Here is a 144,179-nt window from a genome sequence, read left to right as displayed (position 1 = left end):
AAGCTTATATTAAACAGGACCATTGGTCCATATTGTTATGTACTGAAGTTCTCACCCCGAGCCAGCAGGGGGGTACTGTAGATAGTTTTCACTCAGGTCCACATATGCAAATAAGGGATTGAAAATGACGTTCAGTGATTGGGTAGTTGCAGAAAGTGTTACAGTTGCGTTGTAGTGGAGCTCTATATAAGCAGGTTTGCTGAACCTTTCAGTTCAGTTCTGTTCTGGCCTGTGAATAAACAAGAGCTGTTTGAAGAATCACTATGTCGTCTGATATGTTCACCCACAACTTAACACATATAACTCTGGATTGTCTACACCAACAATGCTGGGTGTTCTCCAGCCTGAGGGCCACATTCCCTTCTGGGAAGCCTGCCAAGGGCCATGTGCCAGTGGTGGGCAGACCCTCCAAGTGCCCCTATTTTCCAGGGACATCCCTGATTTAGAGAAGCCGTCCCGGTTTCTGATTTGATCCCAGAATGTCCTGCTTTTCCTTTAAGATTTCCCTATTTTAATTGAATAAATGTTGGAGGGTATGGAGTTATCCAACCCCTGAGCTGTCTGAAGGGCATCTTGTATAAGGAAGGTTTTTTAAATGTTTAATGTTTAATTATGTTTTTATATATGTTGGAAGCTGCTCAGAGTGGCTGGGGCACCCCAGAAAGATGTGTGGGGCATAAATAGTAAAATTATCGTTATGGAATGGGACGTCCCTATTTTCATCGGAGAAATGTTGGAGGGTATGCCTCTTTAAATACCTGCTCTTCTTTCTCTTTTATATTACAGTCTGTAACCTGAAGCGTATATAACCTGAGGTACCACTGTATTGGCTCAAGCCAGATCCTTAAAACAGGTTGGGAGTCGTGCCACACCCTCCAACATTTCTCTGATGAAAATAGAGATGTCCTAAATAATAATAATAACAATAATAATATCCCACCCATCTGACTGGGTTGCCCCAGCCACTCTGGGTGGCTTCTAACATATATAAAGACATAATAAAACATTAAACATTACAAAACTTCCCTATACAGTGGTACCTTGGTTCTCGAACTTAATCTGTTCTTTGACTCCCGAAACCATTTGAAAACCAAGGCACGGCTTCTGATTGGCTGCAGGAGCTTCCTGCACTCAAGCGGAAGCTATGTTGGACGTTCGGCTTCCAAAAAACATTCGCAAACCAGGTTTGCAGCGTTTGGGAGCCGGTTTGTTCGGCAACTAAGCCATTCTGGAACCAAGATTTGAGTGTACAGGGCTTCCTTCAGATGTCTTCTAAAGGCTGTATAGTTATGTATCTCCTTGGCTTGGAGGTCACATAACTCCGACAATTCTCCAATGGAAATAGGGACGTCTTAAGGAAAAGCGGGACATTCCCAGATCAAATCAGAAACCAGGACAGCTTTTGTAAATCCGGGACTGTCCCCGGAAAATAGGAACGTTTAGAGGGTTTGAAGTGCAGAGAAAGAAGAATGCTGCTGCAACATGGCCCAGGTGAAACAATTGTATGAATAAAATTTAAGCCCCACAGAGTTTAAAGGAATCTGTTTCCAAATGCCTGAAGTTGTAGCTGAACACTCATCAGGGAAAACCTTTAATTAATGCACCCAGACTCTGTTTCGGAACCCTTTGCTTCATGCCACAGCCTAGTCCTGTTCACATTTCTCTGCACCATCACTCAAGCTAACTTGAGCCACAATATATAATGCATGGAAGTTTGCCAACTCAGCTATCATTAAAGCTCAGGGTTCTGGCGAGAACATAAACTCCTCAGGCTTCACTCTTGTGGTTTACTGTGATGTCACTAGAAGCCACTCAAGGTATTTATTTAAGGGGAATATATTCTCGGGAACCCCAGACGACAAAGCCATAAATCCATCAGTGGGGTGGTATCCTAACAAATGAGATGAAAATTGGTCCTTGATGTCGTCACACTCCTGAAATACATTTGATGGTCCTAGGCAACAGTTTTCATCGTGTATAATGCCTTCTGTTTTTTGTTTCTTGAAAAACAAGATGCACTTATTCAGCTCGTTCTACATTGTCCTGGGTTCCTCTTCTGAAAGTTCAGTTTTTAATCAGGATAAGCAGAGATGAAAGTTTTGGGTGTTTTTTTAAATATATAGAATTTATTAGAGTGGTTTTTTTAAAAAATGTATTAAGCAATACAATACAAACTCTTTTATAGAAAGATAATAAAAGGCGATATGTCAAAAGAAAAGAAATATATAGAAAAAGAAAATATAAAATGCAATATTCACAATCCTCATAAAACACAGTTATATATCTATGTATAGCTCTCTATATTTTATCTTCATCTTCTTGGGATAAACAGAGAAGGAAGTTTTGGAAGGAAGTTTTATGGCTCCATTTTGCCCCTCTTGAAGAAACAACAGAACGGAGCAGATTCAGCTATCCAGTGTGAGAAGGAGGCTGAGTATGAAGAGCCGGCCCTGTCATTAGGCAGAGTGAGGTGGTCCATCTGAGCATGTGGGAAGAGGCTGGCATGGAAGGCCGGCTGTATCTATTGATTCCTTTACAAAGAGAGAGAGAGGGAGATGCCTGCTCTACAGTGTGCTATGTGGAATTCTTTTATCACTGAACGGAAGCTGACTTTGGAAGAGAAGCCATTCTCCACCCCATTACCCTGAGGCATACACCCTCCATTCATGAAAATCAAGGACACTCCCAGGGCTAGTTCCAGAGGGTGGTAAACTTGGGGGCATTTGTCAGGGCCCCAACACCATCGAAAGCCCTGCTGCTCTGAAACCGCCAGCAACTTTGAACCAAGTCTCTGGAAAGGCCAGATGCAGTCTAAGAGAATTTTCAGTTTGCATTGCATACCCTCCAATGTTTCTCTGATGAAAATAGGGACATCCTACTCTGTACTCATCACCATCATTTATAATTTATACCCCACCCACCTGACTGGGTTGCCCCAGCCACTCTGGGCGGGCTTCCAACATAGATAAAAACATCATAAAACATTAAATATTTTTTAAAAAGACCTTCCGTATACAGGGCTGCCTTCAGATGTCTTCTAAAGGTTGTATAATTCGTTATCTCCATTTCTCCCATGAAAATAGGGACTGTCCTCAGGGAAAGCGGGACATTCCAGGATCAAATCAGAAACTGGGATGGCTTCTGTAAATCTGGGACTGTCCCTGGAAAAAAGAGACACTTGGAGGGTCTGGCGTCGCCCAACACTTCTAGGTTTTTTGTGGGGATGGGACTCCACTGAATTTGTTGTACTTCAGTTCCCACTGAATTCTGGAGCTGGCATGGACATTCCGGGAGGGTCATCAATATGAATCGAGAGCTCAGTCAGTCAACCTTCAGTCTCTTTGCTTATTCACCCTGCCACCGCCACCCCCAAAAAGAGACTTCATTGCCACAGACGGTTTGCTGATCCTCTCTGCACTTCTGGATAGATAGATAGATAGATAGATAGATAGAGATAGATAGATAGATAGATAGATAGATAGATAGATAGATAGACAGACAGACAGACAGACAGACAGACTGGCGGGGCGGGGGGGGCTGAGGCTGGTGGAATGACTGGTAGCTTGCTCACAATGAGTCAGAATGATAAAACACTTTGGGAGGAGATAAGCAACGGTGGTTATAATGCCATCCTCTCCATCCATCTTTAAATAACCCAAACCAGTTTGGGAGGATTAAAAAAAACCACAACCACAGCAGCATTGAGGTTAGAGGCAAATTCCTCAAAGGCGATGGCTCCGCAGAAGAGAGAAGAGACAGATTGTCTCGCGAGAGATATGGTCACAGCCTGGACCTTTGAACCTGCCCCCCCCCCTTTGTGCAGAACTTTGATCAGTGATTGAAAGTGGGTCTCCTTGTTTTGGTCCTCTGGATCAATTTATTAAAGCTACAGGCGAAACAGAGGGGCAGGGACTGCGCTGACGGTTCTGGTCTCCAGGCAGCCTGAAGGAAAGCATGGAAACCAACACATTTGATGCAGATGGACTCTGTTTGCGTAGACCAGGAGTCAGCAAACTTTTCAGCAGGGGGCTGGTCCACTGTCCCTCAGACCTTGTGGGGGGGCCGAACTATATTTTTTTGGGGGGGGGGGGTAATGAACGAATTCCTATGCCCCACAAATAACCCAGAGATGCATTTCAAATAACACATTCTACTCATGTAAAAACACGCTGATTCCCAGACCATCTGCGGGCCAGATTTAGAAGGCGATTGGGCCGGATCTGGCCCCTGGGCCTTAGTTTGCCTACCCATGGTGTAGATGTTCCCAGTTTGTGCTGCTGGAACAGATGCTGCCAATCGTCACAGCCCTTCACCTGAGATTTCTCCTGCTCAAGCTTCCTGTTTAAAAGCTACTGTCAGTCACTGTGTGGGGAAGCCTGAGGCCTGAGAGCCGAATGTGGCCTTCTGTCCCCCTCCATCTGACCCTTAGGACTTTCCCCAGGCAACACTCCCTTTCTGCCACACCCCCTCGCTCAACCTCCCCTGTGTGTTTTTGCCCAGCTGAAACATGACTTTGTTTTTTTTAAAAATAATATTTATTAAAGTTTCTAACAAAAACATATAAACACAAACAACAATAAAAACATACACAAACAAAAAGCAAAAAACAAGTATAATTTCAAACCTTATTTTCTTAAACCTAATTTCCCCGACCTCCTCATACCTCCCCCTTCTGTATTCTAATTTCATTATCTAATCAGCAAATCCATTCCCTTGTTTCCCATAGTTTTTGATAATTCTGTTCTTTTTCCTTAATCAACACCCCTGAAAACCACATAGTTTTTAAACCCATGTCATTCTAGCCTTCATTAATTTTATAGTGTTTATTAAGATAGTCTTTAAATTTCTTCCAATCTTCTTCCACTGTCTCTTTCTCCTGGTCTCGGATTCTGCCAGTCATCTCTGCCAGTCCCATGTAGTCTGTCATCTTCATCTGCCATTCTTCCAGAGTGGGTAGATCTGGTGTCTTCCAATACTTTGCAATAAGTATCCTTGCTGCTGTTGTGGCATACATAAAAAAAGTTCTGTCCTTCTTTAACACCACATGGCTAACCATACCCAGGAGAAAGGCCTCTGGTTTCTTCAAGAAGGTATATTTAAATGAAACATGACTTTGAATTCTGATCATAGCTATGGATAAACCATATGTTTAATACTCCCCCCCCCCGAACAAATCCTGGGAATTGTAGTGCACTAAGGGTGCTGGGAATTGTCATTCTGTGGGGGGAGGTAAACTACAGTTCCCAGGAGTCTTTTAAAGGAGATGTGTGCTTTAAATGTACAGTGTGTATGCAGCCAACAACGGAATGGCAGAGAATGCGAGAGCATATCCAGAAACAAAGGTTAAACACATTTACATGTGTTGAGTTAGCAGTTCTAACAAGTACAGTGGTTCCTCGGGTTACATACGCTTCAGGTTACATACGCTTCAGGTTACAGACTCTGCTAACCCAGAAATAGTGCTTCAGGTTAAGAACTTTGCTTCAGGATCAGAAATCGTGCTCCAGCAGCGCAGCAGCAGCAGGAGGCCCCATTAGCTAAAGTGGTGCTTCAGGTTAAGAACAGTTTCAGGTTAAGAACGGACCTCCGGAATGAATTAAGTACTTAACCTGAGGTACCACTGTAGATCTGTGAGCAGTTGGGTGCAATAAACCAGTTTTGCAATCATGGCAAGACTTTAGGTCAGAGGTCAAGGGCCCCAGGAAGAAGCAGGAAGCAATAACACCTAAAGGCTAACTAACCACAATGGGAAGTAAGTAACATAATTCAGTTTCCCTCTAAACAGCCCCACAGTGAGACCATAAAGGTCACATACACGTCATACATTGAATGTACATGGCTTCTGTCAGGACGCAGGTGGCGCTGTGGTCTAAACCACTGAGCCTCTTGGGCTTGCCGATTGGAAGGCTGGCAGTGTGAGTCCCCGAGACGGGGTGAGCTCCCATTGCTCTGTCCCAGCCAGTGGCGTAGCGTAGGTTGTCAGCACCCGGGGCGAGGCAAGTAATTTGCGCCCCCTAACCCGTGGATTTGCGCCCCCTAGCCCTACCCGTAACCCTAACCCCCAGATGCTACGCCCGGTGCGGCCGGCCCCCCTGCACCCCCCACGCTACGCCACTGGTCCCAGCTCCTGCCAACCTAGCAGTTCGAAAGCAAGCCAGTGCAAGTAGATAAATAGGTATCGCTGCGGTGGGAAGGTAAACGGCGTTTGCGTGCGCTGCTCTGGTTCGCCAGAAGCGGCTTAGTCATGCTGGCCACATGACCCAGAAAAACTGTCTGCGGACAAACGCCATCTCCATTGGCCTGAAAGTGAGATGAGCGCTGCAACCCCATAATCACCTTTGACTGGACTTAACCGTCCAGGGGTCCTTCACCTGTACGTTTTTTACATGGCTTCCACCATAAAATCCTGGGAACAGTTATTTTGTTGAGGGTGCTGGGAATTGTAGCTCTGTGTGGGGTCAACTATAGTTCCCAAGATTCTTTGTGAAAAGCCAGGACTGTTGGGAAAGGGTTGTAGCTTGGCGGTAGAGTATCTGCTTTGCAGGCACAAGGTCCCAGGTTCAGTCCCCAGCATTTCCAGGTAAGGTGGAGAGCGACCCTTCTCTGAAACCCCAGAGAGTTGCTGCCAGTCAGTGTAGACAATGCTGAGCTAGATGGACCGATGGTCTTACATGGTAGACGGTCCCTCCCTATGTTCAAGTGGTATAAAATATGCTTTAAAGCGGAACCCACGGCACCAACCATTTTTTATGACCTTCTCAGTTTTCCAACCTGAGTCTCTAGAAAGAGCTTTATCTGATATCTTGGAGAGCTGCTGCCAGTCAGTGTTGACAATACTAGATGGGCCAATGATAAGACAGTTTCCTATGTCTTACAAGGAGGGCCATAGCTCAGTGATAGAGCCTCTGCTTTGTATGCAGAAGGTCCCAGGGTCAATTCCCAACATCTCTAGGTAGGATATTTTTCGCATGAAATCCTGCTGCTGCCTGTCTGCATTGACAATATTGAGCTAGATGAGCAAATGGTCTGACTCATTATAAGGCAGGTCCAGGTCCCTCTGTTCCTTTACATTAAGTGAAGAGCCATAGCTCAGAAACAGAGCAAGTGCTTTGCATGCAGAAAGCTCGACGTTCAATCCCTGACTTGTCCTGGTAAATTAGGAACGTCCCCTGCCTGAAACCCAAGCGAGCTGCTGCCTGTCTGTGTAGACAATACTGGGCTGGATGGACCAGTGGTCTGACTTTGTGTAAGGTAGCTTCCTGGGTCCGTTTAGGGGACCTTCTGCTGAGTCTGGGACATCAACCCCAAAGTTCTGCCCCAACAGCACCACGCTCAGTGGCATAACGGGGCGGGGCGGGGGGTGTCACAGGGGCACAAAAATTCAACACCTGGTGCTTCCTCAATATAACTACGCATTGGTGGGCTCCGTTGAAAACTGGCTTCTCTGTGCGAACCAGGAAGTGACCTCTTCTCAGACAACAGAACAACTCTGCTTTTCTTGTCTCTGTGGCTACAATCTCCTGGTTGATGCAGACGCCTTTAGGAAGTTGAATGTGCATGCTTCCCTCCTTCTGCACAGCCCCAAGCACTGGCAACCCATGGTACGCCACTGCCACTGCCGCTGCCTGAGTGTGCTCTACAGTCCACGAGCCTGGCACCTGCAGATGAGACTCTTAGCAGGAGGGTGGGTGCGATTAGGAAGACTGCAACAAAATGTTGAAGCGTGGAGTGCTTTGATCCAGGATACTCCAAAGCAGATGCTCTAACCACTGAGCCACAGTCCTTCTCAAGCCTGTCTTGCTGCGATGGCAAAAACTCTTTATTACAGGCAAGAGTCCTACTGGCTTTTTTGTGCGTGTGCCATACTCCTCTGGAGTAAATGTGTTTTTGGAGAGCAGCTGTTGACAGAAGCGGCCCTGCGGGTTAACGGTGAAGCATGTGTACCTCTGCTCTTGCTGAGCTCAGAGGAGGGAGAGAGAGTTTAGCATGAGCCTTGGAGGCCGCTCTGTGTGGAGATGTTAATAATCATTCACAGTTGCTCAGGCCTCCCTTGCAAAAGGGGAATAAAAAGCTCTGATTAATCGAGAATTTCAAGAGAAGCCCCTCCGCCCGCCCCCCTCCCAATGCCATCCTTCAAGCTCTTTAGATGTTTCTCTCTCCCCCCCCCTCTCTTTTTCTCTCCCTCCACTGACTTCCTTTCAAGGAATTCTGAACACATGAATGGAGAGAGAAACAGAATGAATGGGACACTTCAAAGAAAATGAAAACCATTACGAGGAAATCTGTTTATAGAGGGAATGAATGATTATGAGGGAAGATGCCGGCGGAGAGGGAGGGAGCCAATGGTTCACTTGCTGCACAGTTACTTAGCCTTGTGGTTCTCATCAATTGCTTTAGTGAAGTCTCTCCCCCCCCCCAATCCCACACCGCCCCCAAAAATCCTTTGTACATGCTGCATGTAGCCCCTTATCCATTTAGATGGCATCTAATCAGAGCCCTTTTCCAGCCCAAGCTGTATAATGGAGCCAGGAGTGACTGTAACTACCTTAAATATATGTTGGTGTCTGTGGTTTTCTAAATTATGGGGAGAAATGTGGGGGGGGGGGTTTAAAACTAAATTATCCAGCAAATTGTGCATTTGTCTGGCCTCATTTTCTCTCCCCCCCCCCCCGGCATTCCCAATACTTGTTGTCATTTTGCAATGGCAGCATCCTAAGCAGCAGGGAGCCTGGGAAATGCAATTTCCCCAAGGCACCCAAGGCACTGGGGAGAGGGGAAGTTACATTTCCCAGGGATACCAGTGTGCTATCATTTCAACAGGCACCAGGAAGGGAGGGATGCAGAGGAGGCCTTCCTGCCAAGCAAGGTAGGTGGGAACAGTGGCGTAGCGTGGGGGGTGCAGGAGGGCCAGCCGCACCGGGCGCAACATCTGGGGGGGGGCACGCTCGCCACCTCCGGAGTCACCAAAGAGCCTCGGGCGCAGGCTGTAGCAGAGCCCCATGTCTCGCGGAACCGACGAGCTGTGCGCGCATCCGGGCTGAAGGCGTCCAGCAGGCAGTGGCTCTCAGCGCTCGCCGCGGTCCCCGCGCGTCAGGGCCTCGGAGGGCGCGCCAGGCAGCCCCTCCTCACAGCCCTGCCGCTGCTGCTGCAGCGGCTGGGCCATGTTGCATTTTCCTCGCCTCTCTGCCCTCCTCCTCCTCCGGGCAAGCGGCGTCGTTTGGGCGGCAGCGCCAGTGGCAACTTGCCTCAGATCACCTGACATGGACCCGCCGCCGCCGCCGCCGTGGCTACCTTACCGTAAATACCCCAGCCCTGGCAGCAGCAAGAAGAAGCTGGCAGCGGCGGCAGGTCAGGGGTTAGGGGCGCAAATTACTTGCCTTGCCCCAGGTGCTGACAATCCACGCTACGCCGCTGGGTGGGAAGGTGGTGACAGAGATAGCTACAGGGGCAGGCTTTGGAGGGAGGCATTTGTACCTAATCACATTCTTGATTATGCCCTCAGGAATGTGATGTGGTCTAAACTGGGCTCAGAATGTTGGGCATTCAACGGTCGATAGGAATCTAACATATGAGCACAAGTAAAATTTTGGATCCAGACCATTAAGACATCTTAATAGGGTGCAGGTTGTACTAATGAAATGAGATGCTGCAGTCCTTGTGGTTGACGGCGACTCTAGGCATTGTCTCTCTGCAATCTATCTGTGCTGAGTTATTTTTCAAGGAGGAATGTGGTTCAGTTCAGTGGAAGCTAGTTCATTTGGGCAAACAGGGTGCTGTCTCACTAAAAGGTCCTCATCCAGCCCTCACCTGCCTTCCTTCTTACTTCCAACCAGTCCACTACAGTGGACACTCGGGTTGCGAACATGATCCGTGCAAGATGCACATTCACAACCCGCAGCGTTCGCAACCCGCAGCGGCACGTGGGTTGCGATTTGGTGCTTCTGCACATGCGTGACCACTGAAACACGGAAGTAACCAGGTTTCGGCGGGTCCATAACCCCAAAAAATGCCACCTGAAGCGCCTGTACTTGTCAGCTTAGGACAGGGGTCAGCAAACATTTTCAGCAGGGAGCCGGTTCACTGTCCCTCAGACCTTGTGGGGGTCCGGAGTATATTTTCTTTTGGGGGGGGATGAACAAATTCCTATGCCCCACAAATAATCCAGAGATGCATTTTAAATAAAAGGACACATTCTACTCATGTAATAACACGCTGATTCCCGGACCGTCCATGGGCCGGATTTAGCAGGCGACTGGGCTGAATCCGGCCCCCGAGCCTTAGTTTGCCTACCCATGGCTTAGGACAAAGATAGAACTTGTTGGCTCTGCCTGTCGTCAGCTCTGCTGCCACCTACTGTTGGCCTCCCTGCCTTTCACCCCACCAATGTGAGAGGAATGAAACATGGTGTAGACTTTTTCCACCTGCCTTGCCCTACTCTCTGGACCTAAGAGCCTTTCCCAGATCATGGCTTTAAGAACAGCAGAAGTCACTAGGATGACAGATGAGGAGTTCCAGAACCTGGAAGTTTGCTACTGCGGCTATATCTTTGCTCTCATTTGTGCCAGTAGAGAGTAGCTTGTATATCACCTGCCAAACGAAAGCACAAGGAACATGAGGAAGATGCCCCATGCCTTGGGCTCACCTAGCTCAGCATTGTCTACACTGACTGGCAGCAGCTCTCTGGGGTTTCCAATAGGGAATCTCACCCCGCCCTGGAGATGCTGGGGACTGAAGCTGGGACCTTCTCAGTACTGGATTTACGTACAAGCTAAACAAGCTATAGGGAAGCGGGTGGTGCTGTGGGTTAAACCACAGAGCCTAGGACTTTCCGATCGGAAGGTTGGCAGTTCGAATCCCCATGATGGGGTGAGCTCCCGTTGCTCGGTCCCTGCTCCTGCCAACCTAGCAGTTCAAAAGCCCATCAAAGTGCAAGTAAATAAATAGGTACCGCTCCGGCGGGAAGGTAAATGGCATTTCTGGTTCGCCAGAAGCGGCTTAGTCATGCTGGCCACATGACCCGGAAGCTGTACGCCGGCTCCCTCGGCCAGTAAAGCGAGATGAGCGCTGCAACCCCAGAGTCGGTCACAACTGGACCTAATGGTCAGGGGTCCCTTTACCTTTACCTTTTAAACAAGCTATATAGGACCCCACTCTCTTGGGGGCCCCCAAAAAAATTAAAGGAAAAGCACTGGGTGTACATTTCCAAAGTATAAGATAAAAAACAAATAAAATAAAACCTACATACAGCAACAGTGTTTTGTGTTTTGTAGGCACTGGCGGAGGAAGAGGCATGTGGGGGGAGTGCACCGCCCCCGGCAGCGCAATCCTGGTGGGGTGCTATTGTGGCTGCCCCCCTCCCCGCCCACACTGGGCGCCACGCCCCTACGGGCAGCACACCACACCCCCAGGACACACATCACGCCCCTGGGACATGCGCCAGCCCCGCCACGCCTGCTCTCCACACCCACCCCCCCCGGTGCCAGAGCATGAAGCTTTGCCACTGTGTGTAGGCTCCTATGATGTAAGTAATGGGCCCCGTCTGCTAGCCTGCTCCCTAAAATATCACTGGTTTGCTCATTTCTAGATATAGGGTGCCTACATACTGCATGTGCAAATGGCTTTAGATACCTATTAGGTCCATAAATGACCATATAGCATATATTCATCACAAAAAAACAGTGACAATTTGTTGCTGACAAAGGACAGCTGGACATATAAAGGGCCCCATTACCTTCAGCAGCTTAGGGCCTCATGAAACCTAAATCCAGCCCTGGACCTTCTGCATGCTGAGCACATGCTCTGCCACTCAGCTGTGACACCTCCACACTTGGGAGTGCTAAGCTAGAACCTTCTGCATTCAAGGTACGTGTTCCACCCATCGTGCTACAAAGATTTTCCTTCTAAGAAAAAATTGAGAAGGGGGGAAATCCTTTCCTTGGGCAGGCAGTATCCCTGCTCAACTGGCAGCGGGGAGCGAGAGAATGAGGAGAGGCCTCCAAGTGCAAGAGGGGGCTCAGGGGTCTGTTGGGAGAGAGAGAGCGACAGCTAAATGGGGAAGGGAGAACTAACCCCTTGGAACAAACAAAAAATGTGTTTTGCATTCTCCTGGCACAGCCTCTGCCTCCCTTTGCAGGTAATAAAGGGGCCAGGTTAAAAAAAAAATTAAAGGAACACATCTTCTTTATATATGTTTATTAGACATGTGGAAAAGGAAAACATGTGGAGTGCAGATAACATTGCTCCCCCTAAATCTGCCCTCCTGCCGTCTCCTCTTCATTTCAGCCATCGATTAAGAAGGAAGGAGAAGGGTGAAAGGGGGAGCTTGTTATTGTGTCTGGAAATGAATGGATTTTCTGGCGAAAATCTGGAAGGGGAGGATCCTAACTTTGGGGAGAAATGCTGGGTGCCTTTCCAAGCCCCACCCTTTGGCTTCTCTGCATGCTTACTCATCAGTAAGCCTCATTGAGTTTGTTTATATATTTCTTTAAATTTATATATTACAATTAAATTAAATTGTATTTTAATCAACTTGTTTTTATTATTGGTTGTTAGCCGCCCTGAGCCCGGTCTTGGCTGGGTAGGGCAAGGTATAAATAAAAATTTATTATTATTATTATTATTATTATTATTATTATTATTATTATTATTTATATAATTTGATACACTTTGATAAAAAAGAGAATAAAGTAATTAAACAGAAGGTAAAAACATTTAAGAACAACTATTTAAAACACTGAACAATAATTAAAATAAACAACAGATTAAAACACAGGTCAGTGTTTTACAAGTATAGATAGGCTTGCCTAAACAAAAATGTTTCCAGCAGACATTGCAAAGAGTATAGAATCACAGAATTGTAGAGTTATAACAGACCCAAACGGTAATCTAGTCCAGCCTCCCTGCAATGCAGGAATCACAGGTAATACAGTACAGTGAAGGTGCCTGGTGTCAATAGGCAGGGAGTTCCAAAGTTTCTTCCAAGTAAGTATAGTTAGAATTGTGTCTACTCAAAACTAAAATCTGTTGAATTTGGTTAGTTTTACTCCCAGATAAATATGTGTAAAGGACAGCAGCCTTCTTATAGGGTTGCGTTAGTTCTGCAGCCATATGAACTTAACTGGGGATAAATGAAGAAGAGAAGATAGAAATGCAGTAGAGATAAATGTAAAAATATTAAGTTAAGTGTGGGTCCTATTCCTACATACCTGGGAGTCAGTCCCACTGAACTCAGGGGTTTCTTACTTCTGAATAGATGTGTACAGCTGGTGTACATGGTTCTTCTCCTCCCCATTTCATCTTCACAACAACCCTGTGAGGTAGGTTAGGCTGAGAGACAGGGACCAGCCCTAGGTCACCCCAGCACTTCATGGCTGAGTGAGGATTTGAATCATGGTCTCCCAGGTCCTAGTCCACCACATACAGCTGTTGTTTGCCAAACTGAAGCTACATAAATCACAATTTCCTTTTTATCAGTTAAAAGCCTGGCCAGTTCATGTTCCTTTAACTGCAGCTTTGTGTACAGAAATCAGCATCTAGGCCTTTCCGATACAGGGATAAAACAATATCGTTGGCCAATGGCAGTGGACAACATGGCTCTTGAAGGAAGAGGAGCAAGAGTCAATTAAAAAGTTGGCAACCCTGCTCTCCTCATTCCATTCCTGCCCAGTGTCTAGCAGGCCAGCCCACAAAATCCTTTCAGTGGCTCTGCCCCCAAAGCGTTATGCTTTTTGCTGGAGAATGAAATGTAAGCAAAGCCCTGACCTGATTAAAGAGATCTTAGCTGATCCGTCATATGAGTTTTAGCTCAATGCGGTACAATCCTAGGAATTTTTTTTTTACTCAGAAGTAAGTCCTGCTAAGTGGGACTTCCTCCTTAGTAAATGTATGTCAAGATTGCATCTTTGTTCAATTAACTACTCAATCAAATCTGAACAAATTTGGGTGCTTGACTTGTGAAGAAATGTGTGCTTTTGAAGGAGGGAATTTTTGAAGATTCTCAGGCAAACTGGATAGAGAGGACCACATTTTAAATGTAAGAGACATTTAAAGTCCTGGGAAGCACATACTTGGTTTATGAAGAAAAGAACAAAATTGCAAAGCAGATAATTTAATTCTATGCATATATTTTTCTTTAAGGACATCTCTGCTGCCCCAATTTGATACACACACAGTCTATGGTGCTTACAGTTTCCATGAATATTCAATCTGCTTTTTCATGAATCAAGACATTTTAACCATTTCCCATGCTAATGTTTACTCAACAGTAAGGCCCACTGTGTTCTATAGGACTTACTCCCAGGTAAGAACGTACAGGATTGCAACCTCAGCCTAAATGACTGAGCAGCAAACTTACCAGGGACTATATTCCCATGGATCTCAGTGAGTGGAGCTTACTTCCATGCAGACATGCATAAGATTGCAGTTAATATTGCAGTCCTAAATTCTGGACTGTGCCCTTGAGTGTGTTGACTTATCACACCACACAGGTGTGGATTTTGACAGCTGAAACAGGTTAAGAAGGAGATTCTGCTTTTGAACTTAAGACTTTAGGGGAAGAGGGTTCAGATGCAATTTTAAAATTTCAGAACCTAAAAGAAACAAACAAAAATAAAGTTATTGCTTGTTCATCCATGGATCGAAGTGCATTTGGTCAAGAAGTAATCATTAGTTGCAGGTAGACTATCTGAATTTTCCATCAAATGGGCATCAGGATTGTTTCCTCGGAAAAGGTATAATTTATTTCCTAATAATTGTCTAGTGCAGATCAAATCCAGAAGGTGTGTACTCAAATACAGTTTCTCTTACTTCCCACCAGAGGACTGATTCACTAGACTCATTCTGGATGAAAGGCACCACAATGAGTGTTCTGTTTTCGAACTTTTCTCATAAGGAAGGTGTCTCAGACTACAAATAGAACCATTCTGACTTGGGAATTGTTGCTGTTGGTTTTTTCGAATGCATATTTTTAGATCTTGTGATTTATGTGGAAATTGTTCGATTTGGTTGTGCATTTTTGATGTTTTATTTATTGCTTATGACTACTTTTGTTATGTTGCAGTTATTTATTTATTTTGATGTTGTAAGCTGCCTTGTGCATGGTTTGAGCTGTGGAAGCGCAGCATACAAACAAAATTATGTATTATGTAGAGATGTACAATTTTGATCCTGAAGCTCACCTATAGTCCTTGAGGTGGTTACAGTGCTGGATTTACGTATAAGCTAAACAAGCTAAAGCTTAAGGTCCCACTCTGTTGGGGGCCCCCAAAAAAATTAAAGGAAAAAAACCTGGATGTACATTTCCATAATATAAGATAAAAAAACAAATAAAATAAAACCTACATGCAGCAACAGTGTTTTGTGTTGTGTAGGCACCTATGATAATGGGCCCCACCTGCTAGGCTGCTCCCTAAAATACCACTGGTTTGTTCATTTCTATATATAGGGTGCCTACATTCTGCATGGACCGGTTGCATGGCAACATGTGCAAATGGCTTTAGATACCTATTAGGTCCATAAATTACCATATAGCATATATTCAACAACAAAAAACAGCGACAATGTGTTGTTGACAAAGGACAGCTGGACATATAAAGGGTCCCATTACCTTCAGTAGCTTAGGGCCTTATCAAACCTAAATCCAGCCCTGGATGGTTAGGACAAAAATAAATACCAATTAAAAGTTCTATTCTAAGCCCTAGAAGAAGGACCTTTTCCTGCTTGAGAGGGTTGACCACCTTGCTCAGTGACCCCTAGTCCCCTATGGCAATCCTAGGCAGGAAACCCCATGGAACTCATTGCCACTTGATTGGGGAAGCGCCATAGCTCAGAGGTTAGAGCATCTGCTTCAAATGCTTCTGGTGGAACCTGAAATGGGAGGCTGTGTGTCTTTTTGGGGGAGGACGGGGGAGAAGCAGAGGCTGAACATTAGCAGATGGAAATGGGAAGGTTTGTAAGGAAAGTGGAATCATGCACTCCAGTCAAAACTCTGAGGTAGTTTGGGATTTTGCAGGCCCTGAGCAGAATTAATGATGTCTGGAAGGTTTGTTTTTTAAAAAAGAAACGAAAAAATTAAGGAACGGCCAATGACCAGTGTTTTATAAGAGTCATTATTTTCCAGCAAGTTCCGATTAACTCCGGCATAGCTGGAAGTCAATTTTTTTAGCAAAACAGAAATAAAAATGTGTCTGGACATCGTAGACATATGAAATATTTGTAGGGCCGGATTTTATGGTTTCCATTCCTATACTTAAATATATTTAAATATATTCACTATTTAAATATTGGCTATGGCCGCGGGAACACCATATTTGGGAGGCCAAGCTCACCCAGGACTTTGAAATACTTCCTAAGAGCAAGGGGGTTGCCTCCAGGTTTTTTGTCCCCTACTATCCAAATGGTTCATTGTCTCTGCCTCCTGTTTTATGAATTAACCCCTTTCCCACCGAAATCCCACCCCTTCCTCTGAAGAAGAAATAAAAGAGTTAAAATATTAGGAAGCAGTTGGACGGAATCTTGACTTCTTAAGAGTAGCTACTCCACAGCAACACCCAACCATTGGAACTCCCTGCCACTTGATATCAGGCAAGTGGTCGTCCTCTTTTTGAAGCCTTCAAAAAAATCTCTGTTTAGGCAAACCTACCCAGATATGTGTTTTAATTTGGTTTTTAGCTTATGGCTGATTTTAATTACTTTTTGAATGTTTTAAACAGCTGTTTTTAACTGACATAAGCAGCATGCAATAGTACCCATCTCCATTTAGCCTGAGGACAGCAACAACCCTCTGAGGTAGGTAAGGCTGAGAGACGATGACTGTCTCAAAGCCACCTTTGAGAGTTCTCCAGGTGAGTGGGGATTTAAACCTTGATCTCTCCCATCCAGTTTGGGGAGCCACGAAGGCTTGTTTCATAAAGAGATTCCTTTGGGAGGACTAGAAATTGCAGGCTGCTTATTAAACAGGAGGAAATTTTAGTCCGTCTTGAGATGTGGCGATGACCATTAGTTAAAGGTAAAGGGACCCCTGACCATTAGGTCCAGTCGTGGCTGACTCTAGGGTTGCGGTGCTCATCTCGCTTTATTGGCCGAGGGAGCCAGCGTACAGCTTCCGGGTCATGTGGCCAGCATGACTCAGCTGCTTCTGGCGAACCAGAGCAGTGCACAGAAACGCCGTTTACCTTCCCACCAGAGCGGTACCTATTTATCTACTTGCACTTTGACATGCTTTCAAACTGCTAGGTTGGCAGGAGCAGGGACTGAGCAACAGGAGCTAACCCCGCCTTGGGGATTCGAACCACCGACCTTCTGATCGGCAAGTCCTAGGCTCTGTGGTCTAACCCACAGCGCCACCCGCATCCCGACCATTAGTTTAAAAAGCAGAGGCTGTGTTAATGAAGACTAGATGTGCTGATTTAGTTAGCTGGAACCTCAATGTACAATAATCGGGAGTATTAATGTGTTTGCATTGGAAGGTCCCAGGTCCCAGGTCCTATCTCCAGGTTACAGATGGAAGAGATTCCTTGCCCAAACCCCTGAAGAGCTACTGCCTGTCAGTGTAGACACCACTGAGCTAGATGGTTTAACTTAATGCTGTGACTTGTTATAGGCTAGTTACCCATGTTCCCATTTTACAGAGAGGGAGAGGTGCCTACAATTCCTGATCTATAGGGGCTGTCCATTTTTAGTACCTGACTAAGCCAAAGTCACTCTGTGCATGCTCAGAGTTGCCTGTCTTCACTGTGATTTTGTGGGACGCAGCAGGACCTAGCCTTGAAGCTGGCAACGGGTTCCAGGACTTTGGCTGGGAAGGGGCCCATAGCTCAGGGGCAGAGCACCTGCTTTGCAGGCAGAATGTCCCAGGTTCGATCCCCAATGGCATCTCCAGGTAAGGTGGGGAGAAATCTCCTGGAGAGCTGCTGCCAGTCAGTGCTGACAACACTGAGCTAGATGGACCAAAGGTCTGAATCAGTAGAAAGCAGCTGTCGGATTCAGTTTGGCTGTAAAAAGAATTGTGTTTAAGAACAACAGAAGAGCCTGCAGGATCAGGCCAACAGACCATCTAGTCAAGCACCTGGTTCTCACCATGACCAGCCAGATCCCTGGGAGAAACCAGCAAGCAGGACATAAGCACAAGGGCAGCTCTCCCCTCCTGCGGTTATTTCAGCAACTGGTATTCAGAAGCATCCATGCCTCCACAGTTGGAGGCAGAAAACAGTCATTGTGATAGCCTTCTCCTCCGTGAATTTGCCTGGTCCTCTTTTAAAGCCATCCAAATCTGTGGACATTACTGTCTCCTGCGGAAACCAGTTCCATAGTTTAACTGCACTCTGCAGAAGTACTTTATTTGGTGCTGTGGGTTAAACCACAGAGCCTAGGATTTGCTGATCAGAAGGTTGGCGGTTCGAATCCCTGCGACGGGGTGAGCTCCTGATGATCGGTCCCTGCTCCTGCCAACCTAGCAGTTCGAAAGCACCTCAAAGTGCAAGTAGATAAATAGGTACCGCTCTGGCGGGAAGGTAAACGGCATTTCTGTGCGCTGCTCTGGTTCGCTAGAAGCGGCTTAGTCATGCTGGCCACAAGACCCGGAAGCTGTACGCCAGCTCCCTCTGCCAATAAAGCGAGATGAGCGTCACAACCCCAGAGTCGGTCACGACTGGACCTAATGATCAGGGGTCCCTTTACCTTTAATGTATAGTGAAGTCTTTAGTGCTTGATGTTGTCTTCATAGCTGTCAACATTTCCCTTTTCTTCTGAGGAATCCTATTCAGAATAAGGGGATTTCCCTTAAAAAAAGGGAAACGTTGACAGCTATGGTTGTCTTGGTTTTTTTTTGTTGGGAGCCGCCCAGAGTGGCTGAGGCAACCCAGTCAGATGGGAAGCATATAAATTTATTATTAATATTATTATTGTTGTTGTTGATGATGATGATAACCTTTAATCTGTCAAGATTCAACTTGGCTCTAAAAATAGTCACCTTTAGCAAGGTTTTAAACAAACCAAACAAACCCTTATCCTCATAAAGGGTATTTGGTGGTGCTAAGAGCTGCAGATCTTCCGGTTAGTCTTAGCTGTTCAGGCTTGCATTTTTCCTCTCGGTTGCAAGAGGGCCTCATCCAGCTGATCTTCCGCCAGGGCTGCGGACCTAGATAAGGCCAGGCAGGGGGACCAGCCGCGCGCCCTTGAAAATAGGCCGCGAGTCAGTGTCAAGTGGCTGTTTCCTCCCGGGTCGGGTGTTTTTTCGCGGCCTGCGTTCGTCACTTTCGGAAGAAAGGCCATTGAGAGTGAGTGAGCTTGGTGGTGGCGGCGGCGGGGGTGTTGTTTAAATGTAAATTGAAGCCCCTTTTAAGGATCGCATTCCTGTTTGGCAAAAAAAATTTTTTAAAAAAATTGCCCGGTTCCAAAATTTATGGGGATTTTAACGCGGGGAAAATGCAAGCTATTTTAAAAACAAGGACAATTTAGATATTACGGGTATTGCGCTTGACAGTTTCAGCTCCCTTAAACATAGTTGCTCATCCACCTGGGTGCTTAGCAGTCCTAGGACGGTTTGGCGTCGATCTAAGTAAGGTTTACTTCTAAATAAATGGATTAAAGGTTGCAGCTGCAGATGCAGAGGAAATATAGCTTTGTGCTCAGCCAATAAAAGAAGGCATTTCTGTTGTTTTCCATAGGACTCTCCCTTCACCTCGATCAGAGGCCAAAATGGCCTTTAATTTAGCAAAATATACCATTTAGCAAAAAGTAAAGTGTCATCTTCTGGATTGTGGGGGCCGTGTTTTAAATTTACCTCTTTGCAACAATAAGGGAGTAAATTGGGCTAGATCGGGCGCAGCAAACAATCTCAGCGAAATCGGTTCTCATTTTGACGTCCAAAGAAACGCGTTTCAGGCCGTCGAGGACTTGGAAAGCGGTCCTAAGTCACTAGGGTGATTTTTGAAACCGATTTCAAGAAGTGGTTTTGCCATGCCATCACCAGTAATGTGCGCGCGCGCATTTCGCGCCCCCGCGCACGCCACAGCCGCGTTTACCCAAATACCTGAGTCAACACTGAAGTCAACGAGACTAAACACCCCCTTTTTTTTTTTTAACACGCTTAGGGAGAAGTGTTTATTTTAGCGGAGGCCGCTTCCAAGGAAATGCGCGCGGGTCTCGGGGCCTTTGGCTAGAATCCAAAGCCCATTCACTCCCTTGACTCTATGAAACTCGAGGGGACGGCTCCAGGGTGCCGGTTTCTGTCCCGCTTCGGTTTATAGATCCAAACGCACCTGGCTGCGGTCGCGGAGTCTTTTATTTGGTCGGTAAAGGTAAAATAAAGTTTGCTAGGGCAAAGAGAGCGGGGCAGACAGGGAGCGCTTCTTTCTGTTCGTTGAGTGGTGCGTGCCTGCAATGTTATAATATTGTATGTTATAGAAATATTGTGCGTGTGATACATATGCGTAATAATAGGTGTATAATAATATGCACATAATAATGTGGGTAATGTTAAACGTATATGTAATATATGTGCGTTATATCTATAATACATATGTGTAATATAGATATGCATGTATTTACATACATGTGTGCGATATAGATGTAATATGCCTGTGGCATATATGTGCATAATAATATGTGTGCAATATTATATGTATTATATATAGATTGTGTGTGTAATATATACTTGTGTGAAATATTCTTTGTAGGTATGTATAAAACTTATGTGTAATACTGACGTATATATGTCTCTATACATAATATGTGTTTGTAATATACATATGTGTGTGCGTTCTGTATATGTGTGTGTAAGTATGTATACTTATGTATGCGTACATATATAAGCATTTATTCTTGTCTGTCTGTTACAAGCTGGCATCTCGCCCTTCCAAATCCAGCCACAGACGTCGGGATTTTATATAAACTTTAAAGCGAAAAAAGATTTCTCGTCGCACTCCCAACCGCTGTCATGCCGGTTTTCGGCTAATCTTATTTCCCATATTGTCAAAAAAGCTAATATTATGGATGGGGCGGGGGGAGAAAGTGCCTGGCACTTTGATTTTCTTCTTAACAAACGGAATTCTCCTTCTTCCTGGGCGCTTTCGTACCGCACAGGTCCTTTTCTCTCCCCTCTACGTGGGAAAATAAAGCAGACCCACCCCACACCCCCTCCAAGCTCTCCCGGGCGCGGGGGAAGACTTGTGGGACGATCCGGAGCACGTTTGCTTAGACGTAAATCCCTCTGGGCTTGATGGGCTGACATCCGAGAAGACGGACCCTTTTTAACAGCTCTGTCTTGGGACGTGTCTCTCATTAGTCATTTTTTGCTTCCGAGGAAATGGACACAATATGGTTGCACCCTCTTCTAGAAGCTCACTCGTGGTTGGATCGGGCCCATTCCTTCTTCCTAGTAAATGGGCCTAGGATGACACTCTCTGAAAAGGCTGCAAACTATCCCTTAAAGCGAACCAGGTCGACTCAGAAGCATGTCTTATCTGAATTCAGTGGGGTTTACTCTAAATACGGTTAGAAGCACAACTACAATACAATACAATACAATACAATACAATACAATACAATACAATACAATACAATACAATACAATACAATACAATACAATACAATAGTGACAGCCTCAGGTAGATGCTCGATGCCTTGGGGACTTTTTAGCAGACGTGCATAAAACGGGACTGTAAGTCTCCCTTTAGAACTGATGGGATTTTAACACTGCTACACCCCATTCCCTCCGTGCACGCTTACCCGGGAGTCAACCCAGGGAAATTAAGCGGGTTTTGTCTAACTTAAGTTGGGATCGTTGTTGTCAGTGTTTATTTTAAAAGAGCTGGAAATTGCTTAATCATAAAACTCTTTAAGCGGTGTGCCTAACAACAGCAACAATTCTTAGATTATTTTACGCGGCTTAGCGAGTTCTACAATTAGGCTGTTCTTTATTATTATTTTTAGAAATGTTTATAAACGGCCCAATCGTAGAACTTTCTAAGCAGCGTGTGTAATAGAATAATCAATTGCAATTAATATTATTATTTAGAGATGTTTATAAACCGCCTAATCGTAGAACTCTCAAAGTAGGGTACCTAACAGAATAATCTATTATTATTATTATTATTATTATTATTATTATTATTATTATTATTATTATTTAGAGATGTTTATAAACCGCCTAATCGTAGAACTCTCAAAGTAGGGTACCTAACAGAATAATCTATTATTATTATTATTATTATTATTATTATTATTATTATTATTATTATTATTATTATTTAGAGATGTTTATAAACAGCCTAATCGCTCTCTAAGCACTGTTCGTAATAAAATATATTATTAGTATTAGTATTCCCAAAGGAATAGTGGGAATAAATCGACGCTGTGACGCCCCACGCATGAGGTTTACCTAAAAAAAACCCAACCACCATTCCTTTCTGGCTGTACAAATTATCTGGGCTGAGAACAGTTACGTTCCGACATAATTTCAGAACTCCATAAAATGTAACCCAGCCGTCTACTCGGAGTTTGCCAAAGCTGAAGAGGGGCTCTCCTCCAGCCAAGAGAGGGGAACGCAGAACCTCAGCATCGCAGGGGAACGGGGACGACTCTTGTAGTTTGTTGGTGGGAGGGGAATTATTAAAAAAGAGGCTTTGGTTTTATGGCAGCCGAACAGTAACAAAATATAGAGTGAGGGTTGACAAGGAGCCAGCACCGAGAAACAACACTTGTGTCTCTGGATCGTTTCCAGTGGAGCAAACGCTACAGGGAGGGTTGTCTCTCCCCCCCCCCGCCCCATCCCCGAAAGGGCTTCAAATTATTAGGAGAATTATGGTGTTCATATTGCAAAGTTGTTCCATAAACACGTGGCTCATAAGACGGTCCAGCGCGCTTCACTGGGGAAAGCCATTAGCTCAGGGGCAACGCATCTGCTTCGCGCGCAGAAAGCCCCAAGATCGGGCCCCGACATCCCCTGTTTGAAGAGCTGCTGCCAGAGTGGCCGTAGGATTGAGCTTGATCAGGATTAGCCACTTTGAGGCTCTCCATCATCACCCCCAGCCAGCCATGGCATTGGCTCCTATAGTCAGGAGCGTGGGGCTGTGGCTGGCTGTGGAGCTGATGGAACGATCGACATAGAGAAGAGACTTCACATAGGGAAAGCACCTCATTGGCTGCCCGGGAGCTGGGTGGACCAATGGCCTTCTGCCTTTGCAGAAAGCCACTTCCTGCGTCTCTGTAAAGGCAGCTGGTTCGTGGTCACATACAGAGTGCTGTTTGCTAGGTAGTTAGTCCAACGCCAGGAAAATGGTATAGAACTTCTGAAGATTAGGGTTGTGTTTAGCCATCGTGGCTAAAATAATGCAATAAACCTTTTCATCTCAACCAGATTCCCTTTTCTAGATTCAGGTAGGTAGCTGTGTTGTTCTGACGCAGTCAAAATAATAATAATTGTCTAGTAGCACCTTATAGACCAACTAAGTTTGTTCTGGTAGAAGCTTTCCTGTGCATGCACACTTCTTCAGATACACTGATTCCCTTCAGATTCCCTTTTAACGCTCTACATGGGGCTACCTTTGGAGGGGACTCTGAAACTACAACTAATCCAGGGTGCGGCAACTAGACTGGTGACTGGGAGTGGCCGCTGGGACCATATAACACCGGTCCTAAAGGATCTACACTGGCTCCCAGTACGTTTCCGAGCACAATTCGAAGTGTTGGTGCTGACCTTTAAAGCCCTAAATGGCCTCGGCCCAGTATACCTGAAGGAGCGTCTCCACCCCCATTGTTCAGCCTGGACACTGAGGTCCTGTCCTGAGGGCCTTCTGGTGGTTTCCTCACTGCTAGTAGTAAGGTTACAGGGAACCAGGCAAAGGGCCTTTTCGGTAGTGGCGCCTGCCCTGTGGAACGCCCTCCCAGCAGATGTCAAGGCAATAAACAACTATTTTACTTTTAAAAGACAACTGAAGGCAGCCCTGTTTAGGGAAGGTTTTAATGACTGATGCTGTATTGTTTTTTATATTCGGTTGGAAGCCGCCCAGAGTGGCTGGGGAAACCCAGCCAGATGGGTGGGGTATAAATAATAAAGTATTATTATTATGCGCATTGGAAGGTTGGAGGGGACGGGTGAAAGGGGTGAGACACTTGTTTCAAAGGGAGCAGACAAGAGATTGGACCTGGTGGCAACTACACTCCCTGGCATGTGGTTGGTTTTTCAGGACTTTATCCTGCAAATGACCTACCTGTATGGATATTCCCCTCGGGATTAATGACTAGCCAGGTGGTGCAGTTCAGCGACTTTAGACTCTGGATAAGAACCAAAGAAGAGTTCTGTTGAATCAAGTAAAATGAATGCAATACCATTTACATCTGAGTAGGTCCATTCCATTCCATGGGTCTACTCTCTGTATAACTTCATTTCATTTCACTTTTAATTTGTATCCTGCCTTTCTATATTACTCTGCAGTAACAAAATATACAACAGAGAACGCACACCTTGTGATAATCTGATCCAATACAAAAAGTCATAATAAAATATAACTTTAAAATGGAATGACTTCTAAATAAAGTAATATTCAATAATAGATTAGAATATAATAGTGCACAGTAAAATTAACTCTCAAAACACCAGCGTATAACAATTAAACAGAAATTCACTTTAAAATTACAATAAATAATTACTAAACTATGATCAATAAAAATAACTGTAAGTCGCTATGCATAAGATACCACAATACAAAACCACGTAGAAGGATAAAACTGAGAAACAAGGACACACAATTTATAAACCTCAAAAACACACACACAAAAACATTAATTGGCTACAAGTCACCTTTGATACAACGTTATAGACTAGGGATAGTCTTCCTGTCGCTGTTGTTGGACTGTAACTCCCATCATATCTGCCCATTTTCCATGGAGGCTGTGGTTGATGAGAGTCAGAGTCCAACAATATTTGCAGGGGTTCGGCTTGGGAAAGGTCTCCTAGATCTATTATTCATTCATTTCATTTTAATATGTAACATCAAAACACAGTAAGAATCCCATAAAACATTAAGCAGAACATTAAAACAGGAATGCTGAAATTTTGCCTGTGGGCTGTTAAAACGCTTTGTGGAAAGACAGAATGACCCATGCTCACACGCTAAACTGCAGCTTGTTGAAGCAATGCTTTGGAAAAAAGACATTGTGGCCCATGTCCGCACCCTAAACTGTGGTCAGTCTTAACTTCAGCTTATTGAAACAATGCTTTGGGTGGCTCAAGTGCAAACCTGAACTGTAGTTAACCTACACTGTTTCTTGAAGCAAGGCAACTTCACAATTTGTGGTTTGTAAGCAGGTAGAAACTTCCTGTGCCCCTTTCTGGTAAGGGAGTATTAAAGCCAATGCATGTAATGCAGAGCTCTGCCACAGGCACAATTTTCTCTCTCCTGGCAGACTGCAGAGTCTTTGTATAGAGCTCATGATGGCCATATGGAGCCCATGTCGCCCATCCGCAAAGGTCTGCCTGCCTCGGGCTCTGAGAGTCTGCCAAGGTCATTAAAATGTTCCCCAGCCCCCTAAGGGCGGACCTGTGCCTATCCACCAGCCTGCCTGCCTTTTATCTAGCCCATATACCAGGCTGTTTATACATTGCAGACTTCCTCCTTGCCTGTGCTCGAGCTGGGAAGGATGAAGGTCTGTTTCCACCCATGTCCTTACCAATGACCCTTTCCTAAATCAGAGGTATAAAGCCAGGATAAAAAAAGGGGGGGATATTGTGGCCTGTGGGGCTCTTAGATTTAGAGAAAAGGTAAGCAAGAGGTGACATGATAGATGTTTTTTAAAATAACGCATGGCTCGCAGAAAGCAGATAGGGAGAGCTTTTTCTCCCTCACCTTGCTAGAACTTGGGGGCATCCATTGAAGCTGAATGTTGGAAGATTTCAGGACAGATAAAAGAAAGGACCCATTCATGCAGTGCATAGTTAAATTATGGAGCTTGCTCCTGCAGGAGGCAGTGATCCATCAACTTGGGTAGCTTTAAAAGAGGATTGGACAAGTTCATGGAGAGGAGAAGGCCACCAATGGCTAGTAGCCAGGATGCCCATGCTCTGCCTCCATAGTTAGAGGCAGCATCACTTCTGAATAACAGTTGCTGGAAACCTCAGAGGAGGGGAGAGGGCTCTTGTGGGGGGGGGGAGTCAAGTACAACATTACTAGAGTGAACATGTTTACACATGGGGAGGAATGTTTGTCCAGCCAGCAGGTAAACTTTCTGTTTCCTTCTGGGCAGGGACAGACTTCCTCTGCATGTGACTAGAGGTGGGCGTGGCCTCACCTGTGCAGGTAAAGACAAAAGCACAGGGCAGGGCAGCCATCTCTCTCTCTGTGACTACATGCATCAAAGAAGCAACATCTGCTTAGCCAAAGATGCTCTCTTGGCTTCCAGCCAAGGGAGGACAAAGGGACTGTCTAATTATGAGATAGTTTCCAGGTGTATGTTACATTTCTAATCTAAGTCTGCCTTCTGGGATCCGATTGTGAACAGAATGTGAGTAAACTCTTTTTATACTTTTATAGAAGACTGTGTCGTGTCTTATCTTTTATGAGGGAATAAGGGGAAAATACCAGAACAGTTATTATAGAGGCTTTAGCGAGCCTGAGCAAACGCATCCGCTTTGAGCTTAAAAGGGGGAATGTTACTTTGCTAAATTGTGAACTTGTTTACACAAGTTGGAAAGGCTTTAAACAAACAATATATCCTCTCCTGCATCCCTGAACATTCACACAGTGTGCAAGTCCTGCTTGCAGGTTTCCCACAAGCATCTTGTTGGTCACTGTGGGAACAGGATGCTGGACTAGGTGGGCTATTAACCTGATCCAGCAGCAAGTTCTTATTCTTATGTTCTTGAATATATCTTTTAGGGGCTGTTCTGCCATCTCTAACTCAAACCTAGAATAGGCTATCTCTGGTAGAAAAAATGTATGGTGATTGGCTATCGCTGAGAACATAATTCAGGCATCCCCAACCTGCGGCCCTCCAGATGTTTTGGCCTACAACTCCCATGATCCTTAGCTAACAGGACCAGTGGTCAGGGATGATGGGAATTGTAGTCCAAAACATCTGGAGGGCTGAAGGTTGGGGATGCCTGACATAATTCATAACTTAAAAGTGATAAAGGAACAGAAAAAACTGGATATAGTTGATGGAATGTGGTTCCAAGAATTGAAACAAAATAAAAAATAAAAAAATTCCTTCCAGTAGCACCTTAAAGACCAACTAAGTTAGTTCTAGGTATGAGCTTTCGTGTGCATGCACACTTCTTCAGATACACTGAAACAGAAGTCACCAGACCCTTCTATATAGTGAGAAGGTGGGGAGGGGTATTACTCAGAAGGGTGGTGGGAATGGGTGATTGGCAGATAGCTGTGATGAGCTGTTTCAGTGTATCTGAAGAAGTGTGCATGCACACGAAAGCTCATACCTAGAACTAACTTAGTTGGTCTTTAAGGTGCTACTGGAAGGAATTTTTTTATTTTTTATTTTGTTTTGACTATGGCAGACCAACACGGCTACCTATCTGTAACCAAGAATTGAAACTAGTCTTAAAAATACATTCTCCAGAGCAGCTTTGCAGATATGGCTATCCTGAACAGCATGGCTCGAACTATATCCTTTTCACTGGGAATGAGTGTTCGTGATGGATAGAACAACCTTTTTGTTGTTGTTTGATGCTAGACATCAGGATAATTTGTGTGGGCTATTACACACTATGTTGACTTAGAATGGGATACCTCTTAGGGGTGGGCAGAAATGATCTTAACGTTGCACATTTTTGTAATTTTGTATTAAAAGAAACAATCATAGCTATTAATAAAGATACCACCCCAAACATTCCTTTAATTGGGTTGTGGGCTTTGGGGGTGGGGGAGAGGGAGGAAGGATCTCATTGATGGATGCAGTGTTGCCGTTTATCTCTCGGCGCTGTGCATACCAACAATTATTCAACCGTTCGCTCTAGTAAGTAGTTAGGAAGATGTTAAGAAGAGATAACCCTGAGCAACCCGTCTCCTTTTATTCTAATCCGATTTACTGAAATCAGGGGCGCTTTGACAGAGACCCAACTAGACATATCCATGAGCATCTGTGTACCAAACGTTTGGACTGCTGGTTTTTTTTTAGGGTCGCCTAGGTCAGGTAAGTTCAAAGCATCACCTAACTTTCATCCAACTTCTGTCCGGCTCCACCATGCAATGAGACTTTCAAAACACCCTGATTCGAGGAAGATTGCCCCCCCCCCAAGCAGCTAATAATTATTTCGTGATAATACTCCCTTTCTAGGTACATGCTGCTCTTTCCGCTCCTATGATGTAAAAGAAACCCTCTGTTGTGATTAAACTCGATTTTGGGAGGTGGGCTCTCATTTGCTGATATACCTTGTGGTTCAGCAATTTCAGACAGCAGCTTTTCTTTGAAGTGTTTTTGTTGGCAATATTGCTGCTTTGAGGCCAGCTGCAGGGGTTCCTGGGAGACTGAAATGCTCTCTGAGCACACTATTTTTTAAAAAATATATCAAATTAGTACACATTTATTCCCTCCTATAAGGAGACTTTACTTTTTCTTTTGCTGACAATAGCAGATCATTGTGTGTCATGCATTTCTTTATTTAAAACAGAGTTAGAGAACCTGGTTTGTTTGTTTGTTTGTTTGCTTGCTTGCTTGCTTGTCAAATTTATATTCCACCTTCTTTCAAAGGAGCTCAAGAAGGCAGTAACATACAGTGGTGCCTCGGGTTAAGTACTTAATTCGTTCTGGAGGTCCGTACTTAACCTGAAACTGTTCTTAACCTGAAGCACCACTTTAGCTAATGGGGCCTCCTGCTGCTGCCAGGCCGCTGGAGCATGATTTCTGTTCTCATCCTGAAGTAAAGTTCTTAACCTGAACCACTATTTCTGGATTAGCGGAGTCTGTAACCTGAAGCGTATGTAACCTGAAGTGTATGTAACCCGAGGTACCACTGTAGTGTGGTGGGAGCAGAGAGGCAGTGGCTCTGGGCACAACACCTGAGAGGGACACAACCAGGTGCCCCCATAGCATGCTCCCTCAAAGTGGCTGAGCTCCTATCACTTTCTAGAGCTGCAGGGAGGCAAGCTGTGCCTGGCCCAGGCCTTCAGGGCTGGGACGGCGTCTTCTTCTCCATGTGGCCAGTGAAAGGACACTCATGTCCCTGGGCTGGACAATGAAGCTGGGCTGGCTCACCCTTCCCTCCGTGTGGGCTCTGAGTCCTTCCCCCCACCTCCACTCCAGCCATCTAGTCTACCAGCGGGACATAACACTTGCTCTGCCCCAGGCACCGGCAACCCATGCTATGCCACTGCAAGGAGGCATACATGGTTCTCCTGGGCTCCTCATTTAATCCCCACAACAAACCTGCAAGGCAGGTTAGGCTGACGGACAGTGACTGGCCTGTTCACTCAGTGAGTTTCATTCATGGCTGAGTGGGGGTTTGAACCCTGGTCTCCCAGATCCTGGTATGACACACCACACTACTTTCTAGTCGACCTGCTGAAGAGCATCCTGTTAGTTGGCTATCCCCCACCCCCAGATAAAGTGTAGTTTTCATTCATTAGAAATATAGATATCTATTTTTGCAGATGCAAATTTATGCACAGTTACTAGGAAGTAATTCCCACAGTGTTCAATAAGACTCGCTCCCAAGAAAGTGTGTTTGGGACTGCAGACTGACACAGCACAATCTATACATGTGCATTCAGAAGTGAGTTCAACGGACTTTACTCTTAGATAAGAGGATAAATGGCCTTAATCAGTTAAGTCCCATAAGAAACATGCAGTGGTTAGACCGCTTTCTAAGAGAGACTACTACCATCATGTTAAGCTAACTGCTGAAAGAATTGCACTGGCTGCCAATTAGCTGCTAGGCCAAGTTCAAGGTGTTGGCACTAGTGTATAAAACCTTCTACAGCTCAGGACCAGGATAAGTTATCATTGTATTCTGCTGGAGAGGGCCTTGCACAGGTACAGTACTGTGCTGGTCCAAGGTTGTGGAGTGTTCAAATACCCATTTCTATTTCTGCAGCAAGGTCCCTGTCTCCCCCTAGTAGCCATCGACAGCCCTCACCTCCATGAATATGTCTAATTCTCTTTTATTGCCGTCCATGTTGCTGTGGGATGTAATCCACTGGGAGCAGTAAAGTACAACATTCCTTGTTTTCCTAGAATGGACATGCAAGGGGATGTTTGGTCCAGCCAGTCGAAACTTCCTGTTTCCTCCTGGGCTGGAACATCCTTACCTGTCCAGGTAACAAGGACAAGGCATGCTGCCACACTCTCTCTTTTCCATCTTCCTTTTGCCATGTGAACTGCTATAACTGCCAGTCTGGAGTCACTGAGATTAACTCCCCATATGGGGTAGATCCACATGTACATATTTGTAACTAAGTCAGCCTTCAGGGATCACACTGTGCTCTGCCTGATTACTTACTCTTTTATTTACTTATGAATAAGACTGTAGTGTCTTTTTTCTTTTAGGAGGGATTCAAGGGGTCTTACCAGGAAAATATTAGAACACATTTCGATCAGGACAAGCTGAATTGAATTGCGTATAGTCAGAGGCTTACACAAGCCTGCGACCAGCTATCTGCTGTGCATGTAAAAGGGGAATGCAAACACTGCTAAGATAAGAAACTTGCTAACGCAAGTTAGGAAGGATATTAATAAACAATATATCCTCTCCTGCCTCCCTGAACATTCACATAGTTGGTGGCCATCACCATCTTCTGTGGGAGTGAGTTCTAGTGTTCAATGATGCACCCATGAAAAAGTGCTTGATTTGATCTGTCCTAAATCTTCCAACGATGCGGGTGGCGCTGTGGGTTAAACCACAGAGACTAGGGCTTGCTGATCAGAAGGTCGGTGGTTCAAATCCCAATAATGGGGTGAGCTCCCGTTGCTTGGTCCCTGCTCCTGCCAACCTAGCAGTTCAAAAGCACGTCAAAGTAAATGTGCGTTTCCGTGCGCTGCTCTGGTTCGCCAGAAGCGGCTTAGTCATGCTGGCCACATGACCCGGAAGCTGTACGCCGGCTCCCTTGGCCAATAAAGCGAGATGAGCGCCGCAACCCCAGAGTCAGTCATGACTGGACCTGATGGTCAGCGGTCCCTTTACCTTTACCTAAATCTTCCAACATTCAGCTTCATTGGATGTCCATGAGTTCTAGAATTAAGAGGGAGGAAGGAAAAAGCTTTCTCTTTCCATTTTCTCTGTGTTGTGCATCATTTGATAAACTTCTATCACATCACCTCTTAGTTCCATTTTTGTCTGTGGGATGCAATCCATTGGAGCAGTCAAAATACAACATTTCTTGTTTGCCTAGAGTGGACACAGACAGAGGGATGATGATCCAGCCAGTTGCACTTCCTGTTATACCTGGGCTGGAGCATCCTCCCCCTGCGTGTGACCAGGTAGGTGGGCGTGACCCTTGCAGACCCCACAAAAGGTCCAGTCATGCAGCCACCTTCCTCCCTTGATGCTTCCTCTATATTGATGCCTTTTCGTCTCTTGGACTGCACTGCTGGTTCTCTGCCAGCAGCACATGGGCCCATCCTTACAAGGATGTAAGCAACACTGTATTTGTAACTACAAGCTAAAGCCTGCCTTCAGGGATCCAACTGTGAACTGAATGTGAGTAAACTTCTTGTTACTTTTAAAAGAAGCTTCTTGTGTCTTTATTCTTTTTAGGAGGGATAAAAGGGGTCTTACCAGGAACAAAATCCAATCTGAGCAAAGCCAGATTGGATTGCTTAAGTATAGAGATTCAAACGAATCTACCAACTAGCTTCCCACTATATATTGGACGAATGAACCCTGCTGTATGACTCACTGGCGTGAATTGGGAAAGATAATATTTAATCAATATATCCTCTCCCAGTATCTACAACATTCCCACATTGTCAAAACTAAAAAGTCCCCAATGCTGCAACTTTTGCTGATTGGTTCCCCACAATGACAGATATCGTGTCCTTGTAGGACTCTGTCCACCAGGTCTATAAAGAGAAACATGGAAGAGTGTGGGTGAAAATCCTTCATCCTTGTCCACTTGCGACAGCTAATCTAGGCTCACCAGCAGCAGCTCCTGGCAAGGGACAGACACACCATTTTTTATGAAAAGGACATCTGTGTGGATGAAATGGGCTTTCAGTAGCTTTGCTGAGATGTGCCTGGCATTCAGCACGTCAACAGATCTCTCTATGTGTTGACCTTGTGGAGCAGCTCGTGGCTTTGCCTTCACAACCAAAGCTGTCTCCCTTGACAGTGGGTGTCTTACCTGCCTCAGGCCTCAATTTGAGCTGACATGGTCTGGTGTGTGGACAGGACCAATCTGAGTGAGAACGTGCTGGCAAAACCCAAAGTCAAAAATTATCTGATCTAGAGAGACAACCCCTACTTTGAAATGTGCATTTTTCTATCAGGAATTTACCCCTGATGACAGGCACAACTTTTTACAGGTCTGTGACTGTGTCATAAATGACTGATGGACTGACTGATTGATTGATTGATTGATTGATTGAAGCCATAACTATTTTGCTATCAATTCCAGGAAGAAAGGGCTCTTCTAGGTGACATGTTTATTGTGCATGCATCCTGTCTTGCTTCCACAAAGTTTGTGCAGAGGTTAGACTATGTCTGATCTTTATTGTGCTTTCTGATTTGCTTGTGGGGAGATTATACAGAAATGAGTGTTCATCCTGAAACCATCACAATTTGCTTCCAGGGTGTTTATATGCTTTTGGATCATTTGTTCCTCCCCAACTTTTTGCTGCATCACTTTCCTAACAGCATAAAGTCTGTGTCTTTTTTTTAAGTGGGCTTGTTGCACTAAGACAACCGGCCACTTTTTAATAGTGAATTGTGCTAGCCTAAATTTATGGTATATGCTTGACCCTCCTCCATCAAAATAAAGATAAAGATAAAGGGACCCCTGACCATTAGGTCCAGTCGTGACCGACTCTGGGGTTGCGCGCTCATCTCGCTCTATAGGCCGAGGGAGCCAGCGTACAGCCTCCGGGTCATGTGGCCAGCATGACTAAGCTGCTTCTGGCGAACCACAGCAGCGCACGGAAACGCCGTTTACCTTCCCGCCGGAGCTGTACCTATTTATCTACTTCCAGTTTGCCATGCTTTCGAACTGCTAGGCTGGCAGGAGCAGGGACCAAGCAACGGGAGCTCATCCCGTCACTGGGATTCGAACCACTGACCTTCTGATTGGCAAGTCAGGGGCCTTTTATATGTCCAACTGTCCTTAGTCAACAACAAATTGTCACTGTTTTTGTGTTGAATATATGCTATATGGTAATTTATGGACCTAATAAGTAACTAAAACCATTTGCACATAACAAAATATGTATTCTATCAAAGTAACTGTTGAACTCAAATACAATTAAGAAGAAGTATATTAACAGTGAAATCATTATTAAGCTCTAACTTGAAATGATTTTTTTATTCATAACAAACTTAATAATGCAAACACAGGTTTTATTTTATTTGTTTTTTTTATCTTATATTTTGGAAATGTACATCCAGGGGGTTTTTCCCTTTAATTTTTTTGGGGGCCCCCGAGAGAGTGAGGCCCTAAGCTGTACTTTGTTTAGCTTATACCTAAATCCGGCACTGCTCAGTTCTACCTGACAGCACCACTACCCACAAGCATGTTGTGTCTATTTACACAGGCAATTGTTTTGCTGTTAGTAGCTCAATTGTATTCTTCACCAACTGTTTGTTTCTAATGATATTATCAATATCAAACTATTATTAATTGTTAGTGATAGTACCAAAGTAGTGGTAACAGTACTGTTAGTAGTAGTAATAATGCTGTTATTATTATTATTATTAGTAGTAGTAGTAGTAGTAGTAGTAATAGTAATAGCAATAGGAATAGCAATAGTGCTGTTATTAGCAGCAGCAACTGTACAATAGTTATTACTATTGCTGGTTGTGTCCATCTTCTCTAGATTATGGTTTCCCATTTTATTTTTCATCAAATGCAACTCTGTGAAACAAAATGCACTGAGAAGCAGAGAAGTTTCTCGAGAAAGAGAAAATGGAAAATATTCTTCATCTGGTTAATTATGTGTTCAACTGAAATGATTTTTTTTCCGTCCCCAAAAACCAAGTAGGCGGAGCAAAGAACAGCCCTTGGACCATTTTGTTCCTACTTAGAACAAAAGGGCTGTTTTGAAAAATTCTAAATACATTTCAAGTGCACATCAAAGGATTCTGTACAGATGGTTTTGCAGAGTAAGATTACACCTCGTGCACACCTCAAGCCACAATAAATCTGGCCACCTTAGTCTTTAAGGTGCCCCAAGACTCTTTGATGCTTGAGCTACAGCAGACTAAAGTTGCAAGCTAGCAACCCTATTCATATTTACATAGGATTAAGTTCTGTTGGACTCAGTTGGACTTACCGGATTTACTTCAATGTGAATAAAATGAAGCAGCATGATAGGTATCCCTCTCCAATCTATCAGGCTTTTGCAATGCCCTTTGTAATTATATGTGCTTACAAATACACAGGTTGAGAAGGCATTATGGTGGCACAGTAACAAGGACTGTAAAAGGTAAAGGGACCCCTGACCATTAGGTCCAGTCATGGCCGACTCTGGGGTTGCAGCGCTCATCTCGATTTATTGGCCGAGGGAGCCGGCGTACAGCTTCTGGGTCATGTGGCCAGCATGACTAAGCTGCTTCTGGCAAACCAGAGCAGTGCACGGAAACGTCGTTTACCTTCCCGCCAGAGCGGTACCTATTTATCTACTTGCACTTTGACGTGCTTTCGAACTACAAGGTTGACAGGAGCAGGGACCGAGCAATGGGAGCTCAACCCGTTGCGGGGATTCGAACCGCCAACCTTCTGATCGGCAAGCCCTAGGCTCTGTGGTTTAACCCACAGCACCACCCGCGTCCCAACAAGGAATGAAGCAAGCACAAATATCCTCTCCTTGTTGGGTTTTCCTTGGGAAGCAATTCCATAAGCATGACTCCACCACAGAGAAGACCTTATTCTGTGTGACTCAGGAATGGAGGATTTCAGACATGAGCCTTTCCCTGTCTGAAGATATCATGCACTGACTAAGGATTTTCTGCATGTAAGGTTTATGCCCATGGCTGAGCAAGGATTTGAATCTGGGTCTCTTTCTTTAAACTCTGATCATGGCATTACACTGGTTCCCTGGGATCAGCAAGTGGGGAGATCATGTCTGAGAAAGTGTTCAGTGACTCTTAGCTGCTTTTCCATTCAGATGGAAGAGAGGAGCGCTTCCCTGCTTTTAAAAAGCAGGTAGGCATTGCAATTCATTTTTATTTATTTTTTAGGAAAAAGGTAAGGAAGAAGTGGCGTGATAGAAGTTTGTCGAATGATGTACAGCATGGAAAAAGTGGATAGAGTAAAGATTTTCTCCCTCTCTCTTGCCACAAGAACTTATGGTCACTCAATGAAATGGAAGGTTGGAAGATTCAGGACAGATAAAATAAATCACGTTTTTCATGCAGCGCATAGTTTAACAAAGGAACTTGCCAGTGGTGTAGCAAGGTCAGGTGGTACCCGGGGCAGAAAATTTCCAAATTGGAATTATTATTATTTGTGTGCAAAAATTGTTTGACTTTATTTCATATTTTCTTACAAAGGAATGTGGATTCTGGGCCTCTGATAACAAGTAGGCGACTGTGGATAGATACTTAAATCTACAGGATAGATTGTGTTTTGGCTTGTGTTATTTTATTTATAGCAGGCATGTCCCAAGAGACTGCAATCTACTCCCACTATTTAAAAAACTGGCAGTGATCTACCCATTGGATTGACTAAAGTTGTTGAGCTTTTTGGGGGAGCCAAAGCTGTTGAGCGACAAGGAGTCCACCCTACAGCTGAGGGGGAGCCAGCAGACGGACCGTTTCGGCAGCAGGAATACTGCATGCACCAAAGTGTCTCTCACAGACGTTTCCCACATCATTTTGTCACCCCGCTCAGAGGTGACACCTGGGGCGAACCACCCCACCTTGCTCTGCCCCTGGAACTTGCTCCTGCAGGAGGCACTAAGATCCATCAACTTGGATGGTTTCGAAAGAGGATTGGACAGATTCATGGAGGAGAGGGCTATTGATGGCTACGAGCCATGATGGTTATTCCCTGCCTCCACAATTGGAGGCAGCAATGCTTCTGAATACCAGTCACTGGAAACCACAAGAAGGGAGTGTGATCTTGTGCCCAACTTCTGTTTGTGGGCTTCCCATAGGTATCTGGTTGGCCAGATCCAGCAGGCTCTTCTTCTGTTCTTTTGGGGCCAGATCCTGGCCTCAGTGTCTCAGATACCCAGTCTAAGTTCCCAATTACTTTACTTTTGCATTCTTCTATACCTATCTCTTCCACCCACTAATTTGCAAAATGGAGTGTATTGGTGATAATTGCCTATTCCCCTAAAGACATCACAAGGATTCCTATCATAAAGCTTCCTTGTGAATTGTCAAGAAAGTTGGAAAGAGAACAGGGGGTGGAGTGACATCCCCCCCCCCATTTTGTGGCATTTGGGGCTAATGATTGCTCAAATATTTTCATTACGGCCAACCACAATTGCGGTGTGTTGGTCGCTTCATAATGGGCCATTTGGAATTATTTAATCCCAGAATCTGGCAGGCTCTGGTTTCAAGGCATCCATCTAAGATGCCCAGCTCCTTCCAGCAAGCCTGCCCTATTAGCTCCATTTGTCTATAATAGCAACCAAATGTCTTCAAATACTCCAGTGCCATTTTTATTATTATTTCTTCTTCTTTTTTTCTTTTACAGCTCTTGCAATAAGCCTTTTACATGTTAACTTTTGGCCTCTCGGAGTAACCTCTTATTTAAAATCAGCTTAATTGACTTTACCAGACTTTGGCTATTTTTCATTTCTTCCTAGAGGGCTCATTACTAGAGATGGATGTTTATAAACTTGAATCACTTGTTCCCCTGCTGCTTTCCTCGCTGCTCATGTGATCACACCCTCCTGCTAACTGTGTGGGAGCCAGTCAGAGAAGGGAATCCTTCTTTTCCAGCATTCCCTTGTGCACATTAGGAAGTAAGGCTATGAAGTGTCCCACTGCTTAGTGTAAATTTCATGATGTCTACTACTTTTTTAAAGTTTGATTTCATCTATAGTTTGTTATGGGATGCAGGTGGCACTGTGGGTTAAACCACAGAGCCTAGGACTTGCCGATCAGAAGGTCAACGGTTCGAATCCCTGCGACGGGGTGAGCTCCCATTGCTCGGTCCCTGCTCTTGCCAACCTAGCAGTTTGAAAGCACATCAAGTGCAAGTAGATAAATAGGTACCACTCTGGTGGGAAAGTAAACGGCATTTCCGTGCGCTGCTCTGGTTCGCCAGAAGCGGCTTAGTCATGCTGGCCACATGACCCGGAAGCTGTGCGCCAGCTCCCTTGACCAATAAAGCAAGATGAGCGCTGCAACCCCAGAGTCGGTCACGACTGGACCTAATGGTCAGGGGTCCCTTTACCTTTACTTTATAGTTTGTTATAGTTTGAAATCAGCCCTGAGTGCTCACTGGAAGGACAGGTACTGAAGCTGAGGCTCCAATACTTTGGCCACCTCATGAGAAGAAAAGACTCTCTGGAAAAGACCCTGATGTTGGGAAAGATGGAGGGCACAAGGAGAAGGGGACGACAGAGGACGAGATGGTTGGATAGTGTTCTCAAAGCTACCAGCATGAGTCTGACCAAACTGCGGGAGGCAGTGGAAGACAGGAGTGCCTGGCGTGCTCTGGTCCATGGAGTCACGAAGAGTCGGACACGACTAAACAACAACAACATAGTTTGATAAATTGTGATGGGTTATATCCAACCAAGTTCTACTCAGGAGAGACCTACTGACCTAAGTACTGGACCTAAGTTAGTCATTCCCAACCATTTCAATGGGTCTACCATGGATAGGACCAGTGCTGTTTTCTAGAAAAAGTGGTGCCGGAACTCACTATGAACACCTCCCTCGTTCTCTTAGGGCAAATCTGTAATCCCCTGGGAGCAGTCAAGTACAACATTCCTTGTAACGCTAGAGAAGACATGCGAGGGAATGTTTGGTCCAGCCAGTCAAAACTTCCTGTTCCTCCTGGCTGGAGCATCCTTCCTTTTGCATGTGATAGAAAGTAGGCATGACCTAACCTGTCCAGGTAGCAAAAGGACAAGTCACATAGCACACCTCTCTCTTTTTCACTTCCTTCGTTGTTTGACCAGCTTTTAGCTAGGACTGTTCGGCTAGCAGGACCAGTGGTCAGGGATGATGGGAACTGCAATTAAAAAAAATCTGGAGTCCAAATTTTGGGAAACCCTGTTCTAAACTAAAAAAATAAATAAAAAATCTCCAACATTGCAATCTTTCCTCAGTGGGGAGTCACTCCACCTCCTTGTTCATGTCGAGAGGTCCGGAGGGTGGCAACAAGAGAAGGGGCCTTCTCTGCAGTGGCTCCCCATCTGTGGAATGCTCTCCCCAGGGAGGTTTGCCTTCATTATACACCTTTAGGTGCTAGGCAAAAACTTTCCTTTTTAACCAGGGCTTTGGTTAATCTGATTGACATCCTATGCCCTTTTAAAATGTGTCTCCTTTTTTTGGTGGGGGGGTGTTATTGAGTTGTTGTTTGTATTTTGATTATATATATTGTGGTTTTTATGCTGATCTTTTCTGTGAACTGCCCTGAGACCTCCGGGTATAGGGCGGTATATAATTTCTAATAATAATAATAATAATAATAATAATAATAATAATAATAATGTTCGTTGCTCTTTTTGGAAACCTTCTCCAACTCTACAATATCCTTTTTGATGTGGTGACCAGAACATGAGATACAACCCATTATGTCTACTTGCTTTTAGACATTTGATTTCATTTTTTAAAATTTTCTTATGAATATTTTTATATTTTTAAGTAAAACCGTTTCATGGTATACAACCATTAAGCAGTAAATAATTACTGTTAAATAAATAAATAAATTGAATAAGCAATACAGTGGGACCTTGGTTCCCAAACTTAATCCGTTCCAGAAGTCTGTTCCAAAACCAAAGCGTTCTAAAACCAAGGCATGCTTTCCCATAGAAAGTAATGCAAAATGGATTAATCCATTCCGGGCTTTTAAAAACAACCCCTAAAACAGCAATTTAACATTAATTGTACTATCTAATGAGACCACTGAGCCATTAAATGAAAGCAATAATCAATGTACTATACTATAAAATAAATAAGACAATATTGTAGATGATAAAAATTGAAATTATTATTTTTTCTTACGTGCCCTGATGATAGTCATTATTTGGATGAGGGGCTTTTATCCATTTCTGCAGTCACACAATCAATCAATCAATCAGTAGCTGAACTGGGTTCCACACAGTCACAAAAACAAATCACAAAAACGAAGTCACAAGTCACAAGTCACAAGTCAGTCCCATAAAACAAAGAACAAGTCACAGTCAAAAAACCGAAAAAGCCACACAAACCAAAATGCAAAAAATTAGCAAAAACGAAAGTTCCAAATATCACCTCTGTCTTGCGTGGGTGCTCAGGACTCAACAGCCAACAGACTCAACAGGAAGCCTCTGTTTAGCAGCAGAAGTCTTGATTTACAAATGGAACACACTCAACAGGAAGCAGAACATGTTCTGCTTCCAAGGCTAAGTTCACAAACCAAAACACCTACTTCCGGGTTTTCAGCGTTCTATTTCCAAGTTGTTCATAAACTAAACTGTTCTAAAACCAAGGTACCACTGTAATTAATGAAAACATTTTAATGGCTTAAAAGTGTGGCCCAATAAATCACGCAGTAAATTATGATGATGAGCAGAAAGAGTGGAATTGGGGATGGAGGCAGTATGCCAAGTGCTGGGAATCGCGGGTGTGGGGATACTGCCCTTGTGCCCTGGTCCTGTTTGCGGGTTTCCCACTGGTGTTTGGTTGACCACTGTAAGAGCAAGTTGCGGGGAGGGAAACCTCTGACGGCATAGAAAGTTTGCAAAATTCAAATTTAAAAGCTCTTTTTTATTATTCTTATTCAAAACATATGTTGGCAGGGGCGTGCCTACCAGATGCTTGCTTTAGCAAATGATTAGCATATCATTCACTACGTTGGGACACACTGCTATATAATGATGTTGGTTATTTGTTATTTTTTAATGTTAATTACAGTACAATAAAACAAACTTTAAAATTACAGTACAATAAAACAAACTTTAAATGGACTGAAAAGTCTCATTTGGCAAAAACGCTACAAACAGTTTCCAAGAAAACGTCAGTGTAAACAAATTTTTGGTTCTGAATTCTTCAGAACTATTCATAATGAACAATGTAAATAAGCAGAGGAATGTAACCGGGTGCCAGATCTCCATCTTGCTCCTAGAAGAGCGGACTCCAGCATGGACCAGGGATGCAGAACCTCAGGCCTGGTCCTCAGGACTCTTCTCAGGTCATGGTCTTCACTGATCCTGCTCCCCATACCTTAGTAGTCAAATGGTTTTGCCTGGCTTCTGGAATATATCCTTGGACTGTGATCATTGTAATTACATCAGAATCACGGGCTTTTTATAGGTAATTACAGCGTGTGAATTAATATTTTGCAGCACTTGTTTCATTGCACTTACAATAGCAGGCAGATTATTGTGAGCTTCTATCTATCTGTTGCATTTGCATCCCATTTGTTTCTCCAATGAGCTCAGGGTGGTGTGAATGGTTCTGCCCACCCCTACTTAATGCCCACAGCAACCTTGTGAGGTAGGTGAGACAGAGAGACAGCGGCTGGCCCAAGCTCACCCAAGGAGTTTCATGGCTGAGTAAGGATTTGAACCCTGGTCTCCCAGGTCCTAGTCCAACACTAACCACCACACCACGCTGGCTCTCATATTGTGATTATGTTTCTTTTTAATCAATTCTTTCCCTCCCTATGTATACTGTAAATGTGCAAATGTGTATTTATGTTCCTTTTCTCATTCCTTCCTTTCTGCCTATCTAGAAACTTCAGCCTCTTTTGCCATCTATTGATTTATTTTAAAATACCACTTATTAAAGTCGTCGTCCCCCAGCAAAAAAAGCGATTCCCAGATTCATTTGTATGATGCTGATCCAACCAAAGTTCTAAGGAGGAAAATAGAAGACTTTCAAGCCTCTCGTTTGTATTGTCACTATAGTTCTTCAAGTGATAGGGGAGAAGGAAGGAAGGAAGGAAGGAAGGAAGGAAGGAAGGAAGGAAGGAAGGAGAGAGAGGAATGAGGGAGGGAGAGGAAGGAGGGAAGGAGAGAGAGAAGAAGGGGAAGAAGAAGCGGACGAGGAGGGGAAGGAGTGGAGGAAGGAGAGGGGAGATAGAGGAGGAAGAAGAGAAGGAAGGAAGGAAGGAAGGAAGGAAGGAAGGAAGGAAGGAAGGAAGGAAGAAAGAAAGAAGGGATTTCTGTTCACATAGAATTATTGGCCTGGTTGGCAGAAATCGGTTCCCAACCAGCAGCCCCTCCCCGCCGCCCAGAGCTCAGCAACCCCTCAGAAGGTGTGACTTGGAGCTCGGCGGTGGGGCGTCCAGCGCAACGAAGCTGGAATGCGGGCGCTCGTGTGAAGTGATTGTTGCCAGAAGTGCCTCGACGTCTCCGTCCCGCTGTCCTGGAGCGGCGGCTCAGTGGTCCCGTGGTGGAGCTGCGCGGTCGCTGCAGGTCGCTAGGCTGAGAGAGGGGCTGGGAGACCCCTCTATCAGCCAAGACCTCCTCGGGCAGGGTCCCTGGTCGTTACAGCCGGAAGAGGGGCCGAAGGAAGGAGCGAGCCGGAGAGGCTGTCGGAAGGGGAAGCGGTGGGTCCTCCTTCACCTCGGCGTCGCGGGTCCGCGGTGCTTTCCTGTCCCGGAGGTAAAGCTCTCTCCGTCTTGGAAAGAGGGCGTTGGGTCGCAGCGAGGCGGGTCTGGACACCCGAGTGGCGGCTGAGGAGTGATGGCTTGTTGGCAGAAAGAAGACCCTGGAGACGGTTCCAGTCTAGGCTTTGACAGGCAGCGTGCTTGGTGGGGAGGGCAGTGGAGGGGCGGAGGAAGGGGGAGCATTCCTTGCAAGCCCCTAGTCCGCTGGGGGCAAGGTGGTGTGGTCTGTGCGCCGCTGCCATCTGGGCTGCCTCCTGCCTGAAACCCTGGCGAGCTGCTGCCAGTCAGTGTAGGCAAAACTGCGCTAGGTGGACCTGTGATCTGAGTCGGGAGAAGGCAGTTTCCTCTGGCCCTGTCGTCGGATTCGGCATGCGCTAAAGGTGCTGGTCACGGGCGTAGCCAGGATTTATTGGAGCGGCAGGCTTTATGGGGGCGGGGAGCAGAACCGTGTTACCTGCGAGAATGCGACACAATTGGTCAGTTGGTTAAGTATTTTTATTTATTTACTTGATTTAGGGGAGCAGATGTCCCCCTGTACGCCCACGACACTGGTGTAGTTTGCTTGTTGCTAAAGCATCCATGACAGATGGCCATACAGCCTTTGCCTAAAAACATCCAATGAAAGGGAGTCCACAACCCCCTGAGGGAGTCCATTCCTGTCCATTTTGCTGAGTTGGAGTAGTGAGGGTGTGGCGGTGACAGAAAACATAAGCGCTTCGTTTGCATTGTTGTTGCATTTAAATCCGTGGTGTTAATTCGTGATCCTGTTGCTTCAGTCAACTTCTGTTTGCTTACCCGGCTGGAGATCAGTCAAATGAATTTGCTGAGAGGCGGGATGTACATTGAAATAGAAAATGAATGCATATAAAAGACTCGCTACATTGAAAAGAGTGCACCGCCCACCAGCTGAGATGTGCGCCCGCAGACCCACAAACACACACGCCTATCCCGAGGGCAGCTGGAAGGAAGGCTGGCGAGACTTTGCCAGTAAAATTGTTGCAGGGCTGATCTTCTGCAAGAATAAGATGCGTGTGTTCCCATTTGCTAATGTGTTGATGCTCAGATTGCTGCTTGTGTTGGCGTAGAAACTCAGCAAGGCTCCACACTCACCATCCAGCAAATAGTAACTTAGGTAATGCGTGAAATCCCGATGTTTGGGGGTGAGCGAAGTGTTTTTGGGTTTTTTGCCCTACTGTGATCCTAAACTTGCTGCCTTATTTTATTCCCCATCACCTCTCAATCTGTATTTTTCTGTAAGAGATCTCTCTCTTCTTTCAAGAGCATCGCACTGGGTATTTTAAAAATATTTTTAAAGGGATCTGTAGCCTCCTCGGGGCATCCAACCAACCTGCCTGGGTTCATCTGGTTATCTACAGAATCATGCTATGACGATGATCAACCACAATAGCCTGCTTCGTATAAAAATGCGTTTGTATATCATACATATCATACATAATTATAAAGCAATGAAAGAGGCTTGCCACACCTTGAATAATTTTTTATTATTTATCACATTTAAATCCCACCTTTCCTCCAAGGAACTCAAGGTGGTGAACATAGTCCTCCTCCTAGAATCGTAGAGTTGTAGAGTTGGAAGGGACACTGAGGGTCATCTAGTCCACCCCGCTGCAATGCAGGCATCTCAGCTAAAGCATCCGTGACAGATGGCCATCCAGCCTCTACCTAAAAACATCAAATGAAGGAGAGTCCACAACCCCCTGAGGGAGTCCATTCCAGTCCATTTTACCCTCACAACAACCCTGCAAGGCAACTTAGGCTGAGAGTGTGTGACTGGCCTGAGGTCACCAAGTGAGCTTCATCACAGAATGGGGATTTGAACCCTGGTCTCCCAGGTCCTTGTCCAACGCTCTAACCATTGTACCACACTGGCTTTCATTGTGCGTTCCACCTCTCATCTTACCATACCTCACACGGTTGTTTTGAGGATAAAATGAGGGGACGGAAAACCATGTCCCTTGTGCACCTGGGGGAAAAGGTGAGATATAAATGCAACAACAGTCTCCCTTGGCAGTTCCTCAGGGGAGGGGGGTGCAGCCCAGGAAAGGGCCTTCTCTGTGGTGGCCCCTAAGCTGTGGAACTACCTCTCTACAGAGGAGCATCTGGTACATTCATTATAGAGCTTCCGGAGGAGGCTGAAGACACACCTCTTTACCTTGGCTTTTGACACTTGAGGTGCATGTTTTTGGGAGCAACCTTATTTTTACGTTTCCAAGTTTCTTTAACATGCTTTTAATATTGTATTTTAATGTGCTGTAACGTGTTCTGGGACCTTAGGGTGAACAGCAGGCTAATAATAATAATAATAATAATAATAATAATAGGTAAAAAGGTAAAGGTAAAGTACCCCTGGATGGTTAAGTCCAGTCAAATGCGACTATGGGGTTGCAGCGCTCATCTTGCTTTGAGGCCGAGGGAGCCAGTATTTGTCCACAGACAGCTGTCTGGGTCATGCGGCCAGCATAACTAAACTGCTTCTGGAGCAACGGGACACCATGACAGAAACCAGAGTGCACAGAAACACTGTTTACCTTCCTGCCACAGCGGTACCTATTTATCTACTTGCACTGGCATGCTTTCAAAATGCTAGGTTGGCAGGAGCTGGGACAGAGCAACGGGAGCTCACTCCGTTGTGGGGATCCGAACCGCCGACCTTCTGATCGGCAAGCCCAAGAGGCCCTGTGGTTTAGACCACAGTACCACCCAAGTCCCTACAAAACAACAACAACAACAACAACAACAACTATGGCCTTCCAAAAGGGGGAAAGACGTATATATTTTCTCATATTTGCATTAAAAAATGCTTTCGTTGTGATGTGGTGGGGTGGGTAATCTATAGCAGGTGTTCCTATTTGGAGAGAGGCAAATGTCTCATTTGGAGACTTCCCCCTTCCACACCCTCCCCAAATGGAGAGCAAGGATATTATGAATGGCCTTGCCTGTGCAACCCTTTCATTGAGGACAGCTCAGCTTCCCCTTCCTACCCAATAAGTCATCCTGAGTTTTGTAGGCTGGGGCTGGGTGGGGGAAACGGGTTGGGAAACACTGATTTTTTTTTCCACACAAGTGGGCCTTGTTGGTGGGGAGCCCGTGACGGTGTCCAGGGGCATTCTGAGAAGAGGGCTGTTTCTTATTTCATTTTCATTTTCCTTTCATTCCTCCTCCCACCCCAACAATGAGAAGAGATAAAAGCCTCCCCTGAAACCTGCGGCGTATAAAATATCTTCAATTGGAATTCCAGAAGCGCCAGGATATTAATGGGAGGCTTGTGATTCTCGGGCATGAATGGCGTGTGTGCAAGACGTATGCAGAGCAATGTGGTTTTTCTATCAAGATCCAGAAGGGTAGCTGTCTCAGATTGCAGCGGTGCGAGAAGGAGGGCTCAGTGTGTGGCAGTGTGCCCTGATGAAGGAGCTTCTGGGAAAGGACCATTGCTCAAGGGTAGAACATCTGCTTTGCTTGCAGAAGGCCCCAGACTAATCCCCTGGCATCTCCAGGTAGGGGTGAGAAAGATGCCCTGCCTGAGACCCTGGAGAGCAGCTGCCAGTCAGTGTAGGCAATACAGTGGTACCTTGGTTTGCAACCGTTTTGGATTACAACCACTTTGGATTACAACCCATTTTTTTGGATTACAACTCATGGGGGGGGAAGGCCCCATTGGCGAAAGAATGGCCTTGGGTTACAACTTGTTTTGGTTTACAACTGGACCTCTGGAACGGATTATGGCTGCAAACCAAGGTACCACTGTACTGAGTTAAATGGAATGGTGGTCTGACTTAGTATAAGGCAGCTTCCCATAGGAGCCAACTCCTAGGGGCCAAGGTCCCTTTGTTTCTCCCCCCCCCCAAATAAAATATTTGAGGGGGCTGTACACCCAAAGGTTGTTGGGCATTGCCATTCAAATGGTAATGTGCCACCATTCAAATGGTGCGTGTGTTGTCAAATGAAATGTTACCTTCAGTTGGCTAATACCACACAGAGACACACAAGTACAGGTTGGAATGTGGACCAGGATTGTAAACATTGAGGACAAAAGGCCACAAAGAGTCAGAGATCTGTTTGATGTTTCTGTGCACACAAAATAAGAACAGTGATCAGGTTGTACAATCAAAGTGGATTTGGTGCTCTGGAGTCGAGTACAACAAACTCACTCTTCCTGCCCCCCACATGGACTTTTCGTGAGAAGGACAGTGATGGGAAGATACACCAGGAAGCATGAGATGATAATTGTGTGTTTTTCCACCAAACCTGTGGGAATGTTCAAGGTGGCAGGAGAGGAATATTGTTTATTAATATCCTTCTATACTTGCGCTAGCAAATTCCTTTATGTAGCAGAGTTACATTCCCCTTTATATATGCACAGCAGATAGCTGGCTGCAGGCTTGTGTAAGCCTCTCACTATTATACAATTCAATCTGTCCCATGGCTCTTCACTTCATCAGATCTGGCCCTCCTTGAAAAAAGTTTGGACACCACTGCAACTTGTTTAGCTTATATGTAAATCCGGCACTCTGTGTACCCATGAAGAGCACTGCTATTCTAGAATACACAGCATTAACATAAAACAATCAACAATTATGTGAGATAGGGCTTACCTGAGCCCCCACAATATTTAATTCAAGTTGGCGCCCCTGCAACTTCCTATATAAGCAGCAGCTGCCACCAGAAAGCAGTAGAGGTGTTTCTACAGCATCTGCAGCCCCTCCAGGTTGCTGCGATTTGGCATATGTGTGTGTGTAAGTTTTATTTATTCATTCATTTGTTGCATTTACATCTCACCTTTTTCTACAAAGAGCTCAAAGGCCGTGTCCATGGTTCCCTCACTCTTCATTTAACCCCCACAACAGCACTCCGAGGTAGGTCAGGCTGAGAAGCAGTGACTTGGGCCAAGGTCACCAAGTGAGCTTCATGGCTGATTGGGGATTTGAACCCTGGTCTCCTAGGTCTCCTAGCATGACACTGTAACCACTATGCCACACTGGTTCTCATTGTGTATCCTGAAGCATGTCCAGCATCAATCCATCACTGATAGTGCATTAGTGATGGACTGATATTGGGCCATCCACGCAATTCTCTGCTTTGTTAGTTGTTCTGTGATGCTTCCCCAGTGTTACTGCTTTATTGCCACCTGGAAGGGGCACTCTGGCCTTTGTTATGCACCTTTAGGCATCATAATAATAATAATAATAATAATAATAATAATAATAATTTTTTATTTGTACCCCTCCCATCTGGCCGGGCCTCCCCAGCCACTGTGGGCAGCTTCCAACAAAGATTAAAAATACATTAAAATGTCACACATTAAAAACAGGGCTGCCTTCAGATGTCTTCAGATGTCAGGTAGTTGTTTATCTCTTTGACATCTGATGGGAGGGCGTTCCACAGGGCGGGTGCCACTACCGAGAAGGCCCCCTGCCTGGTTCCCTGTAGCTTTGCTTCTTGCAGTGAGGGAACTGCCAGAAAGCCCTCGGCGTTGGACCTCAGTGTCCGGGCAGAACGATGGGGGTGGAGACGCACTAGGCAAAAATCTTCCTCTTTAACCAGGCATTTGGCTGTTTGACATCCAGTGCCCTTTTAGAATGTGTTGGGGAGGGGAGTTTGTTGGGTTGTTTTTATTCTTATTATGCATTTTGTGTTTTTATATTGTGATTTTATGTTGTAACTGCCCTGAGACCTGTGGATATTAATGCAACAGAAGAAATTTAAACTGGTACATTTGCCATATGAGGTTGCATATAACCACCTTAATATCATCATCATCATTATAATTTGTTGTTTATACCCCAAACAGAATATTAAAATTATAAAACATCGGACATAAAAAACTTCCCGGTACAGGGTTGCCTTCAGATGTCTCTAAAGGTCAGTTATTTATTTCCATGACATCTGATGGGAGGGCGTTCCACAGGGCGGGCGCCACTACCCAGAAGGTCCTCTGCCTGGTTCCCTGTAACCTCATTTCTCGCAGTGAGGGAACACCAGAAGGCCCTCGGTGCTGGACCTCAGTGTCCGGGCAGAACGATGGGGGTGGAGTCATTCCTTCATGTATACTGGGCTGAAGCCATTTAGGGCTTTAAAGGTCAACACCAACACTTTGAATTGTGCTCAGAAACGTAGGTAAAGGTAAAGGTCCAGTCCATTAGGTCCAGTCGTGGCTGACTCTAGGGTTGCGGTGCTCATCTCACTTTATTGGCCGAGGGAGCCAGCAGCACACGGAAATGCTGTTTACCTTCCCGCTGGAGTGATACCTATTTTCTACTTGCACTTTGATGTGCTTTCGAACTGCTAGGTTGGCAGGAGCAGGGACCAAGAAACGGGAGCTCACCCCGTCTCAGGGATTTGAACCGCTGACCTTCTGATCGGCAGGCCCTAGGCTCTGTGGTTTAACTTTAACTCACAGCACCACCCATGTCGCTCAGAAACGTGCATGAGCTCAAATAATAATTAATGCACAATGGAAAGGACATCTGGAGGGTTTCTCTTTTAGTAGTGCAGGGAACATGGAGGACAAGGCTTATCAACAGCTGCTAGCCAAGCTGACCATATTTTACCTACATTATTGGAGACATTATGCTTCTGAATACCAGTTGCTGGGAACTGCAACTGGTTGCTATTGCAACGATGTCCTACTTGCAGGATCCCTACAGGCATCTACTTGGCCACGGTGATGACAGGATTCTGTAACCGATTGTTCATTGGCCTGATACAGCAGACTCTTCTCATGTTCTTACTGTGGACTAGTCATGTAGAAGCAGCAGTGGCAGGAGGAGTGGCGTCATCAGTGCACACATGCCTTGAAGGTGCAGTCCTAGCCACACCATCCATTTAAAGCACATCCAATGCAGATTTAAAGCACATAACTTCCCCCTCCCCCAAAAATCCTGGGAACTGTAGTTTGTTAAGGCTGGGAATTGTAGCACAGTGAGAGGGGGGACCACAGTTCCCAGGATTCTTTGGGGGAAGGATGAACTCAGTGGGACTGCTGTCATCCAAAGGCATTCAGTGGAGCTGATCTCATTCTCAACTGTTTCCAGGACCTGAGCATTTATCCCTCCAACACCTTGATTTGGGCAGAATGGACTTCTCTTTCTCTCCCTCCCCCCCCCCTCTCTCTCTCTCTCTCTCTCTCTCTCTCTCTCTCTTATTTTTTCAAGATTTTTAGAATAACATTTCCCCATTCATCATAACACCAAATTCATCTTGTCTGAACCATCCCCCGTTTTCCATTTTTTCCATTTCTTCCCCTTGCATATAAATGACTTTTCCAATTAATTTTCAATTCTTATTTTTTCTCTAAAATACCTGTATCCAGTTACCTCATAAATGCTACGCCAATCCTGCTAATGTTTTACCATATTTACAGTGTTCTTTAATATAATCTATACATTTTATCTTGCTTGAATTTCTTCTTGTCTTGATGCCTGATCTTCACGGTACGTTTTGCCATTTCGGCATAGTCTATCATCTTGTTTGTCCATTTTTCCTTCGTTGGTACACCATCTTCTTTCCACTTTGGGCCAAATAACGTTCTATCAGCCGTGGCAGCATACATAAATAGTCTCTTTACATTCTTTGGTATTTCTTCCCCTATTATTCCAAGCAAAAAGGCTTCTGTGTTTTTTTATGAAAAGTTATCTTAAACATTGTTTTTAATTCATTATATATCATTTCCCAGAAGTCTTTTGCCTTTTTACAAGTCTACCACATGTGAAAAAAGCACCTTCATTATCTTCACATTTCCAACATATTTTGGAGGAATGGGCAGAATGCACTTCTGGTCTCTATTAAAGTGCTAATTATGAACACAAAAAGATAATATGAGCCTGCTGGATCAGGCCAATGGCCAACGAGTCCAGCATCCTCTTGCAATGTCTACCCAAATGTCTATGGGGAACCTGCAAGCAGGACCTGAGCACAGGAGCATTCTGCTCCAAAACGGTGATTTCCAGCAATTGACACTCAGATGCAATTGGTTGGAGACAGAGCATAGCCATTGTGGCTCATAGCCAGGGAAAGTTCTCTCCTCCATGGATTTGTCTAATCATCTTTTAAGGACATCCAAGTTGGTGGCCACCACGGCCTCCCATTGTTTCACTGCTTGAAGAAGTCCTCACTTTTCTCTGTCTTGAATCTTCCAACATTCAACTGCAGCGGATGCCCACGAGTTCTAGTGTTATGAACAGAGGGAGAACTTTTTCTCTATCCACTTTCTCCATGCCGTGCATCACCATATGAACTTTTATCATGTCGCCTCTTACTTGCCTTTGCTCTAAGCCAGTGTTTCCCAAACTTGGGTCTCCAACTACAATTCCCATCATCCCTCACCACTGCTCCTGCTAGCTAGGGATGATGGGAGTTGTAGTCCCCCCCCAAAAAAAACCCAGCTGGAGCCCCAAGTTTGGAAAACACGGCTCTAAACTAACAAGTCCCAAACGCTGCAACCTTTCCCCATAGGGAAGTCGCTCCATTCCCTTGATCATGTTGGTTGCCCTTCTCTGAAATTTCCCCAAGTTCCAACTCTACAATATTATAGAGGCTTACTTGGAAGGAAGCGTCGCTGAATGGAGCCAGGCTTATTTCCAAGCGTGCTTAGGATGGCGGCTTTTTTTTACTTTAGGATGGGGGCTTCTTTGCTTAGCAATTTGCAACTGGTGAGATCCGGGAGAAGAGCCGGCTTCGTTCTTCCCCTTTCACACAACAGTCCCTATTTGCGTTAATTTTGCAAATTTGGGAAACAGAAGAACAAGACCGCCCGGCTGAAACCTCTCCAAGGACATTCTCCCAAGGCGCATAGCTGTCAACGTTTCCCTTTTTTAAAGGGAAATTCCCTTATTCCGAATAGGATTCCCCGCAAGAAAGAGAAAAGTTGACAGCTATGCCCAAGGGCTGCTCCCCGGAACGGATTTTTCTGGACGTTGGACGTCGGGTCAGCAAAGAATGTCACCGGGTTATACAGATAATTCGTCTGGTTAAAGCATAATTTGGGGGCTGGGGCATTCCAGGGTTTCGACCCTTCTAAACACCATTACTTGAATATGAGTCTCACATGGAACCCAGTGGAACTGCTCAGATGAGACTAGCATTTTTACCCTGGTCTCTGGTACCTGAGATATGTGCTTTCAGGACCCACTCCTATTCTTGTGAATGTCATATTTTAACCGTTTTTAATTGATTTTTAAAAACTGTCGTATCCTCTCTTGGGACCTGCTGGTGAACGGCGGGTAATAATGAAAACAGTAGTAGATAATGATAATAATAATTATTTTCCCTGTACGTAGAAGGAAAGGAAGCCACCAGCTTACAAACTTGTGTTTCTGGATAACGGGGAAGCCCACTGAACTCAGAGGAACTTACTCCCGAGTAGAATTGCGTAGAATTGCGTTGCTGTTTCACCTCCCCTCTATTTTGTCATTCATTACTTATTTCATATTTTCATATTTCGTTTCCCTGCGGTTCATTTCAAAGGCTGCCTTCTTAGCACCCCTTTCCTGAAATCAGGGGTGCGTCCTCAAAGGCTAGGGAGAGTTTAAAATTCCTAATTACCCATTCCATAACAATCCAGGCATGTAGACCAGGTATACAGCGACCAAACATTGCTGAGCCTGTGATCCTATGAGAGTGCGCTCCAACGGACGCAATGGGCTTTACTTCCGAGTAAACGTGCGCAGGATTTTGCGTCCCGAAAGTAGGAACGTTCTATCCACCCTGACTTTCAGGCGCTGTGCAAAATGACGACGACAGATTCGTGCAATTCATTTTTCCATCCTCTCCGCGATTTGCTTAAGCGCATTTGGAACAATTCCTGTAGCTGATATTAAAAGACAGAGATCATATAAATCGTCCCGAGTTTCCAGATGTGGAGGCCAACTTTTGTAGCGCGTATTGATTTAGTAGATTTATTGATTTAGATGTTTTTTTAAGTCCCCTCCCCAATATTATCTGCGATAGGTATTGGGGGAGGAATGCCCATATAGTAGCTTACGTAGTTGAGGGCTGTGTTTTTGGGAGGTAGGGGAATTGTCATCAGAATTATGTCGAGTCTTTTTTTTTTTTTAATGGTCCTGTTAGCTTTATGCGTATGACTCAGATGCAAGACTAAATTTGCAAAGGGTAGTGGGGAGAGAGCTCTGAATTAGTTGGGTGATGCTGTTCAGTAAAGCCAGCTGAGCTGAAGAACTCTGACAATCAAATTGTGTGCGCCAAGATGTTCTGCGTGCCATTAATGTACAGGGCAGAAAGATAGTATATTTACCATTGCTTCGGTTTGACCTTTGCAAATTCTGCAAGTTTCCGTGTGTCTGCGGGCGGGCGCGCGCGCACTTGTAGCGGTTGCACCCCTGCTATTCTGCTCCCCAACCCCCTGCCACTCCCCCACATTAACCCCCTAGAGTCCCCCCCATGCAACTCCTCAGCTCACTTTTCACCTTCCCGACACTGTTTCTGAAACTACTTCTCGCTTGTGGTCTGCAGCCCTGCTTTGCTCCCCTGTTTTCCCCTGCACCCCCATTCTCCCTGTCCTTTCATGTAAGCACCTCTTGCACATAAATCACCCCTGTAGCAACCTCCTGCGCGTACGTGTGTGTGTATCTCGTATGTATCATCTGTAGTGATAAAACCTTAGTTTTCTGCTTGAAATGACCACTTTTGTCTGTTAAGGCGAACGGGGTTTTGAGTCCCTCAGGGAGCTGAGAAAGGCACATGGGGGGGGGGGACACGACCATACCTGGCTCAGGGATTTCCTCCAACACCTGTTCACCTCGCTCATTATACGTGCTCGATTCATCCAGCTTTATTTCAGCGGCTCGTTCTATCATTGCCCATTATTACTATTAACATTATCATTCAACACCGTCGGCTATAGCTCCGCCTGGTCGCGAGAAGCTTCCAATCATTATTGATCAGGCACACAGTTAAGACTCAGTAGTAGCTTCCCCGCAAGAATCCTGGGACTTTGGGAATTGTAGCTCTGTGGGGGAACTACAGTTCCCATAATGGTTTTTTGTGGGAGAGAAGCCATGTGTTTTAAAAGTGCATTGGGCATGCTTTAAATGATTGGTGTGGATCTGCCCATAGCTAAAGTGAAACATTCTTAAGAGGCAATCTAGTGGAAAAGTCAAGCAAACATGAATGTGACCGCCGCAGACTGGAATGACCGTCTTTCTCCTGGAAAATAACAAGTCCTTCAGTGGTGCTCCGACCTGGGTAAGGGGACATTTAAGCCACATATTTAAAAGTGCATAAGTGAGCGTGGGTTGTGACTTTCTTTTGTTGTTAGAGGACAGTGCTGAAGAGCCGAAGGATGTGCAGGACATCTTTAGACAGCATGTTTTGCGGAACATCCCCCAAAACGGCTACCCTTCCCTATAGAACCTATATAGAGTAACGGGTTCTTTTGGTTGGTTGGTTGGTTGGTTGGTTGATTGATTGATTGATTGATTGATGAATAATACACACAGCCCATTCATGTCTAACAGAAGGACATTCACCCGTGTAAAATTTTTCTTTTCTTTTCTCTTAGAAGGGGGCCGCTGGCGAGGAAGAATAGCTACATTATTTATGTCAAAAATTCCCAGTGCATGTATGGAGGGGAAAGTATCCCCCAAATTCCCTATAACCTCCTCCCTGACCCATGCATTCTTGAGCGCGAGCGCACAAAATATTAGACGGACAAAACCCTTCTCTTGTTTTGTACCCAGATTGAAAGCAGAACTTGTTCTATGGAGATATATATATATATATATATATATATATATATATATATATATATGGTTTTGAAAGGAAAATAATACGGCCTGGGGGGATTGTTGTATGATTTTATGAAGCCATAAATACTTGAATGCCCTCGTACACGACCAGAACTTCGGGATTACGTGTGTGGAGGGAAATGTGGGGCAGTGGCTGGTTTTGTAGTGGGAAAGGGGGGCTGGCGTAAAAAAAGGTTATCCTGTGTAGGCTATTAAATTGCAACTTGATCCTGGCAAGCGTCCTCTTCCCCCTCCCCAACCCACCCCCACCTCCCTCTCCCTGACCCGGCTCAGTTCTCCGAGAAGTTCTCCTCCGCACGCCCTATTTAAATAAAGGCTCGGGGGAAAGTCCGGCTCTTTTAATGAATGGATTCCGCTTTCCGCCTCGCGTTCCTGCTTGCAGGGGCGCGCATCGACTCCCAAACCAAACCTATGCAAGTCCATTCGTTCATGCCATAGAATAATGCCCCCTGTTGTTCTGCTTCTTCGTATTCTCTCCCCCCCCCCAATTTATTACCAGCCCTTCACACTCGGGTCCCCTACGGTGGGTTACAACAATTATAAACACAACGTGAATATTTAAACACAGTGTGTTTACGCGATATGGATAACAGCTTAAAAACAATTCAAAGGTACAAAAATAAGGTAGTATTTCTATAGTGTAAGGTAGATTCAGGATAGATAAAATAAACGACTTCTTCGCACAGCCTGTGGAACTCTCTGCCACAGGAGGCAGTGGTGCCCACCAACTTGGATGGCTTTAAAAGAGGATTGGGCAAATTCATGGAGAAGTCCATCGGTGATGACTAGCCACAATGGCTATGATCTGCTTTCGGAGCCAGAGGAAGTAATGCTTCTGAAAACCAGTTGTTGGAAACCGCAGGACGGGAAGAGTGCTTTTGTGCTTGGGTCTTGCCTGAGGTCATCTGGTTGGTCACTGTGAGAACAGGATGCTGGACTAAATGGGCCACCGGCCTGATCCAGCAGTCTCTCATTTTCTTATTAGTAGCAGTATTTTACGTGTAGTAATAATAATAGTGATATTAGTAGCATTATTTTAGGTGGTGGTGAGGACTACGGTGGGAAAATCATAACCGAGATGGTGGGCCTCTTTTGTGAGAGTAATCCCCCCCCCAAAAAATCCCCCTCGGTGTATTATCTTTACTCTTGCACCTTCATATCGCTATTAATATTCTCTTTGGATAGGCTTCAAAGAGCGGCAGCGGAGGGTGGGGGGTGGGAGTTTGGTGGTGCCCCTTTCTTAATTCTCTTGTGAAATTCTCTCTTTGCATCCCGCGATGAAAGAAAGCCCCGCTTGTGTTTGACATCATCCAAAGCTGCTCGTTTGGATGGAGGCGGCCGCGGGGGGGGGGTGTGTTCTTTCTCTCGCCCCCCAGCCTGTCACTATCACTTAGGTAATGTTTTTCCTCGCGATGGATTTCGCTGGAGATTAATTATTCCCTTCCAACCCGCCTTCCTCACCAGCTGGGGCGTTATCTGAAAGCAGTACGCAGCGTGTGTGTGCTCGGGGGGGCGGGGCGGGGCGCTACCTCCCTCCCCGCAAGGAGAAATAAAATTTTATTACTGAATGCTCCAAGACCCCTAAGGCCATATTCATGTTAGCCCTATGATAGCACTTTAAACAGTCATGCCTCCCCCTCAGAGAATTCTGGGAGCTGTAGTTTATTAAGGGTGCTGGGAGTTGCCTGCAGGCCCTTAATCCCCCTCACAGAACGACAATTCCCAGAATCCCATGGTAAGAGGCACAGGAGTCAACTCCTAGGGGCTGATAGTTCTTGGCCCCCCCCCTTAAAATATTTGAGGAGAATGGACCCCTCCAAAGTTGATGGGCATTGTCATGGTGTGGTGTACCATCTCATGTGATCGATTATGTGGGGCAGGGCTCCCCCCCCCCAATTTTATTCAGGTTGCCACTTCTGGGAAGAGGGATAGATTATTAAACCACTCTGATAATTATAACTCTGTGAGGGGAAATAGGAGTCTCGCAGCACCATGGGTGTAGCCAAGGGGGTGGGGTAGAGGGGCAGTTGCCCCCCTAAATCAAGTGTAGTGGTACCTTGGGTTACAGATGCTTCAGGTTACAGATGCTTCAGGTTACAGACTCCGCTAACCCAGAAATAGTACCTCGGGTTAAGAACTTTGTTTCAGGATGAGAACAGAAATCCTGCCCCAGCGGCGTGGCAGTGGCAGGACACCCCATTAGCTAAAGTGGTACCTCAGGTTAAGAACAGTTTCAGGTTAAGAACAGACCTCCAGAATGAATGAAGTTCTTAACCCGAGGTACCACTGTAAATCAACAAAAATTCTTAACTAACTGAGGTTCTGCCCCCCTAACATAAAGCCTCCTCCCCCCACATAAATCCTGGTTATCCCTTAGCAAACTACAACTCCCAGGATTGTTTGGGGGAAGCCATGGCTGTTTAAAGCACTATCATTCCTGCCCAGAGGAGGCAAAGGAAGTGGCCGCACACAGAGAGTTCATTCTAGTGTTACCTGAAAAATCCGAGGGCTCCCTTGGACAAAAAGTAAAGACACCAACCAGAGTAAATTGGAGCAAATCAGCAGCCTGTAGGTTTGGCCTTTATTGAACTGTTGCAACAGGGTGTTCCCCTCACTTGCAGGAGAGAGGAAAGACACAGAAAAATGGTGTGCAAGGTCTTATAAAAACTTTTGAAATTCCCACCCTGTAGATCAAGCCCACCCCCAGAAACATCATGAATACATCACAGAAAGGAGGGGTTGAGGGAGGAGTTGTGGTGGTAACCTGAGTGTCTTGTCACCTGGCTGGTTCCCTTCTCCCCCTCCCCATGAGTCATTTTCAGAAGACAAAAGGTAGTCGCAGTTTCCTGCCCCCTGAGGGGGGAATCCAATCACTGTTCTTTTGTTACAGTCCGTGTTGAATCCACTCGTGTATGCAGTGCATTGTGTTGTTGATGGTCTTCTGTCTGAGACCATCAGGGTTGGCATAGCAACTGGGCAGGGCTCCTGTGTATGTACTGGTATGTTCAAGGATTTTGGTGGCCTGTATCAAACCTTCTCCATTTTGTTCCTCTTCCTTCATGGAGTAAAATAAAAGTGGAACAGTGCATCCGATGTATGGTTGCTTTTCTATGAATTTATAACAGAAGCATGTGTATGTAGTGTGTGAGTGTGAGTGTGTGTGAAGTTTGTACAAACAATGATTGGGGGGGTTGTTCCTGCTACACTAGGAAGTTTAAGAACTCCCCTTATACTGTACTAGCAAAGTATGCATTTGTGATTTGGCTGCAAACCCCACACTCCTGAATGCTTTTTGCTTGGCTGGAATGCATCCTTGAACCCTGATGGTGCTTCTAGATTGCCTGGATGGATGGAGGATAGAGAGGGTTGTCTGAGGGCATGTTGAAATTAACCTACTTATAACAAGGTAAGATCCACATGCATTGCTCCATCCACTTTTGCTCTGGCCTAGCCCATGAATTCCACGTGGCCCCCGTGAAGTTGCATAGAAGGAACTGTTGTGGGAATGTTCAGGGTGGCAGGAGAGGATATATTGTTTATTAATATCCTTTCTAACTTGCGTTAGCAAGTTCCTTTATTTAGCAGAGCTTACATTCCCCTTTTACATGCACAGCAGATAGCTGGTTGCAGGCTTGTGTGAGCCTCTCACTATTATACAATTCAATCTGTCTCAGATTGAATTGTGCATTCCTGGTAAATTCCCTTGAATCCCTCTTAAAAGAATAAAGATGCCACAATCTTATTCAAAGTCAATAAAACAAGTTTCCTCACATCAGTTCACAGTTGGATCCCTGAAGGCAGACTTAGTTACAAATATGTACATGTGGATCTACCCAGTGGCGTAGCGTGGGTTGTCAGCACCCGGGGCAAGGCAAGTAATTTGCGCCCCCTAACCCGTGGATTTGCGCACCCTAACCCTAACCCCCAGATGTTGCGCCTGGTGCGGCCGGCCCCCCCTGCACCCCCCACGCTACGCCACTGGATCTACCCCATATGGGGGGATAATCCCAGTGCTTCTGCTAGCTGAGAGCTAGCAGAGTAGTCCTAGCTAGAAGAAGGAAGTCAAAGAGAGAGAGATGTGCTGCGTGACTCGTTCTTTTGTTACCTGAACAGGTTAGGTCACACCCACCTTCTATCACATGTAAAAGGAAGGATGCTCCAGCCAGGAGGAACAGGAAGTTTCGACTGGCTGGACCAAACATTCCCTTGCATGTCTTCTCTTGCATTACCAGGAATGTTGTACTTGACTGCCTCTCATGGATCACATCCCACAACTATGGCCCTCAAGCTATAAGTGGCTTTCCCAATCCTGCTCTAAACCACCACTGCACATGGGAACTAGGTTCCTTAATGGCAGAACTGATGTCACCCGCCCCTTAAGCAAAATTAGTCCACCCACACAGTGGGGGGAAAGAACAATTGTCTGAGCCAAGGACTCCTATTAATGACAGAGTGCCTTGGCACGTGTCTGGAAGGGCTCTGGCACATTCCGGTCCCTTTGATCACCTTTCAGATAACAGAATCCTAAATGGATGCCTTCCTTTGTACCGGGGAACAAAAGCATCAAAAGAGAAAAGAAGTAAAAATAAATGTATGCAGGATTCCGCCCATTCCCCCCCCCCCCTTGCAGAGAATGTGCCAGCTGTTCCTGGGCACTTTAAAAACAAAACAAAACAAAAACAGCCACTTTATTGAACACACATATAAACTTCACCTCCGTTGCAAGGAGCACTTTTGCAATTTGAAGGGGGGAAAACCTAAAATAACAGGCCTTGTGTCAGTTTATTGGCTTCAAATCCAAGAAACTCTCACTGTGTCTTTTCTAACCACATCTTGTACACTTGCCTTGAAAAACGGGGAGAGGAGGGAGGAGTGTGGCTGGAGTCTGGAGGAATTAAAAGAGAAATGTTTATATCTGTTCTCTAATGTGGGCGGCCTCCTCTTAAGCTTGGGCCTTTGGTTTCTGCTCCTGCACCATTTGGGTTCTCTATCTCTGCCAAGATCTTACCTTTTCTGTGTTCTTGGTCAAACAAAACAAAACAAATCCCACACACATGCATAAAAACATGAGAAACAGTCCTAGGACCTGGGAGGTAAAGGTAAAGGGACCCCTGATCATTAGGTCCAGTCGTGGCCGACTCTGGAGTTGCGGTGCTCATCTCGCTTTATTGGCTGAGGGAGCCAGCGTACAGCTTCCAGGTCATGTGGCCAGCATGACTAAGCTGCTTCTGGCAAACCAGAGCAGCGCACGGCAACGCCGTTTACCTTCCCGCCAGAGTGGTACCTATTTATCTACTTGCACTTTGACGTGCTTTCGAACTGCTAGGTTGGCAGGAGCAGGACTGAGCAACAGGAGCTCACCCCGTCGCAGGGATTTCAACTGCTGACCTTCTGATTGGCAAGTCCTAGGCTCTGTGGTTTAACCCACAGTGCCACCCGTGTCCCAGGACCTGAGAGACCAGGGTTCAAATTCCCACTCACTGAAGAGTGACCTTGGACAAGCTACTGTCTCTTAGTCCAACCCACCTCGCAAGGTTGTTGCAAGGATAAACCAGGGAGGCAGAATGTTGTGGTTTGCAGCCATGGTTAGCCTTCTTCTCCATGCATTTGTCCAGCCCTCCATGTTGGTGGCAGTCACTGCCTCCTGTGGCTGTGAGTTCCATAGTTTAGCTGTGAGTTGCATGAAGAAGCATTTTCTTTTATCCGTCCTGAATAGTTCAACATTCAGCTTCACTTGAATTTCCATGATTTCTAGTGTCAAGAGGGAGAAAAACTTTTCTCTGTCCACTTTTCTCCATGACGGGCATCATTTTATATATCTATCATGTCACCTCTTGTTCGCCTGTTCTCTAAACTGAAATGTCCCGAACGCTGCAACCTTGACTCATAAGGGCATTGTGCCATTCCTGTTACCATTTTGGCTGCCCTTTCCTGAACCTTTTCAAACTCTGCCATACCCTCCAATATAAGCCACCCTTTGTTCGCCTCATTCTGGGGGTGCTGTTGGGCTCCCCACTCCCATCAGCCCCGGTCAATGTGGCCAATGGTCAGGTATACGATTGGATTTGCAGTTCAAAACATCTTGAGGGCCACTTGCTGGGGAAGACTGGCTTAAGCTTGCATGGACCACAGTCAACGTCACCTGATTCGTGAAGCACAATCCTCATGTAAACCAGGGGTGCTCAAACTTTTTTTAAAAAAGGGCCAGATTTCATGAAGTGAACATGCGTAAGGGCCAACCAAAGTTGTTATTGAGCTTTTTTTTAGGATTTCCCCCAAAGTTGTTGACTTTTTTTAGGGCTGAAGTTGTTGAGCTTCCCCCAGAATGGATTTTGGACATGCCTGATGTAAACCAAGATAAGCCAATGTCAAAGCTGAGAGTTGGATGTCTGAAACCCTGCAGAGTCATTGCCAGCCAGTGTAGACAATATGGAGCTAGGAGGGCCAATGGTGTGGGATGTATTATCACTGTAGCAGCCAAAGACAACATTTCCTGTTGCCTAGAGTGGACGCACAGGGGAATGTTGCTCCAGAGAGGGAGGACTTCCTGTCCTACCTGTTCTGGAACATCCTCCTCCTGTGTGTGACCAGGTAGATGGGTGTGACCATAGCAGACCCTATAAAAGGGTAAGTCACGCAGCCATCTTCCTCTTTCGCTCTTTTCCTCTTTTTGCCTTTTTTCATTTTCACCTTTTGGATTCCTCTCTGCTGGCTCTTAGCCAGCATCACATGGCTCATCCTTACAGAGGATGGAAGCCACAAGGTAGAAAGTCTGAGGCCTAGCTCAGACTTCTTTTCTCTGCAAATGTAACTGTAATCTACAAGATAAAGCCTTCCTTCGAGAAAATAATAATAATAATAATAATAATAATAATAATAATAATAATATATTATTTATACCCTGCCTATCTGGCTGGGCCTCCCTAGCCACTCTGGGCAGCTTCCAACAAAATATTAAAATACCGTAATGCATCAAACATTAAAAGCTTCCCTAAACAGGGCTGCCTTCAGATGTCTTCTAAAAGTCTGGTAGTTGTTGTTCTCTTTGACATCTGGTGGGAGGGTGTTCCACAGGGCGGGCGCCACTACTGTGAACTGAATGTAAGTAAACTTTACCACTACTTTCAAAGAAGGCTGTCATGTTCTTATTATTTTTAAGAGGGAAATAAAGTAGAAATTTACCAGGAACAATCCACTCTGGACCAGCCAGACTGGATTGTTCAACTTATATGATTATAGCGAATCCATCAACTTGCTTCCAGACAAGGGAATGTGCTCTGCTACTTGCTCACTAGCGTGAGTGACGAAGGATAATATTTAATCAATGTATCCTCTCCTACTTCCCTCAACATTCCCACAAATGGTCTGATTCATAGGAGCCAACTCCTAAGAGCTGAGGTCCCTTTGGCACACTCAATAAAATATTTGAGGGGGCAGGGACCCCCAAAGTTGATGGGCATTGCTATTCAAACCGATCTCGTGATCGATTATGCAGGGCGAGGCTTACCTGCCCTCCCCACCACCACCAATATTTTATTCAAGTTGGTACGCCTGCTCTGTTTCAGTATGAGACAGCTGCTTCTCATGTTTGTAATTCAGTGGGTAGAGCATCTGCTTTGCATGCAGAGGGTCCCAGGCTCAAGCCCCAGCATCTCGGGATAGGGCTGGGGATTTCCCCCTCCCTACCTCTCTTAATTTCATGGTTGCATTCAGGGAAAGGCATGGCGCTCTAAGCAGGGATTCATAGGTAAGCTCAGCTTTTGTTGATGCATATACAGTGGTACCTCGCAAGACGAATGCCTCGCTAGACGAAAAACGCGCAAGACGAAAGGGTTTTTCGTTTCTTGAGTTGCTTCGCAAGACGATTTTCCCCATGGGCTTGCTTTGCAAGACGAAAACGTCTTGCGGGTTTGCTTCCTTTTTCTTAAAGCCGTTAATACCCAGGGAATCCGTGCTCTGCAAGACGAAAAAATCGCAAGATGAAGCAACTCGCGGAACGAATTAATTTCGTCTTGCGAGGCACCACTATAACGCCTAATGCAATTGAAATAACTGTAGTCATAATGGGCTCAGCTATCCCCTGTTTCTTTTAGTAATGGAGCATAGAGAAATTCATAGAACCTAGAGACTTTCAGGATAATGTTAAATCTTATACAGAGGTACCTCAGGTTACATATGCTTCAGGTTACAGACTCCACTAACCCAGAAATAGTACCTTGGGTTAAAAACTTTGCTTCAGGATGAGAACAGAAATCACGCAGCGGTGGTGCTGTGGCAGCGGGAGACCCCATTAGCTAAAGTTAAGGTTAAGAACAGTTTCAGGTTAAGAACAGACCTCTGGAACGAATTAAGTTCTTAACCCGAGGTACCACTGTAAAAAGTTTGCATTATTGTACACTCTACCTTATTGTAAGTACTCCCAAATAAGAAACTGTTGTTTATTCGCTTCCCTTTGTTGTAAGAGCACAACACACACAATTTTTTTATTTTGTTACTTCTATTGTGAAAGTATAGCTTTGACATTCTCTGTCCCCTTTGGCTGTGGAATACAAAGCAGCAGACCTGCCTTGCGGGCAGAGCCCAGACTTCCTCTAATACATCCGATCTGGCTAGACGAGGGCCGGACCCTCATTCAGTCCCACCTCACTCCGGTCTTCCTCTTTCCTCGTTTTCCCCCTCTGGAAAAAAAGAGGAGGGTTTGATGGATCCCCTGACCTGCCGCGGCCCGAAGGCATGAATCAAAAAGGTCTCAAAGAGAGGGTGGAAAGGTTAGCCTGACCCTTCCTACCCGCCAGGGCGCCCTCCTCCCCTTCCTCTTCTCTGCTTTGCCCCTGAAAACCCTCAGCCTTGTAATGGGCTTCTAATGAAGCCGGACTAGAAGCTTGATCTGTTTGGTATAATGTCACACCTCGCGTCGGTTTCCCTCGCTGATGGGATGGGGGGCGCGGGGCTGTATGGGCTTCGTGTGTGGTTGAAGTTGGGGTCGTCCTGGAGAAGGGGAGGCCTCTCAACCTGTCTCAAAGCCTGTTTCCTCAGAAGTGTGTCCTAAGCGGGTAAAGTGGCAAATCATATTCTAGAGGGCAGGAGAACTTCATGGAAACCTCCGTAGCAACGTCCCTTCTGAGATTAACTCTGCAGAGAACTCTTAAACCACTTTAAACAGCCATGGCTTCCTTCCTGCAAAGAACCCTGGGAGCTGTAGATCAGGGGTCAGCAAACTTTTTCAGCAGAGGGCCGGTCCACTGTCGGGGCCGGGGGGCCGGACTATATTTTCAAAAAATAAAATTAAAAAATGAACGAATTCCTATGCCCCACAAATAATCCAGAGATGCATTTTAAATAAAAGCACACATTCTACTCATGTAAAAACACGCTGATTCCCGGACCGTCCGCTGGCTGGATTGAGAAGGCGATTGGGCTGGATCCAGCCCCCGGGCCTTAGGTTGCCTACCCATGCTGTAGATTGTTAATCGTGCATCTTACAGAACATCTTACAATAAGACATTCCTTGACCACAGGCTTGCCATCTATAAGACACTATATGGAATTAAAAGGGATTAGGAGGAGCGGGGGCAACCCTCAGGTACTAGTTCGTTGTTTTGGAGGTTTTGTAATGGAATGTGTTCAAGGAGGATCTTGGTCTTGCAGTCCCCTCTTTCCACTATTCCCAATTCCATGAGGTTGCAGGGAAGGGAGTGAAGAAGAGCAGGGGCATCATCTGCTGAAAGAACAGTTCCTTCAGGCTGTTCCTCTCTCAACTTTGACCTAGCAACAGGAATAATAATAATAATATTATAATTTATTATTTATACCCCACCCATCTGGCTGGGCTTCCCCAGCTACTCTGGGCAGCTTCCAACAAAATACAGTGGTACCTCTGGTTACAAACACTTCGGGTTACAGACTCCGCTAACCTGGAAGTAGTACATCGCGTTAAGAACTTTACCTCAGGATGAGAACAGAAATCGTGCACCAGCGGCACGGTGACAGCAGGAGACCCCTTTAGCTAAAGTGGTACCTCAGGTTAAGAACGGTTTCAGGTTAAGAACGGACCTCCAGAATGAATTAAGTTTGTGACCAGAGGTACCACTGTATTAAAATACGGTAATGCATCAAACATTAAAAGCTTCCCTAAACAGGGCTGCCTTCAGATGTCTGGAAGAAAAGGGAAGCAGGGCCACTCCATTGCCTTAAGGAAGTTTAACACATGTACCTAGCATCTGCTACCTGAGGCAGCTCTCTCCCTGTACTCAGTGATAGGGCCGGTCCTGTGCACCTGCATGTATATCACTGGATTTCTTTACAATCCAACACTGGGCATTTGATGAGTGGCCTCAAATGCATCTTGTGCATTATGTCGCATGTGCCTTTAACAGAGGAGGTTGCAGGCAGGAGAAATTGTTTATGCAAATGAAGCTGCTGGAAGTCAAAACAAACTGTAGCAGCCACGCCCCTCACTGGACCGATGCAATCCCGCTTCCTTTCAAATCAATGGGAGTTTGGACCATTTCATTCTATGGAAATAGGCCTCTGCCGTTGGCCAAAATTATGCAAGTCTCCCAGAGTGCTTTCTAAGCAGTCAGGAAAAGCAAGGAGACTTCTCCGCACTCTGTTCCAATAGATTTCCTGCTTCCTACATGATGGCTTGGGAAATCAAACCATCTCAAAAGGCCATTTGTTTCTGTTCAGAAGCCAAACACCATGATTAGCCAGCAATTGCTGAATGAGTGCTCCTGAAAGCTTTGTTTCAGTTTTAAATGGAGCCAGAAAGATCAAACTGATGGACTGGGCAATGGGCACAATTAATTCCTACATCCCACATTAAAATGTGGATTTAATCAGATGTCAACTCAAGTCCTTCCAGCTATCTATGTACACCAATTGATTCAAGATGGCTGTCTGTGCTAGGTCATCAGTACTTAAAAACATGGATATTTTGAAGGTTCTCCAAGGGTTACAACACAGGATCGTTCAAGTCTTGCCACTGAAGCGTGAATTGCATCTTCAGTATTGAAGTAATAGGGTGTTCACTGAACATTATTATCCTAAAGAGGACTTTGAGAGCAAATCCTGCCTACAAATCAATTGAACGTGTTTCAAAGGCCTAATAATACTTACATTTATATTCAACAAACCACTTTTCTGCTTCTGTTGTTATATATATATTTATGTTGGGCTTGTTTTAATTCATTCATGTCCCACATTTCTTCCATGATGGAAACCAAATCACAAGCATGTTTATTTTGAAGGGAGACCAAGAGAGTGCAATAGACCTTTCAAATAAGTATTCTTCAGTATTGGGTCCCCAGGTGTCATAGACTCATAGAATTGTAGAAGTGGAAGGGACACTGAAGATCGTCTAGTCCAGCCCCGTGATGCAAGAATATGCAGCCATCCCATACCGGGATCGAACCTGCAAACTTGGCGTTATCAGCACCACACTCTAACCAACTGAGCTATCCAGCGTTGCCGTTGGACTACAGCTCCCATCGCCCTTGACCACTGGCTGAGCTGGCTGAGGATTATGGGAATTGCGGTCCAACAACCTCTGGGACACCAAGGTGGAAGAACACTGTTGAATCCAGACCCCTATGTTCAGGACTGCATGACTGTCTTCTACTGTAAATGCTTACTTGGAAGTACAGTGGTACCTCGGTTTACGAACTTAATCCGTTCTGGAAGTCTGTTTTTAAACCAAAATCATTCTTAAACCAAGGCATGCTGTGCTGGTCCAGGGGGGAGGTTACCGTGGGGTGAGGTCCAGGACCTGAGTCGAGGGTTGGCAGACAGTCCTCCACGGGCGAAGCGGGGTCCACAGCGAGGATCCGGGCAAGGACAGGAACTCTGGGGGAACTGGACTGGGTGCTGGCCGAAACAGCTCTTCAACGACGTTGCTCCCGCAACCTGGGACCGGGCTGACTGGCCTTTATCTTCTCTGAGGCCAGGGGCGGTCCTGGCCCCCAGGAGACCCGCCTCTCCTGGCCTTAAGGCGAGCACTCCTCCTGGGAGAAACCAGTTCCCTCCGCCTCCCTGCCCTGAGCCTCTGCAGTTCAGGAGAGGCTGAAGGGTTACTGGGCCCAGGGGGAGACTAACTTGTAGGCTCAACCACCGAGGTAAAGTTTTCAAACTATTTCCGGTTTTGCGGAGTTCATAAACCGAATCGTTCTTAAACTGGACTGTTCTTAAACCGAGGTACCACTGTAAATTCAATTCCAGGCATGCTTATCAGAGAGCCACTGTTGTGCAGTGAGAGAGCCTGTGTGGCTCTTACAGAGTTGTTGGGTGAAAAAAATTAGGAGGGGGAGAACCTTAGGCAGTATCCGTTCTCTGGATACTTGAGTATCATCGGCCTTTAGTGTCATTGGCCCAATTCTGTGGAATCTCCTGCCAACAGAGATTCAGTGAGCACCTTCTGTGCCAACTTTTGAATGCCTGCTAAAAACTTTTTGTTCTCCCAGGCATATGCAGGCAATTGTGAATACATACCCCACAAAGGCATATTGATGTATTTAATTCCATTTTGCTTTTAATTTTGTTTTTAACTTTTTATGATGTCATTGTTTGGTTTGGTGTTTTTATATTGCTGTAAACTGCCGTTATATATATATATATATATATATATATATATATATATATGAGAGAGATGCAGTGGTATATAAATATTGTTATAAATAAATAAATAAAATCATACAGAAATGCACACACAGAGTGTCAAAGATCAGGGGAAAAAGCTGAGCCAACAACATTTGATGAAAACTGTGCAATGAAGGTGATGACACCAGACACACCTCTTGCAGGGGGCAGGGGTGTATTTCTACAACTTTATCTTCCATATAGATAAACTTTATCTTTCTGGAAATTGTTTTAAACAATTGTTTTTACCAAGCAATCTACACAATTTCTAAATAATACCATTCACCACCTTTATCTTTACAGTATTTGAGGAAAAGTTGTATATACATATAATCAACAAACATTGATTTCTTGCATTTATAGCTCACCTTTTTCTCCAAGGAGTTCCAAGGCAGCATAAAACCATCTCCCCCTTTTCATTTAATCCCCACAACACCATGTGAGGTGGGTAGTGACTGGCCCAAAATCACCCAGTAAAAGCTTCATGGCCCAGTGAGGGTTTGAACCTCTCCCAGGTCCTGGTCTGACCTTCTCACTATTATACCACACTAGCTCTAAATAAACAAACAACCCTATTTAATCAAATGGGATATTTCCCAGTAAAGATACATAGGAGGTGGGAGGTTATTAGCTGGAACATTTACAGTAACACTAACTCAAGTGATGTGTTGTGGGTTGTTGTTGTTTTTTAAAGTGGCCTGCGGAATGGGTTGCTCCCCCTAAAATCAACAAGTCGTGTTTAAATGAGTGACCCAAGTGGGGAATCTGCACACCTCCAGATGTTGGATTCCATCTCCCATCTAATTATTATTATTATTATTATTATTATTATTATTATTATTAGTTGTTTATACCCCACCCATCTGACTGGGTTTCCCTGCTAATCTGGGTGGCTCCAAACAGAATATTTAAATGATAAAACATCAGACATTAAAAACTTCCCAGTACAAGGTTGCATTCAGATGTCTTCTAAAAGTCAGTTGTTTATTTCCATGACATCTGATGGAAGTGAGTTCCACAGGGCGAGCGCCACTACTGAGAAGGCCCTCTGCCTGGTTCCCTGTAGCTTCGCTTCTCACAGTGAGGGAACCGCCAGAAGGCCCTCAGAGCTGGACCTGAGTGGGGGTGGAGATTGTAGGATGTAATCCACTGGGAGCAGTCAAATACAACATTCCTTGTTTTCCTAGAGTGGTCATGCAAGGGGATGTTTGGTCCAGCCAGTCAGAACTTCCTGTTTTTTCCTGGGCTGGAGCATCCTTCCTTGCATGTGACTAGAGGTGGGTGTGACCTTAGCTAGCCAGGTAACAAAAGGACAAGTCACGCAGCACACCTCTCTCTTTTTGACTTCCTTCTTTGTTGGCCAGTTTTTTAAACTAGTTTTTTAGCCTCCAGCTAGCATAAGCACTGGATTATTCCCCCATGTGGGGTAGATCCACATGTACATATTTGTAACTAAGTCTGCCTTCAGAAATCCAACTGCTGTGTACTGATGTGAGGAAACTTGTTTTATTGTCTTTAAATGAGATTGTTGTGTCTTTATTCTTTTAAGAGGGATTAAAGGGAATTTACCAGGAACTGTACAATTCAATCTGAGACAGACTGAATTGTACAATAGTGAGAGGCTTACACAAGCCTGCAACCAGCTATCTGCTGTGCATGTGAAAGGGGAATGTAAACTCTGCTAAGTGAAGGAACTTGCTACGGCAAGTTAGGAAGGATATTAATAAACAGTATATCCTCTCCTGCCACCCTGAACATTCCCACAGACAAGCTCCTTCGAAGTTGTAATCTGACAACATCGGGGGGGGGGTGTGTCACATGTCCCCCCCACTGTCCTGTACACAAGAGTGCATCTCCTGCTTTGTATCCAGTAATCTGCAATAACTCCTGCCAGAACTGAAATCCACATGGGATCTTTCTTTCAGACAGCTAATGCAAGAGTTGTTAAAGGCCAAACAAAACACAGCCATTTTGATAAGGTATGGTCCCCATATATCAACTATGTAAATAGATATGGCATTAATGTAAGACCTCCAGCCACTCATCCTTACTTATGGAGAGGCTGTGTCATGAGTAGTTGAAGCTTTGGCAATGTATTCAATGATTCACTAATTGGACAGTGTCCTCACTCGCATTTTTTCTTATAGGTGACTGATATAAGCCTGTAGCATTGTTATCTTACTGTATCTTACTATAAAATTAGATAAGTTACATTTTAAAAAAATCATTTCCCCCCCAAAAAACCCCTCTAACCTACTCGTAAACAACCTTGCAAGTGAAAGTAGTTTTATAATGAATGTAAAATATGATGATGACATTATTAAAATGAATCATTTATTTAAGTTGTCCCATTATGTTTAGGAATAGATTAGTATCAGACTGTGACTTGTATTAATATATTGGAACTGACTTTTGCTGTTGTGTTGTTGTTGTTGTTGTTGTTGTTGTGGACTACCCTGGGTACATTTCTGTGGGGAAGTGGCCTACAAATTGTAACCACAACGACAACACTGGTAATAAGCTATTTTGAATTCCTAGGAGGAAAGGCAGGATGGAAACTCCTTAAATAGAAAAGTAGCAAATAACACTTCAGAAAAGCAGGTACAGAGATCATTCAGAGAAGGGAGTTGGGTTGCTTTTGTGATTCCAGTGAAATGAACTGAGTTGGGAACCAAGCTAGAATATTATCCCTCCTCTGTGGCTAGTAAATCCAGATGTAGATGCATTGTAATGATTGTCAAAATCACTTATTTGTTTTTTTAAAAAATTGACATTCCGAGAGACCATAGAAATGACACAATTTTTAGTAATATTATCTGGCAGGGCGCTGCGCACCCCCCCAAGGTGCAGAAACTTCCCCCCACCTGGGCTAGGACAAAACAAAGCAGGTTGGTTTGGCATCTGGGAGTAGTGTGCTTAAAAGCCTGAACATCTCAGATGTGGGATATCTAAAATAAGGCAGTCAAAACCAACTACTTCTGATTGCTAGAGAGACACAGAGAGAGGAAGTTGGATCTCACAGGGTCTACAGGAAGTCCTCCCTATGAGAGCCACTCCTACTCTGTCCAGCCAGGTAAAGGGGCACAACCTTTATAAGCTGGTCAGTTGCCCGGCCTGCTCTCGCGCTCTCTCTCTCTCTCTCTCTCTCTCTCTCTCTCTCATATCCCTGCTATCCAATCTCTTCAATGCTTCATCAATGACTAGGGATTTGCTGAGGCTGAGTCACATCTCAGACTCCAATTCTAATCTAATCTATAATATATGTCTGTAACTACTTTTTAAGCCTGCCTCAAGACTCCTACTCTGAAACTGAGTGAGTAAATCCATCTTTACTTATAAGAAGACTGTTTTGCATGTTTATTGTTTTAAGGGGGAGAAATGGGGGGAAATACCAGGAAATGCAAGTCTGCAGTAAAGCATCCTGGGTTACTTAAATTAAAATGCTAAAGGTAGCTTATCACCAGCATCCTTATTTTTTGCTGACAAAGGGATGTGCTGTGCTGAACTCACAAGCGCGAGTAAGGAAGGATAACGTCTAAGAAATATATCCTCTCCTAGTTTCTATACACATCCCTACAACTTTCCCCCACCTGGCCTAGGGCAAAACAAAGCAGGCATTTGGGCATCTGGAAATATTGTGCTAAAAAGCCTGAGCCTCTCAGAGACTGTGGGGGTGGGTGGGGGGTAGGGATGTCCAATTAGGGACCCTTGGGAAGAAGGAGGAGGGGGAGAGAAGAGAAACCCAGATAAGCTTGGCTTTATCAGCCTATAAAAATACCACTTTCACTTATCTTCAGAGCGCTTTTCTCTCTTGCTTTCTCCCTTCGCAGCTGCAACAAGCTGGGGTTTAGATTGCAGAAGGGGAAGAGGAAAGCTGGTGGGTGAGTCTGACCTGACCAGCAGATGAAGGTCCCTCTCACCATCAGCCAGACTGGAAGTTCAGGAGTGGTTTTTTAAGTCAGGGGATCTAACTAAGGCTACTATATAGTATGGCCAATGCACTTTCTCAGGCCACATTTTTGTTGTTGTTTAGTCGTTTAGTCATGTCTGACTCTTCGTGACTCCATGGACCAGAGCACGCCAGGCACTCCTGTCATCCACTGCCTCTCGCAGTTTGATCAAACTCGAGAACACTGTCCAACCATCTCATCCTCTGTCGTCCCCTTCTCCTTGTGCCCTCCATCTTTCCCAGCATCAGGGTCTTTTCCAGGGAGTCTTCTCTTCTCATGAGGTGGCCAAAGTATTGGAGCCTCAGCTCCAGGATCTGTCCTTCCAGTGAGCACTCAGGGCTGATTTCCCTAAGAATGGATACGTTTGATCTTCTTGCAGTCCATGGGACTCTCAAGAGTCTCCTCCAGCACCATAATTCAAAAGCACCAATTCTTTGGTGATCAGCCTTCTTTATGGTTCAGCTCTCACTTCCATACATCACTACTGGGAAAACCATAGCTTTAACTATACCGACCTTTGTTGGCAAGGTGATGTCTCTGCTTTCTAAGATGCAGAGGCCACATTTACACCATGGATTTAAAGAGAGAGGAAGTGTGGTGTACTGGTTACACCTAACTCTTAAATTGTTCGTGATCAAGTTGAAAAGCACAGGAGAACTCAGTTTATTCCTGCTCTCGGCTTCCCGTTTCCTAACCAAATTCCTGACTTCTCTTCTTATCCTATGACTGCTAAGCTTACTCAGGAATCCTTCCTGAGGTCTTTTGTCGAAGGCTTTTAGAAAGTCCAAGCCCAGGAAGCCAACCAGATCATCTCTATCAGTCTCAAACTTGTTTATCCTGCACCTTTTCCTACGGCCTCCATGCGGTTGATAGCAATGTCATCCCAAGGCCTTGGAAGTATGTGGTGGAGGAAATAATTGAGATCTGCAGCAGCCCCATCCTGTGCATGTTTACTCAGAAGGAAGCCCAGATGTGACCTAAGACACATATAGGTTGGGTTGAGGGACCCAGCTAGGCCCCTTAAGTGATTGTTGGAAACTTTTCAGAAACTGGTTTCTGGGAAACTGGTTTTTTGGGAAAGGTAGATTCTCACCAGATGAATGAATGAATGAAAGGCTATTTATGCATGGAGAATATCATTCCTTTATGCCCATTATCCAGTTGTGAAGCTTTATCGACAGTAAAGCTGCACCAACCATGCACAGGTACCCACAGGTTTAAATCAAATGGCTTGAAACAACAGAGCAGCATTAAAACCAGCAGGGTTGGGGGGGGGTGGCCCGGTTTTCAGGGGGAGAAGGAGAGGGGGAACTGTGTGTCTATAAAATATTGTGTGTGAAAGCAGTGTGTGTATATAAATAAATCGGTATACAACGCCTGATTGGTCAGGCACTTCAGCTGGCCTGCTTGGCACTTAGAAATTGCTGTAATTTTAATCCCCGCAAAATCCAAGTTTAAACAAATTGCCCTCGAACCCCCTTCGAATCCTCGACCAGTATGAATGCAAACCACTGGAGCACAACGGTTCGCAGTCTTGTGTCTCCCTGTTTCACACCCGTTGTGGCTCTGCAAAAGCGTTTTGGAGCTTGAAATAATTTTTTAAAAAGACATTTACAGTATATTGTCGTTGTGTTAGTGATTCGTTAGAATGCAAATCTTGAGCAAGCAATTATTCTCATCTCCTTTTTATTTTCAGTAGACAGGCAACTCGTTTTTGCCTCCTTCTAAATATCTATTCCAGTAAGTCTTGGAATGCCCTTTCCTTCCACTTCGACCGAGTACCACAACCAGAAACTATTTTAAAAAACCAAGCAAACTGCTAACACCCCGATCCTGTCTAGGATCTTCCTCTTAGTTGCTGGAAGCATGAGAGAATTAATTCCCGCACCCGTTTCATTTCAGAGTGGTCTTGGATGGTGTTGAGGACATCCGTTGTGCAAACCACAGCACGTTGAGGACAGGAAAATAAAACCGAGCTACTCTTCTTACGATCTCTGGCTCAGCTAACGTAGCCCCTTTCCCCTCAAACACGGCCCATATCGATTTAAGAAGGAAGGAAAAAATGTCGACAAACTTCCTTAAACTTTGCTTTTGGACGACTCTCATGGCGAGAGAAACTCTTCCATCGGGGGCTACTGTTCAACCCTGAAGAACTAGATAATTATTTTACCAGTCCTTCGATCGCCGCTGCCATTTTATCCCTGTAGACCAGGCATAGGCAAACTCGGCCCTCCAGATGTTTTGGGACTACAACACCCAGCATCCCTGACCACTGGTCCTGTGAGCTAGGGATGATGGGAGTTGTAGTCCCAAAGCGTCTGGAGGGCCGAGTTTGCCTATGCCTGCTGCAGACCGCCGAGATCCCTAATAGTTTGGGTGATAGTGAAGATTTTTGGGGGGAGGGGGACGGGGGCAGTTGACTGGAAACCGTAGATTTCTGGGCATGTTATTTATCTGACAGGGATCAAATCAGCTCCCCTCTCCCCCGCACCAAATATGGGCAGCTTGTGACTTTGAACTGGGGGGGATTTTAAAAAAACAACAACAAAAAACCCGAGCACTTTCCATAGGAGACTGCTTTTATGTTGTATCCTGTTTAAAGAGGACAGATAGATAGATGGATACCAGTTTAGCATACAGTATTTTGGCATATGCCAGTAGATCTCTGCGGGGAGGGGGGGTTTCCCCTTCACCTTGTGGGTGTGGGTATCTTGTGGATTAGACTCCATGCTGGTATGGTGGGAGCTGGATCTCTCCAGAGTTTAGCTCCAGAACCCGATGTCCCTGCCAGTTTCAGTTTGTAAACGCCTCTAGGCAAAGACCTGCCTTCCTGAACGCTTGTCTTTCCTCCTCGTCGTCCTGTTTATCAAGCTCCAGACGCAGCTAGGACGCTATATAAATAAGGACCCCTGGGCTGGGTTCAGGCTATGTGAATTGAGCCTTGGTCCTAATCAAAACCCATGATGAGGCGACGAGTTTCGCTGTGACTTCGTCTAAGTCCCCGTTGCTTTTCAGTGGCAACTGCGCTCGGCCACTTTACTCCGGGTGGGAACGCGTTCAACCCATAAGATCTGCAAACAAGGAATGAAATAAAGCAACGCCTCGCCCAACCAGGGCTTCAGGACTTGGGGTGGAGAAAGAGAGAGACAGGCTAACTATGAGGGTCTGAAGTTTTTGACTTCCGGGGTGTCTTAGCAACTTTTATGCGTTTGAGGAACTGCACCCGGAGATCTAGCCTCTTTCTTACTCTGTGAGAAGGAAGACTCTTTAAAACGCCTCTGCGAGCTCGCCCGCTAGACTAGCCTGCTCTCTGGGTCCTCCCCACCCCCTTCCAGCTTTCCTGGAAGGCCTCAGAAAATTCTTTTCCAAAATTAGCAACCCCAGGCAGCGACCGGCCCCCCCCCTGCTTATTTCGCATATAAATAAGCAACATTCGGCGATCAGCAGTTATGAAACTAATAGGAACCCCGACTGTCGTCATTGGGATCAACCGGCCACATTAGGCTCGTTCAAATTAGGCCCTTAAATATTGCTACGTGTCAGTCAGGTTTATGACCTTTGCGAGATCTTTCCACCCTCCCAAGACACACACACACACACACACACACACACACACATGCCTTTATGCGGTGCTCGGGCAAAGCCAGCTGTTGATAGGTATGTAGAACTCATTTAGAACCAGACTCGCGTTTCCCTTCAGGAATATGATTGCAAACCGACCCGGAGAGGCCGCAGCATCCCCGTCGGGGCGGCCGGGAGCCGGTTTAACTGGAAGCAGAAAAATGGGGCAGGCAGCATGGGGCGATGTGAGGAGGGGACAAGGAAGAGAGACGTGGCTTGCTCTTGGATTTTGGGTTGTAATTTGAATTTTTGTCCCCTGGACGGAATGGAGAGGGGAAACTTTCCAGAAGGCTCCCGTCCCGTCGATGAGACATTGTACGTGTGTGTGTACGTGTGTGTATATTTTGGGTGTGAGCGACGCCCTCGGGTTTTTTTTTTTTTTTTTTTTAACAGACGGTGTGTGTGTATGATTTGTAGTAGCCAAAATTCCCATTCTCCCGTTTGAGCGTCATCTGCGCCACTTTTGCGCCCCATCCTAATGCTGTGATCAGCGAGGCAGGTTACCCCCATAAGGCCTCGCTGGGTTCTATTCTTTTCTCCCATCTCCCCACTGCATCGAATTCTTGGGTCGCAGAAGACGCGAGTTTGGGGGAAGGTCTCGGAGGTTTTTCATGCAGGAGGTTCTGGGTTCAAATCCTCAGTAGGCCCGGAAAAAGACACCTGCCTGAAACCCTGGGCAGGCGTTGGCAATCAGTGTAGGAAACACTTAGCCAGAGCGGCAGAGTTCTGTGAACTGCAGAGCCCCTAGCCATGCTTACTGGGATGCAGGTCCCACTAAGTTCTGCATTTATTTGCCTTGACTTCAGTTGCGAATACCTCTTGAACGCGGTTAGAGTCCCGCTAAGAGGCAGTGGAAAAGTGGAGAGAGGGGTTCCAGTCTTCCTCTGGGCTATGACTTAACTCAGTGAGGGGATCTTGGACCGATCTCTTCCCCTCCTTCTCTCTCTCTTTCCTCTACCCCACCTCGCAGGAGTGTTATGAGGATAAAAAGAGAGAGCGACTCATGGATGCTGCCTTGAACTCCTCAGTATAACATTATATATTACACACATTGTTGCATATGTACTATTATTACATATGTAATATTGCATATTACACACACATATTGGCAGGTGTCCTTAGGCAGGTTCTGCTCGCTATCTGCATTAGGGGGGTGTATATTTGTGTGTGTGCGGTGATAATATTGCCTGCCATACCGGGTTTTTTTAAGGAGCGGTTTGGGGATGTTCGCTGCACCAGTGCCAAGCGTTATTTATTGCATTGGGGGCAATATTATTTTATTCGTTGCTTAGAAACAATTTCCCTATTTAAATTAGTTCTGGGACAGACTGGGGACTTGCAATATATAAAAGAAACACAAATTATACCAGCAAGAACAACAACAGCACCACGAGGGAAATGCAAATTAGCACGAAATGTCGGTGGGTTCAGGATTTCTGTTCAGGACAACGTGAGAGGCTGCTGATTCCCCTTTGCAAATGAAAGACATATAAAAAGCCCGTCCTAAATAAGTTGGGCCCAATCTGCCCGAGACGTTCTGCTGCAGAGGAGCCGCTTGTTCACTTCAGTAGAGCTTGCGCAGGAGAACTCCCCGCTGGCTTGTTCGCCTTAGATCGCTCCCAGGGATTCTAGATCCAATTTTATTTCCAGCGATACATTCCAATTTACCACCCACGATTTGCCCCCCCCCCCAGCAGACAAAAATCCAATTTATTTTGTGTAACTAAGAGAGGAATTCCCGTCTGCCAATTCACAAATGCGGGGGGGGGGTGCACCCCAGTGATACCATCTTAAATCCTTGGAAAACGAGGGGGGAGAGCCTATACCCGAAAATGTTTTAACGGACTAAACCATAAATGCAATGTGATATATCTTTAAAAGTCTCTAATGCGCAGCTTACTGAGCAATAACGAAGAATACTGCCTGAAAACGCCAGCCCCCCCCCCCCCGTGCCCAATAGCTTCATGAATAAAAGTATCATTTTATGCACAATGAAAATTTGCAAGATTTTTGCAGGCTGGCTATTCCCACTTTGTGTAGTTTTTAGGGAACGATCCAGAATTTTTTCACCACCCCGTCATCGTGTCCTTGGGTCTAGACACTATATGAAAACGCACCTCTTCGATTCAGTTAATTGACCCCTCGCCACTACAGCCCCCTGTCCCTGCCGCTCAGTCGAGTCCTACTAATTTTCTGTAGATAAAAGTGCTCACTTTGGCCTCCTCGACCTTATGTTAAGAATCGGAAGGCAGAAACTCCAGTTGAAGGGTTAGGAAGAGGGGGAGCCACGTGTTTCTCCCGCGAGTAAGTAAGTATGGGTGCCAAAAACTTGTCAGCCTTGACCAGAGAGACGGTCCAGGAGCCTTTCCTCAGAAACGCGTCCTGAGGTCGCAGTACAAGGACTTGGGATGTTGCTTCCAGGTGGATGGAAGAGCATCTCTTTTGCATGCAGAAGGTCCCAAGTTCAAACCCCCGATGGCATCTCCAGGTAGGGCTGGGAGAGGCCCCCTATCTGAAACCCCGGAGAGCTGCTGCCAGTCAGAACTAGATGTACCGAAGTTCCGACTCAGTATAAATTTGTTCCTAGACCAACAGAGTGAAATTTGCTTCCTGTGAAAATGCGCGCAGGATTTCGCTTGCACGTTTTCCAAAAGGAAGACAGATTTGTGAGTCTAAGAAATCGCTCAAACTCCCTCGAGATTAAAATAGGACAATGCCCCCCCCCCCCATTATCACATTTCCAGGACAGGTGGAAGCAAATTTATTTATCTGGGCTTCTGGAACCCGATGATGCTGATGGTTGGAACTGAGGTTTAGGCTGCGATCTTCACCCCGCTTTACAGAGGTGGGGGTGCCCCACTGAATTGAAGAGGGCTTAACTTGCGAGTAGACGTGGTTAGGATCGCGCTGTTACTAACGGTTGCTGATTTGTATAATACGTGCACCATTTTTCTTTGGTTTGATTGCTATGCTGCTGTTGCGCTGGGTCTGGAAAGCCGCCCCGTGCTCCAATCCGGAGGAAAGGCGTCCTATAAAAACTCTGAAACAAACAAACAAACAAACAAAAACAAGGGGCTCAAACCAGCTTTATTCACATTGGGGGATATTTGGATGTTTAGTAACTGTGTGTTTGTGTGTGTGTGTGTGAGAGAGATGCATTTTGTGTTCCTAAAGCCATACTTTGGGATGATGAAGACTCTGGGCAACCTGAAAGCTTACTCAGTCATTTTGCTCGCCTGATAGCTCAACCCTCATATCAAAGCAGAACCGCTGAAACTGATTAATTCCAATGGATCAACTCTTGAGCAAGACCAAAATAAAAACTCACCAGTAGTCCTAATTTGGATTCCCGTCTACCAGGGCTACTACATTTGCTTTTTGACCATAAGAAAGAACATTTTTACGGATTTCCCACATTTATACAGAAAGTTTGCTCCAGGCAGCAAATTTTCTCCGCGACTGACCGGGAGCGCGGGGGGCGTGTGTGTGTTTTTGGTGCACAAACAGGACCTCGGTTATGTCTTTGAACCACGACTTGGGGGAGCGCAAAGGCCAAGTCGATGGAAGTGGGGAGGCAGTTCTCGAAGTTTGGACGAGATTTCTGGGAACTCTTTTTGTTTTAAATGTTCGTGGGGGAGCAGCTTTATGAGGACGATTATCTGCAAATGCCGACGTTATTAGCTTCCTATTATATAGACAGATCGAGGCCAGCGTTGTTCCAATATGCAGACTAAAGCTTTTTGCAATTTCTTGTGTATACTATTTGTAAAGTGCGCCGAGGCAGGGGGCTCTCTTCCTCAGATTTCAGCCCACCAAAAATCTTGGCCTGTCTAGCAAAAGTGTTGGCCATTCCAGGACCGGAGGGGTGGGGGGGGGAGGGAGGGGAAGAGCAGAAGAGGAGGGGGAGGGGGAAATGGCGATTTCCCTTTTAAGCTGCTGGGTCTGGCTTTCTAGTGATTAAATTTTTCCTGATGTGGACTGGACTTATGGACAAATGATTGAGAACACTCCTTCGGGCGCCAAGCGAGAGCCGCCAGTGAGGGTCCGGGGTCTTTTATCCTCTAGAATGCTCCAGGGAGGAGGAGAAGGGGGGACACAGAGAACCCCTGGCACCCCCCCCTCAGCAGCCTCCCCTCCCCTCAGCTTGCTCTGACTTTGCGAAGGGGGGGGGGAGATTCTCCCCGCCCCCACGCTCTCTCCTCCCCCTCCTCATTTGCCCCGCATTTCCTGCTGAAGTCGTAAACTTTATTTGATTTACCGTGATTCAATGAACCTGCTTAAACTTAACATGTGTTCCGTCTTGTTCCCCCGGCCTATTAAAAACAAACCCTCCCCAAACCACCAGCGACTCGGGGGGACCCCAAACAATCCCTTGTTGAGTGCGCTTTTAATAAGATGGAGAGAGAGGAGGAGAAGAAGAAAAAGCAAACAAAAAACAAACAAAAAAAACCCAACAGCAACTCAATATTGTCGAGAGGACTAGTAACCTGGCTGGCCTGCGGCAGAAATATTAAAAAATAAACAAGCAAGCACTGGAATCAAAGAGTGTTTTGGTGTTTGGCTTGTTAGGCTTTGGGTAGCAGCGATTACTCAGTGGGAAATGTTGACAAAACTCAGGCTGGTGGGGGAAAAGAGCCACGGTCGTGCTCCTGAAGTTCTCGCACCTCTCGCTCGCGGACACTAGGGGCGCCATTACAAGTTTCAGAAGAGAGGAATTGGGCGAGATTTATAGCAAGGTTCGAGGGCCCGATCTTGAATATATTCAAAACCTAACTTTTGTATTCCAAGGAATACAGCTTAATATATTCTGTGGTGGTTCCTATGGACACACGGACTCTTTTAAATTAGTCAGCCCCAGTTGGTAGAGCGTGAGACTCTTAATCTGTGGGTTGGAGAAGATTGCAAAGGGTTGGCGTTTGTGGTTCCTTCCAACGCTACAATTCTATGAACGTGCACCGAGTCAACCCATTGGTCCTTGCAGCCCGGTACGGTCTACAGTGGCTTTCCAGAGAGCTTCAGGCAGAGGGGCTGTTCCCATTGGGAACTGAACCTAGGACCTTCTGCATGCAAAGCAGATTCTCTACCGCAGAGCTACCGCCCTTCCCCCGTAGGAGGGAGAGAGGTATAAGTAATAACATTATGGCTATTATTGTCGCTTTGGGTTGCCTCGGGCAAGATAAAGACTAACAAATTTAATGAATGAAATAATAAAAAAATATGAGGCGCTACGTGCGCTCATGGTGCAGTAATAATAATTCATTGTAACCGGGTATATTCTCAATCCCAAAATAATAATAATTCCACATGTTGGTCGTGGTGGGGGAAGAGAATCTCAATCTCTTGCCCTCGCTTTCTATGTCACACATACAAATTTGTCAATTTCTTTTTACCCTTTTAGAAAAAGGGAAGTGTCTGGGACACCAATCCTATTCAATCCTCACTTGGGATTAAGTCCCATTACACCGAAAGGGACCTACAGTACTTTCGAATACACAAACCTAAAATCGGGTCTCATCTCCGGAATCCCAGGATGGGAACGTGCAATTGAAATCACTGGCCGCCGCCCCGTTTTTTTTTTATTTTGTTTGGCTTTGTTTTTCTTTATTAATTCTTTTTCAGTGAAAATTATGGTGATTGACTTCTCACAAATAAATAAATTATGAAATATCCGTAACGATAATAATGGAAATTCTGAGAAATGATGATTGACCTTAAGAGTGTTTTTATTAGAAATTCATATATGCGGCCTTGGCGGGAGAACGTGCCCTAGACGGTTTACAACAATCGAAACAATTGGAAATAAACTTTCTTTCTTTCTTTCTTTCTTTCTTTCTTTCTTTCTTTCTTTCTTTCTTTCTCTCTCTTTCTCTCTCTTTCTCTCTCTCTCTTTCTCTCTCTTTCTTTCTTTCTCTCTCTTTCTCTCTCTTTCTCTTTCTTTCTTTCTTTCTTTCTTTCTTTCTTTCTTTCTTTCCTGGAACTTTCCAAGGAAATCTAGTAAAAGCGTCCACCTTGAACCCAGTTCTAAACTAGGGAGCGATACCTCTGTCCAGCGCAGGGAGATCAAGTATTCATGGTTGGTAGAGAGCTGGCTAGCTAAATCCCTCCGTAGGTTTGAAACCAGCCTCCTGGGAAGAATAATCCTATTTTGGAAAACTCTCTCCTCGGATAGGGTGGCGTTTAAGCAGCAGTAGAGGGGCGATTCGGCCGGATCCACCAAAGTTCAACGCTTTTAAGTCTCAACTGATAATTCAAGCGCCTGTTTAATTCGGTCATTTTAAATCTATGGGATTTTAAAAGATGTAAATCTTGGCTAGATGGGGGAGTAAAGATTCCTGACTAGGTCAAATAAATAGATCAACCTCGAGTCCTTATTTCAGGGCGACTTGACTCCGGGTGCCGGGGTCCCCAAAAACCACCCCGGCTTGAGTTCTGGAGTTTCATTTGAGGGAGCGGATAGGCTCTTGTACTTTTATATCTTGAAGATTTAAGGGAAAGCGTGCAGGAAAGATTCTGACCGGTGGATCTCCAAGCGCAGCCCGGCGCCTGTTTACTTCCACGAAAATTTGCACAGAATTCCACCCTGTCCCTAATGGTGAGCCTAGTTGTTCGTTTTGTTTTTCTGATTCTTTAATCTTCTGATCTGCGAAGATCCCGCCCCACCCCGTCCACATTTAAGATTCCAGGGCCGCTCTCGTTTATTAAGACTTCGGGAGCAAAATTGCGGGCACACACATTTTTCTTTATCTTATCTCCAAGCCTCTGTTTACTCTCCTTGCTTTTAACTGCCCAGCGAAGATAAAATAGAAGGATCAATTTAACCGCCTACCCCACGAAGCAGAGGATATTTTTGAAATATCTAAGGGAGAGAAGCGGCCGCCGTTGCTGCAACGTCCCCCGACCCTCTCCCGCGTTAATATAGACATAATTTAAAGCTGGGAAAGTCCCTTTTCTACTTTTGAAAGCGATAACCCAAGCGACGTTCGCAAAGAAGGACATTAGCTATGGACTCACTTCTCACCCCGAAATAGCGACAGTTTGGGAGCGACCCCAAGAACCAGATCTTTGCAATCCACATGTTCGCAATTTTTCGCTCTCTTGTGGATTGATTATTTATTTATTTATTTATTTATTTATTTATTTATTTCCAGGTATGCTTGAGATTTCAGCGCATATCGGGTATGCCTGTATATCCTAGCTATGCCTGTTCACAAAGAACTCTTACTGAATTAAACGGGGCTTTCACCCAGGTAATCTGAGTTAGGATCGCAGCCTAAATTCACTCACCAGGGATCAAGCCCCATTAAACCCAGAGGACCCTACTTAGTTTAGGATCCGACTGGAAAGAAACTCCGGATGGTCTTAGCACGGTAACCTTAACAACCTTATATGCTTGTATATTTCACTGAAGATCGAGGCATTTGCTTCTAAATATCAGAGCCTCAAAGACCAGCCGATTAATCGGCTGGGTTAATTGGTTTTAAAGCGAACCGACTAATGGGGTGCTCCTAGAAATCGGACCAGAGACGCGGGGTGGAGTTGGGACAGCAGCAGCAACAACAACAAAATCATAAGTACTTGCAAAACTTCAGGCAGCGATCACCATCTTTAAAGGAGACACCGGCCCTTTCTCCTACGTCGGAAAGAAAGCGTCTTCCAAGACTGTTTTCCACGATGCACGTGCACAATCGACAGATCAGTTGATGGAGCGACTAAAACCCACACATGATTGTATGAGGTTTATTTCACCAGGGGACACACCGCACTTCTAAATCTCTCTTTTGCGGACTGGAAAACTTTTTAGGATCGGGACGCCAGGGAGACAGAATGGCGAGAGCTGTTTTCTACTACTCCATCCTTTGAAGGAGAGAACCTCATTGAATAAAGCGGGACTGACTTCTTAATAAACTTGCACAGGATTTCGCCGCGTAGCTAGCTATAAAAGGAACAAATAAGTTGTCTACTTTTTTGTTTGTGCACCAGAACTCTTAAGAGAAATCCGTTATAATATTTATGAATTGTTTTCAGTCGCTGTTCACACACACACACACACACACACACACACACACACAGGAGTTTAGCCTATCAGTTCATAACGCCAGATCCCGCTCCACAGCGATGTTCAACACAGGACGCCTGAAGTCTGGACAGTTTAACGGGTGTCCCAAACGCTCTTAGAAAGCGCGTGTGAGGTTGGGGAGGCCACACATGTTTTCTGTGAAGTTAGATCCGTGGTGGCCCGTTCACACGTGGAAGCCATCACTCGATCTTGCGGTTCGTGGCGGGGTGTGGGTGTGTGTGTGTGTGGACGTGCCGGTGGGTGAACTAAGCCCTGGATGGCTGAAAAACTGGCAAAGTTATTTCTGGTCTTTCCCTCCCCCCACTCCTCGAAGTTTCGACGTATATTTCGCTATCCGTGTTGGGGATCTTGTGGCCCTCCAGATGTGGTTGGATTCTGACTCCCATTCTCCCTGATCACTGACCTGGGGCTGATGGACAAGTTAGAGTCCAGCAAACATCTGGAGGGTCAGTTACGCCCACCCCGCTGCTTTAAAGGAGAGAAACCTCTGTCCCCAGGAGGTTACAGTCTTAAACTCGCCCTAGGAGAAGGACACAGGAGGGATGGCGAGAACAAGCGAATCTCACAAGGAAGCAGTTCAGTGACATGTGCTTAGGACAGCCTTCTTCTTCCTTTGCCCCAGCAAGAGCCACCCCATCTATTGGTGAAGGGTAGTGGAATGGGCCTAACATCCCGGGGCCTCGTTTAGTTTGTTCACTTAGAATTACATTCCGCCTTTCTTCCAAGGAACTGGAGGCGGTATACATACATTTCCTCCTCCCCATCTTATCCTCACAACAACCCTGTGAGGTAGGGTAGGCTGACAGAAATTGACTGTGGGCCAAGGTCACCCAAGGAACTTCCTGGCTGTGTGAGGACTAGGACCTCGGTATCTCAGGTCGTGGTCTAGCACTCTAACCACTACACTACACTGTCGCCCTCCCCCCTCTCTCTTTTGAACGAAAGAATCGCGACGGGGGAGCTTTTGCCTCACACCCAGGCACCCTACCTACCCCTCTACCCAATGTCATTACAAGAGGACAACTCGGTTGGTTGGAGCGTGGTGGTAATAAGGCCAAGGTTGCAGGTTCGATCCCCGTATGGGACAGCTCTATATTCCTGGATTGCAGGGGGTTGGGCTAGTCTACATGATCCTCAGGGTCCCTTCCAACTCTACAGTTCTGTGAATGAAACTCTATGAATGAAGAGCGATTGCTTGTTTGAAAGGGAAGGCAAGGCCCGGCCTGCACCCTTTTCTTCAGAGTCCGCGAAGAAGGGGCTTATCTCGGCTTGGGTGGGGGGTGGGGGGGTCTACCCCACCCCCTCTCTAGGTGGCGATCGGGCGTTGATTGACGCGATGTTTGGCAATTGCAGATTAGCATGGCCCTTCTGGCGTCAATGAGAGCTCTCTCGCCCATTAAGTAATTGATTAAGGAAGGTGCGCGAAGTGAGGGTGACGTTAGCGTGGGAAATTTGTTTGCTTATTTGTTCCCTCATTCATTTATGGTTTTGCCAGCTGAGCTCCATGAGAGACCAGTTGGCGTCCGGTTGAATCTGAAGAAAGGATGCCGATGTGGTGTACTGACCTAGGAGCCCGGAGAGCGGGGTTCGAATCCCCACTCAGCCACGAAGTCACCGGGTAACCTTGGGCCACGGACGCTGCCTCTTAGCCTTGCCTGCATCGCAGGGGTGTGGTGAAGATAAAATGTGGGGGGAGAAACTTTGTACGCCGCCTCCAGCCCTTTGGCTTGGAGGAAAGGTTGGAGTATCAATGCAAGCATAAATAATACGTACAGTGGTACCTCGGGTTACATACGCTTCAGGTTACAGACTCCGCTAACCCAGAAATAATACCTCGGGTTAAGAACTTTGCTTCAGGATGAGAACAGAAATCGTGCTCCGGCGGCGCAGCGGCAGCAGGAGGCCCCATTAGCTAAAGTGGTGCTTCAGGTTAAGAACAGTTTCAGGTTAAGAACAGACCTCCAGAACGAATTAAGTACTTAACCCGAGGTACCACTGTAGATGCAGGTTTTCTCGCTGTGTGGGAGGAGAGCAGGTTTTGGAGGCCAAGAAGGAGTAGCGAGGAAGAACTCGGTGACACTCGAGAAAGTTCATCATCTGACACCGCCATTGGGACGTCCGCTTGCTTTGCTTCTTCCCTTGGGAAAGGGTAGAACTGACCAAAATCCCACATTTTGAGGACACAACTTTTCTCTGGATTGAGTCACTGGAGGTTGTGTGGTCCTGGTCAAAAACCAAACCAAAAACACTCCATGAAAATAGAAGATTAGTATTCGGCTTAGGTTGAACCCTGAGATGCTAGCTGTCTACCTACAAGTAGAAGTTGTTTCTCCCTCCGCAAAAAAACCCCTCGCCCCTGCAGTGTGGATTTTGTTTTTGTTTTGTTGTTTTTTTTAAAAAAAACCTCTTTGTTCTGTTTTCCTAGTATGAAAGCATTAGAGTTTGCTCTGTTCTTTAAACAGCAGAACATAGGAAACTGGCTTGGGCGGACTCAGACCCTTGCTCCATCTTCACGGACTGGCAGAGGTTCTTCAGAGGACTGAACCTTCAGCATGCCAAGCGGACGCCCTAGTTATCTAGCTACCTCTCTTCACCCTTGGCTCATCTAGTTCATTATCGTTGGCCCTGACCGGCAGCGGCTCTGCAGGGCTTTCAAGGCAAGGGATATTCCCACCCTCGTCTAGACATGGCGGGGATCGAACCAACGACCTTCTGCAAAGTAGATGATCTACCATTACGGCCCATGGGGAACTTTGCAGGGGCTGTGCAACACTGGAGACCTACAGAGTGAGGGAGCTTCTTTTCAGTTCGTCCTAGACGAGCGCCGCAGAGGAGCTGGGGAAGAGACAACAGAAAATAGCAATCGTCCTTTTGCCTTTATGCCTGGGGAAGAGGGCGCTCAGCAACTTCTTCAAGAGAAAGAAAACTAAGTTGTTTCTACTCCGCCTAAATACAATATGCTCTTTCTAAACGCAGGCGCTATTAAGGCCGCGCTGTTTGCCTTTCAATTTCGTGCAACCCTGAGGTGGAGGGGGAGATTAATGGACTGCAAGAGAAAGGGGGGGGGTGGATATTAAATGGGGTTTTCATCTAAGAAAAATAAAAAAGCACCTGAACTAGCTGTTTAAAAATAAATAACTTTTTTTAAAAAAGAAAATGTGTCCACCTGTTTGTGACTTTAGAAACTAGAGGCCGGGTAAACCTGCCGCCCGGTTCTTGAGTCCCACAGCAATCCAGTTCAAAACCAGTGGGGTGGGGAATTTGGGGGGGGGTGTAAGGGTTAGAGGTGAGGGAGGTGAGGAGAAGAAATTCTCATTTCCTTCAAAGCAGCGTCTGACGTCAAACAGTTTCTGTGTTTATTTATTTGTGTGGTGTGTTTGGCGGGTGGGGGGTGGGGAATAAAATAGCGACTGCAGTCAAACCCCAGTCCCCACTTTTTAATGTGAACCCAAGGCCGACCTACCAACAGCACCGACTCCTGGGGAAAGCGATGGCCCCGATCCAGCTAAAAGCAGGCCTGTGTCTAAATCATTTCACTGGGAAGTAAAAGCCCCTTTAATAACGGAGCTTTCGACTCGAAGAGACCCTGTGGGATCAGGGCGGACGTCCCATCGATATCAATGGAACAAGATGACTTAGTCCGGCCCCGTTGGCTTCACCAGAACGGCGGAGGGATACCCTGAAGCGTCTTACTTTGCGCGGATATCTCGGGGCAGTTGGGTGAGTTTTGCTTCATGTTGAGTGAGTGTTGGGTCTGGCTTCTAGGCGGGCCTGCTTTCAGCTGGATCGGGTCCACCACTCGCCTGCTGAAACTCTTTCGGGTTCTCAGATGTCGCCTCTGGCTTGCATGACATATAAAGAAAACTTCACGGCGATACGGAGATAAATATAAATCGAAATGCAGATCGAAAGAGAAGGACTCCCCCCTTTGATTCCCTGACCAAGAAGTAAATCCCGCTGGTTTGAATGGAATTGATTTCCAACCAAGACGGCAACGCCCTTTTCATTTGAAAGCAAAGCCCCATTGAACTAACTGGGTACTACTTAACTCAAGCTGCAGGAATGCTATTAGGTACAGTCCGCAATAGTTTCTGAGCAGTCTTAAAAGTCTCATTCAGCTCAGTAGCTCAGGGAATCCTAGAAGGGCAAATATTATTATTATATTCTTAATAATAAATATGGTTAATCCATAATAATTAACTGATAATATTAATATTCTTTCTGAGCTTTGGGGGCATATTGCAATCCATGATAATTATTTCCCCTTAAATTTCGAGTACAATATTTCCCTGTGTGTGATGTGTGTATGTATGTGTGTATATATAGCGTTTTTGTAAATGCTGCCCATTGAGAAATAGCGCTTCTGCAGACTTTTTTTGTGGGTTCCAGACAGAGTAAGAGGAAGTGAACCGCTGGGAGGGCATTTCTCTCTCTCTGCCCCCATATATGCACTTTCCTTTTAACAGCTTTGTACTTTTAACAAATGCAGATTTATTCACACACACACACCCCCCACACACAAAAGAGAGATAAACCTGTGTTACGAACTGAGTTTTCTCTAGCTGTTCGGTAGATTTAATGAAGCCTTCGCCGCTTTGCTATTTACTATAGTTCGACGGGATGAGGGTTTCTCAGTCTGGGCAGGTACCTGAATCTGCAGGAAGGGGTGGAGAACAATAAGGCCACATTTGTCAGCTGCGGTGAAAATTAATGGAACTGTTCGCAGCAATGAGGATCCTGGATCCAAGCCTCCTGTACAGTAAAAGAAGATTCATTGCCAAAACATAAGGTGTTTTCTTTTTTTTTCCCCTTTAAAAAAAAATTTGGAAGATTCTGAAACTTTCAGGTTCAGCGACAAAGCTCTAGGATGCAAAATGAAGGAAGAAAACCGGCGATATACTGGGGGCACACGTACTAGGGAACAATCCTCAGTGGGCCTGACTTTTGAGAAATAACTACTAGGGTTCTGCGGTTAAATGGCCCTATTTTAACAGATGTGGCTCTCTTCCTCTTGATGTCACTCCCCACATTTTTATGCAGTCAAAACTGTATGGGTGGGATCCTCAACCCAGTTGCACGGATACGGTCCTCATGGCAATTTCTCAGATGTTCAGTTCCTCCGATTTCGTTCCCCCGCAATCAGGCCACTGGGCAGGCGGAGAGAGGGGTCAGCAAGCCTGATATTGGAGTCGTCGTGAGGACTGCCCCGAAGAACTGAGGTCGGGCTGCGCTGCCCTTTTGCCCATTCATCCACCGAAATAGGAAGGAATCCATCCAAGTCGCCTGGTGTCAAGGATCGGGAGCAATCCTGCAACCCCTTAAGAGCCAGCTCGCCTGGCGAAGGACTCCCCCCCCCTCCACGAGAGCAATTCCAGCTGTCGAATCTGTCGCCTTGTGCCCCCCCCCCCACCTCGGAAGAAGTAAGCCCAACCGATTTCAAGGAGAGAGGATATGCTTCGGATTGCAACTTTGCAAGGTCGTCAACTGCTGCAGCGGCGGAGAGCAGAGGAAAATTAGAGCGGGCGGGGGGCACTGAAAGAAATCAGAAAATTACTAGGAAGAGGAAACGAACCATCTGCTTGTTCCTCCTTCGGTGTTTCTTGGGACAGCGGCTTCTGCCACAAAATTTGTCCTTTGGTGAGGCAAGGGGGAGAAATTCTGCATGCTTTCCTCGCAAATTATGTTATTATCAGTTATCAATAGTTTCAGTTCTTTAATTTTAAGTCTAACCTCTGCCCTGTGGGTAACTTCTTTTTTAAAAGCGGTGTTTTGTTTTAACATTACTGTAAACTGATTCGGGCTGTCTATTTTTGTCCTCCCCCCCAACCCCCCCCAACCCCAGTATATATTTATCTGAAATAATTAAATAACCTGCACTCGAAATGAAAACTCATTTATCAGGACAAAAGTTCACCTTTTAATACAGTTTTATTTCTCTTTCACACACACTCGCGCCGCCGTAAAAGCATTTCTTAAATGTAATTTCCCGCTCCCTTCGCCCCAAATAGATATCGATTGGGGGGGGGGAGACACAATACAGACGTACAATTACTGCAAGAAGCTATGTTGGTCCATTGTGTGGGAGAGAAGCCCGAACTTACAGCGCAATAAGTTACACACCTTTTCGCAGAAGTTAATTCAGTTGTGTCCTATAGGGCTTTCTTCCAGGTGTGTGCTTAGGTTTAGATTTTTTTTAAAGATAATTATTGCCATGATTAGGAACAACCAGTCGCAAGGTAATGAGAAGTCCAAGGGGTTTTTTTTTTGTTTGCTTTTTTACTAAATCCCTTCGGGCTGTGCTCATCCTATCGTTTATGTCCCGTTGAACTCAAAGGGACTTCTGAGCCAGTATGTTTAGGATCGAGCTGAGTGCTTATTGAGCTGTTTAGCTAGGAGACCAGTCATCCACATACTGTATATTATCTAGTGTAGGTTTGCTTTAAATGCTTTCGAGGGCTGCATTAAGAAACTCCCTTGTTTCGGGATAATTCCTCAAAAGCAAGCCCCACAGAGCACATCGAGGCTTAGTTCTGTTTGTGTTACGGATCCCAGCCATAGTTCTACGGAAATATGCAATTTAATCAAAACTCACTTATATTACATTTCTATTAAAGCACGCCTCGTCGTGATGTTCAGCCTACTTTACCAAATGGACGCAGAGGACCCTCTCCGTCCAATGCTTTGCAACATGGAAAGCAGTAAAACATTTTCTTTATTTTCAACCATAAGAAACTGGGGGGTTCTCTTTGGAATCAGGTGGGGGAAACGTTGGACACGATCTAGGTCCATTAAAAGGAGCAAAGAAACACACAAACACACACAAATCGTCAGCCTAGAATATAAAGATAAACATATGCAAGAGGAGGGGACCGGTCCCTAATTACTGGGATGACTTTGTTCTGAAAGTGACCCAGGCCTCCAATTTTTAAAGGGCCCGCAGGAATATATTTTATTTAAAACACCCCCACCCCACCCCCACATCCTTATGAGTCAATTATCAACGGGATGGAATAGGAAGACAAGCATCCTTTGAAGTGAGGACACGCAGAGAGGAGACGGATTGCTCTCAGTCGCTCCTTGCGGCCGTTTTGTTTCGGGGGGGGGGTCTTCACCTGATGCCCATCAGCAACTCTGAGGTGCTTCACTCCCTCCGCCTGCCGCTTCCCCCCAACTCCCCACCCCCAGCAGACTGGTACTCAGGCCCCTCTGATGGGCCTTGCCTCAAATCCTCAGCCGGAAACCTCTGACTGAATCCAGGCGGCCAACAGAGGACATCAGCACTTCAAAGCCGTTCTGGAAATGGGGATCCCTCAAGGCTCCGACTTGGGGTCCGGGACTACCCACCCTACCCCGTTCTTACCTCCTAGCTAGATCCTGAAGCGGAATCTTCCAGTCTTCCCGGTGGACCTGGGCTCATCTCGTATTTTATTTTAGTCCCCAGCAACCATTTCTTGCCTCTCCCCAGCGGCCCCCCCCCGTCTCAATTCCTGCTGGGGAAAGCATCGCATTTCTAGCACGCTGTGCTCGCAAAGGGCGAACGATTGCCAAGGCCAGCTTGCGAAACATCTGCAAGAGAGGGGTTACAAAAATGTAGATGATAAAAAAAGCAAAACGAAACAAAAATCTTCCCCATCTCCATTGACAGTAAATTTGGGGACTGGGGACCAGGAAAGAAAGGAGGCTATAAGGTCAGTATTCTTGCTCCCCACCCCCGGAGAGATCAGAGTGCCTGCGATGTCAGATCTACCCAAATATCGCTGTGTGTGTGTGTGTGTGTGTGTGTGAGAGAGAGAGAGAGAGAGAGAGAGAGAGAGAGAGAGAGATGGGCTCCTGAGATCGGATCTGCCCAGATCGCCTTTGCAAGATGCAGCTCTCCACGCTCCCTATAATATATAGAAACAGGACAGGCCATGCAGACACATCATGCGGTTTAATTCCACCACAAGTGCGGTCTAGCGATACGGCCAGTTGGCCTCCATCTAGTCCACGAGAATCTGGGTTTTCAGTCCTCCATATCTCCCCCCACCTTTTCTGCCTGCTTAGTACGCCCCTCCTCCTTCCAAAAGGGCTACATTCCTCCCAATTGCAACTAGCACCCCCCCCCCCCAGGAAAAAAAAATCCAGAAGACGAAGACGAAGAAGAGGGGGAAACTGACTGATGGGGATTTAAAGCAGAAGAACACAAATTAACCTTCCATTACTGCTGCGCTCAAGCATGACAAAGGGGCCGGTTGCGTGCGCGGTGACGTCTCCGTGTCCTATAGGTGCAGGCGCTGGTGAGATAGGAGCGATCGCCTCGAACCCGCTTTATTTTATTGGAGTATGGCTGGTAATAAACAGTAATATTTAATTTGTCAGAGGCCACAAATCGCTCGCGAGGCTGGGCAAGCCTGTCTCTCGCCTTGACAAGATCCTAGAAGGGCGCTACCTCCGCAGGAGATTTCCCGCGAATCTTTTTGGTCTTGTTTGAACCTGGAGCAGCAGGGACAGAAATCGTCGTGGTCGTCTGCGGCGTCTTCAGCTCTGCTTCGGAGCCCTTGCATAGCTGGTTTGGGTTTCATAAGGTGAGAGATGGTCCTTTTAGCAGAGTTGGGGGGGGGTCGGTCTCTTCTATGCAGCAATGGTGAATTTTGGTGTGTGGGTGTGGGTGTGTGTGGGTGTGGGTGTGGGTGTGTGTGTGTGTGTGAGAGAGAGAGAGAGAGAGAATGTTGTATTGTTACTATTTTCAGGATGTCCGGGGGTTGATGATGGGACTGACCCGTGCCAAATGATCGGTCCGAATCCGGTCCGAACTGTAGCGCCCTGGATTCCCATGGATTGCAGTGGGGGCGAGATTTAAGCACGTGGTTTTGCCTCCCTGTCGGTATAGATGCCCCGAAACATCCTTCTCAGCGCCTCGATCGTGCCTATCGATTTTAAATATATACATATATAGATATTGTTTATTGATTTTAAAGATGGTCGTGCTTATAGATATGTTGCATAGAGTCTAGTTTTGAGAAAGGAGCTCATAGCTGGAGTCTCTGGAAGCAGCCTTTGGACTTGAAGTAGGTTTCAGCCGAGCCGAATAGAGCTCAGGAAGGCAGGCCGTGTGCCTACGCGTTTCAGCTCGTGGTATTTTACTGAGTGTGCGTGCGTGTGCACCTCTATACCCATAATACACGTTCTCTGTTTGGGCTGTGATTTGGGTTGTCCTTGTTGAAGGACAGCTGCTGGCCTCTGTTCTTTGTAGAACTTCGTGCACACAATCGCCGGTGGTTTAAGTTATTTTTCCAGCTGCGGGGCTATCTGCAAGATTTGTAGGGTTTGGTGAAAGTTTGGAAGATATAAGCAAATCTCAGAAAGAGCCTCCTCTTTCAAAACTGAAGGAGGTTTGAAACACAGGCGCGCATACAAACGCACACCCGCACACCAACATAATAAAAATCCAAGGCATTTTGTATATTGAAAATGTGCTGTGGAAACAATACAGTAATCGATAATCTCTATCTATCTATCTATTCATATATCTCTCCGGATATTTTTCATGAACAGAGAGGAAAGAAAGTTGTAGGCTGATTTAGTTTCTGCATCAAGCTCTAACTCAATAGGCGAAAATGCATTCCTCCAGAGTAATTCCACAGCGAGCGGAGAAATAAAATCCCACTGATTTTCACCCGGATGTAATTAAAATACAATCTACATAGAATCCATGGAATTTACCCCGGACGAAACGTTGCCTGGGGTTGGGCCAAATGTTCGGGCGGTTTCTAAAATGTGCAATACATATACCAGTTAAAGATTCTCTTTCTAAGTTGTTGTTGCTGTTCTTGTGTGTTATACAAACCAACACAATATTAAGGTGGAGTTGTGGATTGTACACACACACATACAATCATTTTTGTATACATATATACGCAAAACGTGAGTATTAAAAGCCCAAACTCTATTATCAAGGGTACTAATCTATAATGATACCAATATATAATGCATGATACACGAACGTATACGCACACTTTGCAACATAATGAATGTTAATACATGGGGTTCGGGTATATGATATTTTAACATATTAGAAGGTGAGCTGAGAAACGCGTGGCCAAGTCTCTGTTTATGTGTCCGCAGAATAAAAACAAGAAGTGTGTGTGTGTTACTCTCATGCGCAGGGTTTTTATTTTGCAAGGCATTATATCCTGCAGCCCACGTTGCTTTTCCAAGGGATTACGAATGGGAAAGATTTGCAATCGGGCGCTAGCACACTCTACAGAATTCCTCATCCCTCAAGGCTTGACTGATCTCCACCTTCAGCCCCCACCCCCGCTTTTACCTCCAGCTCGAAAAGCGATCCAAGCAGATCGCGCCTTATTGGACGAGATGAACTTTCCAGCGCGGATGTTGGGGGATCAGTGTTAGAATTGCAACGAGGCTTACAGCGCAGTCCTATGCCCGCCTCCTCAGAAGTAAACCCCACCGACTCCAACGGGCCTTTCGCTCGCCTTGCCTAATCGTGCAACCCTGTAATGTTTACTCGGCAGGAAGCTCCACTTTGTTCCATGAAGCTGACTTCTTCCTAGGTGCGTGGCAACCTAATCCCCAATTTATCGGGGGAGAGAAAGTCCGACGGTCTGCAAATGGGGCACTCTTTGAGTTGGAGAGGCGCTGAATCTCTCGGTATCCTCCAAATTCCATTTTAGAGAACGACACGGAATCATGCAAGAAAGCGGAGGCAGAGCTCAAAGAGTGCTAAATAATGATCCTTTATACCAAACTCTTTTTTAAAAAATAGTAATAAAAAATGATCACACATGGCTATTATCAACCTGGTTCTTTTCAGATTCCAGAAAGAGTCGGGGAGGCTGTTTATCCTCGCTTTGACCTATTCAACTTTACCCTCAAAAATAATACATTTGAAAGAAAAAGAAAAGAAAGTTAAGATACAGAGAAGAGAAAGACAGATTACAAAAAACCGCATCCTCAGCTCCCTTGACGGGTTGATTATTTTTAGTAAAGCCGGTTCTTGGAGCTTGTATATGTATATAGTCTCTCTCTGTGTGTGTGGTGTGTGTGTGTGTGTGTCCTATACATTCTTTATTTCTTTAGAAAAAGAGGGTGAGATTATTCGTAGGGAGGTGGAGGTCCTTAAAAAAAATAAACCTATGCAGTAAAAATAATCATTGTTAGTAACAAGGAGATGACAATCAGATCAGATGTATTTATTTATACGGTGGTAGGACTCATGGCAAAATACATATGGAGGAGCAGATCCTCAAATAACCTGGGAGATCGCTCATACAGTACAACATGACAGTGGTCTTATTTCTCTCTCCATAAGAACAACCCGAAAACTACCGCCGTGTGATTTGGTTTACAAAGACAGCACCGCTTCCCTTTGAACAGATGCGTTTTTGTTTTTATTTTAAGAAATGATTTCCTTATATATAATGCAGGAGAGAAGTCAGGCTGGTTTGGAGACTGGAAGCCGAAGGGGAATGGTTTGTATTAGGTGTGGGTTTTTGTTTCTTTTTTTTTTTTAAAAAAAGCCAACGGCTTTTCTTTTCTTTTCGAGGAAATAAAAGGGGGAGGAAAGAGAGAAAGAGGAGTTCTGGAGCTTTGAATTTTTCTTTCTGCTTAAGAAAGATGGATAGAAAGGAGGGAGGGGAGAGGAAGGAGGGGGGAGGAGGCAAAGTGGGGAGGGAATCCACAGAGATCCCTCCGACTGTCTTTGTGAGATTTTTTTTTCCTGTGGCCTGGGAGGGAAAATCAGGCTGGGAAAAAAAGGAGAGGAAGAAGGGAGAGGGTAGGATAGGATAGGAGAAGGGGGGGGGGGAGAGCGAGAGAGCGCCAGCCTCCCGTTGCACCAGCGCAGCTGGTTGGCCAGAGCGAGCTGGGCGCTCGCTCGAGACGCTGCGCTCCCTTCGCCTCAACGCACTTGGTTGGAGACGCGCAGGGCTCCGTCTTCCTCAGCCGAGCTCGCTCCTTCGCGGCCTTAAAGAAGCGAACCTGCTCTTTAGGGGCTTCCTCCGCCATCGCTCCTACCCCGAACTTTTCCCTCGCAGCTCTCTTTCTGGGAATCTGTAAGCGTCCAGGGAGAGGACGCGGTTCTCGGCTGCGTGGAGAAGGCGAGGACCCTTCTCATTCCTGAAGGCATCGCCTGGAGAGACTCGCTACTCTGCGCGCTACCAGGAGTTGTGTCCGGGAGGCAGAGAAGGGACTGGACGGGTTTTCTTTCTTTGAGGGGAGGGGGAGAAGTAGGGGAAGGGCATTTCCTCCCCCCCCCTCGTCCTCTCTCGCCCTTCACATCATTTCATTGATGCTGTCTTGAGGAAAGGCTCGGTTTTTATTGCATTTGGAGCGGCGAGAATACAGCAAGGAGATGGCTGATGGTGGTGGTGGTGGTGGCGGCGGCGGCGGCGGCGGCAATGCTGTGTCCAGGCTGAGGGCTTTGTGAGTGAGATGCGGTGACTGCCCGGATCCGGGCAAAGCTAGAAGGTAACGAGGGCTGTTCTCGCGCTCCGGATGCGCGATCATGGGGGGGGGGGCGCCCGAGGCTCGGAGGGGAGATTCGGACCTCTCGGTGTGTGGGTGACATACACACACGCACACACACACACTGAGAGAAAGAGAGGGAGGGAGGGAAGGAGGGAGAGAGAGAGAGAAGCGAGCCAGAAAACAAGGCCCCAGCAAGACAGCTGGAGATGGTGTTTTGCTTTGAGGGGGAGAGATCTTCCAGTTAGTCCCTCGATCTTGCAGAGGGGGTGGCGATCCAGTTTACAGGCACCTTTGTGTGTGTGTGTGTGTGTGTGTGTGTGTGTGTGTGGAGCGGTGCCCCCCCCCTTTCCATTTCATTCCTTCCCCGAAGCGCCTGGCCGAGCAGTTGCGGTTCCCTGCTCGGCTCGAGCTGGCTGGCTGCATTTTTCATCCAGCCGCGGCCTGGTTCTGTCAAGGCGGATTGCCTCTCTGCAACTCTCGGAGGGAGAAGCAAGAGGGTCTCATTCATACCCCCCCCCAGTCTCTCTCTACCCGCCCGTCTCCCCCCCCCCCCCGCACCGCCAGCCTTCTTGGCCCAACTCTTCCACGCGAAACCTTCTGTGCCGATTCCGAGAGCGATTTAAGGTTAGGAGAGGCGTTCCTCTGGCGCTTGTTTTGTTCACACACGCCTGATACGTTGCCACGTTCGTCTCTCCCAATGCCCGGAGCTGGAGGGGGGATTTTAGGGGAAATTACAGAAAATGAACAGGCAGTGATCTTGAGTCATTTGGCACCCTCCTCTCTGAGTCTAGAAATCTCTGAGGACCCTTCCTCTAATCTAGCCTCAGGCCAGCAGTTCAGTGATTTCAGCCCGATCACCACCTTGCTTTCTACCTCTGAATCACTTGCCTCCCGCTAACCCCACTTGGAACTTTAGCGTTTCCGAGGTGAGGTAGAGCAGCACCTCTGTATGTCTATAGCTGGGGCGCGAGCACATCCCTTGTAATGATTCCTACAGTCCCATTTTACCGTTGTTTATTCGGAAGTAAACCCCATAGACTTCCATGACTTTAACTCCCTTCCTAGGTTCAGCGGTTTGAAACTGGATGGTGGTGTTGTTTTTCCTATAAATCCCACGCGAACTTAAGACTATTTTCACACTGAGGCTAAATTCTCCTTTAAAGAAATTTTCTTAAATGCTGGTGAAAGGAGCTGATATATTAATTATTTTTATTAATTAAAAACTAACACGAAACGCTCGTTCTGGTTTCTCTACAATTCGCGGGCTTTGTTTTGTTAAAGATGTAGGCGCGGGGAAACAGGGCAGTTGGATTATTTTAAATATCCAGTATATGCTGTAATGTTCTGGAAACTAGATTCAACATATGATATTTTTTCCTTTATTTCTTTAAAACTAGAATGCTCTGTTCCCTGGAGTTGTACTAGCATCCCAACTTGAAGTAATAGGAAATATTTCCCGTACATTTCAATTATTTTTCTTCTTCAAGCGGCTGTATTTTTAAAAGGCAGCTGCAAACCCTTTTGATTTCGGTGGACATTTCTTAGAAAATGTACTAAAGATTTAACTGAGGAGGGAAAAGCAGCAATGAAAAGTTAGGGGCCTATAGGTTCTAATCACTGATTCATTAGAAGACAAGTCGCTTTGTGTTTCAGTTAGGTTTACTTCTAAGTAAGTAAGTGGGATCCGGACTGCAATTCTAGATACATGCTTAGCTGGGAGTAAGTTCTATTGAATTTAGTGGGGCTTGCTTTGGAGTAGAGATTTTTGTAGAGGCTAACTTGCACCGAGTCTTTCATTTCATTCCCGGTTACCTGGAAGCAAGCACCAAGGAAATATCTTCCAAGTAAAATACATATATTAGGGTATTGGTATGAGAAATTGATTTTTGATTTGCTGGAATTTCCTTCCTTCGTTATTTCATACTGATCTTTAGGATATGGCCTTTTTTTAAAAAAAAAAAACACGAACAAAGACCAAAGCCGGAGGTGCATTTAATAAACGAGAACATTATTATAGCATTATATAATTTTAACATTATTAAAATTATATAATTTCCCCTAAAAGTAAAGACAAGGCCTTGTCGTCGTCGTCAGCATCAGGTAATGGCCATTTTCTACGTGGTTTGCTATAGAGCAAATTGTACAGCTTCAAATTTTCTCATTTTACCAGAGGAAATCTCTCTTCCCCACCCCCTTTTCCTGGGGGGCAAAAAAGAAAGTCCACATTATTCAGTTCACATGGGTCCAGTCCTCGGCTCTTTTTAAACCTGCGAAGTTTGTCGCGTTTTCATGAGGGATCTCTCCCCCTCCCCCAATATACCAGCATATTCAGTTGTAGATACGTACTGTTTTGTTTGGACGCAGAAATGAAAAATCATTGGAGGGGGGGCATGGATCGGTAATTGGCCTCTGCTGGAAAAGTGCTTCCCACTTTGGCGGTGCTGGTGGGAGGCGGGGGTGGGGGGCTATTTTATCAAGGAAATCTTGCCTGGGCCTTTTCGACATGAAATATTTCTGGGCCTTTTCTATATGAAATTGACAAACGCCTTCCAACGGAAGTCCATTGCTACGCTTCCTCCGCGACTTGACGTCTAAGGTCAATACCACTTTCTCTGTTGACCTCGCTGTCTCTGCGTGTACATAGATGTGTGCGCACGAATCTTTCTCTTTGTTTTACGCACGGGTATATATACACATGCTTGCTTTATGAGTACATGCAGAATATACATGTGTACACACGGAAGATGCATATGCGTGCATATCCATGCTTGCACGTGTACATGTGTAATATTTTGGTTACTATAGAATCTCTGTGTGTACCCAGATGTATGTATGTATATGTATGCCTCTCTGTGTGCATATATTTGTGTACATATAGAATATGTGTACGTGTCAGTACACTCATGCTTGCGTGTGTGCATGTATATTTTCTGTACGTAAAGAATATGTATTTGTGTGCTAATCAACACACGTGCACACATTGTGCTTCTGCACATATGACACATGAGTGAAGAGGAGGCTAGCAGACGCACTGACCCAACAAAACAAGCAGCGCAAGAATGTGTTGCAATCTTGGACATCCTTACATGCCTTAAGCCCCACAGACTTCTCGGGTCTGGCAGCCCAGCAGCCTGAACCTGTGCAAATTTATTCAGAAATAAATCACATTCACTGGAAGGGGTCTCACTCCCCAGTAAGTATCCAAGGGGTTATTGCAACCACGGAGACCGCTGTAAGAAAGCTTCATTGATCCAATATGCACACCCAATATATACAAGAGCTTGTACACATAGGTGCAGAATGCGATTGCGGTTGTGACGATTCACAGCTCTATTAGCGTATGTACGACATTGTTCCCGGCACCTCACAGCTACGGGGAACAACGCTGAACTTACCCTTTTCTTGAATCTTCTGGAACTTATTTAAAAAAACGAAAAACTGAGTCAAGAATTTGTAAGAACCTACTGATATTGCAAGTTCACTTTATTTTAGATAGCTCGTAAGTTTTCACGGCACTTTGTAAGTAATTGTCTCTTTCTCATATATTTGATAAATGGTGTAAAATTATTTCTGAACATTAACGGCACAGGTTGCATTTTTCTAGCATTAGCATATGTGGAATTTTACCTCGTATCATATAAGTTTTAAAAGTCTTTGTGTGTTGGGATGGCCTATGCACGGGAGATTTACGCACAGCACAGACACATTTCTGTATATCTGTAAGATTGGGAACCTGTCGATGCGAAAAGAAGGGAGACAGCAGGGATCTTCAAACAAGCCTCTCTTCTGGGGCCTGGTCTTTGAGGCGGGGGCAGGCGTAGGCCTTTGAGGAACGCGGGTATAACCGGCCTTGAATTGGCAGCCGTGGACCTTCTCTCTCTCGGCCTACCCACCCATCATTCGGTCTCCCTCGCTCCAGGGCAGGGCCGGATTTAGGTTTGATGAGGCCCTAAGCTACTGAAGGCAATGGGGCCCTTTATATGTCCAAGCTGTCCTTTGTCAACAACAAATTGTCGCCGTTTTTTGTGTTGAAGATATGCTATATGGTAATTTATGGACCTTATAGGTATCTAAAGCCATTCGCACATAACAAAATATGTATTTTATCAAAGTGCATCCAGGTTTTTCCCCTTTAAATTTTGCCCCCCCCCCCAAGAGAGTGGGGCCCTAAACTATAGTTTGTTTAGCTTATAAATCCAGCACTGTTGCAGTGGCAAAGAGGGGACGCGACCGTGGGTCTCTTCTCGTTCTCTGCACCACCGCCAAGACTCACCACTCCCCTCTCTCTCTCTCTCTCTGTCTGTCTGTCTGTCTGTCTGTCTTTCTCGCTGTTGTATAGGAGTGGGGCGGGGGGGCTCAACAGCCTAGAACATGGCGGATGCCGAAGAAGGCTTCGGGCTCCCAACCACGCCGGTCGACTCAGACACGAAGGAGCTAGCGAGCGACGGGAAGCCGGAGAGTCAGCTGGGCGCCAGCAGCAAACAGCCTTCCTCGCCCCAGGCCGCCTTCACCCAACAGGTAAGCCGCCGCAGTGGGCACAAATGGGGGGAGGCAGGGGGTGGGAATGCTTTGGGAAAGTGGGAACTAATGAGAGACAACCCCATTACTCCTCCTCTGTTCTTTTAATCCATAATAATAATAATAATAATAATAATAATAATAGTAGTAGTAGTAATGGGTTGTGTATCCAAGGACAGTCCTACTCAGAGTAGGCCCATTAAAATCAATAAATATGACTGGGGGGGTCACTTCATTAGGTCTTCTCTGAGTAGGGCTAACGTTGATGAATGATAATAATAGGTTAGTTAGGTTGCAGTCGTAACAACCCCACTTACCTGGGAGTAGGCCCCATTTAATTCAAGTGAGTTACTTCTGAGTAGACGTGGTTAAAACTGTGCTGAAAGGCAGTTTCATTTCATTATTTATTATTCACTGTAAATCCCACCTGTAACGGTACAATTGGAGAAAGATAATACAATGGAATAAAACAAATATAAAAATCTCCACCCCAAAAATCACGTACAGTGAAATATATATATATATTTGGAGAGATGGAGTCTGGAATGCGTTGATTCTGCTATGCAGAAAGGCGAGCACGGCTATTGAGTGAGGGAGACCGTCCTTCGCAAGCAGGAAAATTTGGGGGTACCGTTAAAGGACAGGGAAAATATTCGTATTTGTAATACCCATTCGGATTCATTTCCTGGCTCCCGCCTCAAATACAGTTTGTAGTAGACCTGGTTATGTAAGCCAGCCGCGCAGTCCGCGTCAATCGATCCCGGAATAAACTGACATCACCAGATTCTTGCTCACAACCACAATAACTAAGGTCGCTTTGGATAGATTGCGCCGGCAGTAAAATGCAAATACATACGCAGGCGCACCGCGTCCCACTCTTTCCTCACTGCGAGGGCGGCGTAAGGGTCGCAGAAAAGGAAGTCGAAAGGGAACTGGGAACGAATCTGGTTTAAATGATCGTGAGGACGCTCCCCGAGATATACGTGTGCGGCGAGAGCCGTACGCGAATAAAGAATTAAGTACATTTATTTGCATCCAATTATTTGGAAGGAGAGATGTTTAGGAAAAAAATAAAAAATAAAAGTTCGCGTGTGTAGGGAGTGCCTGAGCGTGCAATACATTTACGACCGCGAGGTTTCAAGCCTTGATCCTTCGGGCTGGGTCTGTCTCTCGACGTCCCAACATCTGGTTTCTCGAAACCGATCCTCCCTCTCCCTCCAGCCCATTACTGCAAATAAATATGCAGTATGCTCTTGGCTTGGCCGGGAGGACTTGATATCTACCCTTGCTTCGGCTGCTTCTAGCGAGTTGCTTCGCTGCCGTTTGTGATGGGAGTGAGTCTTTGGTTCAGGATCTTAAAAAAACACAACATGCATTCGGATCACTATGCAGAAGCGAGCCCCGCGAAATGGGGTGTGCTCTTTTATTTATATTTAGGTTATTTTGTTTTTTAAAAAACGATTTCTCTTTTAGGCATCACAGAACTGGGAAATCAGCATGGCTGCCTCATTCTCATTCTCTCCCTCCCTTGCACGTTATACATTTTAAAGCATGTCCCTCCGCTCCCAACGGGAATTGTAGTTCACCCGCTCGCAGACCTACATGTCCCAGCACCCACAACAAACTAGAGCTCTCAGGATTCTTTGGAGGGGAGTGTGCTTTAAATGTACGGTGGCCTAATCTCTTAGGCCAAAGCAAGCCTCGTTAAGTACCATGGATGGCGCTCTCCCCATTCCTACCGTGTTCAGTAGGGCTTACTCGTAGGTAAATGCGCGTATGCGGAGTCCCCGTGTTTACAAGTTACTGACCAGTTTTTAAACACAAAAATTATGGGAGGGAAGGAAACTGGAAAGATTTCTAAGCCACCTTTTGCTGTGTAAACGGCATTGAGAACTTTTGATGTTGGAAAAGTTAGTATAAACATATTCCAAATAAAGAAATGACCCCGGTAGAGGTTCTAGGCACTTTTAAGGCGCGCGATCCTATCGCTATCTATTCAGGATTCGGTGGGGCTTACTCGAGATCAAGTGGGTGTAGGATTTCAGCCTTTCTCAAGCGTTCGCCTCCTCGAACTAGTTCGGACTTACTTCTGAATAAATATGCGTAGGATCGCACTCTCGAGCTCTCCCGGCTTGTGATAGGGAATAAGCCAACGTTCCATTTGTCAAAACGATCCATCAGCACGAAGCTGATGCGCAGCACGGCTGCAGCGGTCCAGTCGATTAGTCAACTAAAGTGTAGGTTGATTAATCTGCTATTAATCGACCGGGTCAAATTTTGAACGGTGGGCTTGATAGCTAAGGGGAAACCTATCCCCTTCTCTCTCTTTTTGGGAGGTCCAGTGTGTCAGGGAAGCAAGGCTGATGGGCGGGGGGGGGGGGCAATGCATGCAGGCACGCTCAGAAGTAAATCCCATTGATTACAATGGGCCTCATAGGATTGCAGTATTCGAGTTGAACTTTTGCTTCCCAAATGTTACATTTAACCCCCACCTTCGGTAAACCCCAAATGCATTTCCACTGTACCCATCGGAAATGAGGAACCCAGGAGCGGCGCAGTCCTTTTGCACACTTACTAGGGAGTAAGTCCAGTTGAACAAAGAAAGTTTCTCCCGAGTAAACAGGGCTGCCGTCCTAGGCACTGGGTGGGATTCTCCTCTGTTGCTTTCCGCGGGCTTAGGCGTGCTCAGCTTTCAACAGGATCACAATTCTTCAGCAAGGCAATCCTAAATGTGACCACTCAGAAGGAAAACCCCATTGAATTTAATGGGACTTATTCCCACGGATATGTGCATAGGATTGTAGTTGAATGGTGTTTTCAATTAAACTGCCTTGGAACCGTCTGGTGAAGGGCGGGTAAGGAAAAACAGACAAACTGGTTGAACACTGCCCTTAATGACACAGATATATTATTATAATTATCCTTATTTTTTGGGTAGAGATGCAGATATGTAGATGAAGCTGTATCTGGCTAATGGAAATAATAAAATAGCGTGGATGATTATGACAACAGGCGTGTACGTACATAAGAAAGCCGCGGAGGCGAGTTCGTATTTGTGCATTTGGACGTCTTAACCCAATGCACTTTCAACTTGACCTCCATCGAGTTGGCCTCGTTTCCCAGAACCTGAACCAGAAACGCAGTAGGATAGGAACCGCGCCTTTGTGCCATGTAATCTCAGAGCCAGTGTGGGGAAGCGGTTAGAGCGTTGGACCAGGACCTGTGAGACGCGAGTTCAAATCCCCCGCTCAGCCCTGTGATGTTCACATGGGTGACCTTGGGCAAAGCAGCCCGACGTACCTCAATGGGTTGCTGTGGGGATTAAATGTGGAGGGGGGCGGAAATCACGTAGGCTGCACTGAGCTGCGGGGGGCGGGGGCGGCGGAATATAAATGCAACCAATAAAGGAAACTCTGGAAGGACGTAAGGATGGGCCGGTAAGTGACTGCAAGGCAGAGATAACCTCCTTCCCAGGGGTCAGCTTTTCATCCTCCTCCTCCTCACCCCTCCTTTTTCTCTGCTCTCTCTTCCCCATCCCACCCCGCTGCCTTTTTTCTCAGGAAAACCTTCCTTGCCTCCGATCCTATTATAGCGCCTGCTATTTTGATGCTCTTGGCTCGGAGCCTATCAGGCCGGCTCCTATCAGAAAAGTTCCAAGCGGCTCTCATGGCCGCTGGCGCTGGGCAGATCTCCGGCCTGGAGCGGCGAAGCGTCTTTGAACATGAGCCGGACTGTCCCGTCTCTCGCCCACTCCCTCCCTCCCTCCCCTCCTGCCTCGCCATTTCGGGAGATAAAAACCACAAGCCTAGTTTAGGCAAGCCTCTATTCACTGAGAAGGGATAACAGCCGCCGTGGAGTGCAGCCAAGTCCGCTAGCACTCTCCCTTGCTCTGTCTCTCGCTCTGGAGGTCGTTTCACACGTTACGCAGTCAGAAACTCGGGTTTGCCACCGAGGAGGTACTCTCAGCAGGAGCCACAGCCAATCCCGTCTCCTGGCCGCGTGTGCCTGGAAGAAGCACGCGTCTCTCCCCCGTTTCCACGTTCACTGTTGGCTTTTTAGGAACACCCGTGTAACCCGAGCCTATGCGTGTATACTAGGGAACAAGCCACCGTGAAATCAGTGGGATTTGCTCCCAAATCAATCGAAGTTTATCATCATCATCAGTAAAGCGGTGGGGGATATACACTTGAAAAGGTGTGGCATGAAAAAGACATGCCATCAGCTATTGATGGGCGCGGGGAATAAACACCCTTGATATCCCCGTGATTTGGGGAACGGGTACGTCACATTGCATGCTGAAGATCCCAGGTTCGATTCTCAGCCTCTCCAGGACTGGGATGTCTCCTGCCTGGAAGCCTAGATATCTGCTTCTAGTCAGTGTAGACAACACTGAGATAGGTGGACTGCTGGTCTGATTCAGTCTAAGGCGCCTTCCCGCCTTCCCACCTGCCCTTGTTGTATAATGATTTGCCCGTTGCCATTTGCTCTTCTTTGCAGGGCATGGAGGGAATCAAAGTGTTCTTACACGAGCGAGAATTATGGCTCAAATTTCATGACGTGGGGACCGAAATGATTATAACCAAAGCTGGAAGGTAAGAATCCAGATATTTCTCTTTTGGGGGGGGTCAGAATGTGGGTGATGGAGCTGGTGGAGACAGACTCATTTTCACTAGATGTGTGCGTGTGTGATGGGCGTAGCCAAGATTTTTTTTTTTGGGGGGGGGCAGACTTTATAATGGGTGGTGGTGGTAGAAGCGAGTTATCTGCGATGCAGTTGGTCAGTTAGTTAAATATTTTTATTTATTAACTTGACGCCCATTTTAAATTTATTCTCTATATCCACTTGCCTTTGTGGTTTTCCACCGAGGTTGCGTATTGTAGTCTTACCACAATGTTGTAAGCCGCCTCGAGGGTTTTTCTTTTGGTCAAAAGGCGGGGCTGGATATTTTTTAGGTAAGTTAATGGCTCTGTGGAGAAAAAATAAATAAATGAAATATCGGCCTGCTTCCCTAAAAGACGAAGAAACACGATTCATTTGTAGGGCTGTGTGTGTCCTCGGAGGGAGGGGGAGTTCCTTTGCGAACCCCATTGAAATGTAAAGAAGCATTTCCGGGTGCGTTATAGCAGCCCGGACGTGCCTTGAAGGCTTCTGCCCAGTGAAAAATACGCAGGATCTGATGTCACAAAAAATGCAATATCAGGAGTGACACTGGAGCTCTCGGAATAGATTTCCTTGCAGGAATATTTCGAAGAATTGATCTTAAGGTTGGTGGATGCGATAATTAGGGCGATGCGTGCACTATATAGAAGGCAGGCGAGTTTGGCCAACGTCAAGCACGTCTTGGGTTGCAATGCCTGGCGCGTTTACTTGGGAGTAAATGAACGTAGCGAGGTTGACTTCTGAGTAGACGGGCGTGCATAGAACAGACTGGGGCTGGAGAGTTCTGTTCTGAAAAGTGTTTGGCTTTGATCCACGGGTGGTGGGGGAAAAATGAGAAGTTTTGTTTCTCCTGAGATTCTCCCCCCCCCCTTTTAAAACAAGTTTAGGTGCTGCCGCAACTCTTCCAGTTATTTTCGCAGGGTAACCATTGCAATAATCGAGACAAAATGAAACCATCTAAAGGCCCGCCAGTTTCGGTGGCACAATCCTGACCATGTCAATTCAGAAGTAAGTCCTACTCAGAGTAGATCCACAGAAATGAATGAACGTAGGCTAGTCATTTCCCTCTGAATAGGGCTTAGTGTATCAACCCAAAGTGCTTCCCCTTTTCTTAATGTGTTTGCTTGTTTGTATCATAAAAGCACAAACAACACTTCACTCAAGCTTGCTCTGGTTTTGTTAATTAGTTATTTAGGTTGTATCAAGTTTAGGGACAGGTGAATGCTTGAAATTAACGCAGTGAATACTATGTATACCATTAGACTGCGATTCTGCGCGCAATTACTTGCGAGTAAGTTCCACAGAACTTTCGAGTAAACATGCATAGGATCGTACTACGGGGTTCCATTGCGCTTCTCAGTTTTGCGCGCGCGTTATAGACACAGTAAGAGATTCGGCATGTTTTCATTTTGCTATATATATATATATATATGCGCAAATCTAGACCCAGTGACATCAAAACAATCAGATCTGAGAAGGGTCCTTCATAAACTATTTGACCTCCTCGCCTCTATATTTACCATAGCATAACTCGCAAGGGCGCTATCTCTACCTCTCAGTGTTGAGGGAAAAAAAGTGTTCTGATCCCGCCTCCAATTATGGTTTTCCAAAAATACGCTCCACCACAAGCGCTGGAGGTTATGCTTTAAGGTTTAGTTTCTACTCCAGCTTTGAAATTAGTCCTGTTGAAATGAATGGCAGGGTCTGACTGGAAGATTCTGCGTTTGAGGAGTTTAGGATTTGCTGCAATTTATTCTGTGTTTCCGTTTCGGAACACAATGTTGTTTCTCCCCCTTCCCCTTGTATATTATATTATTATATTATATATTATATATTATATATTATATATTATATATTATATATTATATATTATATATTATATATTATATATTATATATTATATATTATATTTTTATATTGTCTGCTATAAGAATGCTTTAGAATTAAGATGGATAGCTATAATCACTATTGGTTACTAGCCACCCTGGCTATGTTGTACCTCCACCGCTAGAGGCAGTATGCTGCAGGTACTAGTTTCTGGAAACGATAGGCGGGGAGAGTACTGTTGCGCTCAGATCCTGCCTGTAAGCTGCCCATGGTCGTCTGGCTGTATCCCCCCCAGTGATTATTTATTAAATTTTCAAAAAAAACACACAAAAAAACATATACAGTACATTCCAATACATAATATTTTTTTTCTGTTGTTTTGTCGACTTCCCACCCCATTTTCCATTATGTTTTTTTATTGCTTCCCCTTGCTGCACCCTATCACCTCTCTCTTATACCATAACAACAATGCAATAATCTTTAATTCCTTCTGTTGCTCATAGTTCAAATCCTGCTTGCAAATTCATCATACTATAATATTTCTTTAAATAGTCTGAAATAGTCTATTCTTCCAAAAAACAGTCACCATTAAGTTCTCTTATTTTAACTGTTAACTTTGCCAATTCCATGTTTTCCATCACTTTTCTTATCCATTCTTCTTGGGTGGGAACTTTTTCCTTCCAAATTTGTGCGTAGAGAATCCTGGCTGCTTGTGGTTGTATTTTTTATGTTGTGAAGTGCCCTGTGATCTTTGGATGAAGGGCAGTATGCAATTTTAATTAATTAATTAATTAATAGCGGGTGGCGCTATTAATTAATTAATAGATGGGCCATTGCCTGATCCACTAGGATTATTCATACATTCTTACGTATAAGAATTAGCGAATGGAGCATTGATTAGTTCACATCCGTTGCATCAGCCGCAGGAGGAAGAAGAGAGCAAAGTTCTACTGCAGTTTTGATGACCCTGCTGCAACTCACTTCTAAGTTTTGAGGATGCAAAGAACTGCTTAGTGGCACAAACAGTTTGTCTTAGCAAACAGGATTTTCAGGCACCCCTCCCTGCTTTTTATATACAGTGACTACCATCTCCCCACTGCTTTAGCATGTCCATTTAAATTTCCATCTCAAAAGCAGTTCAGGAACATAGGCAGTGGTCATCTATTGAATCAAACCCTTGGTCTATCTAGCTCTGTATTTTCTACATGGGCGGGAAATGATTCAATTCAAGATGTCAGGTGGGGGACATTCCAGATCCTACCTGGAGATGCTGGGGATTGAACCTGGGACCTTTTGGATGCAAGGCAAATGCTGTACCACTAAGCTACAGCCCTTATCCATGTTTACCATGTGGCACAGTGTATATGCCTTTGTGGAGGAGAAGCAGAGTCCAAGGAAATCTTATACCTGTCTACCTGGAAGTTAATCTGCTTTGGTTCAGTTGGACTCACTTCCAGGTACAGGATTGCAGCCTTTGGTTCCTTCCATTTCTAGATTTATTGTTAATTGGATTCTGGCCTAGAATTGAAACAGAAAAAAAGAGACAATTATACAGTTTCAAACAAGTTTCTTCCTGTGGTTCTTTTGGAGGTACCTTACAGACAAGTTGTGTTGTGTTGTGTGTGTACATGGGGGGGGTTATTGGGTTGTTGTTTTTATTTTGATTATATAATTTGTGGTTTTGCATTTTGATTTTGTTCTGTGAACAGCCCTGAGACCTCCAGGTATAGGACAGTATATAAATTCTAATAATAATAATAATAATAATAATAATAATAATAAGTACTCATATATACTCAATGTTATGTATGTATAATGCATATAATTGTTATGCAGTGAAGTATATTTTATAGAAATAGTTTATATATGTAAATGTACATGCACACATGCAAACATATAATTATATCCATAGGTCTGTTGCAGCAAGAGTCTTAAAGACTTTCAAATTTAAAAAGGAAGAGCGTTTATAAAGTATGTTTTAGAAGTGTGATTTTATTCAGTAAAATTTTGGATGCCACAGAAGTGCTTTAAAGTCTCTTGCTTGTGTGCATTGATATTGTAATAGATCTGTAATGCTAAGATGTTTAAGTACAGTATAGTAAATGTTAGGATTTACCGGTAATTAGAACTTGTATGCTATAACTGGGATATGTTATAAGAAAGTCTCAATGTGTATTAGAAAGGAAGTTACGGAAGGGGGTTGAGGTGTCTAAATCGTGCTTATGTGTAAAGACTGTGCTTGGACTTTGAGAATGTAATCAAGATCCATGTGCATTGGAATGTGTGTTCCTACTTCTGAGCACCAGCAACTAGCGTGTGAAGCGTTAATTAACCTATGTAAATGTCCAAAGTGTGTACCAGTCTTTAACCGTAGTCAATCAGCAAGTGTTGATGGTCAGGAGAACTCCTTTGTTAGGTGACACCTGAGGGGGTTAATCATTAGTATTTCAAAGCATCAAAAGCACAATTAGAATGCAATAATAATAAAGGAATAAAGGAGGCTTAGCGTTTAGGAGCAGCAGAATGAAGAGAGATGCCTTAGACTGGAGTGCTGCACTGCGGTGGGGAGCAAACCGCTCTTGAGATGACCATGCTGTTATATCTGGACTCCCTCCGTGCAGACTGAAGGAGTAAATATGTGAATATATAGTATTTCTTAAAGCTGTGACAGTCTCTTGTCATGTCTTCAATTCTCCAAAGGAGCCCCATGGGCTCTTGCCTCTGTTTGGCAGAGAGAGGGGCAGGCACCCAACTTTTGTAAACAATATAAACATAACTGTTAATCTCAGGGTCATGGGTTTGAGTCCTACATTGGGTGAAAGATTCCTGCATTGTAGGGGGTTGGACTAGATGACCCCTGCAGTCCCTTCCAACTCTACAAATCTATGTTTCTGTGAATCTGTTAGTCTTTAATGCTTAACAAGAATTAATGTTGCTTTCCACATACCCGATAGTTTTTTAAAAGTTATTTTTACAGCAGTACACTTACAAAACTGGGACGCGGGTGGCGCTGTGGGTAAAACCTCAGTGCCTAGGACTTGCTGACCATAAGGTCAGCGGTTCGAATCCCCGTGGCGGGGTGAGCTCCTGTCGTTCGGTCCCAGCTCCTGCCAACCTAGCAGTTCGAAAGCACCCCTAAGTGCAAGTAGATAAATAGGGACCGCTTTATAGCGGGAAGGTAAATGGCGTTTCCGTGTGCTGGCTTGCCAGATGCAGCTTCGTCACGCTGGCCACGTGACCCGGAAGTGTCTTCGGACAGTGCCGGCTCCCGGCCTCTTGAGCGAGATGAGCGTGCAACCCTAGAGTCGGTCACGACTGGCCCTGTTGGGCAGGGGTACCTTTACCTTTACCTTTACACTTACAAAACACAACTGCAAATACAATTGCAGAGCAGCTTACAGAAATCAGTAGCAATTAAAATGGAGGATTTGCAGAAGAGCTGAGGGAAGCACAAAAAAATGTATATGTGATAAGTTTTCTTATGTGTTTTTATATTTTTGTATTGTAAAATGAATAAAAATATTTTTTTAAAAAAAGAAATCAATAGCAAGACAGGTGTGCAATCTGAAAGACACAACATGCAAGGAAAAATGGAGAGAGATGTAGGAAGGAAAAAAAAAAAAAGCTCCACCAGTAGCTCTTAAAATTCCAGTCCTCCTTCTCTTGCTCCCCAACTGCTAAGAAGGACAACTGTCTAAACCCCTGAGAATTGCTGCCAGTTAGTGTGTTGACAATAATGAGCTATATGGGCCAATGGACTTACTCATAATAAGGCAGCTTCCTATGTCTTAGGGACATGGCCGTAGCTCAGTGGTAGAGCATCTGCTTTATGTGCAGAAGGTCCCAGGTTCGATCCCTGGTACCTCCAGTAGGTTTAAGGACACCTGCCTGAAACCCTTGAGAGTTGCTGCCAGTCAGTGGGTGTAGATAATGCTGAGCTAGATGACCAACAACCCAACTTGGTAAAAAGCAGTTTCCTATCCTCCTAGCCTTCCTTGTGAGTTGCATTTGCCTTGTAGGGACCGTCCACCCAGAGACCTTCATGGCTATGTTGAACACTCTGAACCAGGGATTGTGAAGCTAGGGCTCCAATTCCCATCCAGCATGGCCAGTGGTCATTTTATAGCTCAGCGGGTGGCGCTATGGGTTAAACCACAGAGCCTAGGACTTGCCGATCAGAAGGTCGGCAGTTCGGATCCCCGCAATGGGGTGAGCTCTCATTGCTCGGTCCCTGCTCCTGCCAACCTAGCAGTTTGAAAGCACGTCAAAGTGCAAGTAGATAAATAGGTACCACTCCGGTGGGAAGGTAAACGGCATTTACGTGCGCTGCTGCTGGCCACATGACCTGGAAGCTGTACGCCGGCTCCCTCGGCCAATAAAGTGAGATGAGTGCCGCAACCCCAGAGTGGGCCATGACTGGACCTAATGGTCAGGGGTCCCTTTATCTTTACCTTAACATCTTGGAGGCCAGAAGCTCCCCACCTCTGATAGCTCTTTGTTCTATTTTAGAAACTGTATGACAGCATTTTGTTTTCACTTGGTTTTGCTTTGGGCTGTTTAAATTACTTTGCGACTTTTACTCGGGATTTAGAAGTGCTGCATTCTGGTTGGAGAGTGCTATAGATTACACAGATGCAAGGGTGAGAAATTATTTAAAGGCGTCAGATATTGGATGACTTCTTTTGAAAAAAAGAGAGGGAGGAAGCAGAAAGGAGAGATAGGAATCTTAAGTAAATTTATTTGAAGTAAGCCAACCTGGAAGTAGCAGGGAATACTTCTGAGTAAATGCTTAAGATTGCAGCTGTAAGAAAACTTACTGGTGGATCATACCCCTTAATGATAACTGGACCTCATATGAAATGTTTACTTTCTGGTTCTCAATCTTGGTTATACTACGAAAGACTGTAATTGCAATTTGTTCCAGAACAAATGTTTTCAGATCAATGCATCTCTCTGCTAATATTTACATGTCTTTTTCTTTCCCTTTTAGGCGCATGTTCCCCAGCTACAAGGTGAAAGTGACGGGACTCAACCCCAAAACAAAGTACATCCTGTTAATGGATATTGTCCCTTCTGATGACCACAGATACAAATTTGCAGATAATAAATGGTATGCAGCCTAATTCTGTTTTGGAGATAGGTCAAAAAAACCATGCAAGATTAAAGGGTTAAAAACAAAATCTATACAGAGCAAAGCCAAAAGGGGCCGTTGTTCTTTGGTGTGGCCTGGGATACCCTGCTCCTTGGACTAAGAACATTTGTCTATACATTGAAGCAGAGCTGAGGAAACCACAGGCTAAGGGTGGCCCTTTAGGCCTCTCTATCTGGCCCTTGGAACTCCCCACAGACCCCACCCGTTACTGGCTCCGCTTTGCACCTTGAGTGGTTTTCCTTGGCTGGAAGATGTGCTCTCATAATGCCTCTCATTTGCCTGGCTGGAGCATAGAGAAGTACAAAGCGAAAAGGTCCAGAATTCAACCATTTTGCATTGTGTGTAGGGACAGCTCTAAATACTGGGTGGCACACAGCTGAATGACACTGTAGGGTAGGTCTGTACCACTCCAGACTTCAGGTAAATCTACCAGACTTTGCACATTCAAGAATGTGATTCCTTCAGCTGCAGCATGTAATAGGCAGTCTGTTCTGTTAGTGGAGGTGAGTCCATTAGGGCAAGTGGGGGCAATGCCCCATCAAGCTAAGTCTGTCCTCTTCCAGCCTCCGCCTGACCACTTCCTTACAAGTTGGAGGGGTAGTGCTGCCTGTCGGCATCCTCCTCCTTAGTCTCATAAAACTGAGCAGGGAGTATGGTGGGAACAAAACCAGAATGAATTGGCTCTACCTATCATAGACCAGGCATAGGCAAACTTGGCCCTCCAGATGTTTTGGGACTACAATTCCCATCATCCATGACCACTGGTCCTGTTAGCTAGGGATGATGGGAGTTGTAATCCCAAGATATCTGGAGGGCCAAGTCCAGGCCTGGTGCCTAGGCCTGTCATAGACCAATCAGTAACTCCACCAGGCATTTTCTCTGGCTCCCTCTACTGTTGGCCTCCATGCCTTCTATCCTACTAGTCCCAATCAACAGCAGTCTCTACTGCATTCCATGACTTCAGGACTCTATCATCCCTCTCTGCTGCACATTATCATTATTGTCATTGGCAATGTGGTACAGTCTATTGTACCACCTCCAGACTCTACCACTTTAGCTACTGCAAAATTAGTGAAGGGATGGGGCATGTCTGAGGAATAGGACTGGGAGGGAAAAATCATTTGACAATTCTTCTCTTTCTCTGGGCTTATTCACCATTACATTTTGCCCCACTCTTTCCTGGCACAGATTTGTGCTTAAAAGCTCTGCGTCCAAGCAGTTGCTGTTGGTTTTTGCCCTGGAGCTTTCCCTGCAAAAGCTTTAAAAAGTGGGGTTTCATGGGGAAATTTTTGGAGCAAAAAAAAAAAAAAAGGCACTTGGAGACATACCTTTAAAGCATGGGCCATGCCTGGAAAGAGTGGAGGATAAGCTGTTCTTCCCTCCTCTGATTTGCAGCCTTTTCTGATTTTCTAACGTAGTTGAGAGAATAAAGCAAAACACCAAACCCACTGTGTTGATTTTGGTTAGGTCAGTGACTGGGAAAGCTGAGCCTGCCATGCCGGGAAGATTATATGTGCACCCGGACTCGCCAGCCACTGGGGCCCATTGGATGAGGCAGCTGGTCTCCTTCCAAAAACTCAAGCTGACCAACAACCATCTTGACCCATTTGGCCATGTAAGTACCTGGCAGATTTAATTTCATATTGGCTGATACAGACTGACATTGGAGCTCTCGTCAAAACAAGACAAACTCCAGCTTTTCAATCAGAGCTTAATTGGATCCATACATATGCACCACAATAGGATTTAGCAATCTTAAGCTCTTGTTATACGATATCACGGATGGTGACTCTAAGCACCTGCAGAGTGCCTTTCGTTTGTCACCGAAGAATCGCAGCCACTCCCAGTAACAGGGAAGAGATGGAGAAGCTGAGACCTAGCTGTTGTTAAGACTACAACTCCCATCAGGCCAAGGCAGCAAGATGAAAGGTCAGGGACCATGGGAGTTGTAGTCCAATGACACCCAGAGGGTCACAGGTTTTCCGCATCCCTGGTTTAGGGATACCCAACAACTCTTCTCATTTTAGAAAGTAGACATTTTGGGCCATGATCCAATGGCAACAACAGAGAAGGTGGATATAAACTTTCACAACGTTGATTTCACTTTGTGCCAGATTGCAACCTAGATTACAGGTGGATAATCTGTGACCTTCCAGATGCTGATGGTCTAAAACTCTCGCCATCCTGGCAGGGACTGATGGGATTTGAAGTCTGACAACATCTGGAGGTCCACAGGCATTCCACTCCTGGCCAAGATAGATAAATTGATGGAGAGCAAACCCCAATGAATTCTCAGTTGAGTAGCTTGGGTGCTGTGTAAAGACATGTGCATGTTGTGGCTTAGACTGTGTACATCCTGTATCTTTAAAGCACATTTGAAGCACAGTCTCATCCTTAAACAATTCTGGGATCTATAGTTTACCCCTCGCAGATTTACAATTCCTAGCAACCCTTCATAAACTATGGTGCCCAGAATTCTTTGAGGAGTAAAACATACTTTGAAGCTAGTGTGTATATACAGCGCTTGCGAAGGAAAATGAGTTTATTTTAAAAACTACCTTTATTTCAGAATTGCAACTAATATTTCTGCTGGTGAGGGGGATATGGGTCGAGGAGTTCTCTGACTGCAAAAAAGGGAAGCCTAAGACAATATATGCTAACAAGCTGTCGTATCTAATAAAGCTGACATTATACATATTGTATTATTTATTGGATTTGGCGTTTCTAAAATAATGAAGTAGAAACAATGTAGGAAATTACTGTTTTATATGTTCACATGGGAAGAAAGTCTCTTGATTTATCTGTGCTTCCACTGCTCTGTTATTTTCTTTCATGTACACCTCTACACATATTGCTCGAAGTCTGATTTCTCAAAGGGGAATAATAGAATTGTAGAGTTGGAAGGGACCACGAGGGTCATCTAGTCCAACCCCCTGCAATGCCTGAATCTTTTGCCCAATGTGGGGTTCAAACCCACAACCCTGAGATTAAGAGTCTCATGCTTTACCAACTGAGCTATCCCAGTAGCATGTTCTAAGCCTCCAAATGCCCTGGGAATTATTCTTATGCTCAAGCCTCAACCTAGGGATGGGGGTGGGGTGGGGGGACGAGAGAGAAATTGAACTGCGCTCTCATTTAAAGGGGAACTGACTTAATTCATCCTTTCTGACATGAGACACAGCCATCCTCCAAAATTTGCACTTTCCTGAACGCTGAGATGTTCTAACAAAGTACAAAAATGCATATATTTGGGTAAGGTGTATGGAAGAATGCATTATGTTAGTGAAAAATAACATGCAGCAATGCATTATATTTGGGAATGCTGCTTTGCAAAAGTGTGTCTTTTAACCAAAATTGCATACAAACATGTGTACATTAGGATAAATTCACACAAAAATGCTGATACATTTTCTGACATTAAAAAAAATAAAATCTCAAAGTGTTGTGGAGAACTGAATTTAAATTAAAAAAGGAGAGAGACAAACAGAGAGAAACTGAAATTGACAGATTCACCCACTCCCTACCTAAAACATAGGTCTCTTCTAATCTCAGATGGGTGGAGGCGGAGGGAGACTGTGATATTTTTCAACAATGAGAGAAAGCTCCTCTGTGTATGATCAGAGACAGCCTGCACTGCATTCTTATCATTCAACCATATATTGTTTACTGTCCTTTCCCAGCACTGAAAACAGGTTGCTGTGGACAGAGGTGTAACAAGGGCAGGTAGTACCCAGTGCATTTTTTTTGGTCAACCCCTCCCCCCCCCATTACAATTTTTGGGAACATTGCCCAGAGTTGCTGACCATTTTTTAGGGAGGGCTGGCCGCAAAACAGATACAGGGGTGCCAGTGCTGCCCACCAATTGTGAAAATCCAACCACCTATCGCATAAAACTGCCCGCCGGGGATGCGACCGCTGACCGCTGGGTGTGTGTGTGTGAACGCCACCCGCTGGAGGAGGGGGAGGCTGATTGCTGGCCATATTTGCGTGATCAGCTGCTGTAATTTCACAACAGTTGCGTCAGTCATGAAAATCAGCCTGCTGGGAATGGGGATTTTGTCACCCGCCCAGGCATGACACCCGGTCGGACTGCACCCCTGCACCCCCCTTGCAATGCCCCTGGCCTGTGGAATCACAAAAGAACAGAATTGGAAGAGGGCCTCTGAACTAGTACAGTGGTACCTCAGGTTAAAGACGCTTCAGGTTACAGATGCTTCAGGTTACAGATGCTTCAGGTTACAGACTCCGCTAACCCAGAAATAGTACTTTGGGTTAAGAACTTTGCTTCAGGATGAGAACAGAAATCGCGTGGCGGCAGTGGGAGGCCCCATTAGCTAAAGTGACCTCAGGTTAAGAACAGTTTCAGGTTAAGAACGGACCTCCAGAACGAATTAAGTTCTTAACCCGAAATACCACTGTACTCCAGTCTGGTGACCTGCTTAAGTACAGGACCTGCTATTCAAGATACAGCTGCAGCAGCTCTGACAACTGGTGGTCCAGCACCTTCTGAAATATCCCCAGCAAAGGAGAGCCCACTGTCTCCTGTGGAGGTCTGTTCTGCTGTGGAACCACTCTTCCTGCTAGGAGGCTTCTGTTGATGCTTAGTTAAAATCCCCTGCATTTCTAGCCTCTCCCTCCAGCGCAGGCTTCCTCAACCTCGGCCCTCCAGATGTTTTGAGACTACAATTCCCATCATCCCTGACCACTGGTCCTGCTAGCTAGGGATCATGGGAGTTGTAGGCCAAAAACATCTGGAGGGCCGAGGTTGAGGAAGCCTGCTCTAGGGTAATGGAGGACATTTTTCAATTGAGGTCCGCATGCTTTTGCTGCCTACTGTAGACTGACTGCCAGAGCAGCAGCAGCAGCAGAGAGAGCACATTAATGCTCAAATTCTTTCCACTAAGCTGAGGCTGACAGCTGAAATGCCGAGGGATGGGCGGCCGGGAAGCCTGAGCCAGGAAGGTGTTTAACAGTGAATAAAGTTGGTCTTAATTTGATGGAAGTGTGCTTGATGCATCTTGGTGGCAGCCGCGCCCTGTCAACAGTTGGCTCTAATTGAGCTCCGGCTGCACAAGTGGTGCCTGCAGACACGTGGAGGGGAGATGTGAGATGAAATGGGAGACAGCAGCGCCTTGTAAACAAGGATCTGTACAATGTGCTAACTGATCTAGTAACCCAGATTGAAGTGCAGCCGCCCAGCCCAGGTTACAGTTTGAATTAATCCTCATGCCTCGCTGGACTGACATCACACACACAAATACACACACACACACACACTCTAACACATCCCCAGTATTCTAGTCTGGGATTAATTTTAGCTGTGCATGTCTTGGACTTAGCTTCAGAACCTATTTTTGGTGTTAGACTTTAAGGAGGAATCAGAGCATGTACAGAAAGCCGCCTCCTCTCCTCCTCCTTTTCTTTTTTAAGGATTGCAATCCTAAACTTATTTATTAAGGGATTCAGGTCTATTGTACACAATGGGACCTGTTTCTGAGCAAACGGGCATGAGAATGTGTTGTGATTAATTATAAATTGTTTCTAAATTATCTTCGACTAAGGGCAACAATTTCTAGTTAGTCACATGCCGTGCCTTCTCTTGTTATAACCTTGAACAGTGCAATCCTATAATGTCCTTTCAGAAGTCTGACCTACTGCCTGACCCAGGGACTTACGGGCAAGCAAGCAAAAGTGTATAGGATTGCAACCTTTTTGTAAAACGCTTTGAGGTTTTTGAAGTTTCCCCCTTACCATTAAGCAGTGCATAAATCTTATGAAATAAAGAAACAACCCCGAAACATCGAAGAATCTTGTGGCACCTTTAAGACAAATGTATTATAGTATAATAATAATAATAATAATAATAATAATAATAATAATTGTTAGCCGTAAACACGCGACAAAACCTTTCATTGGCTTTGCTGCAATAGACGAGGGTGAAATCGACACACATATAAAAAATGTTGTGAAAATGCCTTTTTAAATTTTTTTTTTGAAAAATATATTTAATTTCCCATAGCTCACTGTCGCCATCTAGTGTCACATTTGCATATTGCACTTTACAACACACTTAAAACGTCTTATTTGCAGCTGTATAGCTGAGTCCTAAGGCAGCTAGCCCTCTGGAAACAGTTACAACCTTAGCCTTAAACATTTAATAGCTAAATGGCATGTTTGTGTGTGAAAGACTACAGTTAAGGAAGCGTGATCCTTCTTTTAAAATATTTAGATATCGCTGTCAGTCAGAATAGATTCCAGGGCAGACTGCAAACCTTTACAACTATATCAACCAGACAAAAACACAAATTAGAAACAAGCTGTAGATTCATTATAGAAAGAACAGAAATACCTAAATTACTTGAGGTATGACTTGGTAGCCCTGCAAATATATCTCTCTATACTAGGTGTGGGGAACCTGTGACCAGTGGAAGCCAGTCCATTAGGACACATGAAGAGCTGCCCCCCCCAGCCCCATTCTGCCCTCAGCCAGTCTCCACCTGCTTTCTTTGCTGGTTATAACCAGATCAGACCCAGGGCATACCTCCAACTTCCTGCTCCACCTTAAGTCTCAGTGTTGCCTTTGCAGAACTGAGCAGGGAAGAGGACGGGGTCAAAAATGGACTTAGTTGGCTCTGCCTGTTACTGGCTGTGGCGCCACCTTCAGGTGGACTCCTTGTCTTCTGCCCTACCAATCCCAATGAGCACCAGCCATCACCGCCTCTGGATACCGTTGGAGAACAAATCCCACCTGCCCCAGGCAGCATAGAGTTGTAGCCCGGCAATACCTATATCCTCCAACTCTTCCAGAGGACACAACTTCATGTTGTAGGAGAGAGGTTTGACATGTTTCAGTGCTTTCATCTCCTGGAGACAAGAACAAAACAACCTTCCCTGCACATAGAAAACTAGCATGTCCTGGTGAGGGACATTCTTCCCTGATGGGACAGTTTTCTTTGTGCAATGAGACTGATGGTTGGCTAAGTTGGCTAAGGGATGGTGGGAGTCCATCAGCTGAAGATCACTGATGTAGTTAATACTAAGCTAGATGGACCAATCGTCTGACTCAGTATAAGGCAACATCATATGTTCTTCACTAGGATGTGAAGCATATTTGAAGAAGGGCCATAGCTCACATGTCTAGCAATTCCTTGGCATGCAGTCTCGTCAGCTGGTGGGTTGTGGCCCGATTCAAGGTGGGTCACAGCAGGAGTGCTACCACCCTGCAAATGTATGGTGAAAGATTAAGAAATTGGTACCCACTGGCGGAGGAAGAGGTGTGCGGGGTGAGCGGCTGCCCCCCTGCCTGTACTGAGTGCCACACCCCACACCATGCCCCCAGGACGCACACCAGCCCTGCTCCCACCTGCTCTCTGCCCCCCTGGTGCCAGAGCATGCAGCTCTGCCACTGTTGGTACCCCATTCGGGTTAAAAGTAGACCCTGGGTTTGAAGACTTTGATAATCTTTGGTTGCCCTTTCTGGAATCACATTAGCCTTGATTCCTGCATTGCAGGGGGTTGAACTAGATGACCCCTTGGCGTCCCTTCCAACTCTGTGATCATTTTTCTCTCTCTCCCCCTCTCCTCTCTCTCTCTCTCTCTCTCTCCCCCCAACTCCTAGCTTAGGCTGGGGTGGGGGATGTGCAAAAGGCTGTTTCTTGAAGAATTTTATATGGGCTTTCATCTAGGCACTTCACGGCCTAGGACCCTCATACCTATGGGACCGCCTCTCCCGGTATGCCCCATGGAGGACCTTAAGGTCCATAAATAGCTACACCCTAGAGGTCCCGGGCCCTAAGGAAGTTAGATTAGCCTCAACCAGAGCCAGGGCCTTTTCAACATTGGCTCCAGCCTGGTGGAATGCTCTGTCTCATGAGACCAGGGCCCTGCAGGATCTGATTTCTTTCCGCAGGGCCTGTAAGACAGAATTGTTCCACTTGGCCTTTGGCTTGGAGTCAATTTGATTCTCTCCCCCTCTTTCTTTTTCCTTTTTCCTCCTGTGATGAGGCTGCATTTTAATGTTTTAATGTTGTACAGTGGTACCTTGGGTTACATACGCTTCAGGTTACATACGCTTCATTTTTTTTTTTTAATAAATATTTATTAAGGTTTTTTTTTTATAAAAGAAATGCACAAATAATAAACAACATTAGTTATATCATAACAAAATCTCATAACTTCTTTGGACTTCCTCACGTCTCCTGCTCCCACTTACATCGTTGAAAATTTTTTTCAAGCAAATTATCATCTTGTTTACAATCTTATTTCCACTCATTTAAATATAATCTAACAATTCTCCAAAAGGTTTATGTTTTCCTTAATCTCACTTATCATCAAATTCCAGTCTAATTTAGTGGTGGCCAATTATTTTATGATCAAGCATCCTTCTTAACATTCAACCAAATTACAATATTTTTGTAAATAAATCTTAAATTTCTTCCAATCTTCTTCAATCCTTTCTTCTCCCAGGTCTCGGATTCTGCCAGTCATCTCCGCCAATTGCATATAGTCCATCAGCTGCATCTGCCACTCTTCCAGTGTGGGTAGATCTTGAGTTTTCCAGTTGTTAGCAATGAGTATCCTTGCTGCCGTTGTTGCATACATAAAAAATGTTCGGTCCTTCTTTAACACCTTCTGGCCGACAATACCCAGGAGGAAGGCTTCTGGTTTCTTAGTGAAGGTATACTTAAATACCTTTTTCAACTCATTATATATCATTTCCCAGAAGGCCTTCACTTTAGGGCAGGTCCACCAGAGGTGAAAGAATGTTCCTTCATTTTCTTTACATTTCCAACATTTATTATCAGACAAATGGTATATTTTGGCAAGTTTAGCTGGGGTCATGTACCATCTGTATATCATTTTCATTACATTTTCCTTCAAAGCATTACATGCAGTGAAGTTCAGCCCATTGGTCCACAACCTTTCCCAGTCCTCAAACATAATGTTATGCCCAATGTCCTGTGCCCACTTTATCATAGCCGATTTAACCATTTCGTCTTGTGTGTTCCATTTTAACAGCAAGTTATACATTCTTGATAATACCTTAGTCTTTGGTTCTAACAATTCTGTTTCCAACTTCGATTTCTCCACCTGGAACCCTAACTTTTTATCATTTTTAAAGACTTCTTTAATCTGAGCGTAATGTAACCAGTCTCGCACTTTATCCTTCATTTTCTCCAAACTCTGCAATTTCCAATTGTCTCCATCTTTTTCTAATATTTCCCAATATTTTGGCCATTTGGCCTCCATATTGGGTCTTTTTCGGGCCTTAGCTTCCAGAGGGGAAAGCCACCTCGGAGTTTTGTTTTCCAATAAGTCTTTGTATTTTGTCCAGACGTTGAATACTGCTTTCCTGACAATATGGTTTTTAAAGGCCTTATTGATCTTAACTTTGTCATACCATAGGTATGCGTGCCAACCAAAAGCATTGTTAAAACCTTCCAGATCCAATACATCAGTGTCTTCGAGAAGTAGCCAGTCTTTTAGCCAGCAGAAAGCTGCGGCTTCATAGTACAACTTTAAGTCTGGCAGGGCAAAGCCCCCTCTTTCTTTCGCATCAGTTAATATCTTAAACTTAATTCTGGGCTTTTTGCCCTGCCAGACAAATTTAGAAATATCTCTCTGCCACTTCCGGAAGCACTCCGTCTTGTCCACAATTTGCAATGTTTGAAACAAAAACAACATTTTTGGCAATACATTCATCTTAATAGCAGCAATTCGGCCTAACAAAGAAAGCTTCAATTTTGTCCAACTGTCCAAGTCTCTCTTAATTTCAGACCAACATTTTTCATAATTATCCTTAAATAGACTCAGATCTTTTGCTGTTATGTTTAGCCCTAGGTACTTTACTTTTTTTACCATAGTTAATTCTGTTTCTCTCTGAAACCGTTCTGACTCTATGTCTGTCAAATTTTTTCCCAGCACCTTAGTTTTCTGTTTATTTAGTTTAAATCCCGCCACCCGACCAAAGTCTTGAATCAATTGCAATACTCTTTTCGTACTAGGTTCTGGCTCCTGCAAAGTCAAAACTAGGTCATCTGCAAAAGCTTTAAGTTTATATTGTTTCGCTCCGACCTGAATCCCTTGCACCAACCAGTCCCCTCTAATCAAATTCAAGAGCACCTCCAGAACCGAAATAAATAACAGGGGGGAAATCGGGCAGCCTTGTCGTGTTCCTTTTTCAATTTTAAACTCTTCTGAAACCACATTGTTAACTATCAGTTTTGCCTTTTGTTCTGAATATATTGCATCAATTCCGTTCTCAAAACCCCGTCCCACTCCCATTTCTTTTAGATTTCCCTTCATAAATTTCCACGAGATATTATCAAAGGCCTTCTCCGCGTCTATAAAAATTAACACTGCTTTTGTATTTATGTCTGTTTGCAAAAGTTCTAAAATGTCAATAATGTTCCTTGTGTTAGCAAACATGTGTCTACCTGGGAGAAAGCCTGCCTGATCTTTATGAATTACTTCATTTAAAACTCTTTTAAGTCTGCTTGCCAAAACGTCAGCAAATATTTTGTAATCCACATTTAAAAGGGAGATGGGACGATAGTTCTTGAGTTGTGTCTTTTCAGTTTCTGATTTTGGTATCAATGTGATAAAAGCTTCCTTCCACGATTCCGGCGCCTTCTTTCCCTCCATAATTTCATTACTGACCTCCATCAATGGTTGTATCAAATAGTCTCTTAATGTCTTATAATACTTGGAGGTCAGGCCATCTGGCCCTGGAGATTTGCCCAGTTTCATGTTCTGAATGGCTTGTTCGATCTCTTGTGTTATTTTACTGTTCAGGAGTGATCTATTTTCTTGTGACAGTTTTTTAAGTCCATTTTTTTCCAAAAATTGTTTAATCTCAACCTCATCCTGCGGCCCTTGGGTGTATAATTTTTTGAAATATTTCTGAAAACACTTTCTAATCTCCACGGGGTTCTGGATGTTTCTTCCTTCAATTTCCAGGTTTGTAACTATATTTAACTTTTGTCTCTTCTTCAACTGCCAAGCCAGCAGTTTCCCACATTTGTTTGCCGATTCAAAAGTTTTTTGTTTCATTAGTTTAATCTTCCACTCTATTTCCTGGTTTATCAGTTTAGAATATTGTGCCTGATGGAGTTTAATTTCTCTCAGAATCGGCTGTGACTTCGGATTTGATCTTAACTTCTTCTCTAACTCTTTAATTTACTCCAAGATCTTATCTTTCCTCTCATTTTGTGTTCTTTTCTTTACAACATTCTGTTGTATCAAGAACCCCCTCATCACAGCTTTGCTTGCGTCCCAAATAATTCTTTTTTCCACCATGGTGTTCATGAGGTTACATACGCTTCAGGTTACAGACTCCACTAACCCAGAAATAGTACCTCGGGTTAAGAACTTTGCTTCAGGATGAGAACAGAAATCGGGCTCCGGCGGCAGCGGGAGGCCCCATTAGCTAAAGTGGTGCTTCGGGTTAAGAACAGTTTCAGGTTAAGAACGGACCTCTGGAATGAATTAAGTACTTAACCTAAGGTACCACTGTATTTTAATCTTGTTTTTTAAGTTGCATTTCAATCAACTTGTTTTTTATTGGTTGTTAGCTGCCCTGAGCCCGGTCTTGGCTGGGGAGGGTGGGGTATAAATAAAATTTCTTATTAATATTATGGGCATGGATAGCTCAGCTTCTTAAAGCATGGTGTTGATAACACCAAGGTTGCATATTCCTGCATGGCAGGGGGTTGGACTAGATTATCCTCAGGGCCCCTTCCAACTCTACGAATCTATTATTCTTTCTTTCTCCCTCTCCCCAACTCTGCGCTCGTTCTCTCTCTCTCTCTCTCTCTCTCTCTCTCTCTCTCTCACACACACACACACACACACACACACGAGAGAGAGAGAGACTCTTGGCTTGGGGTGGGGGACGCACAAAGGGCAATGGGCGCTCCGACTGGGACGCCCCTTCCCACTGAGCCCAACCGTCTCCCTCCCTGCCAAGCGGAGCCCGCGCTCCACAACAATGGGAAGCGGGGAGGCGCGCGGGCGGCCCCCTCAATTAGGAGAGCCGTAATGAAATTAAAAACCATTAGATCGTTCACCGTTGATGTCTGCGGCTCTCCGGGATGTCAGAGCCGATTTGGCTAAACCCCCCGGATGAGAGGGGCTTTGCGAGCAGCCCTGACGTCCCGAGGCCCCTGGCTGGCGCAGGCCCCGCGGGGCAGCCTGCGTCTCCCTGTCGCCAGAATCGACGGCAATCATTGTCAGGAGGAGAAGGGACGGGCGGGCGGGACCGATACGCTCCCCGTCTCCTCCTCCTCGCCCCTGGAGATTAGGCTTTGGGGAGCGCCGGAGATCTGCGGGACTTGGGTCGGCTTGGAAGGCTGGGGCCGGGTGGGGAGAGGCGCTCGGGAGGTCCTTCCGACGGGCACCCCCCTCCTTCGGCATTCCTTTCAAAGGACAATGGGGAGATGGAGGGGAAGGATGGGAGGAAGAGATGGGGTCAGGCGCCCTGGCGCATTCGTTAACCCCGTGCCAAATGCCCATCCTGCGTTCTGGCCTTCGCTCTCCTTTGGTCATTTTCTCCCTGTTCTGTTTTGTATGTGTGTGAGAGAGTTATTGTTGTTACTATTATTTTAACATGGAAGCAAAAAATTCTAAAGCAACTACCTATAAAGAAAGAAATGAAAACAAAAGTCTTTAGCAAATTGTTGTTGTTTTCAATTTTTTAAATATTGTGTTTCAATATTAATGCTGCATTTTAATTGTTGCAACCCACCCTGGGACCTGGGAAGGCAATACATTATAATACTGATGATGATAATGATAATGATAATGATATAATAATAATAATACTTTTGTTCTGGTTTTTATTATATATTTTGTGTTTTTATTTTGTATTTTTATGCTGTGAACCACCCTGAGATCTGAGGATGAAGGGCTGTATACAAATTTTAATAATAATAATAATAATAATAATAATAATAATAATAGGTTGTATCTAATGTTAGTCCTGCTCTGAAATTAATGGAATCAATGACTAACTTAGGTTTATTAACTCCACTGGCTCCAGCTGAGTAGAGCTTAAATTGAATACAACACAGTGTAGAAGAAGAATACAAGCAAACACAAGCATATATTCTGATGCAGTTACATACCAGGAGACAAAGATAAACAGAAGCCTTTAGGACATATATTTATGTATTACTCAGACATATTCACCAGCAAACACTCCGATGCAACAATGTACCAAGAAAGAAATGAAAGCAAGGCTTTAGGAATCCCCTTAAACGAAATGCCTGTAGGTGGTATTCAGTGCCTATCTTACTCAGAGTAGACTCATTCAGGTTAGTGGACACAACTGGTTTAGGCTCATTAATTTCAATGGATTTACAGTACTCGGAATAGGACTTAGTTGAATACAATCCGGGTAAACAGGAGTGATTTCAGACTCCATTACCTGATGGTGTCAATGGGAGTTACTAACTAGTTACTACTTAGGCAAGTATTTACTGTTATTTATTTGTTTCTTTACTCACACAAATGGCCCAGAGCAACTCACAAACACCAAAACAGTGGTTCCCAAATCTCACCCCCCCCCTTCCCACAAACGACTTGAAGATTTCTTAGGGTCTTAGCAGACTGCTTGATCATTTTTCTGCCTGTTCTAGCAATCGTTCTAGATGCTGTATGGTTTTTAATTTCATCTTAGTTGTTTCTTATAAATTATATTTTGATTTTACTACACTAGGAATCTCACAGAACTGCAACTGTAACACAATACAGGAAAGAAAAGAGCCGATCAAAATGCAATTAAAAACCACTGTGATTTTTTTTTTTAACTGGGAAGACATGCTGTTTCCCATTTTCTGCTATGAATCCAGGCAGACCCTCGGAATGATAGCTGGTGGTCTGTGGACCACAGTTTGGAAAACCCTGGTTTATCAAATAATGCCATTAATGGTGGCTTTCTGCATGGAGTTTCTTCACAGGGCAACTTGTTTTGCAACCCCGCCCCCCGCCCCAGAATTTGCTGCATTTCCAATTCCCCAATGTATCCCCAATTAGGGTATTTGTTGTGCTCTGTCTGATGCCAGAAGAGAAGACTATTGATGGCTACTGATTCAGCCAGCTAGCTCTGGTGATTATCTAATGCTTATTAGATGGATTTCCCCTAAATTGATTTCTGAACCTTGAATGTTATTGTTATTCATGTTTTTATACTGTATTTTATGCTGCTTTTACAATTAAGTGTTTTAAATTTGTTGTTAGCCGCCCTGAGCCCGGTTTTTGAACTGGGAAGGGCGGGGTATAAGTAAAAATTTATTATTATTATTATTACTAGGCATGGCTATGCTCTGCCTCCACAATACCAGTTGCTGGAAACTGTGGAAGGGGGAAAATAATAGAATTGTAGAGTTGGAAGGGACCCTGAGGATCATCTAGTCCAACCCCCAGCAATGCAGGAATATGAAGCTGTCCTGTATGGGGATCGAACCTCCAACCCTTGTGTTATCAGCACCATTCTCTAACCAACTGAGCTATCTTGCTTACTGGTTTCCCACAGGCATGTGGTTGGCCTCTATGACAACAGGATGCTGGGCTATATGGGCCATTGGCCTTACCCAGCAGGCTCTTCTTATGTTCTTACAATGTCTCCTCCTCCTTCCCTTCTAGATCATCCTCAACTCCATGCACAAATACCAGCCCAGACTCCATATCGTCAAGGCGGATGAGAACAATGGGTTTGGCTCAAAAAACACAGCCTTCTGCACCCACGTCTTTCCAGAGACGGCCTTTATCGCTGTGACGTCCTACCAGAATCACAAGGTAAATGATGGTGCCTTTGGAAATATCTTCTTGGAAATTGGGACATGGCTGAGGCAGAGTCCAGCATTCTCCTCTTATGGTGGCCAACCAGATGCCCCAATGGGAAGCCCAAGCAGGACCCAAGCCCAAGAGCATGCTCCCTTGCTGTGGTTTCCAGCAACTGCTCCTCAGAAGCATTACTTCCTCCATCTGTGGAGCAGAGCATAACCATCATGGCCATCAGCCATCAGTATCCTTGCCCTTCATAATTTTTTCTGCCTTGAATGTTCCAGCATTCAGCTTCAGCGAATGCCTGTGATTGCTAGCCTTCTTGCGATACGTGATGTTGCAATGCATGATTGTTTTTGTTTTAAGAAGGCTTCCTTTTTGTTTTTAGGCCAATCTCTTTGGCCCAGATGACAGACTGTTGTAATAATAATAATAATAATAATAATAATAATAATAATAATAATAATAATATATTTGTACCCCTCCCATCTGGCCGGGCCTCCCCAGCCACTTCCAACAAAGATTAAAAATACATTAAAATGTCACACATTAAAAACTTCCCTAAACAGGGCTGCCTTCAGATGTCTTTTAAATGTCAGGTAGTTGTTTATCTCTTTGACATCTGATGGGAGGGTGTTCCACAGGGTGGGCGCCACTACAGAGAAGGCCCTCTGCCTGGTTCCCTGTAACCTCACTTCTCGCAGTGAGGGAACCGCCAGAAGGCCCTCAGAGCTGGACCTCAGTGTCTGGGCAGAACGATGGAGGTGGAGTCGCTCCTTCAGATATACTGGGTCGAGGCTGTTTAGGACTTTAAAGGTTAGCACCAACACTTTGAATTGTGCTCGGAAACGTACTGGGAGCTAATGTAGGTCTTTCAGGTCCAGTGTTAGCATATATGGTCTCAGTGGCCGCTCCCAGTCACCAGTCTAGCTGCCGCATTCTGGATTAGTTGTAGTTTCCGGGTCACCTTCAAAGGTAGCCCCACGTACAGCGCATTGCAGTAGTCCAAGAATGAACAAAGCCCCACCCCCCGACTATCCTCTTTCTGCTTTCTCTTTTCAGATCACTCAGCTCAAGATTGAAAACAACCCCTTTGCAAAAGGATTTCGAGGCAGCGATGATATGGAGCTTCATAGAATGTCGAGGATGCAAAGGTAAACATTTTCACAGTGTATAATGAGCTGGGAACCCTCTTCAGCCTGAGGTCACATTGCTCCTTGAGCCAACTTCTGAGGGTCACATGTTTGTGGTGGGTTGGGCCAGAGGGAAAAGGGGGTGGAGCCAATAGGTTAGTGCAGTGCTTCTTTTCTTAAAAAACAAACAAACACGTTTAAGGGTACTCTCATTTTCCTACTTATATTGAAATGCTGCCCCTGAATGAGGCCAAACTTAGATTCACAAAATGTTTAGGAGTATGTGTACCGCTGTGTCCCCCCAGAAAAAAGCACTGGGTTAGGGTCCATCCACACTTCCGCTTGTCCCATGCCACTGGTGTGGAAAACCCCTCTTTAGTGGTAAATTGGTGCAAACCCAAGTTGCCATTTGCTCTGATTGACCGCTGAAGAGCTGTTTCCACTGGGTGAAAGCAAAGGGACAAGAGGAAGTCTGGACAAGCCCTTAGCCTCTAAAGATGCTATATCCTGCATCTAGGCAAGCAAGAGGCATTGTTGGAGTGGAAGGATGCATCCCAGCCAGACAAATACATTTGCTTAGAAGAACCTGCTGGATCAGGCCAGTGGCCCACCTGATCCAGCATCCTGTTCTCACAGACAGTAGCCATTGACAGTCTGATCTTCCATGAGGCTGTTTCTTTCTCTTTCAAAGACATCCAAGGTGGCAGTCATCATTGCTACCTCTTGTGGAAGTGAGTTCCATAGTTCTACTATGCACTGCAATGGATAAGTCCTCTGTTGTACAGTGGTACCTCGGGATAAGAACTTAATTCGTTCTGGAGGTCCGTTGTTAACCTGAAACTGTTCTTAACCTGAGGTACCACTTTAGCTAATGGGGCCTCCAGCTGCTGCCGCACTGCCAGAGCACAATTTCTGTTCTCATCCTGAAGCAAAATTCTTAACCTGAAGCACTATTTCTGGGTTAGCGGAGTATGTAACCTGAAGCGTATGTAACCTGAAGCGTATGTAACCCGAGGTACAGTACCACTGTATCTGTCCTGAATCTTTCAACATTCAGCTTCATTTGAATGTCTGTGTTCTTGTGGTGTAAGAGAGGGAGAAAAAACCTTTTCTCTATCTGCTTTCTCCATGCCATGCACAATTCTATCATGTCACCTCTTTCTTGCCTTCTCTCTTAACTGAAAAGTCCCCAGCGCTGTCTGTAGCCTTTCTTCAAAGGGTGCTACTAGATCCCCTTGATCATTTGGAAGAATATCCCTTCGATAGTCAACTAAGTTTCATTTTCTTCATAAATTGGAGACAGAATTCATTGTGACTTAATTAGACACACAATTCTGCCTTTACAAATCTCTCTCTCTCTCTCTCTGTGTATGTATGTAATGGATAAGGCTCCTAAAATATGAACAGTTTTTTAAAAAAATTATGAACAGGTGGTCATCTCCAACTTCAATTTGCTGCCGACATAAATGTAACAATGAGATTCTGGATGCGACATGCAAAGGCAGCAGCCAGGAGTCTTGGCTCTCAGACTGTGCCTCTTTTTCTCAGACAGAGAAGAGCACATGTTTCTAATCGGCGTAAATGCTCTGTCTTCCCTTGTATATATATTTATAGGTCCCGATCATTTCCCTTTTCTGAGAGGGATGTTTTTGTGAGATGATAGCCATGCTCAGGACTTTGTCAGCACAGCTGGAAAACGTATGAGAAGAACCTCCTTTCCCCTCACCAACTAATTCTGCTAAATATGCCATGAGCGCAGTCATGGGGAAGGGCCATAGCTCAGCAGTAGAGAATCTGCCTTGCATGCTGAAGGTTGCAGGTTCAATCCTTGGCATTTCCGGGTAGGGTTTGGAAAGTCTTCCTGTCTGAAATTATGGGAAGCCCCTGACTGTCATTGTAGACCAGGGTTTCCTACAACTCTTAGCATCCTTAGCTAGCAGGACCAGTGGTCAGGGATGATGGGGGCAGCAGTCCAAAAACAGCTGGAGACCCAAGTTTGGGAAACCATGGTGTGAACAGTATGCAGCTAGATAGGCCAATAGTCTGACTCAGCGCAGAGCAGCTGCCTATTCATTTCAGTCCTTTACTCAGAACAATGTGTACTAGGATCTGACATTAGTTTTTGGGGAAGGAGGTGATAATGTACAGTGGTACCTTGGGTTAAGAACTTACCGTATTTTTTGCTCTATAAGATGCACCAGACCACAAGACGCACCTAGTTTTTGGAGGAGGAAAACAAGAAAAAAATATATTCTGAATCTCAGAAGCCAGAACAGCAAGAAGAATTGCTACGCAGTGAAAGCAGCAATCCCTCTTGCTGTTCTGGCTTCTGGGATAGCTGCGCAGCCTGCATTCGGTCCATAAGACGCACACACATTTTCCCTTACTTTTTAGGAGGGAAAAAGTGAGTCTTATAGAGCAAAAATTATGGTAATTCGTTCCGGAGGTCCATTCTTAACCTGAAACTGTTCTTAACCTGAGGTACCACTTTAGCTAATGGGGGCCTCCTGCTGCGCCGCCGCTGTACCTGGAGATGCTGGGGATTGAACCTGGGACCTCCTACATGCAAAGCAGGTGCCCTGCCACTGAGCCACAGCCCTTCCCTGCCTCTTGGCAAGAGACCTGCCACTATGCACTGAGCCATGTGGATCTCGGATTGAACCTAGTATTGGCAGGCGGGCAGGCCCACTGTCCATATGGGACCGCTTACTCAAATATAACACCCCCGTCTAATGTGGGGGAGCCCTAGCAGGCTTACCTGAGGGTAAGAAGTGGGCTGGGGATAGCAGCACTGTTGAGTGGTTGGGAACCACCATTTCAATTTCCCACAATCCCCTCAAGCCATTTATCTTTTTGAGGTGAAGGACAAGATGGCACCATGACCATCCCATGTACAGAACCTGAGCAGACTGGCAGATGAATCTTGTTGCTATATACGCAATGGGGTTGTGTCCCCCACCTCATCTGAAGATGGCATTGCAGGACAGGCACACACAGCTCTGACCTCAAAGGGAATGATACAGCCAAGAGGCCGCTGCCTACCGCCCCTGCCACCTGAAGCAGTTGCCTCACCCTACCTAATGGTAGAGCCAGCCGTTTATGGGACATTTCAGTGGTGGCTTCCAGCTGCAGCTGCCTGCTACTGATTGAAACACTGTATTATTATTATTATTATTATTATTATTATTATTATTATTATTATTACTATATCATAGAAACATTGAGTTGGAAGGGACTAGAAGGAATCTTTTGCACAATGTGTATCAAGCGACTTTAAACAACCCTGGCTTTTCCTAAATTATGTTCACAGTGGTTTAATATTCAATCCCTTTTCCCAGGGAGCTCTGGGAATTATAGCTCTGGGAGGGGAACGGGCATCCCCCAAATAACTCTCAGCACCCTTTTTAAAATATATAATTTTAATTAAACTTTTCTAATTTACATTTCAAAATATTCATTTAGATGACCTAAATCAATGACTTCCCTTCTTTTCTTCTGGTGGTTCATTTTGCATACCATACACCCCTACATATTTTAAATGCACTATACTATTCAGTAATCCATTGTTACATCCATCAAAATTTATTTACACTGTTGAGTTTATCTTAATTCTACCAGCGTTTTTAAATAAACACAATTTTCACCCATATATTCAGTAAACATTTTCCAGTCTTCTTTAAACACATGTTCTTCTTGTTCTTTTATTCTATATGTTAAATCTGCAGGCTGTGTGTATTCCATCCGTTTATGTACCATTCTTATTTGGTTGGGACCTCTCTTGTTTTCCATTTTTTGGCTAGCAGAACACGGGCCGCAGTAGTAGCATACATAAAAAATCTTTTTGGATACCTGGGAATTTCCCTCTGAATTATCCACAACAAAAAAGACTCTGTGGTTTTTGTTGGAAAGGTACTTTTAAACATTCCCCCCCAAATTCATTATATATCATTTCCCAAAACTCTTTTACCCTTTCACAAGTCCACTACATATGGTAAAATGTACCCTCAACCTCATTACATCTCCAGCACTTACCTGATTCGAACTTATACATTTTAGCAAGTCTACTCGGAGTTAAATGCCATCTATAAATGAATTAAAATGATAACTCTCAGCACCCTTAACAAGCTATATCGTTCCCAGGATCCTTTGAAGGAAGCCATGACCATTTAAAGTGGAATCATTCTGCTTTAAAGGTATAGTGCAGACAGGGCCGGATTTAGGTTTGATGAGGCCCTAAACTACTGAGGTAATGGGGCCCTTTATATGTCCAGCTGTCCTTTGTCAACAACAAATTATCGCTGCTTTTTTGTGTTGAATATATGCTATATGGTAATTTACGGACCTAATGCTGTTTTAGGGGTTGTTTTTAAAAGTCTGGAATGGATTTTGCATTACTTTTTGCATTACTTTCTATGGAATCCGTTTTGTATTACTTTCTTTGGAAAAGCACACCCTGGTTTTGGAAGGCTTTGGTTTGGAACAGACTTCCAGAACGGATTAAGTTTGAGAACCAAGGTACCACTGTATATAGAAATGAGCAAACTAGTGATATTTTAGGGAGCAGGCTAGCAGGCGGGACCCATTACTTACATCACAGGAGCCTACACAACACAAAACACCGTTGCTGTGTGTAGGTTTTATTTCATTTGTTTTTTATCTTATATTTTGGAAATGTATGTCCAGTTTTTCCCTTTTAAATTTTTTGGGGGTCCCCAAGAGAGTGGGGCTCCAAGCTATAGCTTGTTTAGTTTATACATAAATTCGGTACTGTAAGCTTATTGTAAGCCAACCCAGAAGTAGCAGGGTATACTGAGTCAGATAGAGCATAAGTAACTGATGAAAACATTGCCTGTGTTTTCAGCAAGGAGTACCCAGTGGTTCCCAGGAGCACCGTCCGGCAGAAGGTGGCTTCCAACCATAGCCCTTTCAGCGGCGAGAACCGGGCGCTGCCTGCCTCTTCCAACCTCGGGTCTCAGTTCCAGTGTGAGAACGGCGTTTCCAGCACTTCCCAGGACATGCTACCAGCTGCCAACTCGTACCCCGTGTCGCAGGACCACGGTCAGATTTACCACTGCACCAAGAGAAAAGGTCAGGCCCTTTGAGCAAACCTCACCTTCCTGGAAGAGAAATTAGGTCTGCTTTCCCCTTTAGAGGCAAATCTATCCAATTGGCACTCCCCCAAACAATACAGGAATCAAATCGCAGCTGCCCTTTCAGAGCCATACTTCTCCGAATTTCACGACACAGATTCCCCAAGCAAGCGGTGTTTACAAAGATGCATGGGTTAGGGGAAAGTACTCAAAACAAGGAATATTTTACGGAAAATAACATACAAAAAGGCATTACATTAGGGGAAACTGCTTGCGAAAACGTGTATGTTACTCAAAGATGCATGCCAAAATTAAATTATCTACTGTATTATTTGTTAATCTTATTAGTAGCTCTTTTTTTTTTTACAAAAGTAGTTCAAAGTGACTTACAACAAGAAATACGCAACATACCGACATCAAAACCAGCATGAAGAAAAACAGAGAAAAAACACAAAAATACGTTTGTTAGGAGAACTTCTCACTAAAAGGGTGAATTTCCATGAGCTGATGCAGGAATGTAGAGAAAATCCAATATTAGGAAAAATGAGAAATCAATAAAGACTGAAATGGGCAGATCCCTCCTTCTTTGGGTGGCAGAGAGTCCTTGGCATTTATTTATTTCTTGAGTCCATGTTATGGATCTCTTCTCCCTGTTTAATGACTACAGGGATGGCTCGTGATGACTAAGAACAGGAGGAGAAATTTGATTTGGTTTGCCCTTTGAAGTGAACCTATATAATTTGTGCTTCTTGGAACAGTATGCAAACTGAAAATTCACACTTCTCTGAATTTTGCGGTGCCATTTCCCAAGCAAATACAGTGGCACCTCGGTTTAAGAATAGTCCTGTTTAAGAACAATTTGATTACGAACTCCGCAGAACTGGAAGTAGTGTCCCGGTTTGCGAACTTTACCTTGGTCTAAGAACAGAATCTGAATGGTGGAAGGGCACTGGTGGCAGGAGGCCTCATTAGGGAAAGCGCGCCTCAGTTTAAGAACAGTTTCGGTTTAAGAACAGACTTCCAGAACAGATTAAGTTCGTAAACCGAGGTACCATTGTATTGTGTGCAAAAAATGTGTGTTTTAGGGAAAAGTGTTCATACAAGTTCACACATATCAGGGAAGATAATGTACAAAAATGCATTTTGTTAGAGGCTATATCGCCTGTCAAAATGTTTTTGTTAGGGAAAATTGCAGGCGGATTGCATAGCAAAACAATAATTGCATACAAAATTCCATACAATTCCAAAGCTCCATACAATTCTGACCCATTCCAGAATTTCCCATTGCATGCCATTCTAAAATTCCGCGCAGTTGCATACATTTCTTTGGAAGGGCCTTTGCATACAAAAGCCTACCCTTCCGATGGGTAGGCAAATTGTGTACAAAAACTTGTATTAGGAGAGATGCGCTCTGAAATGCTGGTGGATTATTGTGAGACCTTAAAAAAACACGGGTGCAGAAATGCGGTAAACATAATTTCAGATTGGGGAAAAAGAGAAATGGAAAGAAATCAGAGTGGACAGGCTTGTACATTCACAGTGATGACTGCCTTCCGCACCCCCTGCCCTCTGTAGCATGCATTAGTATACATGTATTTGCAACAGAAACAAGACATCATTCTGACTCCCTAATCCTCCCACCAACCAGTGCTTCATTTCTCCAATTTGAACTTTAGTCCATCTCCATAGGAAGCTGCCTTATTACTGATTCCATCTAGCATAGTCTACCAAGAAGCAACAGCCATGACCCAGTTGTGGGGAAATGCAGAACCCCAGTAATTTATCCAACCAGAGAAGCAGAGGAAGCTGCCTGAGTCAGACCACTGGTCCATCTAGCTCAGTGCGGTTGACACTGACTGGCAGCGGCTCTGCAGAGTTTCAGGCAAGGGAGCCTCTCCCCACGCTATCTGGCGATGTCAGAGACTGGACCCAGGACCTTCTGCCTGCAAGCAGATGCTTAACCGTGGAGCTACTGGCCTCCACTTTCCCCTTCTCCCCCACTCTTTCCATTTCTCTGGCTGCTTTTCCCATTGGCCGCTATTCCGGCAATTTCAGTCTGCATTATTGAAGAGCAGCATAGATGAAACCCAGAGAGATGGCCGCATAGTTCTATAGAAGCTGAATCCACATCCAGGGAGATAGCTGGTGCCTGGGATAAAGATAGCTTATCAGGCCAGGAGGCCTCTGAAAAGGATTCAGGATTAATACAAACGCTTAAATAGCTGATGCAAGGTTATTCCGAGGGGTGAAATTTACTGCTATTTCAAGAGACTACACAGGCTCTTTTGACTACTAGCTCACATGGGATTCAAGAGCAATGTTTTGACATTGGGCCATTCATTTATTTTCTTTAACATCTTGAAAGTTTTTTTTAAAATGAAGTAGATTTATTATTATTAAAATAATAAAAACATTAATATCCAGTGTTACAGACAATCAATTCAAAGAAACAAAGCTCCAGCAATCCCATACACCCTTAATAAGCTATGAGTAGATCTAGACCTCCTTCTGAGCAGATAATATAGGTACAATTACGACATAAGCATATATTTAATTTAACTGTTTCTTTTTATATATTTGTATTTTAAAATAGATTTATACGTTAGTTGACCAAATAACTTTCTAAGCACTGTACACAGTAATTCAACACAGCTAAAATCCACATAACTGTTCAAAGAAAATTGGCATAAAATAATTATGAAAAAAACAGGAATTAAATCAGTGCACCTTTTAAAATGACAATATTGATGGCAAGTCTGGGTAGGCTTGCTGAAATAAAAACAAAGTTTTCAGCAGGCATCTAAAACAGTGAGGGCACCTGCCTAATGTCAATTGTTGCTTTCGAAAACCCACGAATTTTGCAGCAACAGCATAAGAACAGAAGAAGACCTTGCTGGATCAAGCCAATGGCACATCCAGTCCAGCTTCCTGTAGACAACCAGATGACTATAGGAAACCACAAGCAGGACCCAAGCATAAGAGCATTCCCCCCCTGTGGTTTCCAGCAACAGGCATTCAGAAGCATTGCTGCCTCCAACTGTGGAGGCAGAACAGAGCCATCCTGGCTATCAGCAATTTATATCATCCATGAATTTGTCCAATCCTCCTTTCAAGGCATCCAAGTTGGCGGCCATCACTGCCTCCTGGGGAAGGCAGTTCCATGAGAAGGCTATCCATGGCTCCTAGGCATGATGGCTCTGGTCTTCTTCCACAGTCAGAGCCACGGATGCTTCTGAATACCAGTTTTTGGAATAATAATAATAATTTATCATTTATACCCTGCCCATCTGGCTGGGTTTCCCCAGCCACTCTGGGCGGCTTCCAACAGAATATTAAAATACAACAACCTATTAAACATTAAAAGATTCCCTAAAAAGAGCTGCCTTCAGGTGTTTTCTAAAAGTCTGGTAGTTGTTTTTCTCTTTGACATCTGGTGGGAGGGCGTTCCACAGGGCAGGCGCCACTACCAAGAAGGCCCTCTGCCTGCTTCCCTGTAACTTGACTTCTCACAGCGAGGGAACCACCAGAAGGCCCTTGGAGTTGGACCTCAGTGTCTGGGCAGAACGATGGGGGTGGAGACGCTCCTTCAGGTATACTGGACCGAGGCTGTTTAAGGCTTTAAAGGTCAGCACCAACACTTTGAATTGTGCTCAGAAACGTACTTGTGCTCGGAAACCATGCAGGGAGGGGGGTGAATTCAGATTCTGCTTGCAGGCATCCCACAGACATCTGGTTGTCCACTGTGAGAATTGGATGCTGGGCGAGATGGGCCATTGGGCTGATCCAGCAGGCTCTTCTCATGTTCTTATGAGTATGAATGGGGTGCTGCGATGGATGGACATTGGAGTCAGAAACAAATGGAGAGTGGCAGGTTGGCAAAGGACAGTTTGGGGCAGTTGAGGCCTGCCTTTTCAGTGAGTGCTCCACACCCAAGGAAGCATGGACCTGCATACACACTATCTCTGTAATGGTTGTGACTTCTCTCAAAGAACTGTAGCTGGCTCTTTCCTGAACTACATTATTATTATTATTATTATTATTATTATTATTATTATTATTATTATTGTTATTACCCTGCCCATGTGACTGTGTAGCCCCAGCCACTCTGGGCAGCTTCCAACATATATAAAAATATTCAACATTACACATTAAAAAGCTTCCCTATGCAGGGCTGCCTTCAGATGTCTTCTAAAGGTTATATAGTTACTCATTTCCTTGACATCTGACGGGAGGGGGTTCCACAGGGCAGGTGTCACTACCAAGAAGGCCCTCTGCCTGGTTCCCTGTTACTTCACTTCCCATGCCAGAAAGCCCTCTGAGCTGGATCTCGGTGTCTGGACTGAATGATGGGGTGGAAACACTCCTTCAGCTATACAGGGCTGAGGCCGTTTAGGACTTTGAATTGTGCTCCCTCAACAAACTACAGTTCCGGGATTCCTGGGGAGAAGCCATGTGCTTTAACTGTGTGGTGTGTGCACCCACCCAGCCATCGTCTACAGAATATCATGCGGTGGCAAACCTATTCCACTTAAACGGTCCTACTTGACCGTCTCCATATAGATATGCAATGCAACCCTTCCTTATCCACTGTCTGCTGCCCTTCCCCAAAAAAGCATCCCAAACCGAGCTGTAACAGCAAAGAGGATGGCCCAAACTCTGATTACGGCCCTGGTCACAGGGAGGTAATCCATCATCTGTCTCCCAACATGGCAGCGTGATAAAGAATCAACAAAGTTTTCCTTCCAGGGTTGGGATTCCCACTGAGTGGGTGGCTCTTTGTGGCTCCCTTCCTCTCCCCTCTCCCCTCTCCCCTCTCCCACTTTATCTAATTTCCTCATATTGTCACAGGCAGGAGGACTATCTCTCCCATGGTGTTCTCTCTCTCTCTCCCCCCCCAAAGCCTCTTGCAGCATGCCCAGCTCAGTGAGATGGCCGAGGGAGGGGTGTGTGCGTGCAGAGGAGAGTCTTGTCTCCTTCCTATCTCCCCAATAGCTCAAGCTTGATGGGCAGAGGAGGGCTCATTTATCAAAGCTGCCACAAGCTTTGATCGCTGACAAGAGACCTTCCAGCACAGTCTGTAAATCGGGATGGGGCATCTCCAGGGCGTGAGCTGGCTTCTCCTGGCTGAAATTTTCGACTTTGCTAGATCAAAAGCAATCCACTACATTGGCAAGCGGGACACAGGCACATAGGAAGCTGATGATGATATTTATATTTATTTATTATTCTTGTTGTTGCTGTTGCTGCTATTTACTACCTGCTACCTGGCCTTCACTGTAAAGCCCCAGGGTGAGTTGCCACATTTAAAACCCAATGCTGAAAACAATTTAAACTTACAATCACAAAATTAAATACAGGGTGCAAAATACATTGCTAGAAATAGAACATGTTCTTTCATACCCACACCAAGGAAATTTTACTGAATCAGGCCACTGGTCTGTGCAGCTCAGTATTGCCTGTACGAAGGGCAGGGAATCTTTTTTGGCTCAAGGGCCCCATCCCCTTCTGGGCAACCTTCTGGGGGCCACATGTGCATGTGGGGTGGGGCCAGAGGCAAAGGTGAGTGGAGATATGCAGGCCAAATTTAACTTTATGCTGTAGGTTTCTACACCCACCCACCAGTCAGGGGTAAACACCCTATCTAGGGAAGGAAGATGCATTATCAGAGTTCAAGGACGTATTCCAGCCAGGGGGAAAGCGCTCAGGGAGTGTATGAAGGAAAAGTGGTGAGGGGTGTGTGGCCTGTGGAGACCCCCAAGGGCCAGGCAAAGACCTGGAGGGGCTAAATTCAGGGGTGTAGCAAGAGAGGTGCGATAGGTGCGGCCTGCCCCAGTTGTCCCCACTGAGGTGGGTGATAAAATGGTGGGTGGCACTCACCGCAGGGCCTGCAGCTGTAGGGTGGCTGAGTGGGTGGAAGCAGGCAGATTCCAGTGCCCCCTTGGGCAGCTGGCCCTGCCCCTGGCACAGGGCACGCATGCCACCCCAGGTGCCCGATTGGCTTGCTCTGCCACTGGCTACATTTAGCCCCCGGTCCTGAAGTTCTACACAGACTAGCAGCAACCCTCCAGGATTTTAAGCAGGGGGTCTCTCCCATCCCTACCTGGAGATTGAATCAGGAAGACCTTATTTCTGCAGAGCAGTTGCTCTAACCACTGAACAACACTGCAGCATATCATAACCATCCCTATGTAAAAAGGGCTTGCGCCTTTGCATAGCAAGGTCTGGAGGCTCAGTTCCTTTTTTTTAAGTTAAAGGATCTGAGGTAGCCACATTGGGAAAGGTGTGCTATAAGTCAAAGAAAGCAGTACAGTGGTACTTTGCTTTGCAAATGCTTTGGATTACAACCATTTTGCATTACAAGCACATCAAACCCGGAAGTGTGTGTCCCTTTTTTTGGATTACAACCCATTTTTTTTTATTACAACCCATTTTTTTGGAAGGCCCCATTGGTGAAAGCGTGCCTTGGGTTACAACCTGTTTTGGTTTACAACCAGACCTCTGGAACAGATTATGGTTGTAAACCAAGGTACCACTGTAATGAGAGGGATCAGCTATGATCATATGTGTTCACACAGGGATGTATGTACAGTGGTACCTTCGGTTAAGAACTTAATTCGTTCTGGAGGTCCGTTCTTAACCTGAAACTGTTCTTAACCTGAGGTACCACTTTAGCTAATGGGGCCTCCTGCTGCCACCACCGCGCGATTTCTGTTCTCATCCTGAAGCAAAGTTATTAACCCGAGGTACTATTTCTGGGTTAGTGGAGTCTAACCTGAAGCGTCTGTAACCCGAGGTACCACTGTAGCCTGTATCCAGAAGAAAAAAAAATCTGCAGCAAGGTAGCCCAAATTCAACATGGATCCAGTTGGTGCCGTCTAGTGACCGTAACATGGTTTTCATGCAATGAATAGTTTAACTATGGAACTCACTGCCAAAGGAAGCAGTGATAGCCGCCATAGTGGATGGCTTTTGATAGCTTCTAGCCATGATAGCTGTGCTCTGACTTCACTCTCTGACGCAGTCATGTATCTGAATACCAGTTGCTGGAAACAACAGGAGGGGAGAGGAATCTTGTGCTGAGGTCCAGCTTGCAGGCTTCCCATTAAGGTATCTGGTTGGTCACTGTTGAGGACAGGATCCTGGAATAGATGGGCCATTGGCCTGTTCCAAGAGGCTCTTCTTATGTTATATATTAACATGGGATGCTGCCTTATACTGAGTTAAATCCTTCAATCCATTGAGCTCAGTATTATCTGCACTGACTGGCAGCAGCTCTTCAGGCTTGAACCTGCAGGTGCTGGAGACCTTCCGCGTGCAAAACAGATTCTCTGCTGCTGAGCTACAGCTTTCTCCTCTTGCCCAACAAAAGGGAAATCTATCCTCCTCCTCCAGTTCCTTCTTCTCCTTTGTCTGTTCTGCACAGTTCCCAATGTGCATCCCCTCCCACATGCACACAGTTCCTTCACAGGCTTCCCTTTTGCTCTGCAGACAATGCCTGCCCTATACTGTGTTGTTATTTGTGTATTATGACAGCATCTATTATCATCACCATTATAGACCGCAAGGCGTCTCCCATGTGGGAGCCTGCCTGACTTCCATCCAAAGAGCTGGGTGAAAGGAGATACGCTCCTCTCTCTAATCTTGCTGCTGTTGTTTCCACTGCCCCTTCCAGCAGTCAGACACTTATTTTGCGCCGAGGTCTCAGCAGGGGTGCAATTTAATGGAGGGCATTAAAAAACTGGATCGTACACTCTCTCACACACATACCGTGTGTCAGACAATATGTTGCTCTTCCTGCGGAGCATTTACATTTCCGCTCAGCTCACATCTTCTGCATCTAAGAGGCATTTTGCAGGATCAGGCCAAAGGGGTCCCATAGAGCCCAGCCTGCTGTTCTCAGAGTGGCCAAGCAGACCTCCCAATGGGAATCCAGAAAGGAGAATCTGAGCACAACAGCAGTGCTCTTCTCATTTGTGATTCCCAGCTGGTAAGCAGAAGGATTTCAATCCTGTGTGGTGCTGGTTGTTTCTCCTTCATGAGCAGATTCCATGTGTGCCCCCCATGTGGGCAGCCATTTCCCCCACCCCACCAGAAGGTGCAGCTCTGGTTTCATTCCCTACAAAACAGGGACTGAAAAAATTCCTTGATCATCCTCAACTCCCCATCACTGAATGTAAGAAGAGCTTGGCTGCTGGATTAGGGCAAAGGACCATGAAGCTCAACATCCCGCTCTCAGATTGGCTAACAAGACACCAAAATGGAAAGTCCAGAAGCAGGACTTGAGTATAACAGCAGGGCTTTCTGCACTTGTCATTGTGAGATCAGGTGACTGACAGGTGGGTGGCTCCACCCACCTGCCAACTTGGCCTGTGTGTATGTCGGGGGCAGTGTTAGAAATTCAGATATATAAGCTAGGCACCAAATGGCTCCTAAAACCAAGGTTACAGTCACCCAAACGGAATGTTTACTTGCCATTTTGGGGGCAAAACAGCTCTGAAGCCTTATTTTTCAAAGGATGGACTGATTGTGATTGATTCTCATTTAAACATCTGGCTAGTTCAGATGACAACCTTGAGCTACGTTAAGAATTTTGAGAACTTAAAGAAGAAAAGTCACTTGATCCAGGGACAGTCCACATACCTATTAGCCTATTCCGACCTCTTTTTCTAAAGGGTGACTGCTCCTGCTCAGGCTGCACAGAAAAAGCATTTTGCTTCCAGAAATTCATTTCGATTGTGCAGAAAAAATAGAACTGATGGAATTCTACAGGGTGGGGCATTAGTGTGTGAAAACAGCCCAGATCCAATGATGCCCAGGCATGCACCTTCAGATGGTTGAGATACCTGATGCCCAGGTATCTTCACTTGGTTGCAAGTGGCTGAAAGCCAGGTGCAAAATGTGCCTGGTGCCTGGTTATTTTTGAAGACTGGTCGGGGTTGGGGAGAGATAAGGATCCAGTATAGTGGTTGGATTCAGTTCCTGATATGGCCCTTTGGTCTGATCCAGCAGGACATCATAGATGTCTCACACTGTTCCTCATTCATTGTGCATTTTTTTTGTGTCTCTTCATCAGATGAAGAATGTTCCACCACAGAACATCCTTACAAAAAGCCCTACATGGAGACGTCTCCTCCAGAAGAAGACCCTTTCTATCGCTCCACCTACTCCCAGCAGCAGGGACTCAATACCAGTGCGTACAGGACTGAGTCTGCTCAGCGCCAAGCCTGCATGTACGCCAGCTCTGCGCCACCCACGGAACCGGTGCCCAGCCTAGAAGACATCAGCTGCAACACGTGGTCCGCTGTGCCATCCTACAGCAGCTGCACAGTGACTGCCATGCAGCCTATGGACAGGCTGCCTTACCAGCACTTCTCTGCCCATTTCACTTCTGGCCCCCTCATGCCCCGGCTTGCCACAGTCGCCAACCATACCTCATCGCAGATCGGGGAGACGCATGCCATGTTCCAGCACCAGACCTCCGTCCCTCACCAGCCAATTGTCCGGCAATGTGGACCTCAGACAAGCATACAGTCGCCTCCCAGCAGCCTACAGCCAGCGGAATTCCTTTATTCCCATGGGGTACCCCGAACCCTCTCACCCCACCAGTACCATTCCGTGCATGGGGTGGGCATGGTGCCAGAATGGAGCGAGAACAGCTAACAAGGCAATCAAGGGAGAGGATTGCTGGAGAGATTTCACTGCAAACTAAGAGTGGTGTTTGTTTGTTTGTTTGCAAGACTCGTTTTAACTGAATGTTAATATCTAAGCACTCGAGAGATGGACAGCGTCCTATCCTCTGGGCAGACCATGGTATTGTATCTCCTGGCTTTCCTTTCTTGTGACCAATGACAAACTGATCCATGCTGTTCCGCCCTGCCCCACACCATACAGCCCCCCCCCATGCCCAGACATAGCCACACTGAGTTTGCATTGCTTCCACACCAACTTGTGCCCTTGCACAACATTATAGTTTGGTTTTGTTTTCAGGTGAAACACGGGAGTTTTGCTACCTTTCTTGACACGCGGAGAGTGCTCATACAAGACGATCAGAATATGTCGTGTTTTCTTCTCTCCTCTCTCTCTCTCTCTCTCTCTCTCCTCTTTCTCTCTCCTTTTCTTTCTTTCTTTTGGTGTTGATATTGACATTGTTATATAATAAATGATAATATATATCTATCTATCTACATCTATCTATATATTCCTTGGAGTCTTGCGAAAAGAACCTGTCCCTTTTCACAGAGACTTAAAAAGGCTGGGGAGGGGATTTGAGGTTGAAGTGTGTGTAAGGTTTCTTTTCAAAGGGGTGGAAGTAATTCACAGGTAAAACACTTTGGTACCTACCTCTGGCAGGCACTTCAACTTTGAAAAGTTTCTGGCCTGATTTCACTCCATTTTCATGCCTGGTCCATTTTGTAATGTGCCGCCGCCTAAAAATGGACCAAGATAGCTCACAGCAAATGAACATCCACACTCAACTTGATCATTTTGCCTTCTTTTTGCCTTCCTCTGTTATAAGTGGGGATGGGGGAGAAATTCCATTCTATTTACACTTTTGAAAACAGCATATGAAGTGGAATGCACCCATCCTTCAAAATCTTCATGTTTACTAATTTTGCAGTGCAGTTCTCCAGCCAATTCATGTGCACAGAAATGCATATGGTAGGGTCATGTATGCATAAAAATGCACATATTAAGGAAAACATTGCACAACAATGCATGGCATTACAGAATACAGTTTTGCAAAGAGGAAGAAGAAGAGTATATTAGACAAAATCACATACATAAATGTGTATATTAGAAAATCACACTAAACAGATCTGGAAAAGTTGAGAACTTAACTTCAAGTTAGAAAACTGAGAAATGCAGAGAAACCAATATTGACAGGTTCACCCACCCCTAGTTATAAGAGAGTTGATTTTGCATGGCACAGATATCCTGTTTTAAATCATAAACAGGTTTGTTGTAGCATAAGATTTTGTGCAGTAGGACAGAGAGGAAACCTGTTTCCTTCCTGATGTCATTGGACTATAGCTCCCTCATCCCTGAGCATTGGCCATCCTGTGTGAGGCTGATGGGAGGTGCAGTCTGACAACATCTGGAGAGCCACCATTTCCCTATTCCTGGACTAAATAGTCTACTTCACTAGATTCTTCAAGCCAAATTAGAAGTTATGCTAATGGCAACCACACATCTGGTGCTTTGCTCCTGCTAAAGTAAGAATGGTGGGCCATTGCCCTCCAGATGTTGCTGGACCAGCTCTCATCATCCCTGAACATTGGCCACGATGGCTGGGGGTGATGGAGTCTAACAACAACTGAGGTTTCCCCATCTCTACTGCAATGTCTGCTAAAACTTATCCATGATTCAACATAATAATGTTCTCCCTACATCACACCATTAGTAGTCATGAATAGAGGTGGTGAGAAAGCATGAAAGCAGGACATGGGGAAGTACTGCTGGGTCTTATATACAGTGAGGGAGAAGAATAGTATATTGGCTGCCCTTTTTGGTAGAATTCAAAAGAAGATCAGCACTCACACCATTTTCTAGCACGCGGTGGGGAACCTGTGGCCCTCAAGATGTTGCTAGGCTCCAGCTTCTATCACCTCTGTTCATTGATCATGGTGGCTGAGGCTGATAGGAGTTGGAGTCCAACCGCACGTCCCCCAACCCTGTCACTATTGGGAAAGATTGATGGTACTGTGTTTTTGCATAGCAAGCACATCATCCAGCAAATCATGATGTTCTCATGCCTCTCATCTATGTCTTGTCTTGAAAAAGGACCTCTCCATCTTCCACCTCCCTCAGCAGATTTACTAATTGCCTTTGCACTTTGAGTTTGCTCATCCCTGGTGACAGAGGTCCTTCTATTTAGGGCAAGAGTAGTCAAGCTGTGGCCCTCCAGATGTTGTCACACTCCAGATCCCGCCAGGCCCAGGCAGCATTGCCAGTTGCAGTCCAGCAACATCCTGAGGGTCGCACATTCCCCATCATTTAATTAAGATTGAGACTGAGATGCTGCAGAGCAGAAAATCCAGATCAAGTGCACTTTTGTCAGCATCACTTCTTTGTCCCAGGACAACAACAAAAATGTGGCCACCACATCAACTGAATTTTTATATGTTTTGATGAAGTTACAGATAGGTTCTCTAGCCTCCATCAGATTATGGGCACCAGCTTACCATGAAAGAAACTCAAAACTATTTTTATTTTTGGAGTTAGCACAACTGAGGTCCATATTCTCGAATGACAATCAGGTTAGGAATCCCCCCAGATGTTGTTGGAGTCCAAGTCCATCAGCCCCAACTAGGATGATAAGTGATCAGCGATGATGGGACTTGGACTCCAACTTGGGATGATGGGACTTGGCGGGTCCTTGACTTCTTGTCCATCCTGGTCCTCTGCCACAATCCCCAAAGTATTCTGGGAAGAGGTACAAGAAGTTCATGGCTGCTGTGCAAATATGACACCTGCTTCCTATGGAACCCAAAGCACTGTCTGGAATGACACATCACGTGAGGTTGTCCTTCTGTCACCAGCTCTTCTGAAATGTAAGTCTATGGTGGAACAATGGGATTGTATCCAAACAAATTCTATTCAAATA

The 144,179-nt window shown here is 45.3% G+C and overlaps 1 protein-coding gene and 1 long non-coding RNA gene across 4 annotated transcripts; both read left to right on the top strand.

Annotated features, from left to right (window-relative positions):
• Positions 1–41,664: 41,664 nt before the first annotated feature.
• TBX5 (T-box transcription factor 5) lies at positions 41,665–141,755 on the top strand. Of its 3 annotated transcripts, none has more exons than XM_081841936.1 (9): positions 41,665–41,874; positions 98,751–98,929; positions 103,427–103,521; positions 110,407–110,526; positions 112,036–112,183; positions 125,212–125,364; positions 126,415–126,506; positions 131,347–131,573; positions 140,649–141,755. In XM_081841936.1, exons 2-9 carry the CDS (start codon positions 98,783–98,785, stop codon positions 141,233–141,235), a joined length of 1,569 nt encoding a protein of 522 aa, XP_081698062.1. In that variant the 5' UTR covers positions 41,665–41,874; positions 98,751–98,782; the 3' UTR covers positions 141,236–141,755. The 3 variants fall into 3 exon arrangements, with proteins under 3 accessions (XP_081698062.1, XP_081698063.1, XP_081698061.1); XM_081841937.1 differs by lacking the exon at positions 41,665–41,874 and adding an exon at positions 90,316–90,507; XM_081841935.1 differs by lacking the exon at positions 41,665–41,874 and adding an exon at positions 93,801–94,411.
• On the top strand, positions 85,516–87,967 carry LOC309330623. Its single transcript, XR_014151523.1, has 2 exons — positions 85,516–85,667; positions 87,087–87,967. It is a non-coding gene; the product is annotated as an uncharacterized lncRNA (long non-coding RNA).
• Positions 141,756–144,179: the final 2,424 nt, after the last annotated feature.

Source organism: Podarcis erhardii, assembly GCF_964252035.2.
Source record: "Podarcis erhardii genome assembly, chromosome: 15".
Taxonomy (NCBI): Eukaryota; Metazoa; Chordata; class Lepidosauria; order Squamata; family Lacertidae; genus Podarcis; species Podarcis erhardii.
Note: the sequence above shows the minus strand (reverse complement) of the source record. Positions and strands in the feature narration are given on the sequence as shown.

Coding starts and splice junctions, on each gene's coding strand:
- TBX5 (XM_081841936.1), top strand. CDS start 98,783: ATGGCGGATGCCGAAGAAGGCTTCGGGCTCCCAACCACGCCGGTCGAC. Junction 98,930..103,426: donor AGGCCGCCTTCACCCAACAG/GTAAGCCGCCGC, acceptor TCTTCTTTGCAG/GGCATGGAGGGAATCAAAGT. Junction 125,365..126,414: donor CGTCCTACCAGAATCACAAG/GTAAATGATGGT, acceptor TTCTCTTTTCAG/ATCACTCAGCTCAAGATTGA.